General features: G+C 49.3%; 2 protein-coding genes and 1 long non-coding RNA gene across 4 annotated transcripts in view; 2 read left to right on the top strand and 1 right to left on the bottom strand.

Annotated features, from left to right (window-relative positions):
- LOC142243456 (mitogen-activated protein kinase kinase kinase 3-like) overlaps positions 1 to 6290 on the top strand; it is a 173107-nt gene extending 166817 nt beyond the window's left edge. Inside the window, exons 15-18 of one of the 2 annotated variants that reach the window (XR_012724376.1) lie at positions 44 to 173; positions 3419 to 3596; positions 4947 to 5758; positions 5840 to 6290. Coding sequence is in view for 1 of the 2 variants with exons in the window: in XM_075315399.1 (XP_075171514.1) it covers positions 44 to 173; positions 3419 to 3596; positions 4947 to 5175 (537 nt within the window). In the remaining variant the exon portion in view is untranslated. Of the gene's footprint in view, positions 1 to 43; positions 174 to 3418; positions 3597 to 4946 lie in introns of both variants that reach the window. The other variant, XM_075315399.1, reaches the window with a different exon arrangement.
- A 60772-nt stretch (positions 6291 to 67062) lies between these two features.
- Positions 67063 to 79209, bottom strand: LOC142243455 (uncharacterized). The gene is made up of 2 exons (XR_012724375.1): positions 78923 to 79209; positions 67063 to 67911 (listed from the first exon to the last, which is right to left on the bottom strand). It is a non-coding gene; the product is annotated as an uncharacterized LOC142243455 (long non-coding RNA).
- On the top strand, positions 79170 to 143842 carry ACAA1 (acetyl-CoA acyltransferase 1). The gene is made up of 12 exons (XM_075315398.1): positions 79170 to 79418; positions 81270 to 81363; positions 84461 to 84518; positions 85787 to 85866; positions 87539 to 87581; positions 98203 to 98301; positions 99747 to 99827; positions 123244 to 123434; positions 123978 to 124157; positions 127846 to 127901; positions 136003 to 136148; positions 142150 to 143842. The coding sequence occupies exons 1-12, from the start codon at positions 79263 to 79265 to the stop codon at positions 142223 to 142225; spliced, it is 1260 nt and encodes a 419-aa protein (XP_075171513.1). The 5' UTR covers positions 79170 to 79262; the 3' UTR covers positions 142226 to 143842.
- The last annotated feature ends 337 nt before the right edge of the window (positions 143843 to 144179 follow it).

Below are 144179 nucleotides of genomic sequence, written 5' to 3'. Positions count from 1 at the left end.
TTTAGATGATATTTACTTGTATCTTTATTTCATTGTTCTATAGGGTTCTATTAAGGATCAACTAAAAGCATATGGTGCACTAACGGAAAATGTTACCCGGCGATATACACGACAGATTCTTCAAGGAGTTTCATACTTGCATAGCAATATGATTGTACATAGAGATATTAAAGGTGAGTGACAATTTTGCATTCAACTTGCAGTGCCTAGACTCTCCTCGCTCATCCCCTTGGTTTGGGTTCTCTGTATTCATATGATTAACCCCATCTAGACGTATGCTTTGTTGTTTTGGTTCAAGCAGATGATAGGAAAAAGAAAGACTTGGGAACCCACTCCTTGAAGGGATAATGCAGAATGTTAAAGTACAGGGTACAGCCTGATCTTTTTTGTCCAATAATAAGGTCAAGTGTTCACTTTACTCATTGTGCTCAATAAAATACATGAACAACTTTGTGTGTATTATCAGTTTAGTTAGATGTATATCTATTAGGACTGAGCTGAGCTAAAAATCACACCACATGTTATTAGTATTCAAAAGGGAATTGTTATTCCAAAGGCTTTATTAGCTTTCTTTGCAGTTATAAAGGCTACAGCCACGTTTGCATCTTTTTATTGCATGTATCATGTGAAAGAAAAAGTCTGTAATATTTGAAATTGTAATTTTTTATTCATATTGATTTTTTATCCCGAAAGCTGTTTAATGCTGGTCATTATCAGTCAAGAAAGGCAAGGTTTCCACCAGCTCAGTCTTCAGCCTTTTCTGTCTTCTCCTGAATGCAAATCTTATCTCCAATCTGTTCATATTAAATCAAAATTAATTGAGGTTAGATTCAGGAGAATACAGGATGGACTGAGCTGACTGGGAGTCCAGCTGTCAGGATTTGACACTGAATGGTGTTGAGCAGCTTGCAGTGTATTGTAATGCATGCAAGCTACAGAAGCAAAACAGTTCACTTTTTTTTTATCAGATTCAATTATAAGAATGTTTTTTTTCCACAAAATACTTCCTATGAAATAAAAATAAAAAATATGCAACGATATACATAATCCTTAAGTGGACCTGTCATCATGTGAAATTTCACCAGTTTTTGTTCCTGCTGTTCTTCTGAGTATTCTGTTTTTGTGCTTCTAAAATCCCTCAAATGGTTAAAAAGATATGGGCCTTTATTATTTAGTGCTACTTTTAAAGGTCTTTACCAAGGTGGCCGTGACCACAGGATTAATTATGCAGAGCAGCCTAAATGTACATATGTGCATAAGTTCTCTGTATAAGAATTGGAGGGGAAGCTGTTCTGGGGGAAATCTTACAACTTTGAATTCCTTGATATGTTTCCTCTTTTTTTAATAATACATACTGCTGTAAATGGCAGTGTCTTATTAAATGTAAATTACACTAATACACCAGATAATTGATCTCCTCATCATCACCCTGGATTTTTATCAACATTGCTTTTGGTTATTACATAAGCCATACTTATATTATGGAATCATTATTCATTCTGTGTCCTTTTACATGATTGTGTCTTAATTTAAAAGGGGTTGTCCGAAGGCAAAAAAACCTATCTATTTGATACTATAAATATATAATCTAAACCACTTTTTAGTATATTTGTATTACAAATTAAAAAGTACACTATCTAATTACTGTTCTATTTTTTTCCTAGTTTCTGTCTGTTGACGATTAATATGAGAATCCCAGTGCATGCTGGGATAACTCAAACGAAGTGTAATCAGGGAATCTGTGCCATTGACCGCAGACTCTACCCCCTCCCTGAAATGAAGCATCATCGTGACACTCGTTTCAGGGACCTTTCTGCTTTCCCCAGGGTATCCCTCTCTGCTCTATGGCTGTGACCGCAGCCTCTGCCCCCTCTTTGACGCTGCGGTCACTGCCACAGACTCTGCCCACTGCTGACACTTTGTTTGCATATCCCAGCATGCACTGGGATTCTCAAACAAATCTTCAACAGACAGGAACTAGGGGAAAAGAATAGAATAGTAGATATATATTGTAGTTAGGGAACTGTAGGGAATTTTTAATACAAGTATATTAGAAAGTAGCTTAGATTATGGCATCATATAGAGATTTAAATGAAAGTCCATTTTGTCTTTGGACCCCCTTTCAAAGGAAAATACATACTTTAAAGGAAACCTGTCAGGTCCCCAGTGCACCCAGGACCACAATTAGTTCTGTGCACGTATCTAGAGTCTCTCTCGAACTGTCCCAGCATGTAGTAGCATACATAAAGAGATCTTTACAAAAGTATTTCTAAAGACCATTTATAAGATGCTAATAAGGGCTGTGACTAGTCGCAGGGCTGTTAGTTCTCTGGCTAGTCGGCCCACTTAGTATGTTTGCACACCCCTGTGGCGTGATAACATGCTTTACAACAGCCAGAGTCATGGCAGCGTGATACATATCTGCATATGCTTGCGGCTTTGTACTTGTCAGCTTTCAGCTTCTTTGATGCTGAGTGTATTCGTGCCGGCTTCAAAGAGCCTCACTGCCCATGATCGGAAGTCATCCGCAATTGTGATCATAGGCACTACTCCTTTCTGAAGCCAGGACACACATCCGTGTTCTGAATAGTGCGTATGACCGGGCGACTTCTGATCTTGGGCAGTGAGCGTCTTTGAAGCCGGGACGCGTGCACCTGGCATCAAAGGAGCTGAACGCTCACGAATACAAAGCCACGCACATGCCCGGCTTTGTATCACACCACCATGATGCTGGCTGTTGTAAAGCATGTTAGCACACCCACAGGGGGCGTGATAACAAGCTAAGTGGGCCCACTAGCCAGTGAACTAACACCCCTGCAACTAGCATCTCATTCTGCGTTGTTTCCACCCGGCGGTCAGACGACTGACCGAGACGCAGCGGATGAAACGCAAGGTAATCAGTCGTAATCCGCCACTAATACAAGTCTATGGGACACAACGGAATCCGCTAAACGGATTCCGTTGTTTACCAGAGCCGCGGATTGTGACTGATACAATTTAATGAAAATGTGAACCTAGCCTTAGAAATACCTTTTCTAAAGATCTGTTTGTGTGTTCCTATAGGCTGGGACTGTTAGAGTGAGATTATAGGGTGCACAGGGGACCTGAGAAGTTCCCTTTAATAACTATCTTCAGTTAGTTCTATAACAACCACTATAACCAAAATGAGATTAGATATTCGAGTAGAAATACAGTATATGATGAGATACAAGAAACGTTTTCAGACAAGAAGTGAGAGATACCACAGGAAGGCTGAGTTAGCGAGATAAAATTCTGGCTCGCTGAGCGGTGTTGATCTATGGCATCTTGCCTGGTTGTTTCCTGTATTTCCAAAGCGCGTACTCACATATAACAATGCAAGAGACTGGATTATCTTCAGAGCCATTTATCATACAGATGTTTTATCCATTGTTTGCAGGTGCCAACATTTTAAGAGACTCAGCTGGGAATGTAAAACTTGGTGACTTTGGGGCCAGCAAACGCATCCAAACCATCTGCATGTCTGGGACCGGAATTAAATCTGTGACAGGGACCCCATACTGGATGAGTCCAGAGGTGATCAGTGGAGAAGGATATGGAAGGAAAGCGGATGTGTGGTAGGTACTGAAGATAAATCCCAGATGAGAGATTTATGGAAGTAACGTGAGAATTGGGCTCATAAGTAGGAACAGTGTCCACATAGCAGAAATGCTCAACTGACAGATATTTATATAGACCCCATACATGACAAAAAGAGACAAGAAAAACAAATATTGATCAACAAAAATAGGAACTTTGTTTATCCTTGATTTTATTCAATTTTGAATAATCTTCAAATAAAATAATATTTTATTTATTTCCATGAATCTCTTATGTACCCAGTAGTTATTAGTTGCTTATAGGGTTTTTTATAAGAAAAGCAAATATGTATAAATGCCAATTAAAACATCATGAGTGATTATACGTCTACACAGCGTTTCTCAAGACTGGGAGATGAACCGGACTCTGCAGCGGGCAGTAACCAATGTACCATCTGTTGTGTTCCTTATATTTCTTACATCCGGCCACTGATGGAGCAGATATCAGATGCCCGGTGGGGGTGCCGTGTGTCTGAACCCCACCAATCTGATACTGATTATCCTGTAGAAAGGTCATAAATATGTTAGCCCTGGAGAACACTTTAAAATAATAACTTAGTTTATTCTTTTAGTAAACGGCAAATTTGCCAAAAATGACGGCCTAGAAAAGACCTCTGATCACAATCACAGATTCATTGAGCTCCTTCAATCTCCTCTCTCATTATAGCGTGCCCAAAGCTGAAATATCGTAGGTGAATGCAGAATAAAATAAACATATTTGACTACTTTTTCGCTTTGTTTGGCTTAAACCATTGTTTTATAGGTTAGCAAAAAGGGGTCAGAATAAAAACAATGTCAGCAAGATTTTTCTTATAAATCTGAGAGCAGCATGATATTGAGGCAGCGAGCCTGATTTCTGTGACTTCTCACTTGCTTGATGCAGTTTTGATAGAATCCCTGTTTTCTCTGCTGTAGATGTAGCATTGCGTAGAATGCTGAGCTGTATATAACTCCGCCCACACCACTGCTTCCTGTGTACATTGTCAGCAATCTCTCAATCGGTGGTGGAGTTTGAGTTATACACCTAGTCGTGCATTGATAATCTTCTGCTGATAAAACACTGATTGTACTGAAAGTACAGTTTCAGTAAAGTAACTAAAGTAAACTAAAGTAACTAAAGTTGCTGAGCGTGTGACACATTACAGGAATCAGACTCTCTGCCCCTACATTATGCTGCTCTCAGATTACATAGCAAAAACCTGCTGACAGATTCCATTTTATAACAATATGTTAGCAAGTATATTTGCAAAATTTTGAGTCACCAGCCATTTTGAATTTTGGATATTTCAGATTAATGGTTTAATTTTCTGTTTTCTTTCTATCCTAAAGGAGTGTAGCCTGCACAGTTGTGGAAATGCTCACAGAGAAACCCCCATGGGCAGAGTATGAAGCAATGGCCGCCATTTTCAAAATTGCTACACAACCAACAAAACCAAAGCTTCCGGACAGTGTTTCAGACTCTTGTAGGGACTTCATGAAACAAATATTTGTGGAAGAAAAAAGGAGGCCTACCGCTGAGGAACTTTTAAGGCATCCTTTTGTTAGTCATAGTATTTAATTTGTTTTACTCATCGTTGTAGAGAATATAAACAAAATGAAGGATTATGAAATGCACAGAGAAGCCCTGAAAGACCTCCATGTCTCTACTACTTGCATTCCTCAAGAGGCCAAGCAGATCAGCTCTGGGAAAATTAATTTCTGGACTTTTCTGTGGCTTCTTAAACACTATTGGAGGAGACTGTATTGTATCAGCTACATACTGCAACAATTAGGAGAACATCTATTGCACAATATCCCAGATCCGGAGGAAGGACAGAAACAGAAGAACCAAGAACAATTATGTCCCAAACTTTTGTATGTTTTGAATTAAAGTATTTGATTATATTGATGAAACACTGTTAGTGCCTGTAAAGCTGTGATGAGCAACAGCCATGCCCTAAACTGTGTGCCAGCTTCTCAAACCTTCAGTGCTGTGTCTTCAGATCCAGTAGGTTCTCTTAGGCCGGCCTCAAACTTTCAAGTTTCACAGTGCGCCTATAAAGTGCGATTTCCGATCCTGCCGTGGGTCTCCAAAACTACAGTGCAGTGTCTTCAGATCTAGTAGGTTCTCTGAGGCTCAAGTTCCACAGTGCGCTTATAAGGTGCGATTTCCGGTCTCTTCAGATCCAGTAGGTTCTCTTAGGCCGGCCTCAAACTTTCAGGTTTCACAGTCCGCCTATAAGGTGCGATTTCCGGTCTATATACTTTCAATGCTGTGTCTTCTGATCCAGTAGGTTCTCTTAGGCCGGCCTCAAACTTTCAGGTTTCACAGTCCGCCTATAAGGTGCGATTTCCGGTCTATATACTTTCAATGCTGTGTCTTCAGATCCAGTAGGTTTTCTTAGGCCGGCTTCAAACTTTCAGGTTTCACAGTCCGCCTATAAGGTGCGATTTCTGGTCTATATACTTTCAATGCTGTGTCTTCAGATCCAGTAGGTTCTCTTAGGCCGGCCTCAAACTTTCAAGTTTCACAGTCCGCCTATAAGGTGCGATTTCCGGTCCTGCCGCTGGTCTCCAAACATGAACTCAACAACCTCACAGGCATTTGTTTGAATCCGAGTCAAAACACCTGCAACCTCTCAACACTGAAGATGCCCATTCACATCATTTCAAAATGAATTATTACACACAAAATATTAGTCAAAATTGTACAATGATTATTTAGTCGACTAATAACAGACTATTATTTGGAAAAATGTCTGGTGTATTTAAATCTTCCTATAGTCCAAGAAAGTTCTTAGATTATTCATCCTTACAATGAACATATATCATATATGGCCAGTTTATACCACTGCCATGGCCAATATGGTCTAAAATGTATAATAATGTAATAATAATAATATTATTCGCACATACCTCCAATTAGAGATGTAGTATAGTTCTCCTGATTAGCTAATAACCCTTTAAGTTCTTACACTCCATGACTGATATATCGGTCATGCTAATCCTGTGGTCACTACATCTATGCCTATGTGATCAGTGGCAGGAGAGAGACTAATAACACTAGGGAACAAAATTTTTATTGCATTCACAAAAACACTTGTTCTTACTTAATTTGAGTGTGCTGATCTCAAATCTATGCTTAGTTTTTCTCTGTAAATTATATGATTATAACCATTGGTGGAGAACATCAATCTCCTCACTTTAAAGGGAACCCGTCACCAGATTTGGTGACTATAAGCTGCGGCCACCACCAGTGGGCTCTTATATATAGCATTCTAACATGCTGCGTATAAGAGTGCAGGTCTCTGTTTATAACATAAAAAAACCACTTTATAATACTCATCTAAACCGGTCGCTGCGGTGGAGTTGGCTCAAATGGGCGTCTTCGTCCTTCAGTGCCGGCACCGCCTCTTTCGGCCATCTTTGTCCCGCTTCTGAAGCCTGTGTGCATGACGCGTCTACATCATACACACTCGCCGGTCTCGCACATGCGCACTACAATACTTTGATCTGCCCTGCTCAGGGCAGATTAAAGTGTACTTGTGCAGGACCTGAATGCTGGCGAGTGTGTATGACGTCGGACGCATCATGCACCGCGGCTTCAGAAGATGGAGGACAAAGATGGCCGAAAGAGGAGGCACCGGCACCAGAGGACGAAGACTCCCATTTGACTCACATCCACCGCAGCGACCGGTTTAGGTGAGTATGATAAAGTGTTTTTTATGTTCTACACAGCGGCCAGGGCTCTTATATACGTAATGTTAGAATGCTGTATATAAGAGCTCACTGTTGGTGGCTGCAGCTTATAGTCCAAAAACTTGGTGACAGATTCCCTTTAAACGAAACCTATCAGGTCCAATATGCACCCAGAACCAAAGGCAGTTCTGGGTGCATATTGCTAATCCCTGCCTAACTGTCCCTGTATACACTAGCATAGATAAAGAGATCTTTAGAAAAAGTATTTCTAAAGATCTTTTACCATACACTATTGAGTTAGGGGGCCATTTCCCAGGGCGTTGCTTCCCTGGCTAGTCGGCTCCATTAGGATGTTAGTACACCCCTGAGGGCGTGCTAATGAATGTGCAGCATCAGAGGATGATCTCACTCACCTCTCCACTGTCATCGCGTCCGATGCTGGATTTCTGCTCAGGGCGCATGACCCTGAAGTTTCGGTCATGCGCACTATGAAGCCGGGTGTACGTGTCCTGGCTTCAAACTGAAGCAGTGCGCATGACCCAGACATCGGGGTCATGCGAACTAAGCCGAAATCCAGCGTGGGACGTGATGACGGCGGAGAGGTGAGTGAGATCATCCTCTGACGCTGCGTATTCATTAGCATGATAGCACACCAACAGGGACGTACTAACATGCTAATAGAGCCGACTGGCCAGGGGATGTAACGCCCAGGGGACTAGTCCCCGCACTCATTAGCATATGGTAAAAGATCTTTAAAAATACTTTTTCTAAAGATCTCTTTATCTATGCTAGTGTATACAGGGACTATTAGGCAGGGATTAGAAATATGCACCCAGAACTGCTCGTGGTTCTGGGTGCATATTGGATCTGACAGTTTCCCTTTAATATCTTAGATTCAGTTTTTTCTTTTTGTTTTCATTCTCATCCCCCCCAAAAAAAAAACATTTCAACAAATTATATTCACCCCAAAATGGCAATATTAAAAAATGGAACACATTCCACAAAAAAAATGTTCTTTAATGGGTAAATCATTTGAAAATCTAAGCAGCTATGACTCTGTTGGGCACAGGAAATAAAAAAAAAAATCTCCAAAAACCCGAAAAATAGCCGCATCTTTGAGGTTATATAATGTCTCTTATAGAAACCATATGCAAAGGCTTGCTGTTGCTCACCACAGCTTTACCGCTTGAAATACCTAATAACTTGTGTTAGTCAGTTTATCTTTTTCATAAACCCCTGACCGAAAAATTGTTGTTTTTGAATTGCATAACAGATCCTGAAATTGTTTATTACTGAGCCTTTAAATTGGACCAGTAAGTATTTTCAGAAAAAAATAATAAATAAAAAAATATTTAATAGGACACACCACAATGATTGTAACATAATGTTGACTCTTTCTGGGCAGAATTTAAAGCGGTTGTTTCATGATATATGGACTTGTGTAGGATAAGATCGGGCTTTCACATCTGTGTTTGTTGGACTACGAGGCATGGACTAGCCGCAGGTCCCCTAAGATCTTATTCAGATATTCGATTTTTACATACAAGTTCATATTTGTGTTCTTCACGGAGGTCACTCCTACCTATAATAATAGGGCTGTTCACCTAGCCGTGATTTTTCACAGACCGAGCAGTCCCCGCACACTCACCGACTTCTGTGTGGTATTGGTCCAAGTGTCTGATCAAAATCAGCAATGTGAGTCTATGGGTCATTGAAAAAAAAAACGTTAAGCACTTGTATGGCATCTAAGTGCCATCTGATTATCACTGACTGTTACATACGAAAAGAATAGATTTTTTGTCATATACAGGATAAAACTGATGACACTCCGACCAAACTCATAAGCAACTCTGACCAAAAATGACTGAGAAAGCTCGGTCAGTTTTACTTGTACGTAAAAACACCGACATGTATGAGCTCAAACCCAAACTCATCAGTTTTACATATTGTGTGAAATACAGATGTGTGAAACTGGCCTACCAGTGTCAACTGTGATATAAACCATTATAACATTCAATGTCTGAGACCCAATCTCCCACCATAGTTTTGCTATGAAAAGGAGAAGGGGATATACAGTGCCTTTAAAAATTTTTCATGCTCCATGAACATTTCCCCATTTTTTTCGCATTCCATCCGCAAACCTAAATGTATTTTATTGGGTTGCTATGTTATATACAACACAAAGTAACAATTATTAGTGAAGTATAAAGGAAATTATACATGGTTTTCTAAATATTTTAAAAATATAAATCTGAAATTATGATGTGCATTTGTAATAAACCCCCCCGAGTCAATACTTTGTAGGATCACCTTTAGCTGCAGTTACTGCTGCAAGTCATTTAGGGTATATCTCTATCAGCTTTGCACATCTAGAGGCTGAAATGTTTGCTTATTCTTCTCTGAAAAATTGCTCTAGCTCAGTGAGATTGGATGGAGGCGTCTGTGAACAGCAATTTTGAAGTCTTGTTACAGAATCTCAAAGGGATTTAGGTCTGGGCTGTGATTGGGCCATTCTCACACGCAAATATGGTTTGATCTAAACCATCCATTGTGGCTCTGGCAGTATGTTTACTGTCGTTGTCCTGCTGGAAGGTGAATCTACACCTCAGTCTCAAGTATTTTGAGGTTTTCCTCCACAATTGCCCTGTATTTAGCTCAATCCATATTGCCATCCACTCTGAACAGCTTCCCTGTCACTGATGAAGAAAAGCCTCTCCACAGCATGATGCTGCCTCCGCCATGTTTGAAGGTGGGGATGGTATTTTCACGGTGACTGCCATTAATGACTCTTGGAATATTAGATAACACTGAGAATTGACTGGCTCTATAATGATGGTATATAAGTATGGAGATTTTCTAGGCAAAGTGTTAAGGAATAACTAATCCAACATTTGAGAAAAAAGGCAAATCAAAGACTCAAACAACATAATATTATTTAAAGATGATCTATCTGCACTCCTATAATGTTTTTTTTTAGTAAATACTTACATTTTACAAAAAATAATTCTGGAGAAGCTTTTCTAACAACTCTGGTATATTTATAACTAAATTGATATCTGGGTAATATCATTCCTCTTGTTAAAGGGGGTGTCCCTACAGAATCTGACACTGTCAGCGCTGATTGGCTAATGTCAAAGTGGAGACGTACCCTCAACTTGTAACACCCAGTTGTCAGTTTATTCTTACGTTTCTGGTTGGCACAATGAGAGTCCTGGGAATGATTTCCAGAATTTTTTAATGTTGGAAGAATTTACTAAAGTAGATAAAAATTTCAAGAGAACTGGCAAGATCTATAGTGAGGAAAAATAAGTATTTGATACATGCCAATTTTGCAAGTTTTCCCAACTACAAAAAATGGAGAAGTCTGTAATTTTTATCATAGGTACTCTACAACTGTGACATACAGAATAAAAAAAAATACAGAAGGTTACATTGTATGGTTTTTATATAATTAGTTTGCATTTTATAACATAAAATAAGTATTTGATACAATAAAAAACAGAACTTAATATTGGGTACAGAAACATTTGTTTGCAATTTCAGAAGTCAGACGTTTTTTGTAGTTCTTGACCAAGTTTGCATACAGTGCAGCAGGGATTTTGATGCACTCCTCCATACAGGTCTTCTCCAGATCTTTGAGGAGTCGGGGCGGTCACTTGTCAACGTTGAGTTTCAGTTCCCTCCAAAGATTTTCTATTGGGTTCAAATCTGAACAGTGGCTAGGCCACTCCAGGATCTTGAAATACTTTTTACGCAATTACTCCTTAGTTGCCCTGGATGTGTGATTTGGGTCATTGTCATGCTGGAAACCCATCTTCAATGCTCTTACTGAGGAAAGGAGGTTGTTGGACAAAATCTCGCCATACATGATCCCATCCAACCTCCCTTCCATATGGTGCAGTTGTCCTTTGCTGAAAAGCATCCCCATGCTTCATGGTTGGGACAGTGTTTTTGAATCTTGAGATTGTGCTCATCCTTCTTGGAATTGATACCAAAAAGTTCTATTTTGGTCTCATCTGACCACATGCCTTCTCTGAACCATCCAGATGCTCAATGGCAAGCTTCAAACGGGTCTGGATATGTGCTGGTGTGAGCAGGGGGTCCTTGCGTGCCCTGCAGGATTTTAATCCATTATGTAGTGTGTTACTAACTGTAAAATTTGAGACTATGGTCTCAGCTCTATGCAGGTTATTGGCCAAGTCCTCCCTTGTAATTCTGGGCTGATTCTTGACCTTTCTCCGAATAATCCTTACCCCACAAGGTGAGATCTTTCATGGAACCTCAGACCAAGTAAGACTGACCGTCATCTTGTGTTTCATCCATTTTCTAATAATTGTGCCCAACAGTTGTTGCCTTCTAACCAAGCTGCTTGCCTATTGTCCAGTAGCTCTTGCCAGATTGTGCAGATCTACAATTTTGTCCCTAGTGACCTTAACACTAGAACTACTGGACTCGTGACACCTATATAGAAATACATGGTGCAAAGTAGTCAAAATGACTACCTCAGTGGTTCTAGTGTTAAACAGCTCCTTGGTCTTGACCATGGTTGGAGTGTGATTGATTGTGTGGATAGTTGTATTTTATACAGGTAGCGGGTAAAACCAGGTGCAATTAATAAACGTAATGAGTGCAGAGTAGGAGAGCTTCATAAAAAAAATAACACGTCTATGAGAGCCAGAATTCTTGTTCGTTGGTAGGTGATCAAATACTTATTTCATGGAATAAAATGCAAATTATTTAGAAATCATACAATAATTTTCTGGATTTTTTGGGGGGGGATTTTGTCTCACAGTTGAAGTGTACCTACGATAAATATTATAGTCCTTTCCATTCCTTGTAGGTGGGAAAACTTGCAAAATCAGCAGTGTATCAAATACTTATTTTGCTCACTGTATCTAATAAGCGGGAGCCTAGCAAATTACAATTTGTCAGCAAATACCACTCATCTTGATTCATCAATAATCTAATATGGAAGTGGGCAGCCAGAAACTATTGTTATGTTAAAGAGATGATCCTGTTATTTGCATATGAATATTTGTTATCCATTGTATCAGATGAAATATTTGTGGGTCTATGTCTAATGTACAGAATCTACACTGGTGGCTTATTGTATTTTTTTTTTTGTATATAAGCAATAGTTACTTGTCTTCCATATTTTCTTAAAAAATTGCTGCCTCCTCTTATTAAATTCCTTAGGTTTTCTCATGACAATTTGCAAGTTTGATTTAAATGCTTTGGATGAATGTGAGAATACAGACTGCTTGGATACATTGGTGGAAGTGTAGGAAGATCGATCTGGTACAAGCCTAGATAGGTCCACCAGGGTCTTTTCCGCCGTTATCTTGTTGGTATCAAGCCCATCGGGTTGCTGGTCTGCCTCTTCACCTTGTTCCTCCTACTCTTCTGACCATGATGTTCTTCTCCAGCGATTGATGTATTTGTACGATGTGTCCAAAGTAGGCAGGTCGTAGCTTAGTGATCCTTGCTTCGAGTGACCTGTCTGGCTTGATTTGTCCCAAAATTAATTTCTTTGTTCTTCTTGCCATTCATGATAACATCCTTCTCTAGCACCACATTTCAAAGTCATCAATTCATCATTTTCAGGTTGTAAATCGGTAGGCTTCAAGATCAATCAATATGCCTCCATTCAGTGTTTTTGTTGTGCCATACTAAAGATAATGTATTATTCAGGGGGAAGTTACATCTAGAATTAAGCTCTACTAGAAAAGCTTTAAAGCATAACTCTAATTTTAATTTTTCCTTCATAAATCAATAGTGCACATGAAAGTAAGCAACTTTATAATATATCTTAGACAAAAAAAAATTAAAATTTTTCTCTGCCAGAATTGATCAGTCATTATCAATATTTTCAATTCTGAGATTAAGTTTGTATTCGGTGAAGACTTTCCCATTACTGAGATAGGAGATGAGAGCTGCAAGAAAAGTCCGCGAAGGATATTCATGGTGATATGTCACAGACATTGGGGGATCATATGCCACAGTTAAGAACTGGGTTGCAAAATTTGAAACGGGTCACTTCAGCACCAATGATAAGGAACGTCCTGGACGACCGAGAGTGGTGGTTCTGGAGATCGTCGATGCTGTGCACAACCTCATACTGGAGAATCGAATTTCAGCTAAAGCAATAGCAGACATCATGGGGATGTCCCGTAAACGTGTTTGTGTCATTAGCCATGAACATTTGGACATGAAGAAGCTATCTGCTAAGTGGGTCCCCAAATGTTTGACAACAGATCAGAGAAGCATGCGAGTGAAAACTTCCTGGTCCATTTGTCAGCATTTGCGGACTAAGAACTTCCTGGATCGAATGGTCACTACGGATGAGACCTGGATATATTTGTATAACCCTGAAAACAGGGAGCAGTCAAAAGAGTGGATGCACAGTGGTTCTCCTCGTCCAAAGAAGTTTAGGGTGCAAAAATCAGCCATTGAGGTGATGGCGTCTGTGTTCTGGGATAAGGAGGGCGTGCTGCTAGTGGACTACCTTCAATAGGGTTCCACTATCAATGCAAGCTATTACATTGAGCTTGCTATGGATGAAATTTGTTTTAATAAACTTTCTATAATAGTTGGCGAAACCTAAGAGCCTCTGTAGCACTTTAAGGTTCTCAGAACAGTCCCAATTTAAAATAGCCTGCAACATGGAGGGAGCCATCCTGAATCCAGATGCGGAAATGTTGTAACCCAGAAAAGGTAACTCCTGAACTGCGAATAAACACTTCTCAAGCTTCTCAATACTTGTTTAATGTGTTCCATATGAGACCTTAGATCTTGAGAGTAAATGAGGATATCAAGGTATATGATAAGAAATTTACCCAAAAGGGGAACAAACACATCACTGACTAAGTGTTGAAATACAGCAGGTGCGTTGGTTAAACCAAAAGCGCATTACCAGATTTTCATAGTGAAAATATGGGTGTATTAAATGCCGTCATCCACTCATCCCCCTCATGGACCCTGATAAGAAAAATTCTGCCGCAACCAGAGAGGATGAAGGCCTAATGTGGCCATTGGCCAAACTCTCAGCAATATACTCCTTGTGAGGAAGTATCTCTGGACTGGACAAATTGTACATTCTGCACTTTGGCAACCTAGCCTCTGGCTTAAACCATATAGTGCAGTCGTAAAGTCTGTGCGGCGACAACTCCTGACAACCTTTCTCTGAGAACACATCCTTAAACTCAGATAGAGACTTAGGAATACTGGGAGTAACAGTCGAGACACAGGTCCCCAGACAGTGAGCCTTAGGGCGCTTTTCCATCTGCGATTTTCTGGTGCCAGTGCGATCCGATCTGGGTGTTTTTTCTCCGCATGAATCACACTCATAGTGAAATCGCAGCATGCTGCGATTGTCAGTGAGACTCCGCTCTCGCACCTCCATGCAACCCTATGGGAGCAAGAAAAATATCGCAATACAGATGACATACGCCTGTCATACGGATAATGGTATGAAAAATCTACAGAGTCACATACCACTCGCACGTCATACGAGTACGAGGTGAGGGAAAAAAAACGCAGACCATACGCATGACACTCACCCCACTTTCTGGGCGAGTATCGCAGAGATTATTTAATCGCAGATGGAAAAGAGCCCTTACAGTACGGTTTCCACTGAACAATGTCCTGAGTCTTCCAGTCAACTACTGGGTTGTCTAACGAGAGTCAAGGAAACTCCAACATGACTGGAGCTGGAAGGTTCTTGAGGACCTGACAGGTGACACGGTGGAAGACCCCAATGCGGAGTTCTAAATCTTGTATGACTCCTTGAAGACACCATGGAACAGAGGTGTTGAATCGATAGCAACAAGCTGAACAGGATAGGGTAATTCGTCCACTCTTAACCTAGATGAGCGGGCAGTGTTCGTCAATGATATTGGCCCCAGCACCGCTATTTAGAAACACCTTAATGGTAGCAGACACTGAGTGACCATCATGGAGTTGTGTAAACCAAGGCAGGAATCCCTCAATAACCCCTGGGCCTAGCAGTTTTCCGACCCTTCTTAGTTACCTGGGGACACACGCTGTTGAAATGCCCCTACTGTTCTAGCAGTAAGAGACTCTCTTTTCACCCAAGTCATGCCACTGAGCTGCATGGGCTCGACTGAGGTTTCTGGGTGTAACCCAGGAGCTGCTGCCCCTCCCAGATAGATGTGGTATCGAGAGATCTCTGGCGCAACCAGTGATCAATACGGATTACTAGCACCATAGCAGACTCCAGAGAGGGAGGGGTCTGATAGATCACTAAGGCCTCTTTAACCCTCTCTGAAGCGCCCTGAAAAAATTGGATCTTGAGAGCAGGGTCATTCCACTGTATGTCAAACGACCAGAGCCGGAATTCTGTGCAGCAATCCGCCGGTTGATTTCCCTGATTCCCCTGTTTCAGTGACTGGATCTTGGACGGGGTTGTCATAGATGAGACCGAGTGCAGAAAAAAAGTCCACTGACTCAAACACAGGGGAATCTGAAGGCAAGGAAAAGGCTCACGATGGTGGGTCACCACTTAGTAGGAAAACTACTATACTCACACGCTGAGCCTCATTCTCAGAGGAGAGAGGAGACAGATGGAAGTACAGCTTACATGCCTCCCAGAAGGAGACAAACCAACTTCAATCCCCAGAAAATCGCTTTGGCAATGGCAGTTTGGGTTCAGGAGCACTGACCACCAATCCACCCTGCGCCGCGGAAGACGACTGAGTTTGAAGCTGAACCTCCCCCCTTAACTCTGCCATGTGGAGTAACATTGCCTGCATCTGCTTTGCAAGGCCATTAAACTGATCCTTAAGGAATTATGAGGTGGCCAATTATAATATCACAGAGGTGAAGGGTAACTGAAGCAGGGCACCTGGACTGGCCCTCAGCCTAGAGACCCTGCACTTTCTCTTATCCCAGAGACACTCCCTTTGGCGGCAATGTCTGGACCGCCAACGTGAACTTAACTCCTGTCCGAAACCTGGTCTAACACCCCATCTCCCCCACCTCTGGGGAGGGTCGGAACTGAAGTAACAAACCCCACAAATAACACAGACAGGAGAGAAACCAAACACATATAGGCTATGTGCACACGGTGCGTTTTTCTCGGCGTTTTTGCGCGTTTTTCGGGTGCGTTTTTGGCCTCAAAACTGCATGACTTTGCTTCCCCAGCAAAGTCTATGAGTTTTCATTTTTGCTGTCCCCACACAGCGTTTTTTTTCAGCTGCGTTTTTGTGGTGACCACAAAAACGCAGCATGTCAATTATTCCCGTGTTTTTCACTGCGCTTTTCATCCATTGAGTTCAATGGGATGTTGAAAGACGCAATGAGAAACGCAAATAGCTGCGTTTTGGTGCGTTTCTAAGACCAAAAACGCAGCTATAAGCGCAGGAGGTGGGTAGTAAAGTGACGTGTACAGGAAGAGGATTCCTTCTGTCAGTATAGACAGAAGCATGAATCCTCCCGGTACCGTCACCGCCGCGTCCATCTCCCGTCCTGTGCATGTATGCTGCCGTGCGGCGCCATGTACAGGCAGGAGGTGGAAGCGGCTGCGAAAACAAAAGTTAACAGTAGAATAAAAAAAAAAAAAGTTATACTCACCTGTCTGCAGCCTCGCGGTGCCATGCCCGCTCCCAGCTCCTGTCACGGTATCGCCGCTCCCGCTCCGGCTGTGTGCAGTCTCCCCGGGGCAGGACCTTGCTTGCAGGACCTGGCGATGGATCACCTGATGCAGTCACCTGACGCATCAGCTGATCGAGTCTCGGGCTGACGCGGGCGCCCGGCCGGTATCAGCGGATGCGTCAGGAGACTTCATCCCTGATTACCGGCAGCTGCTGCAGCGATCGGACAGGATCAGACTCCCGCCCCATCGCTCCGGGAGCTGCCGGTAATTCAGCACATAAGTGAGTATTATTTTTTTTTTTTTTTCTACTGATGCATCTGCTGATTGTATAATCGGCTTTTATACAATCAGCTGATGTGTGATGGGATTCTCATCCTTTAACCTGACACATCATCTGATCGCTTTGCCTTCCAGCAAACCGATCAGATGATTTTGGATCCTGATTGGACGGCGCGGGACCCTGACCCAGGATTACTGCGGAGGGGGGTTTATTTCAATAAAGATGGAGTCACTAATTGTGTTGTGTTTTATTTCTAATAAAAATATTTTTCTGTGTGTTGTGGTTTTTTTTATCTTTACTAGAAATTCATGGTGGCCATGTCTAATATTGGCGTGACACCATGAATTTCGGGCTTAGGGCTAGCTGATAATATACAGCTAGCCCTAACTCCATTATTACCTGGCTAGCCACCCGGCATCAGGGCAGCTGGAAGAGTTGGATACAGCGCCAGAAGATGGCGCTTCTATGAAAGCGCCATTTTCTGGGGTGGCTGCGGGACTGCAATTCACAGCGGGGGTGCCCAGAAAGCATGGGCACCCTGCACTGTGGATTCCAATCCCCAGCTGCCTAGTTGTACCCAGCTGGACTCAAAAATGGGGCGAAGCTCACGTCATTTTTTTTTTAAAATTATTTCATGAAATTCATGAAATAATTTAAAAAAAAAAGGGCTTCCCTATATTTTTGGTTCCCAGCCGGGTACAAATAGGCAGCTGGGGGTTGGGGGCAGCCCGTACCTGCCTGCTGTACCCGGCTAGCATACAAAAATATGGCGAAGCCCACGTCATTTTTTTTTTTTGGGGGGGGCAAAGAAATCCTGCATACAGTCCTGGAAGGAGGATGCTGAGCCTTGTAGTTCGACAGCTGCTGTCTGCTCTCCTGCATACACTATTGGATGGAGGATGCTGAGCCTTGTAGTTCGACAGCTGCTGTCTGCTGTCCTGCATACACTATTGGATCGAGGATGCTGAGCCTTGTAGTTCTGCAGCTGTCTGCTCTTCTGCATACACTAGTGGAGAATGAAGAACACATTGAAGAAGGAAATGACATCAGACCTTTTTTTTTTTTGTTCACTGATAAAAAACGCATAAGGACGCAGTGAGCAAAAACGCAGCAAAAAAACGCACCAAATCGCGGCAAAACGCGTGCGCGTTTTGCCGCGTTTTTTCGACGCAGGTGCGTTTTTGTGCGTTTTTAGCGGCCAAAAACGCACAAAAACGCAGCGTCAAAAAAACGCAGCGTGTGCACATAGCCATACTCTGCAATCAGACACAGGGGAGACACAATACATACACAGGAAGAAATAAGATACAGGGAGGAAATAAACTGATAACAGGGATATTTACACACCTCACAAGATATACAACTGATCACCAAAAACTAGATCACATGCTAAAGACTGGAATCACTGAAGCAACATTGGAGCTATAATTAGCAATGAGGAACTGGATCCAGCACCTTATAAAGGGTGGAGGTGGCTGTGTGGTTATTAGCAACTTGAGCTCCTGGCAGCAGTTAACAAGCCAGCAGGGATTAACTCCTACTGGACTGCTGTGCAGTGAACATGAAATAGCCGACACCTGACTCTGGCTGAACAACGAAGAGACAACAGGTTGCCTGTCAGACTCTGCAGTGTGACAAGAGTCCGACGTTGCTGTGCCGCCCCCGTGACAGCAGCCGCTGCTGCTCGAATCTGGACCTCCTAAAGGGCGTGGCTTGAGGGTCTCCGGACCGGGGGGGGTGTCTCGCGGACACGCCGAATAAATGGAGGGGACGTAGATGTACGGGCCAGGCCGTATTAAGTTCGTGACGCCACCTACGGTGTGTGGTGAGTTGGGACACCACCACTGCTGTTATGGGGCACCCGGGGGAGATGTAGTGGCAGCTAGATGTTAACCCCTCCATGGGTAGGGATGGTTGCCCCGGGACCCAGTGTCTTCGTGCAGGGTATAGCGACGGCAAGGGGATGTTTGATTACTCACAGTCAATGAATCACACGAGTCTTTGGTAAACCAAGGTGCTGGTGGCCGGCGCTGCGGCCGGTTGCATTCGGATCCCCCACCGGGGCTGGTGGTCTCTATCCTTTTCCTCTGCACTGACTTTGTGTAAGGTTGACTTCCTAGTTTGGAACTCAGGAGTCCGCTCCCGGCTGGATGTGGCCTAAGGAGCCGTGCCCGCAGATATTGGCCCGTGGGATCTATGGGCCCTGGCGGTGACCTCCTATACCTATCGGTGGGCTGTTGTCTTCTATGAGGGACTTTGGGTGGGACAGGACCTCTAGTCCTGGCCTCAATAGGTTAATTAACCAGGCCTCTCGTTTCCGGTCCTGGCTTTAGGGTCTGAGTACCCCCCTTTGTGCTCCGGTTTCCGGGTCGGTTCCCCGTGTCACCTCGGTTCTGCCGAGCCGTCTCCTGCTGACGGAGACCACCGTCTGCCACCTAGCCAAAGGCACCAGGGCTCCTACCCTGGCACCGTTCAACTTGAACTTTCTCTGCTGGAGCTACACCTAGCTCCAGCCCACACTCCTCTCCACTCGAACTTCAAACTCAACTAACTAAAAAACTACTTGTTTTTCCACCCTAGGCTGTCTAGACCACTGGGTGGGCGTGTCCAACCGCCTGGTCCCACCCACTGTTGTGTCTATCTTTCCCTAAGGGGGGGTGACTAGGGTTTCAGGTTTGCTGTGTGTTTCCTGAGTGAGGGAAGGGTGTTGTGCAGGGGCCTACCTGTGACTACCTGGTTTTGCCAGGGCGTCATATTACCATGACACCAAGCGCGTACAGAGCAGAACGCCACATGACAGATAAGTAATGTAACCAGGGGCACAACGATCGCGGTCGCAGGGGTCGCCACTGCGACCGAGCCCTGGGGCTTCAAAGGGCCCGTCCTGGACCTCAGCACTTGGTTCAGCTGGATGTGTACCTGAGTACCACATCCAGCTGAAATGTGTTGCAGCACTGAGCCCAGTCTGGACCCTGTGCTGCAAATTACGGCGGAACATGGTCACTGCAGCTGGCTCTGGAATAACTCATGTCCCAGCTACTTAAAAAATGCATATGCACTTCTCTCTCCGCCCATAATCTCGCCCACCTCTTTCTACTGAAGCTGGTGCTGAGAGGTGGGCGGGATTATGGGCAGGAGAGCAGTATTAGCAGCACAGTGATCACCCGGCCCCCGGCTTTTTGTATCTGCTGGGCGGTTGTCTGCTGCTATTAAAGAGAGGGATTTCACTGCTCTCCTGCCCCCCTGGAAGTCAGTGGATCTCCGATGGGCCCTGGCTCTGACAGTCTCTCCTCCTGTATACAGCACAGACGCTGTATGTGTCGCGAGCGGCGGGGCGCTGCGCTCACCACGCTCTGGTCCGGCGCTGCTGCTTGGTGGCTCGAGCGGTGGGCCGGATCTGGGGACTCGTAGTGGCGCTCCTCGCCCGTGAGTGAAAGGGGGGGTAGTTCGGTTTGGGGATTTGGTCCGTGACGCCACCCACGGGTTGTGGTGAGGTTGGGCACCACCGCTGCTATTGACCGGGATCCCGGGAGCGATGGTAGGGAGCAGCTGGGATGTTTCTCTCCCCTCCATGGGTAGGGGGTTGGTGGTCCCGGGGCCCGGTGAGGTGTCGGGGAGGCAGGGTCGGCAAGGTGCAGGGTTGCTTGGACTGCGCAGCGCGGTGCCGGATGGCACGATTGTACTCACTCAGCTACAAAGATATGCAAAGTCTCTGGTAAAACAAACGGCTGGATGGACGGGTCCCGCAGCCGGCTGCAGTGTTTTTCCCCTGACCCCGGGTTGGTATTGTGAGTCCTTTCCTGCACCTCCTTGTATGCTCCTCCTGTGCTCCGGTTTCCAGCTGGCTCCCCGGTTCGGTACCGGACGGGCCACCACCCTGTCCCGGCTACCTACGGTTCCACCAAGACTGTCTTCCCGGCTCCCACAGACGGCACTAATGTCTGCCTGACTGGCTACATGAGGGCCCTAGGCTCCAAACTAGGCCCCAGACTGTGTCTGCCTCTCTGCAGACCTCCTCTCTCTTCCTCTGCCTGGACTTGTCTGAACTTGTTTCCTGCCTCAGGCCAGCTAGACTCCTCGGTGGGCGTGCCTATCTGCTTAACTCTGCCCACCTGGTGTGTCTGTCTGAACCCAAGGGAAGAAATCAGGTCTCACTGGGGATGACTGCTGTGAACTGCTGGGGGTGAGGGTGTGTGTGTGTTGTTACCTGTGACGACCTGGCTAGTCCAGGGCGCCACATATGTGCCATGTAAGCTATGCCCCTCCCGTCCATCAGAAGAGGGGACAAAGCTGATCATTGCCTCCTCCTGTTCACAGCCAGCCCCTGCACTCACTGCTCCGGAGTTACAGCATAAGCCACACTGCTGTGGAGTTTCAGGCCTGTGCCGTGAATGCTGCAGACACAAGAAACCTCTGAGGAGAATGTATCCATCCCTCCTGCATGTCATCGCTCTGTAGTCGGCACTAGCAAGGAGGGGAGGCTCCAGAGAACACAATGCGACCTGAAGTGAGTACTGGAGCTCCCTGAATGATGTCTGTAGCCTCACTGCCCTCTTCTATCCTATTTGCCTCTCACAGATGCACTCTCCTACCCCTGCCCCACTTCTCTCTATCACCTATCTTCCTATTTGCCCCTTACAGATCCACTCTCTTGCCCCCTTCCCCACTCCCCTCTTCTTTCCTTCACCTATCCTATTTGCCCCTCACAGCTGCACTCTCCTGCCCTCTCCCACACTCCTCTCTTCTCTCCTTCACTTATCTTCCTATTTGCCCCTCACAGTTGCACTCTCTTGCCCCCTCCCCACTTCTCTCTATCACCTATCTTCCTATTTGCCCCTTACAGATCCACTCTCTTGCCCCCTTCCCCACTCCCCTCTTCTCTCCTTCACCTATCCTATTTGCCCCTCATAGATGCACTCTCCTGCCCCCTCCCTCATTCTCTCCTTCAGCTATCCTCCGATTTGCCCCTCACAGCTGCACTCTCCTGCCCCCTCCCACACTCATCTCTTCTCTTCTTCACTTATCTTCCTATTTGCCCCTCACAGTTACACTCTCCTGACCGCTCCCCCACACCCCTCTTCTCTCCATCACCTATCCTCCTATTTTCCCCTCACAGATGCACTCTCTTTCCCCCTCCCCCCTCCCCTCTTCTTCATCTATCCTCCTATTTTCCCCTCACACCTGCACTCTCCTGCCCGCTCCCCACGCCTCTTATTTGACCCCTCACAGATGCACTGTCTTGCCCCCTACCCACTCCCCTTTTCTCTCCAACACCTATCCTCCTATTTTCCCCTCACAGATGCACTCTCTTACCCCCTCCCCCACTTCCCTTTTCTCTCCTTCACCTATCCTCCTATTTGCCCCTCACAGCTGCACTCTCCTGTCCCCTCCCCCACTCTCCTCTTCTCTCCTTCACCTATCCTCCTAATTGCCCCTCACAGCTGCACTCTCCTGCCCCCTCCCCACTCCCTTCTTCTCTCCTTCACCTATCCTCCTATTTGCCCATCGCAGCTGCACTCTTCTGCCCCTTCCCCACTTCTCTCCTTCACCTATACTCCTATTTGCTCCTCACAGGTACACTCTGTTGCCCCCTCCCCACTCCCCTTTTCTCTCCATCACCTATCCTCCTATTTGCCCCTCACAGATGCACTCTCTTGCCCCCTCCACACTTCTCTCCATCACTTATCCTCCTATTTGCCCTCACAGCTGCACTCTTCTGCCCCCTCCCCACTCCCCTCTTCTCTCCTTCACCTATCCTCCTTTTTATCCCCCATAGATGCACTCTGTTGCCCCCTCCCCACTCCCCTCTTCTCTCCATCACCTATCCTCCTATTTGCCCCTCACAGATGCACTGTCTTGCCCCCTACCCACTCCCCTCTTCTCTCCATCACTTATCCTCCTATTTGCCCCTCACAGATGCACTCTTTTGCCCCCTCCACACTTCTCTCCATCACTTATCCTCCTATTGCCCTCACAGCTGCACTCTTCTGCCCCCTCCCCACTCCCCTTTTCTCTCCTTCACCTATCCTCCTTTTTATCCCTCATAGATGCACTCTGTTACCCCCTCCCCACTCCCCTCTTCTCTCCATCACCTATCCTCCTATTTGCCCCTCACAGATGCACTGTCTTGCCCCCTACCCACTCCCCTCTTCTCTCCGTCACCTATCCTCCTATTTGCCTCTCACAGATGCACTGTGAAGCTGAGTGAAAGATGTATAGCAGAACATGGGAAAGCTGGGTGCTGAAGGAAAGAGGAATATCAGAGCATGGGAAGACTGGATGCTGAGGAAAATATATATAGAAGACCATGGGAGGGCAGGGTGTTGAGGGAGGGGGGGGGGCAGGTCCAAATTTTGCACTTGGGCCCATTGAACTCTAGTTACACTACTGAATGTAACATATGTACACAGTGACTGCACCAGCAGAATGGTAAGTGCAGCTCTGGCGTATAATACAGGATGTAACTCAGGATCAATACAAGATAAGTAATATACGGTATGTACACAGTGATTGTACCAGCATAATAGTAAGTACAGCTCCGGAGTATAGTACAGGATGTAACTCAGGATCAGAACAGGATAATTAATATAATGTATGTGCACAGTGACAGCACCAGCAGAATGGGGAGTGCAGCTCTGAACTATAATGCAGGATGTAACAGGATCAGTACAAGTTATGTAATGTATGTATACTGGATATTCCTGTTAGGAGATGGGGAGATTACGCACTCCCTTTCCTCCACAGTGCACGCTCTCCCCTCCGCAGCTGTGCTGTGACCGCAGGATCGCAGCACAGAGGCTTGACACTCGCATGACACTCGGCTTACACTCCAGCAGAGCGGGATCCGAGTGTTATGCGATTGACTCACATTAATGCCCTGTGTCCCCAGCTTAAAAGACAGGCTGTATAACAAAACAAACAAAAAATCACAGCCAAAACGCTACATGTAAATAAGCCCCAATGTGAACTAATTTACTTGACCGGAGTGAAACTATATACCGTATTTTTCGCTTTATAAGACGCACTTTTGATCCCCCAAATTTTGGGGGAAAGTAGGGGGTGCATCTTATAAACCGAATATACGGGGAGGGGGGGGTGTACACACATATATATATATACTTATATATATACCGCAGGGTCCGCTCTGGAGCGGTGCTGGAGGCAGGTGAAAGCTGCGGGCAGCAGCGTTAGATCTCCTGCTCCCGCTCATATAATATGCACAGCCGTTGTCCATCAGCGTGGTGCTGAAACCGCATCGTGCTGATGGGCTGGGGCAGCGGGGCATATTATATCTGCCTGTGCTCCCTTTGATCGCACATGATCCCCCCTGTGTTAGATATGGCCCACATACTGCTGCCCATAGTAAAATAAAAAAAAGCTTTACTTACCTCCAGCGCTGATCTCCCGGTCTCCTGCTGCTGCTGTCTGTGATAAGGCACGCAGAGGTGATATCCCTCTGCCGTGCCGATCACATGACCAGCAGCAAGAACCAGGAAGTGGAGGAGGAGCTCAACCCCACGGAGGGAGACACAGAGATTACAGCACTGAGAAGGTAAGGAAAGAGTGTTTTATTTTATTATGGGCAGCAGTATGAGAGGCATATCTAACACAGGGGAGGTGTGCCATCTATAGTGGCCATGGGCAGCAGTATGGGGGCCATATCAAACACAGGGGAGATGTGCCATCTATAGTGGCCATGGGCAGCAGTATGGGGGCCATATCAAACACAGGGGAGATATGCCATCTATAGTGGCCATGGGCAGCAGTATGGGGGCCATATCAAACACAGGGGAGGTGTGCCATCTATAGGGGCCATGGGCAGCACAGGGGGACGTGTCCCAGCACAAGGGGGCTATATTCAATATAAGGGGACCATATCCAGATTAAGGGGGGCTAATTTTATGATGGGGGGCTATGAGGGACATATACCCTATATGATTTGTTAGACGGACACTGGCATTATAAGATGGATCCCATTTAACATTAAAAAAAACAAATTCTCTTTTCCTTCACCAAATTTGGGGGTGCGTCTTATAATCAGGTGCGTCTTATAAAGCGAAAAATACGGTATATAGTTTGGACACACCTTCTCATTCAAAGAGTTTTCTTTATTTTCATGACTGAAAATTGTAGATTCACATTGAAGGCATCAAAACTATGAATTAACACATGTGGAATGAAATACTTAACAAAAAAGTGTGAAACAACTGAAAATATGTCTTATATTCTAGGTTCTTCAAAGTAGCCACCTTTTGCTTTGATACCTTCTTTGCACAGTCTTGGCATTCTCTTGATGAGCTTCAAGAGGTAGTCACCGGAAATGGTTTTCACTTCACAGGTGTGCCATGTCAAGTTTAATAAGTGGGATTTTTTGCCTTTTAAATGGGGTTGGGACCATCAGTTGTGTTGTGCAGAAATCTGGTGGATACACAGCTGATAGTCCTACTGAATAGACTGTTAGAATTTGTATTATGGCAAGAAAAAGGCAGCTAAGTAAAGAAAAACGAGTAGCCATCATTACTTTAAGAAATGAAGGTCAGTGAGTCCGAAAAATTGGGAAAAATGTGAAAGTGTCCCCAAGTGCAGTGCCAAAAACCATCAAACGCTACAAAAGAACTGGCTCACATGAGGACCGCCCCAGGAAAGGAAGGCCAAAAGTCACCTCTGCAGTGGAGGATAAGTTTATCCGAGTCACCAGCCTCAGAAATCGTAGGTTATCAGCAGCTCAAATTAAAGATCAGGTCAATGCCACACAGAGTTCTATCAGCATACACATCTTTAGAACAACTGTTAAGAGGAGACTTTGTAAAGCAGGCCTTCATGGTAAAATAGCTGCTAGGAAACCACTGCTAAGGACAGGCAACAAGCAGAAGAGACTTGTTTGAGCGAAATAACACAAAGAATGGACATTAGACCAGTGGAAATCTGTGCTTTGGTCCGATGAGTTCAAATTTGAGATCTTTGGATCCAACCACTGTGTCTTTGTGTGACACAGAAAAGGTGAAAGGATGGACTCTACATGCTTGGTTCCCACCGTGAAGCATGGAGGAGGAGGTGTGATGGTGTGGGGGTGCTTGGCTGGTGACACTGTTGGGGATTTATTCAAAATTGAAGGCATACTGAACCAGCATTGCTACCCCAGCATCTTGCAGCGGCATGCTATTCCATCCGGTTTGCGTTTAGTTGGACCATCATTTATTTTTCAACAGGAAAATGACCCCAAACATACCTCCAGGCTGTGTAAGGGCTATTTGACTAAGAAGGAGAGTGATGGGTTGCTACGCCACATGAACTAGCCTCCACAGTCACCAGACATGAACCCAATCGAGATGGTTTGGGGTGAACTGGACCGCAGAGTGAAGGCAAAAGGGCGAACAAGTGCTAAGCATCTCTGGGAACTCTTTCAAGACTGTTGTTAGACCATTTCCAGTGACTACCTCTTGAAGCTCATCAACAGAATGCCAAGAGTGTGCAAAGCAGTAATCAAAGCAAAATGTGGCTACTTTGAAGAACCTAGAATATAAGACATATTTTCAGTTGTTTCACACTTTTTTGTTAAGTATTTCATTCCACATGTGTTAATTCATAGTTTTGATGCCTTCAATGTGAATCTACAGTTTTCAGTCATGAAAATAAAGAAAACTCTTTGAATGAGGTGTGTCCAAACTTTTGATCTGTTCTGCATATATATATATATATATATATATATATATATATATATATATATATATATATATAATAAAATGGAGTACTATGCAAAATGTATCTATATATATAATTGCCTTATTCTGTCTGTCTGTCTTGCTCCAAAATTCTGTCGTTACTGCGACACGCTTCTCATTGTCCGCTCGCCTCCGCCTCCCTCATGGATTGGCCGCTCGCCCAGGCTCCGCCCCCCAGACGGATTGGCCTCTCGCCCCGGCCCCCTGCACGCATTTGCAACTCGGCTACGCCCCGCCCCCCTCACGCATTGCACGCCCGCCCTGGCCCCGCCCCCCGCACGCATTCCCCGAACCGACATGGAGCCCCGACTCCCAGGTGAGTGCTGTACCCCCGGGAGCCCACACCAGCGTACGCCGGAAACCCAGCCTACACACACCCTCGCATTGCTGGGGTTGCCGGCGTACGCTGGTGTGGGCTCCCGTGCGTGCGGGGGGCGGGGTACGCTGGTAACCATCGTACACATCAGGTAATATTGTGTAGCATGGTTACCAGCATACACCGGCTCCCGGTATACATGTGCAGAAGAGAGAAGACAGAAGAAAGAAGACCCCTGATCATACTCACCAGAAGCCGACCGGGAGCAGGTGAGCGCATCAAGGTCCTGCAGCGGCGGAACACACACACACACACACACACACACACATAAGAACAGACACACATCAGATCACACTCACTCTCACACACACCTCACACACACATCAGATTGCATCCACACACTCACAACATCCAGTGATATCGCTTACTTCTCGGCGGCGATACTGTGCGTGCAGTGACCTTCCAGGACCTGCCGGAGGATCACATGGCAGGAAGCATGTGGTATCTCCGGATGTTGTGAGTGTGTGAGCGCGTATGTGCGATATCGTCAATGTGTGTGTGCGTGTATGCGATCGGGTGTGTGCGTGTATGCGATCGGGTGTGTGCGTGTATGCGATCGGATGTGTGCGTGTATGCGATCGGATGTGTGCGTGTCGGCAGAAGGCAGAGGAGCATGGCGTGCAGCACAGCTGCTGGGACCGCCCACCGGAGGGCACAGGCAGAAGTGGGGTGTCAGTGTATGCGATCAGATGTGTGCGTGTATACTGTCTGATGTGTGACTGCAGAGCACGATGGGGGGGTGCGCAGCATGGGGGATGGAGCATGATGGGGGGTGCGCAGCATGGGGGATGGAGCACGATGGGGGAGTGCGCAGCATGGGGGATTGAGCACGATGGGGAGTGCGCAGCATGGGGGATGGAGCACGATGGGGAGTGCGCAGCATGGGGGATGGAGCACGATGGGGAGTGCGCAGCATTGGGGGATGGAGCACGATGGGGGGTGCGCAGCATGGGGGATGGAGCACGATGGGGAGTGCGCAGCATGGGGGATGGAGCACGATGGGGAGTGCGCAGCATGGGGGATGGAGCACGATGGGGAGTGCACAGCATGGGGGGATGGAGCACGATGGGGGGTGCGCAGCATCGGGGATGGAGCACGATGGGGAGTGCGCAGCATGGGGGATGGAGCACGATGGGGAGTGCACAGCTTGGGGGATGGAGCACGATGGGGAGTGCGCAGCATGGGGGATGGCGCACGATGGGGAGTGCGCAGCATGGGGGATGGAGCACGATGGGGAGTGCGCAGCATGGGGGATTGAGCACGATGGGGAGTGCGCAGCATGGGGGATGGAGCACGATGGGGAGTGCGCAGCATGGGGGATGGAGCACGATGGGGAGTGCGCAGCATTGGGGGATGGAGCACGATGGGGGGTGCGCAGCATGGGGGATGGAGCACGATGGGGAGTGCGCAGCATGGGGGATGGAGCACGATGGGGAGTGCACAGCTTGGGGGATGGAGCACGATGGGGAGTGCGCAGCATGGGGGATGGAGCACGATGGGGAGTGCGCAGCATGGGGGATGGAGCACGATGGGGAGTGCGCAGCATGGGGGATGGAGCGAGATGGGGGGTGCGCAGCATGGGGGATGGAGCGCGATGGGGGGTGCGCAGCATGGGGGATGGACCGCGATGGGGGGGTGCGCAGCATGGGGGATGGAGCGCGAAGGGGGGTGCGCAGCATGGGGGATGGAGCGCGATGGGGGTGCGCAGCATGGGGGGTGGAGCGCGATGGGGAGTGCGCAGCATGGGGGATGGAGCACGATGGGGAGTGCGCAGCATGGGGGATGGAGCACGATGGGGAGTGCGCAGCATGGGGGATGGAGCACGATGGGGAGTGCGCAGCATGGGGGATGGAGCACGATGGGGAGTGCAGAGCTTGGGGGATGGAGCACGATGGGGAGTGCGCAGCATGGGGGATGGAGCACGATGGGGAGTGCGCAGCATGGGGGATGGAGCAGGATGGGGAGTGCGCAGCATGGGGGATGGAGCGCGATGGGGAGTGCGCAGCATGGGGGATGGAGCGAGATGGGGGGTGCGCAGCATGGGGGATGGAGCGCGATGGGGGGTGCGCAGCAGGGGCGATGGAGCGCGATGGGGGTGCGCAGCATGGGGGATGGAGCGCGATGGGGGGTGCGCAGCATGGGGGATGGAGCGCGATGGGGAAGTGCGCAGCATGGGGGATGGAGCACGATGGGGAGTGCGCAGCATGTGGGATGGAGCACGATGGGGAGTGCGCAGCATGGGGGATGGAGCACGATGGGGAGTGCGCAGCATGGGGGATGGAGCACGATGGGGAGTGCGCAGCATGGGGGATGGAGCACGATGGGGAGTGCGCAGCATGGGGGATGGAGCACAATGGGGGTGCGCAGCATGGGGGATGGAGCACGATGGGGAGTGCGCAGCATGGGGGATGGAGCACGATGGGGAGTGCGCAGCATGGGGGATGGAGCACGATGGGGGGTGCGCAGCATGGGGGATGGAGCACGATGAGGGGGGGGGGGCAGCATGGGGGATGGAGCACGATGGGAGTGCTCACCTCCCCCCAAAACACACACACACACACACACTGCCACACGCGCACCGCACAACACACCACACACACACTGGGAACCACAAACACCGCCCTATACAGACACCCACACACACAGACAACGCCGCACACACACAACACCCAACACACAAACACCGCAGCATACACAAATATACGCACATACCGCGCAACACACACACATTGCACAAAACATACCTCCCCCCAAAACACACACACGCACCCCACACCCACACAAACCGCGCAACACACACAGCACCACACACACAGAACGCTGCAGACACACAGCGCTCCACAAACAACGCAACACACACACAGCGCTCCACACAAACAACACCGCTCTCACACACCCCCACACCCAGACAACACACAGAACATTTACAGTGCCCTACACAAACACTTGGCAACTACACACAACAACATCTATAAATCTAACAAAAAACATACATTAACTACACAATAAATTCTAGAATACCCGATGCGTTAGAATCGGGCCACCTTCTAGTTACTTAATACTTGTTCAAAATATATTTGCTGCCCTAATAAAAGTTAGAGGGACTACATAAGACATATTGTGAATAAAGGAGTGGTTACTTCTATACACGTCTCAATTGAGGGACCACTTTATCACCATGTATGATTCACACATAACATCCTGTCGGGATTTATTACCAGCTTCAGTCAGTATCTTCACGCCTAACTGCATGTGGGGATGGTAGGTGGCGCTGCAAGACAAGAAAATAGGATCTCACCATTTATACTGTATATGTAAAATGAAGAGACCAATGCCTTCTAGTTATTGTCAGAGGTCTGTACAAACAGGAGAAAGATCTGATTACTAAATTTAATAATGTGTTGGAATTCAGATGTGAAGTCAAGGGATAGTCTGGGCCGATTTTAGACAAATTGGGGCCCTGGGTGAAATTCAAAATGGGGACCCCAATCCTGAAATATTTTAGAAACACTGTTAGGGTAGGTTCACATGAGCATATAAAAAATCATTTACATTTTAATCCAGAAACGTGGAATTTTTTTTTTCTCACGCTTACAGTCCCTTTTTTTTTCAGCAGCAGCAATTAATCATATACAGAACTATTTACAGTTTCCTGTGTTACAGAATTTCAATGTATCCCTAAAAATTATATACTACATTGTGGCTCCATGTGGCATCCCATTTTTTTCACGCTCCCATAGACTTGAACGTACAGTATGAGTGTTATCCTATTTAGGGTGCGCTCACACGAGCGTATAAATCGGGTGAGTGCAATGCTAGAAAAGCTCGCATTGCACTCGGCCCCATGTAAGACAATGCTGCAGCTCAGATCTGCAATTTTTTTCTCAGCCCTAAACGGACTGAGGAAAAAATCGCAGCATGCTGTGATTTTCTGCGAAAGCCATATCACTCGCACCCATTTGAATGGGTGCGAGAGAAACATCGGACTGCACTCGGATGTTATCCCAGTGCAGTGCGATATACGCTCAGGCTGACAATGGATGAGATTAGGGGATTAACCCCTCCCTCTCCTCCGCAGCGCCCGCCCTCAGCTTTGCAGCTCTCTCTCTTTCTTTCGTTCTCTCTTTCTCTCTCTCTCCTCTCTTTCTCTCTCTCCCTCTCTCTCTCTCTCTCTCTTCCCCTCTCTCTCTCTTTCTCTCTCTCTCTCGCTTTCTCTCTCTCTTTCTCTCTCTCTTTCTCTCTCTCTTCCTCTTTCTTTCTCTCTCTCTCTCTCGCTCTCTCATCCCCTCTCTCTCTCTTTCTCTCTCTCTCTCGCTTTCTCTCTCTCTTTCTCTCTCTCTTTCTCTCTCTCTTCCTCTTTCTTTCTCTCTCTCTCTCTCGCTCTCTCTCTCGCTTTCTCTCTCTTGCTTTCTCTCTCTCGTTTTCTCTCTCTCTTTTCCTCTCAGCTGCGTCTGAATTTCCAGTCTGTCACATTCAGTTCCCCTCACTCCCGATCACATGACTCCAATACCCGTCCATAAACTTCAAGTGACAGGATCCTGTAAAATAACACTTGCGTTTGCATGCGTTTCTCTTTATAAAAACAGGACACGCTTTTGCAGCAAAAAAACGTTCATGAGGCATGTTAAAAAAAAAAACGTAGTGTGAAAGCAGCTTTATTGTGATTTCTGAACTGGTGGCGGGTCATTTCCTGTTTAAAGGGAACCAATCACCAGGATTTTCGTATATAAGCTAAAGCCACTGCTATACTGGCACTATCATGCAGATTCTATACATACCTTTAGTGGTCAGCTCAGATGTTTAGTTTTTGAAATCCAAAAAAGTAAAGTTTATAAAATTAGCTGCTTGTTGAGTGGCAGTTGCACTGGAGCAGATCATATATTCATAGTTATCTCCCCTGTTAGAATTAGCATAAGTATTATACAAACTATTCACTTTGTCTGTTGCAGGACCTGTGTGAGGTCATACCCATGTGACCTGGTATCCATCTTTGTTGTCTGAAGCCCCACCCTTTCTAGTCACGTGGGTATGACCTCACACAGGTCGTGCAACAGACAAAGGGAATCACGCTTAAAGGGTGATTGCCCAGCAGCTAATCACAAGTGGATATAAAATGTCTACACATAAAAGGCCATGTTTTTGTCATGGAAAAAATCATCAAGATTAATTTCAGAATTTCAGACCTTTTTCCACCCTTAATGTCACCCATAATCTGTACAAATCTTTTGAGAATCAAACTAAAATTATTTTGATGGGGTAAATAAAAGTAACAAAACAAAAAAATTTTTTCACTTTTAACTATATTTGATACTCTCATTAGTGGACTTGAACCTGCGATCAAGCGCCTGTGATATACACAACAGTGCATCTGCACTGCTATATGTAGCACAAAAATCATGATCTCATGAATGCCAGCTAAACACTCTGATTACGAGCACAGGCACCAGGGTCTTCAGCAGAAGCCCGGCTGTCGTAACAATCCATTGGCGCTCGATGCCGATGTGTGCATAGAATGGCGCCTCCCTGCTGGCGAGTGTTAAATGCTGCTGTCAGAGATTGACAGCGGCATCTAACAGATTAACAGCTTTGGGCGGAGCTTTGCTCTGCCTGTGGCTGTTAGAGGTAGATGATGGAATTCAACCATCATCTCCCAGGAAATATGTGAGTTCGGCACATGATGGGGATACCAAATCTATATAGTTTCTTTTAGAATAGTTAAAAAAAATAAATAAATAAATAAATGGCGGCACGGTGGCTCAGTGGTTAGCACTACAGTCTTGCAGCGCTGGGGTCCTGGGTTCAAATCCCACCAAGGACAACATCTGCAAGGAGTTTGTATGTTCTCCCCGTGTTTGCGTGGGTTTCCTTCAGGTTCTCCAGTTTCCTCCCACACTCCAAAGACATACAGTTAGGGATTCTAGATTGTAAGTCCCAATGGGGACAGTGTTGCCAATGTATGTAAAGCGCTGTGGAATTAATAGCGCTATATAAATGAATAAATATTATTATAACTTTTTTATTTTCCTGTCTATTGAGCTCAGGTCAGAGAAAATAACTTTGCAGGAAGTAAAGGGATTGGATTGCAAAGGACTGAGGTACAGATATTTTCTGTGATTACCGTAAATCCTCTTGAGACTTTTAGGGACATCTGGAAGAATGATTGTCCAGAGAAGAAAAAGTGAGCTCTACCATAAGTCCTGTATCATGCCAACAGTAAACCATCCTAAGATCATTCATGTGTGGAGTTGCTTTTCATCCATGGGTGCGATCACTCACAAATTTGACTAAAAACACTGCCATATTTAAAGAATAATATCTAAACATCTTCCAAGAGCAACGTCTCCCACCCATCCACAAGGTTAAAGTGATAACGAAGTTGCTCGGTGAGCAAAACCTTGACATTTTGGGTCCATGACCAGAAAACTCCCCAGATCTCAATCCCTAGAAGAACCTGTGGTGAAAAAGCATGTGGTAAAATAAAACCCAAGAAATTGTAATAAACCAAGCACTCATTAGGCAAGAATGGGTCATCAGTCAGGATTTGGTCCAGAAGCTGACCTCCAGCATAAGAGTGCAAAGAGCAGAAGTCTAGGAAAATAGGGGGGAACATGGTAAATATTGAGTCTGCGCAACTTGATGTATGTATCATTAAAAGTGTAAAAACTTTTGAAATGCTTAGAATTATACTTCAGTAACCAGAGAAACATCTGCCAAAAAGATCTAAAAACACTAGCAAACTTAGTCAAAATCAAAATTCGTGTCAGTCTCAAAATTATTGGCCACAACAGTAGATAAGGCAGGTGATTACGGTATATATGAGGTATAATACATAAGGCAGGTGATTACGGTATATACTGTATGAGGTATAATACATAAGGCAGGAGTGAGTATATATGAGGTATACATGAGGCAGGTGTTAAGTATATATGAAGCATAGTACATATGCAGATGTGAATATATACAGTATATCACAAATATGAGTACACCCCTCACATTTTTGTAATATTTTCTAATATCTTTTCAGGGGACAACACTGAAGATATGACACTTTGATACAATCTAAAGTAGTTAGTGTACAGCTAGTATAACAGTGTAAATGTCTAAACCACTGGCAACAAAAGTGAGTACACCTCTAAGTGAAACTGGACAAATTGTGCCCAATTAACCATTTACCCTCCCCGGTGTCATGTAACTCAGTGTTAAAGGGTTTCAGGTGTGAATGAGGAGCAGGTGCTACATTTGGTGTAATAGCTCACACACTCTCTCATACTAGTTTGTCTTTTCAAACTACATATGAGTGCTGCCACCATTGCTGCAGAGGTTAAAGGATTGTGAGGGGGGTGTCCACCTGTCAGTGCTTAGATCATACACTGCATCAAATTGGTCTGTATGGTTGTCTTCCCAGAAGGAAGCCTCTTCTAACGATGATGCACAAGAAAGCCTACAAACAGTTTAAAGACAAGCAGACCAAAGATATGGATTACTGCAACCATGTCCTGTGGTCTGATGAAACCAAGACTAACTTATTTGATTCAGATGGTGTCAACATGTGTGGTGGTAACCAGGTGAGGAGTACAGAGACAAGTGTGTCTTGCCTACAGTCAAGCATGGTGGTGGGAGTGTCATGATTTGGGGCTGCATGAGTGCTGCCAACTCTGGGAAGCTACAGTTACTTGAGGGAACCATAAATGGCAACATGTCTGGGACTGAAGCAGAGCATGATTCCCTCCTTTCGTATCACAACTTGATACAACCTCAAACCTTTAAGATGACCACTGCTTTGCTAAAAAAAACTGGGGGTAAAGGTGCAGCACTGGCCAGGCATGTCTACAGACCTAAACCCTATTAAGCATCTATGGGGCATGACTCAAATGGAAGGTGGAGGAGCACAAGGTCTCTAATATCCACCATCTCTGTGATGTTGTCATGGAGGATGCAACAAAGTCCAGTGGCTCCTGTGAAGCTCTAGTGGACTCCATTTCCAAGAGCGTAAAAGGCAGTGCTTGAAAATAATGGTGGCCACATAATATATTAACACTTTAGGCACTTTAGTCATTTTTTACTTAGGGGTGTACTCACTTTTGTTGCCAGTTGTTTGCTCATGAATGGCTGTGTTGAGGTATTTAGAGGGCACATCAAATTTACACTGTTATACAAGCTGTACACTGACTACTTTAAATTGTATCAACGTGTCATATCTTCAGTACTGTCCCATAAAAAGATATAATAAAATATTTACAAAAATGTGAGGGGTGTACTCACTTTTGTGATATACTGTATGTAGATAATACGTGAGGCATGTGTCAGTATATATGAAGTATAATACACGAGGCAGGTGTGAGTGTATATGAGGTATAATACACGGGGCAGGTGTGAGTGTATATGAGGTATAATACACGAGGCAGGTGTGAGTGTATATGGGGCATAATACACGAGGCAGGTGTGAGTGTATATGGGGTATAATACACGAGGCAGGTGTGAGTGTATATGGGGTATAATACACGAGGCAGGTGTGAGTGTATATGGGGTATAATACACGAGGCAGGTGTGAGTGTATACGGGGTATAATACACGAGGCAGGTGTGAGTGTATACGGGGTATAATACACGGGGCAGGTGTGAGTGTATACGAGGTATAATACACGAGGCAGGTGTGAGTGTATATGGGGTATAATACACGAGGCAGGTGTGAGTGTATACGAGGTATAATACACGGGGCAGGTGTGAGTGTATACGAGGTATAATACACGGGGCAGGTGTGAGTGTATACGAGGTATAATACACGGGGCAGGTGTGAGTGTATACGAGGTATAATACACGGGGCAGGTGTGAGTGTATACGAGGTATAATACACGGGGCAGGTGTGAGTGTATACGAGGTATAATACACGGGGCAGGTGTGAGTGTATACGAGGTATAATACACGGGGCAGGTGTGAGTGTATACGAGGTATAATACACGGGGCAGGTGTGAGTGTATACGAGGTATAATACACGGGGCAGGTGTGAGTGTATACGAGGTATAATACACGAGGCAGGTGTGAGTGTATACGGGGTATAATACACGAGGCAGGTGTGAGTGTATACGAGGTATAATACACGAGGCAGGTGTGAGTGTATACGAGGTATAATACACGAGGCAGGTGTGAGTGTATATGGGGTATAATACACGAGGCAGGTGTGAGTGTATATGGGGTATAATACACGAGGCAGGTGTGAGTGTATATGGGGTATAATACACGAGGCAGGTGTGAGTGTATATGGGGTATAATACACGAGGCAGGTGTGAGTGTATATGAGGTATAATACACGAGGCAGGTGTGAGTGTATATGGGGTATAATACACGAGGCAGGTGTGAGTGTATATGGGGTATAATACACGAGGCAGGTGTGAGTGTATATGGGGTATAATACACGAGGCAGGTATGTGTATATATGAGGTATAATACACGAGGCAGGTGTGAGTGTATATGGGGTATAATACACGAGGCAGGTGTGAGTGTATATGGGGTATAATACACGAGGCAGGTATGTGTATATATGAGGTATAATACACGAGGCAGGTGTGAGTGTATATGGGGTATAATACACGAGGCAGGTGTGAGTGTATATGGGGTATAATACACGAGGCAGGTGTGAGTGTATATGGGGTATAATACACGAGGCAGGTGTGAGTGTATATGGGGTATAATACACGAGGCAGGTGTGTGTATATATGAGGTATAATACACGAGGCAGGTGTGAGTGTATATGAGGTATAATACACGAGGCAGGTGTGAGTGTATATGGGGTATAATACACGAGGCAGGTGTGAGTGTATATGGGGTATAATACACGAGGCAGGTGTGAGTGTATATGGGGTATAATACACGAGGCAGGTATGTGTATATATGAGGTATAATACACGAGGCAGGTGTGAGTGTATATGGGGTATAATACACGAGGCAGGTGTGAGTGTATATGGGGTATAATACACGAGGCAGGTGTGAGTGTATATGAGGTATAATACACGAGGCAGGTGTGAGTGTATATGGGGTATAATACACGGGGCAGGTATGTGTATATATGAGGTATAATACACGAGGCAGGTGTGAGTGTATATGGGGTATAATACACGAGGCAGGTGTGAGTGTATATGGGGTATAATACACGAGGCAGGTGTGAGTGTATATGGGGTATAATACACGAGGCAGGTGTGAGTGTATATGGGGTATAATACACGAGGCAGGTGTGTGTATATATGAGGTATAATACACGAGGCAGGTGTGAGTGTATATGAGGTATAATACACGAGGCAGGTGTGAGTGTATATGGGGTATAATACACGAGGCAGGTGTGAGTGTATATGGGGTATAATACACGAGGCAGGTGTGAGTGTATATGAGGTATAATACACGAGGCAGGTGTGAGTGTATATGGGGTATAATACACGAGGCAGGTGTGAGTGTATATGGGGTATAATACACGAGGCAGGTGTGAGTGTATGTGAGGTATAATACACGAGGCAGGTGTGAGTGTATATGGGGTATAATACACGAGGCAGGTGTGAGTGTATATGGGGTATAATACACGAGGCAGGTGTGAGTGTATATGGGGTATAATACACGAGGCAGGTGTGAGTGTATATGGGGTATAATACACGAGGCAGGTATGTGTATATATGAGGTATAATACACGAGGCAGGTGTGAGTGTATATGGGGTATAATACACGAGGCAGGTGTGAGTGTATATGAGGTATAATACACGAGGCAGGTGTGAGTGTATGTGAGGTATAAAACACGAGGCAGGTGTGAGTGTATATGAGGTATAATACACGAGGCAGGTGTGAGTGTATATGGGGTATAATACACGAGGCAGGTGTGAGTGTATATGGGGTATAATACACGAGGCAGGTGTGAGTGTATATGGGGTATAATACAGGAGGCAGGTGTGAGTGTATATGGGGTATAATACACGAGGCAGGTGTGAGTGTATATGAGGTATAATACACGAGGCAGGTGTGAGTGTATATGAGGTATAATACACGAGGCAGGTGTGAGTGTATATGGGGTATAATACACGAGGCAGGTGTGAGTGTATATGGGGTATAATACACGAGGCAGGTGTGAGTGTATATGGGGTATAATACACGAGGCAGGTATGTGTATATATGAGGTATAATACACGAGGCAGGTGTGAGTGTATATGGGGTATAATACACGAGGCAGGTGTGAGTGTATATGGGGTATAATACACGAGGCAGGTATGTGTATATATGAGGTATAATACACGAGGCAGGTGTGAGTGTATATGGGGTATAATACACGAGGCAGGTGTGAGTGTATATGGGGTATAATACACGAGGCAGGTGTGAGTGTATATGGGGTATAATACACGAGGCAGGTGTGAGTGTATATGGGGTATAATACACGAGGCAGGTGTGTGTATATATGAGGTATAATACACGAGGCAGGTGTGAGTGTATATGAGGTATAATACACGAGGCAGGTGTGAGTGTATATGGGGTATAATACACGAGGCAGGTGTGAGTGTATATGGGGTATAATACACGAGGCAGGTGTGAGTGTATATGGGGTATAATACACGAGGCAGGTATGTGTATATATGAGGTATAATACACGAGGCAGGTGTGAGTGTATATGGGGTATAATACACGAGGCAGGTGTGAGTGTATATGGGGTATAATACACGAGGCAGGTGTGAGTGTATATGAGGTATAATACACGAGGCAGGTGTGAGTGTATATGGGGTATAATACACGGGGCAGGTATGTGTATATATGAGGTATAATACACGAGGCAGGTGTGAGTGTATATGGGGTATAATACACGAGGCAGGTGTGAGTGTATATGGGGTATAATACACGAGGCAGGTGTGAGTGTATATGGGGTATAATACACGAGGCAGGTGTGAGTGTATATGGGGTATAATACACGAGGCAGGTGTGTGTATATATGAGGTATAATACACGAGGCAGGTGTGAGTGTATATGAGGTATAATACACGAGGCAGGTGTGAGTGTATATGGGGTATAATACACGAGGCAGGTGTGAGTGTATATGGGGTATAATACACGAGGCAGGTGTGAGTGTATATGGGGTATAATACACGAGGCAGGTGTGAGTGTATATGGGGTATAATACACGAGGCAGGTGTGAGTGTATATGGGGTATAATACACGAGGCAGGTGTGAGTGTATATGGGGTATAATACACGAGGCAGGTGTGAGTGTATATGGGGTATAATACACGAGGCAGGTGTGAGTGTATATGAGGTATAATACACGAGGCAGGTGTGAGTGTATATGAGGTATAATACACTAGGCAGGTGTGAGTGTATATGGGGTATAATACACGAGGCAGGTGTGAGTGTATATGGGGTATAATACACGAGGCAGGTGTGAGTGTATATGGGGTATAATACACGAGGCAGGTATGTGTATATATGAGGTATAATACACGAGGCAGGTGTGAGTGTATATGGGGTATAATACACGAGGCAGGTGTGAGTGTATATGGGGTATAATACACGAGGCAGGTATGTGTATATATGAGGTATAATACACGAGGCAGGTGTGAGTGTATATGGGGTATAATACACGAGGCAGGTGTGAGTGTATATGGGGTATAATACACGAGGCAGGTGTGAGTGTATATGGGGTATAATACACGAGGCAGGTGTGAGTGTATATGGGGTATAATACACGAGGCAGGTGTGTGTATATATGAGGTATAATACACGAGGCAGGTGTGAGTGTATATGAGGTATAATACACGAGGCAGGTGTGAGTGTATATGGGGTATAATACACGAGGCAGGTGTGAGTGTATATGGGGTATAATACACGAGGCAGGTGTGAGTGTATATGGGGTATAATACACGAGGCAGGTGTGAGTGTATATGGGGTATAATACACGAGGCAGGTATGTGTATATATGAGGTATAATACACGAGGCAGGTGTGAGTGTATATGGGGTATAATACACGAGGCAGGTGTGAGTGTATATGAGGTATAATACACGAGGCAGGTGTGAGTGTATATGGGGTATAATACACGAGGCAGGTGTGAGTGTATATGGGGTATAATACACGAGGCAGGTGTGAGTGTATGTGAGGTATAATACACGAGGCAGGTGTGAGTGTATATGGGGTATAATACACGAGGCAGGTGTGAGTGTATATGGGGTATAATACACGAGGCAGGTGTGAGTGTATATGGGGTATAATACACGAGGCAGGTGTGAGTGTATATGGGGTATAATACACGAGGCAGGTATGTGTATATATGAGGTATAATACACGAGGCAGGTGTGAGTGTATATGGGGTATAATACACGAGGCAGGTGTGAGTGTATATGAGGTATAATACACGAGGCAGGTGTGAGTGTATGTGAGGTATAAAACACGAGGCAGGTGTGAGTGTATATGAGGTATAATACACGAGGCAGGTGTGAGTGTATGTGAGGTATAAAACACGAGGCAGGTGTGAGTGTATGTGAGGTATAATACACGAGGCAGGTGTGAGTGTATGTGAGGTATAATACACGAGGCAGGTGTGAGTGTATATGAGGTATAATACACGGGGCAGGTGTGAGTGTATGTGAGGTATAATACACGAGGCAGGTGTGAGTGTATGTGAGGTATAATACACGAGGCAGGTGTGAGTGTATGTGAGGTATAAAACACGAGGCAGGTGTGAGTGTATATGGGGTATAATACACGAGGCAGGTGTGAGTGTATATGGGGTATAATACACGAGGCAGGTGTGAGTGTATATGGGGTATAATACACGAGGCAGGTGTGAGTGTATATGGGGTATAATACACGAGGCAGGTGTGTGTATATATGAGGTATAATACACGAGGCAGGTGTGAGTGTATATGAGGTATAATACACGAGGCAGGTGTGAGTGTATATGGGGTATAATACACGAGGCAGGTGTGAGTGTATATGGGGTATAATACACGAGGCAGGTGTGAGTGTATATGGGGTATAATACACGAGGCAGGTGTGAGTGTATATGGGGTATAATACACGAGGCAGGTATGTGTATATATGAGGTATAATACACGAGGCAGGTGTGAGTGTATATGGGGTATAATACACGAGGCAGGTGTGAGTGTATATGAGGTATAATACACGAGGCAGGTGTGAGTGTATATGGGGTATAATACACGAGGCAGGTGTGAGTGTATATGGGGTATAATACACGAGGCAGGTGTGAGTGTATGTGAGGTATAATACACGAGGCAGGTGTGAGTGTATATGGGGTATAATACACGAGGCAGGTGTGAGTGTATATGGGGTATAATACACGAGGCAGGTGTGAGTGTATATGGGGTATAATACACGAGGCAGGTGTGAGTGTATATGGGGTATAATACACGAGGCAGGTATGTGTATATATGAGGTATAATACACGAGGCAGGTGTGAGTGTATATGGGGTATAATACACGAGGCAGGTGTGAGTGTATATGAGGTATAATACACGAGGCAGGTGTGAGTGTATGTGAGGTATAAAACACGAGGCAGGTGTGAGTGTATATGAGGTATAATACACGAGGCAGGTGTGAGTGTATGTGAGGTATAAAACACGAGGCAGGTGTGAGTGTATGTGAGGTATAATACACGAGGCAGGTGTGAGTGTATGTGAGGTATAATACACGAGGCAGGTGTGAGTGTATATGAGGTATAATACACGGGGCAGGTGTGAGTGTATACGAGGTATAATACACGGGGCAGGTGTGAGTGTATGTGAGGTATAATACACGAGGCAGGTGTGAGTGTATGTGAGGTATAATACACGAGGCAGGTGTGAGTGTATATGAGGTATAATACACGGGGCAGGTGTGAGTGTATGTGAGGTATAATACACGAGGCAGGTGTGAGTGTATATGAGGTATAATACACGGGGCAGGTGTGAGTGTATACGAGGTATAATACACGAGGCAGGTGTGAGTATATATGAGGTATAATACACGAGGCAGGTGTGAGTGTATGTGAGGTATAATACACGAGGCAGGTGTGAGTGTATATGAGGTATAATACACGGGGCAGGTGTGAGTGTATGTGAGGTATAATACACGAGGCAGGTGTGAGTGTATGTGAGGTATAAAACACGAGGCAGGTGTGAGTGTATATGGGGTATAATACACGAGGCAGGTGTGAGTGTATATGGGGTATAATACACGAGGCAGGTGTGAGTGTATATGGGGTATAATACACGAGGCAGGTGTGAGTGTATATGGGGTATAATACACGAGGCAGGTGTGAGTGTATATGGGGTATAATACACGAGGCAGGTGTGAGTATATAAGGCGTATACACGCAGTTCAGCATGAATTTATCACTGTATGCGCTAATAATGCAGAGCCAGATACAGGTCAGGACAGTGTGTAATGTAATGTAATGTACTGTACTGTACTGTACTGCGCATGTTAGGACCGCAGAATAGAGTTCTGTTGTCATAGTGACGGGACGGTCACGCACGGGCGCTCTATCTCTGGAGGACCGGAGCTCTCTGGTGCAGGCGGCAGTGTTGCTGACAGGGTTGCGTCTAGATCAGAGTTGATTTTTTGTGGTCCTCAAAAAATCAACTCTGATCTAGCTGCTTCAGTAGTGAGCCGGCTATATCGGAGTTGATTTTTTGAGGCCTCATTTTTTCCACTCTGATCTAGCCGGCTCACTACTGAAGTGTCTAGATCAGAGTGGGTTTTTTGTGGTCCTCATTTTTTCAACTCTGATCTAGCCGGTTCACTGCTGAAGTGTCTAGATCAGAGTTGATTTCTTGAGGCCTCGCTGCAGTCACATGTTCTTGGTCACCTCATTTTATCCACTCCGTTCTAGCTGCTTCACCAGTGAGGTGGCTAGATCAGAGTGGATTTTTTGATGATCTCTGTGATCTTTTCTCCATACAGCACAGTTCAGTTTCTACAGTGGGGTCTCCCGGCCTCACAGCAGGGGCTGGAATCAGATTTATAATTGGAATGATTTCATGTTTTTATTTATTAGATGCTCACACTGTTATAGTTATTATTTTTTTCCAAAGGGCACATTTTTATTTTCATTATTATTATAACTTACATTTTATTATTATTTTTTACAATATAAATAATTACACACAGCGCTGATTGTTCAGTTTTGCTGGAATTTTAATTTTACCATATTTCCACAAGTCGTGGCCGCATGACTGACATTGAAAGAGTGGGCGGAGCCTCACAAGGAAAAACGGAACCGCGCAGCTGACAGTCTTCATAACTTACCATATTGGATCAGAGTGGATTTTTTGAGGATCTCTCTGTAGCCTTCATTATGTACATTTGGTACTGAAGTGACTGAAATTCAGTTTTTTGAAGAGTGGGAGGAGCCTCACGGCGAAAAACGTAACAGAGCGCAGCCGAGAAAGTGCTTATAATTTCACACATTGTGTCGTAGTGGATTTTTTGAGGACCTCATTTTAGCCACTACATTATGTACATTTGGTACTGAGGTGACTGCAGTGGATTTTTTCGAAGAGTGGGAGGAGCCTCAAAGCAAAAAGCGTAACAGAGCGCAGCTGAAAGTCCTCATAATATCCACATTGTGTCGTAGTGGATTTTTTGAGGACCTCATTTTAGCCACTCCGTTCTAGCTGCTTCAGTAGTGAGCCGTCTATATCAGAGTGGATTTTTTGAGGACCTCATTTTAGCCACTACATTATGTACATTTGGTACTGAGTTGACTGCAATTGATTTTTTCGAAGAGTGGGAGGAGCCTCAAAGCAAAAAGCGTAACAGTGCGCAGCTGAAAGTCCTCATAATATCCACATTGTGTCGTAGTGGATTTTTTGAGGACCTCAAAAAAGCCACTCCGTTCTAGCTGCTTCAGTAGTGAGCCGTCTATATCAGAGTGGATTTTTTGAGGACCTCATTTTAGCCACTACATTATGTACATTTGGTACTGAGGTGACTGCAATGGATTTTTTCGAAGAGTGGGAGGAGCCTCAAAGCAAAAAGCGTAACAGTGCGCAGCTGAAAGTCCTCATAATATCCACATTGTGTCGTAGTGGATTTTTTGAGGACCTCAAAAAAGCCACTCCGTTCTAGCTGCTTCAGTAGTGAGCCGTCTATATCAGAGTGGATTTTTTGAGGACCTCATTTTAGCCACTACATTAGGTACATTTGGTACTGAGGTGACTGCAATGGATTTTTTCGAAGAGTGGGAGGAGCCTCAAAGCAAAAAGCGTAACAGTGCGCAGCTGAAAGTCCTCATAATATCCACATTGTGTCGTAGTGGATTTTTTGAGGACCTCAAAAAAGCCACTCCGTTCTAGCTGCTTCAGTAGTGAGCCGTCTATATCAGAGTGGATTTTTTGAGGACCTCATTTTAGCCACTACATTATGTACATTTGGTACTGAGGTGACTGCAATGGATTTTTTCGAAGAGTGGGAGGAGCCTCAAAGCAAAAAGCGTAACAGTGTGCAGCTGAAAGTCCTCATAATATCCACATTGTGTCGTAGTGGATTTTTTGAGGACCTCAAAAAAGCCACTCCGTTCTAGCTGCTTCAGTAGTGAGCCGTCTATATCAGAGTGGATTTTTTGAGGACCTCATTTTAGCCACTCCGTTCTAGCTGCGTCAGTAGTGAGCCGTCTATATCAGAGTGGATTTTTTGAGGACCTCATTTTAGCCTCTACATTATGTACCTTTGGTACTGAGGTGACTGCAATGTATTTTTTCGAAGAGTGGGAGGAGCCTCAAAGCAAAAAGCGTAACAGTGCGCAGCTGAAAGTCCTCATAATATCCACATTGTGTCGTAGTGGATTTTTTGAGGACCTCAAAAAAGCCACTCCGTTCTAGCTGCTTCAGTAGTGAGCCGTCTATATCAGAGTGGATTTTTTGAGGACCTCATTTTAGCCACTACATTAGGTACATTTGGTACTGAGGTGACTGCAATGGATTTTTTCGAAGAGTGGGAGGAGCCTCAAAGCAAAAACCGTAACAGAGCGCAGCTGAAAGTCCTCATAATATCCACATTGTGTCGTAGTGGATTTTTTGAGGACCTCATTTTAGCCACTCCGTTCTAGCTGCTTCAGTAGTGAGCCGTCTATATCAGAGTGGATATTTTGAGCACCTCATTTTTGCCACTCTATTCTAGATGATTCACTAGTGAGCTGTCTAGATTGGGCCCGTGAGTCACTGTGGCCCCGTGGACCTCCTGACGACGATCGTACTTTCATTTATATCGGCATCACCATCACAGATGCCAATACAATTGAAAGGAACAATGCGAGGAGGAGCAGAACACTCTATTTCTAATCATTCTACTACTATGTGTCTGTGAGACACTGATGTTTCAGCATGGAGGACTGCGGTTACTAGAGATGAGCGAGCCTCTGAAGGCTCCGTTCGAGGTGCCGTTCGACGAACCGTTTGACGAACCTCTCGAACCCCATTGAAAACAATGGGAGGCAAACACCTAAAAACACATAGAAAACACCTTCAAAGGTGTCCAAAAGGTGACAAACAACTCACAACATACCACAAACACATGGGAAAGTGACAAGGACATATACTCATGCGAAAACGAAACAGCTGGACGAGGAAAAAGAGGAGGAGACACAGATATAGGCATGGCACGCCCTTCTAAAATCATGTAAAACACAGCAAAGGGACTCTAAGCAGAGTCTCCCTTTTTTCCAAAAATTGGGCCACACACACCCCTTCAGTGGCATCACTTGTGCCCCAGTTGCAAACTTGACCTGTTGATTTGCATCAAGCACATTCAAAAATACGCCAGCCTTAACTGTCTTCAGGATGACACCTGGGTAGGTAGCAAAGTCCTTGCTGAACTATGACTTGTTCATCTTGGATCATTTTTAAAAACACAGCAAGGGGACTCCAAGCGGAGTCTCCCTTTTTTCCAAAAATTGGGCCACACACACACCCACCACTTCAGTGGCATCACTTGTGCCCTAGTTGTAAACTTCACATGTTGACTTGCATCAAGCACAATCCAAATCCACAAGCCTTTACTCTCCCCAGGATGACACCGGGGTAGCAAAGTCCTTGCTGATCCATGACTTGTTCATCTTGATGAACATTAGTCTGTCCACATTGTCACTGGACAGACGCGTGCGCTTATCTGTCAGCACACACCCAGCAGCACTGAATACACATTCAGAGACATCGCTGGCCGCGGGACATGACAAGATCTCCAAGGCGTAAGTGGAGAGCTCTGGCCATTTTTCAAGATTTGAAGCCCAAAATGAGCAAGGCTCCATTTGCAAAGTCATGGCATCGATGTTCATTTGGAGATACTCCTGTATCATCCTCTCCAGCCGTTGACTATGTGTCAGACTTCTTGTCTCTGGTGGCCTTGCAAAGGAGGGTCTAAAAAATTATGAAACGATTCAATAAAACTGCTGTTACCACCAGATACGGTGCTGCTGGTACGGTTTGACTGTTGATGACGAGACAGTCCCCTGTTTGTCAAGTTACAACTGGGAGATTCACTCCCTGCACCTGCACGGTTGTTTGGTGGAAAAGCCGAGCTAAGATCGAGTAACAGCTTCTGCTGATACTCCTGCATACGTGTGTCCCTTTCTATGGCTGGAATTATTTTGCAAAACTTGGACTTGTACCGGGGATCTAAGAGTGTGGCAAGCCAGTAGTCATCATTACTTCTAATTCGGACAATCCGAGGGTCATGTTGAAGGTAGTGCAGCAAGAAGGCACTCATGTGTCTTGCGCATCCCTGCGGACCAAGTCCTTGCTGTGTTGGTGGCGGCGAGGTGATAACCATGCTGCCTTCCTCTGACATATCCTCCCAACCTCGAACAACCGAAATTTGACCAAGGTCTCCCTCATCAGCTGAGTCTTCCATGCCCATCGACAGTTCGTCCTCCATTTCTTCATGGGCTCCTGCCCCTTCCTAAACAGTTTGGCTGCTACCATGCGCCCTTGTTAATCCCTCTCCCCCACTGTCCCATGCCTGCCGCCTTGTTGATGATGAAAGTCTGGTCCTTGTAGATCTTGTTAACCCTTCCGTTGTCATGCTAATAATGGCATTGTCAGCGCTAAACATATTCGTCGCCATGTCGAAGCTGTGCAGAAGGGTGCATAGGTCCTTGATCTGAGACCACTCCATCAGCGTGATCTGCCCCACCTCTGCATCTCGTTGGCCCAGGCTATACGTCATAACGTATTGCACCAGGGCTCGGCGGTGCTGCCACAGTCGCTGTAACATGTGGAGAGTCGAATTCCAGCGTGTCGTCACATCGCATTTCAGGCGATGAACCAGCAGGCCGAAAGACCTCTGCAGCGATGCAAGTCGGTCAGCTGCGGCGGTTGAACGGCGGAAGTGAGCAGAGAGTGACCGTGCCCTGTGCAGAAGCCCATCTAGGTCGGGATAGTGGGTGAAAAATTGCTGGACAACAAGGTTCAAAATGTGAGCCATACAAGGCACGTGTGTCACCTTGCCCCGGCGAGGGGCCGCACCCAGGTTTGCAGCATTGTCGCACACGGCCTTACCTGGCTGCAGGTTGAGTGGAGACAACCATTTACGAAACTCTGAGTGCAGAGCTGACCACAAGTCCTCAGCTGTGTGACTTTTATTTCCCAGACATTTCAACGTAAAGACCGCCTGATGCCGTTGAGCTCTACTGCCAGCATAGTAAGGAGGTGTGTGGGATTCCTTGTGCACAGTTACAACGCGGGTGGCCTGACCACACAGGCTTTGGGCGGAGGTGGAGGACCCAGATGAGGTTGAGGAGGCAGAAGCAGTGGAGGAACTTCGACATACAGAGGATTGACGCACAAGTCGTGGGGACGGCAAGACTTGTTCAGCAGACCCCTCACCATCTCTCACCATAGTTACCCAGTGCCCAGTCAGCGACATGTAACGCCCATGTCCATGCTTACTGGTCCAAGTATCGGTGGGGAAATGCACCCTGTCACACACAGAGTTTCTCAAGGAAGCGGCGATGTTGTGTGCGACATGCTGGTGTAGCGCAGGCATACCTTTCTTGGAGAAGTAGTGGCGACTGGGCATCTGGCACTGTGGCACTGCGACTGATATAAGGTCTTGAAAATCCTCTGTGTCCACCAGGTGGAAAGGCAGCATTTCGGTAGCCAAGAGCTTACAGAGGGTGAAAGTCAACCTCTTAGCTTTCTCATGGCTCGGAGGAAATGGCCTTTTATTTGTCCACATCTGAGGGACCGAGATCTGGCTGCTGTGTGGAGACGGTGGTGAGTAGGGTGTCCCTGGAAAACTGCAGATCTGTGAGGAAAGTGCAGGCGGAGACATGATGTTGCCTTCATCCAAAGTTGATGCTCTCGATGTCTGAGAGAGCTCTACACCAGCACTTGTTTCCCCTTCCAAACCAACTGACAACCTGCCAAGCAAACTGGCTGTTGCGGTTAAAGAGGTGGAAGATCTGCGTGGAAAAACATGTGTGACAGCTGTCCCCACAGTCATAGAAGATGAAGGGCGCGCGGAGGAATTTGAAGGGGCAGGCGGTGGTTGGCTCGCTCCGCTAGGCCGCATTGCAGCACGGTGAGCTTCCCACTGGGACTTATGCTTGTTATTCATGTGACGATTCATGGAAGAAGTTGTCAAACTGGTGAGGTTTTGGCCTTTACTTATAGATTGGTGACAAATTTTACAGATCACATGATTTGGGAGATCCTTTGCAAGGTCAAAAAAGGACCCGGCTAGGCAAGGCTTAGAGGCCATGCGACCTGCAGAGCCACCCCGACTTGTGCTCAGAGGCAGAGTTGTGGCTGAGGATGCAGTTGTTGACATGCTTCCAGTTCTCCGACTCTGTCCAGGAAGGCGCAAGGTAACTTCGTCATCAGTTGCATCCTCCTCCACCGCCTCTGGTGTCCTCCTCGAGTGCCTGACTGTGGGTTGAGAGTAAGTGGGATCTAGAACTTCATTATCAAGTTAAGTTGTCATCCCAATCTGGTATCTGCGTCTCATCGTCATCAGTATGTTCCTCATTGTCTCTACCAACAGGTGTTACAGTTTGGGAATGAGGGTCTACATTATGCTCAGAAACTTGGTCATCAAGGCCTGAATCAGACTCACAAAGCTTCTGGGCATCACTGCAGACCATTTCCTGGTCTGTACTCACTGTAGCTTGGCAACAGACCTCTGATTCCCAGAGGCTATAGTGTGACTGAACAGCTCTGCAGACTCAGCCATCTCTGTTACACCATACTCTTCAGGGCGGGTGGAGACTTGAGAGCTGGGAGAAAGCAAGTGCGATTGGGATGACAACTCAGAGGACTGTTGTTTTTTGGATGTTGAAGTTGAGGTGGAGGAGAGGCCACTTGTTGGAGCACTTGAGATCCATTCAAGCTTGTTTTTTTTTGTGCATCATCTACCTTTGTTACAGTTGTTCGGTTCCGTAAAAAAGGAAGCACATCGGATTGTCCACGGAAAGTAGTAGACATCTTACTTTTGCTGGAAGATGGCATTTCTTCAGCAGATGTTAATGTAGCTTTCCCACCTACCCCACGGACACAAACTTTTTTTCCTTTTCCAACACGCCTGTTCCCCTTTCCACCAGCATCTGTCCTTTTGCCACTCATTTTGTTAGCGAAAAGATTGGACACTTAAAATGTGGTAGCAAAAATGGAGAGGTGCTGTAGATTGCAGCGGTGGTCTAGCTTTATTGGTAGCTGAAGAACCAACACTGACTATCCCAGACAATTTTAATATGCCCCTAACAGTGGCAGCACAGTTTGCAAATAGAATTGTGTGGGAAAAATGGGCAGTTGGGTAGAATGCCCGGGTGCTGTGGGTAGCAGGACAGCAAAGGGACACTAACGTAGTATTCCAGACACTTTTAGGATGGCACAAAAAGTGTCAGCTCTTTGGTCAAATAAAATAGCATGGCAAAAATGGGCAGGTGGGTATAATGCACGGGTGCTGTGGGTAGCAGGACAGCAAAGGAACACTAAGGCGGGCTTTGCACGTTGCGACATCGCAAGCCGATGCTGCGATGTCGCACGCGATAGTCCCCGCCCCCGTCTCAGGTACGATATCGTGTGATAGCTGGCATAGCAAAAATTATCGCTACGCCAGCTTCACGCGCACTCACCTGCCCTGCGACCGTCGCTCTGGCCGGCGACCCGCCTCCTTCCTAAGGGGGCGGGTCGTGCGGCGTCATAGCGACGTCACACGGCAGGCGGCCAATAGCGGCGGAGGGGCGGAGATGAGCAGGATGTGAACATCCTGCCCACCTCCTTCCTTCCGCATATCCTACGGAAGCCGCGGTGACGCCGGTAGGAGATGTTCCTCGCTCCTGCGGCTTCACACACAGTGATGTGTGCTGCCGCAGGAACGAGGAACAACATCGGACCGTCGCGTCAGTGTAATTATGGATTACGCCGACGCTGCACCGATGATACGATTACGACGATTTTGCGCTCGTTAATCGTATCATCTAGGCTTTACACACTACGATGTCGCATGCGATGCCGGATGTGCGTCACTTTCAATTTGACCCCACCGACATCGCACCTGCGATGTCGTAGTGTGCAAAGCCGCCCTAAGGTACTATCTCAGACACTTTTAGGATGTCACAAAAAGTGTCAGCTCTTAGGGCAAATAAAATAGCATGGCAAAAATGGGCAGGTGGGTATAATGCACGGGTGCTGTAGGTAGCAAGACAGCAAAGGAACACTAAGGTAGTATTCCAGACACTTTTAGGATGGCACAAAAAGTGTCAGCTCCTTGGGCAAATAAAATAGCGTGGCAAAAATGTGCATGTGGGTAGAATGCACGGGTGCTCTGGGGAGCAGGACAGCAAAGGAAGCCTCACTTTCTATCCCTGCTAATGAAAAAATGCAGTAAGGAATTGCCTGAGCTGAGGTAGCCAGACGCTGTTATCTAAATCCCTACACCGCATTTGCACGGACATGCTTAGCAGCTATGGCTATGAATGCCTGTAAATCAGCCCTGAAAAGGGCTGAAATAACCAGCAGTCCCTAATCCCTAAAGCGCTGTGTAGATTGCACTGTATCTCTATAGCGCACACAGCAGCAGCAGCAGCAGCGTGAGCGGTGACTGTCACCCACACGCAGAAGACAGATAATAGCGGCGAAGGGGAAAATGGCCGTATCTTATAGGTTAAGGACATGTGACATGCACAGCCTATGACATATGCCCTTGCTTGTCTGGCAAAAATCAACTTAGCTGTGTTTGTGTCTGTGATTTGCTGACAGCTTGGAACGCTCCACTGCACGCGCGGTTAGGGGAAAAAAAAATTAATAAATGGTGATCGGCATTCTCTCAGCACTTTGCAGTAGCACAGATCTAAACCCCGTCCCCCCCCGCACACTATAAGCTGAAATTTGATAATAGTGTGAATCACAGAGTGACTCACACTATTACAGTGAAAAGCCAGCTAGTAACTAGCTAGGCATTTTGGTGATCGAACCGTTCTCGAACGTAACTCGAACTGTCGAGCTTTTAGCAAAAATCACTCGAACATGAAATTGGCGAACCTCGAACATCGCTCATCTCTAGCAGTGACGTCACTACTGCGCACTGATGTGCTAAAATGTCAGAGTGGCATAACAGTGGACACACGCTGAGGAGACTGGGGCAGTGGCTGAATGAGAAGTGAGTATATTTGTGTATTTAATCAGGAATTCCAGAGGACTATGGGGAAGCATTTATTGGGGTTGCAAAATAGTATATGGGGCTGCATATTGTTAGGACCAGGATGACGGGTAGGCCCAGGAGGTGGATCCACTGGACTGAGCACCCAACCGAGGGCAAGGTGCCCGGTAGCCGAAGCACTACGGGTAGCAGGACAGTCCGTTCAGAGGAGTGGGTGTAGAAGTCCCTGGGATCACGGAGTCTCTGAAGGTAGTCCGGGTGACGGAGCGCAGGTTCGGAGGCCGAGATGATGTCAGGCAGGGTCCACAACCAGCGGAACGGGGAGACCGGTCACCGCACAGATCCAGGAATCGGAGACGGTAGGGACTGAGAAGATGGCGGACAGTCCGTTCGGGGTTCTGGAACCGTCAGGACCGGTTGGCGGGACAGGAGCGGCTCTACAAGAGAGATAGGTGAGTACGAGACAATGGCACAGGGAGACCTGACTCCTAGCTTAGCAAACACGAAGAACAGGCCCCGCCCACTTGGAAAGGAACCACCTATATACCCTGTACCTGCATCTTCAATATCCTGTTGGAGGACGCTGGCCCTTTAAGAAAAGGTCAATGACCGCGCGCACGCCCTAATGCGCATGCGCGAGGCCCGGGTGCCAGAAGCCAGAGCAGGATGCGGTGTACAGGAGGCAGGAGTGCCGGGCCGGCTCAGGACAGCAGACGGGCGCCGGGACCGGGGACCGGGTTGCCTGGAGGACGCAGGTGAGGGAGCATGGAGGCTGAGGAGCAGGGGACCGGGGAGCGTGGCACGGGAGTGGGGAAGCGAGGTCCGGGAGCGGGGGAGCGTGGCAGAGGAGCCGGGGAGCGTGGCAGGGGAGCCGGGGAGCGTGGCAGGGGAACCGGGGAGCGTGGCACGGGCACCGGGGAGCATGGCACGGGCACCGGGGAGCGTGACACATATAACTATATGTTGGCGCACAATATTATATTGGGGCACACAATATGGTGGTGCACTATATGGGGGCTGCATACTAGTATATGGCAGAATATAAGGGGTGCATACTACTATATGGAGGAATATAAGGCGTGTACTAAACTATATGAAGGAATATAAGGGGAGCATAATACTATATGGAGGAATATAAGGGGTGCATAATACTATATGCAGGAATATAAGGGGTGCATAATACTATATGAAGGATCCCTTTTACATGGAATATAGGGGTGCATTATACATGGAGGACTATGGAGCTGCATAATCCAATATGAAGAACTATGGGGTGCATTTTAATACATATAGGACTTAGGGGGTTGCATTATATGGAGGACTAATTGGGTTACCTTATACATGGACTTTAGGGGTGCATTATACAGTGCCTACAAGTAGTATTCAACCCCCTGCAGATTTAGCAGGTTTGATAAGATGCAAATAAGTTAGAGCCTGCAAACCTCAAACAAGAGCAGGATTTATTAACAGATGCATAAATCTTACAAACCAACAAGTTATGTTGCTCAGTTAAATTTTAATAAATTTTCAACATAAAAGTGTGGGTCAATTATTATTCAACCCCTAGGTTTAATATTTTGTGGAATAACCCTTGTTTGCAATTACAGCTAATAATCGTCTTTTATAAGACCTGATCAGGCCAGCACAGGTCTCTGGAGTTATCTTGGCCCACTCCTCCATGCAGATCTTCTCCAAGTTATCTAGGTTCTTTGGGTGTCTCATGTGGACTTTAATCTTGAGCTCCTTCCACAAGTTTTCAATTGGGTTAAGGTCAGGAGACTGACTAGGCCACTGCAACACCTTGATTTTTCCCTCTTGAACCAGGCCTTGGTTTTCATGGCTGTGAGCTTTGGGTCGTTGTCTTGTTGGAAGATGAAATGACGACCCATCTTAAGATCCTTGATGGAGGAGCGGAGGTTCTTGGCCAAAATCTCCAGGTAGGCCGTGCTATCCATCTTCCCATGGATGCGGACCAGATGGCCAGGCCCCTTGGCTGAGAAACAGCCCCACAGCATGATGCTGCCATCACCATGCTTGACTGTAGGGATGGTATTCTTGGGGTCGTATGCAGTGCCATCCAGTCTCCAAACGTCACGTATGTGGTTGGCACCAAAGATCTCGATCTTGGTCTCATCAGACCAGAGAACCTTGAACCAGTCTGTCTCAGAGTCCTCCAAGTGATCATGAGCAAACTGTAGACGAGCCTTGACATGACGCTTTGAAAGTAAAGGTACCTTACGGGCTCGTCTGGAATGGAGACCATTGCGGTGGAGTACGTTACTTATGGTATTGACTGAAACCAATGTCCCCACTGCCATGAGATCTTCCCGGAGCTCCTTCCTTGTTGTCCTTGGGTTAGCCTTGACTCTTCGGACAAGCCTGGCCTCGGCACGGGTGGAAACTTTCAAAGGCTGTCCAGGCCGTGGAAGGCTAACAGTAGTTCCATAAGCCTTCCACTTCCGGATGATGCTCCCAACAGTGGAGACAGGTAGGCCCAACTCCTTGGAAAGGCTTTAGTACCCCTTGCCAGCCTTGTGACCCTCCACGATCTTGTCTCTGATGGCCTTGGAATGCTCCTTTGTCTTTCCCATGTTGACTATGTATGAGTGCTGTTCACAAGTTTGGGGAGGGTCTTAATTAGTCAGAAAAGGCTGGAAAAAGAGATAATTAATCCAAACATGTGAAGCTCATTGTTCTTTGTGCCTGAAATACTTCTTAATACTTTAGGGGAACCAAACAGTTCTGGTGGTTTGAGGGGTTGAATAATAAATGACCCTCTGAATAAACTTTTCACAATTTAAAAAAAAAAATAAAAAAAGAAATAACATTCTTTTTTGCTGCATTTCACACTTCCAGGCTGATCTACAGTCCAAATTTCACAATGCCAAGTTAATTCCGAATGTGTAAACCTGCTAAATCTGCAGGGGGTTGAATACTACTTGTAGGCACTGTATATGGAGGATTATAGGGCTGCATAATACAATATGAAGGACTATGGGGATGCGTTATAATACATATAGGATTATGGGGGCTGCATTATATGAGGACTAATGGCGTTACCTTATACATGGACAATAGGGCTGCATTAGAATACATTAAGGACTATGGGGTGAATAATACAATACACTGTGTGCAGAATTATTAGGCAAATTAGTATTTTGATCACATGATACTTTTTCTACATGTTGTCCTACTCCAAGCTGTATAGTGAAAGCCAACTGCCAATTAAGTAAATCCGGTGATGTGCATCTCTGTAATGAGGAGGGGTGCGGTGTAATGACATCAACACCCTATATAAGGTGTGCTTAATTATTAGGCAACTTCCTTTCCTTTGACAAAATGGGTCAGAAGAGAGATTTGACGGGCTCTGAAAAGTCTAAAATTGTGAGATGTCTTGCAGAGGGATGCAGCAGTCTTGAAATTGCCAAACCTTTGAAGCGTGATCACCTAACAATCAAGCGTTTCATGTCAAATAGCCAACAGGGTCGCAAGAAGCGTTCCGGGACAAAAAGGCACAAAATAACTGCCCATGAATTGAGGAAAATCAAGATGCCATTTGCCACCAGTTTGGCCATATTTCACAGCTGCAACGTTACTGGAGTATCAAAAAGCACAAGGTGTGCCATACTCAGGGACATGGCCAAGGTAAGGAAGGCTGATAAACCACCACCTCTGACCAAGAAACATAAGATAAAACGTCAAGGCTGGGCCAAGAAATATCTTAAGACTGATTTTTCAAAGGTTTTATGGACTGATGAAATGAGAGTGACTCTTAATGGGCAGATGGATGGGCCAGAGGCTGGATCAGTAAAGGGCAGAGAGCTCCGCTCCGACTCAGACACCAGCAAGGTGGAGGTGGGTACTGGTATGGGCTGGGATCATCAAAGATCAACTTGTGTGACCTTTTCGGGTTGAGAATGGAGTGAAGCTCAACTCCCAGACCTACTGCCAGTTTCTGGAAGACAACTTCTTCAAGCAGTGGTACAGGAAGAAATCAGTATCGTTCAAGAAAAACATGATTTTCATGCAGGACAATGCTCCATCACATGCATCCAACTACTCCACAGCGTGGCTGGCCAGTAAAGGTCTAAAAGATGAAAAAATAATGACATGGCCCCCTTGTTCACCTGATCTGAACCCCATAGAGAATCTGTGGTCCCTCATAAAATGTGAGATCTACAGGGAAAGAAAACAGTCCACCTCTGGGAGCAGTGTCTGGAGGCTGTGGTGGCTGGAGGCTGTGGTGACTGGAGGCTGTGGTGTCTGGAGGCTGTGGTGTCTGGAGGCTGTGGCGGCTGCTGCACGCAATGCTGAGTGTAAACAGATCAAGCAATGACAGAATCTATGGATAGTCGGCTGTTAAGTGTCATCATAAAGAAAGGGGGCTATATTGGTCACTAATTTTTTGTGGTTTTTTTTTGCATGTCAGAAATGTTTATTTCTAAATTTTGTGCAGTTATATTGGTTTACCTGGTGAAAATAAACAAGTGAGATGGGAATAGATTTGGTTTTTATTAAGTTGCCTAATAATTCTGCACAGTAATAGTTACCCGCACAGACAGATATCCTCCTAAGGCTATGTGTCCACGAGAGAATGTAGCTGCGGATTTTTCTGCATCAAAATCCGCAGCTTTCCTGCAAAATCCGCACCTTTTCAAAGGTGCGGATTTGCCGTGGATTTACCGCGTAATTGCCGCGGATTTGATGCGGATTTTTTTTTCCCAATTTTAAAGCCAAAATCCGGATGAAAATCCGCAACAATAATTGACATGTTGCAGATTTTTCCGGACCAAAATCCGCACGAAATCCGCTGCGGAAAAATCCACAGCATGGACACAGCATTTCCAAAATGCCATAGAAATGGCTGGGAAGTGCCGGTGCTGCAGATTTTCGTGAAATCCGCGGCTTTTCTACGAGAAATCCGCGGCAAAATCTGTGCATTTTCCGCTGCGTGGACCTAAGATAGCCAAATCTAGCCTAAGATAGCCAAATCTAAAAAACCCCACTCCAACTGCCAAAAATATTAAGCTTTGATATTTATGAGTCTTTTGGGTGATTGAGAACATAGTTGTTGATCAATAATAGAAAAAAATCCTCTGAAATACAACTTGCCTAATAATTCTGCACACAGTGTATGAAGGACTATGGTGACTGCATTATAATACATATAGGACTATGGGGGTGCATTATAATATATGGAAAACTATGGGGTGCAGTATAATATACGCAGGACTGTGGGGTGCAGTATAATATACAGTTAGGTCCAGAAATATTTGGACAGTGACACAAGTTTTGTTATTTTAGCTGTTTACAAAAACATGTTCAGAAATACAATTCTATATATAATATGGGCTGAAAGTGCACACTCCCAGCTGCAATATGAGAGTTTTCATATCCAAATCGGAGAAAGGGTTTAGGAATCATAGCTCTGTAATGCATAGCCTCCTCTTTTTCAAGGGACCAAAAGTAATTGGACAAGGGACTCTAAGGGCTGCAATTAACTCTGGAGGCGTCTCCCTCGTTAACCTGTAATCAATGAAGTAGTTAAAAGGTCTGGGGTTGATTACAGGTGTGTGGTTTTGCATTTGGAAGCTGTTGCTGTGACCAGACAACATGCGGTCTAAGGAACTCTCAATTGAGGTGAAGCAGAACATCCTGAGGCTGAAAAAAAAAGAAAAAATCCATCAGAGAGATAGCAGACATGCTTGGAGTAGCAAAATCAACAGTCGGGTACATTCTGAGAAAAAAGGAATTGACTGGTAAGCTTGGGAACTCAAAAAGGCCTGGGCGTCCACGGATGACAACAGTGGTGGATGATCGCCGCATACTTTCTTTGGTGAAAAAGAACCCGTTCACAACATCAACTGAAGTCCAGAACACTCTCAGTGAAGTAGGTGTATCTGTCTCTAAGTCAACAGTAAAGAGAAGACTCCATGAAAGTAAATACAAAGGGTTCACATCTAGATGCAAACCATTCATCAATTCCAAAAATAGACAGGCCAGAGTTAAATTTGCTGAAAAACACCTCATGAAGCCAGCTCAGTTCTGGAAAAGTATTCTATGGACAGATGAGACCAAGATCAACCTGTACCAGAATGATGGGAAGAAAAAAGTTTGGAGAAGAAAGGGAACGGCACATGATCCAAGGCACACCACATCCTCTGTAAAACATGGTGGAGGCAACGTGATCACGTGGTCACTTGTGTTTATTGATGACATAACAGCAGACAAGAGTAGCCGGATGAATTCTGAAGTGTACCAGGATATACTTTCAGCCTAGATTCAGCCAAATGCCGCAAAGTTGATCGGACGGCGCTTCATAGTACAGATGGACAATGACCCCAAACATACAGCCAAAGCTACCCAGGAGTTCATGAGTGCAAAAAAGTGGAACATTCTGCAATGGCCAAGTCAATCACCAGATCTTAACCCAATTGAGCATGCATTTCACTTGCTCAAATCCAGACTTAAGACGGAAAGACCCACAAACAAGCAAGACCTGAAGGCTGCAGCTGTAAAGGCCTGGCAAAGCATTAAGAAGGAGGAAACCCAGCGTTTGGTGATGTCCATGGGTTCCAGACTTAAGGCAGTGATTGCCTCCAAAGGATTGGCAACAAAATATTGAAATTTAAAAATATTTTGTTTGGGTTTGGTTTATTTGTCCAATTACTTTTGACCTCCTAAAATGTGGAGTGTTTGTAAAGAAAAGTGTACAATTCCTACAATTTCTATCAGATATTTTTGTTCAAACCTTCAAATTAAACGTTACAATCTGCACTTGAATTCTGTTGTAGAGGTTTCATTTCAAATCCAATGTGGTGGCATGCAGAGCCCAACTCGCGAAAATTGTGTCACTGTCCAAAGATTTCTGGACCTAACTGTATGTAGTACTATGGGGTGCAGTATAATACATGGAGAACTATGTGGTGCAGTATAATATATGGAGTACTATGGGGTGAATTTTACATAGATGGCTATGGGGTGCAGTATATGTAGGACAATGGGGTTCAGTATAATATACAGAGGACTTTGAGGGCTGCATTATAATACATGAATGACTATGGGGAGTGCATTATACAGTAATACATGGAGTACTATGTGAGCTGTATTAATAATATTAATAATAATAATAATAATCTTTATTTCTATAGCGCCAACATATTCCGCAGCGCTTTACAATTCAGGAGGATCATATACAAAAAAGTAACAGTAATAACAGTAATAGAAAATGCAATATTTAGAGGGGAAAAAAAGACAACCCTGCTCGTGAGAGCTTACAATCTACAATGAGATATGGGTGGGGTGGGGGGGGGCAAGGTACAAGTGCTTATTTACAATGACAATCCAGCAATTTCAAGGAAATGGGGGATAGATAATGGCTTCCTGGACCAGTGGGCCTGAATCTTGAGATGCATTTGGGTGGCATGGAGTTTGACGTGAGGTTATGTTGTGAGAAGTTGTAGAGGCACTGTGTGAATTGGATTAGATTAGGGAGTGTGGTAGGCCGCCCTAAAAAGATGCGTTTTTAGGGAGCGTCTGAAGCAGAGTAAGTTATGATTCATTATAACTTCTTGGGGTAGATGTCACGCTCTCCGGCTCCCCTGCTCTGCTCCCCGGCTCACCTGCCACGCTCCCCGGCTTCCCTGCTTCTCTCCCCGGTCCCCAGCCTCCATTGCCTGCGGTCTCCAGGCGGTCCGGTCCCCGCTCCCGGCGCCCGTCGGCTGCTCAGCCCCAGCCCGGCTCTCCTGCTTCCTGCTCACCGCTCCCTGCCCTGGCTTCTGGCACCCGGGCCTCGCGCATGCGCATTAGGGCGCGCGCGCGGTCATTGACCCTTTCTTAAAGGGCCAGCGTCCACTGACAGGAAATTGAGCACACAGGTACAGGGTATAAAGGGGTTTAGTGTCCAAGTGGGCGGGGCCTGTTCTTCGTGTTTCCCAAGCTAGGAGTCAGGTCTCCTTGTGTCTCTGTGCCATACTTACCTATCTCTCTTCTAGAGCCGCTCCTGCCTCGCCATCCGGTCCTGCCGATTCCCGAACCCAGAACGCTGACTATCTGCCATCCTGTCAGTCCGTACCATCTCTGATCCCTGAGGTGACCCGTCCTCTCGCTCCATCGGTTCCGGACTCCGCCTGACAACATCTCGGCCTCCGAACCTGAGCTCCGTCACCCGGACTACCATCAGTGACTCCGTGGTCCCAGGGACTTCTCCATTCTACTCTTGTATACGGACTGTCCTGCTACCCGTAGTGCTCCGGCTACCGGACCCCTTGCCTTCATCAAGGAGTTCGGCCCAGTGGATCCGCCTCCTGGGTCTGCCCGTCCACCTGGCCCTAACAGTAGAGCGTTCCAGAGGATTGGTGCAGCTCGGAAGAAGTCTTGGATCCGGGAGTGGGAGGTTCGGATTAGTGTTGATGTTAGTCGAAAGTCGTTTTCAGAGCGTAGAGACCGGGTGGGGTGAGACAGAGACAGACAGAGAGGAGGGTGGAGATGTAGGGGGGTGCCGCACTGTGGAGAGCTTTGTGGTGATAGACAGAGAGGAGGGTGGAGATGTAGGGGTGCTGTACTGTGGAGAGCTTTGTGGGTGAGAACAAGCAGTTTGAATTGGATCCTGTGATATATGGGCAGCCAGTGCAATGACTGGCACAGAGCAGAGGCATCCGAGTAGCGATTAGCCAGATAGATGACCCTAGCTGCTGCATTAAGGATGGACTGTAGAGGAGAGAGTCTAGTTAGGGGGAGACCAATTAATAGAGAGTTACAGTAGTCAAGGCGAGAGTGGATCAGGGCCACGGTGAGTGTTTTTGTCATTTCCATTGTGAGAAAGGGGCGGATTCTAGAGATGTTCTTGAGGTGCAAGCGGCAGGAGCGGGCAGTTTTGGAAAGGTTAAGTTTGAGATAGAGAGCAGACATGACATTGCAAACTGCAGTCAGGCAGTCACTTCTGTTCTGTAGTACAGCGGGGGTGAGCTCAGGGGATGAGGTGTATAGCTGTGTGTCATCAGCATAAAGATGGTACTGAAAACCAAATCTGCTAATGGTCATTCCAATTGGGGCAGTGTAGAGGGAGAAAAGAAGAGGGCCGAGGACTGAACCTTGAGGGACCCCAACAGTGAGAGGAAGAGGAGAAGATGTGGAGCCAGCAAATGATACATTGAATGAACGGCGAGAAAGATAGTTAGAGAACCACGAGAGCACAGTGTCCTTTAGGCCGATAGAATGGAGCATAGAGAGAAGGAGATGGTGGTCAACAGTGTCGAAGGCGGCAGAGAGGTCAAGAAGGATAAGCAGAGAGTGGTCACCATTATGTTTTGCAGTCAATAGGTCATTGGTCACTTTGACAAGGGCAGTTTCTGTTGAGTGTAAAGGGCGGAAGCCAGACTGTAAAGGATCTAGAGGAGAGTGAGAGGACAGGTAGCGGGTGAGGCGAGAGTAGACCAGGCGCTCCAAGAGTTTGAAGATGAAGGGGAGATTGGAGACTGGTCTGTAGTTGCTTGTGCAGGACGGATCAAGGGAAGGGTTTTTTTAATAATGGAGTAATAATAGAGTGTTTGAGGGAGGAGGGGAAGATACCCGAAGAGAGAGAGTGAAGATTTTAGTTAGGTGAGTGGTGACAACCAGAGTAGGTGTGAGGGAAAGGGATCAGTAGGGCAAGTGGTAGGATGAGAAGAAGAGAGGAGCCTGGAGACTTCCTCCTCTGTGACTGGGTCAAATGTGGAAAGTGAGCTTGATGGGATATATGGAGGGATGGGATTCACAACGCTTGGTAGCTGGGAGCTGATCTCCTGGCGGATGTTTTCTATTTTATCTGTGAAATATGAGGCCAGGTCATCAGCATGAAGGTCTGTGATGGGGGTATGTACTTTGGGACTGAGGAGGGAGTGAAAGGTGTCAAAGAGCTTTTTTGGATTGTTGGATAGTGAGGAAATAAGGGTGGTGAAGTAGGTCTGTTTGGCGAGGTGAAGAGTTGTAGGTCCTTAAGATGAACTTGTAGTGGATGACGTTTTCTGGTGTGCGGGTTTTCCTCCATATGCGTTTGGCACTCCTAGAGCATCACTGGAGAAATCGAGTTTGGGAAGTGAGCCAAGGCTGTTTTACTCTGTGTTTGGAGGTTCTGAGGGTGAGGGGTGCTACTTGGTCTAGGGTATTTCTGAGTGTGTCATTGTAATGGTTTACAGCCAGATCAGGACAGGAAAGTGAGGAGATAGGGGACAGTGATGAGTGTAAAGAGTCTGTAAGGGTCTGAAAGTCAATGGCCTGTAGGTTTCTGAATGTGTGATAGGTGGGAGTGTACTGGGGTGGACGAGGGTTTGTGAGCTTGAAGGAGAGGATGTTGTGGTCAGAGAGGGGAAGAGGTGAGTTGTCAAAGTCAGAGATTGAGCAGAGGCGGATAAAGACCAGGTCAAGAGTGTTACCATCTTCATGTGTCTCAGAAGATGAGAGCTGTGAGAGGCCAAGGGAGGTGGTGAGAGATAGAAGCTGGGATGCAGATGGGGAGGAGGGGCTGATCATGGGTATGTTAAAGTCTCCTCGGATGAGGGTTGGTAATTCTGAGGACATGAAGTGCGGCAGCCAGGCTGAAAAGTGGTCAAGGAACTGGGTGGGTGGGCCTGGGGGATGGTATATGACAGCTACTATTATAATATATGGAGGATTATGGGGGCTGCATTATTATACATGGAGGCCTATGAGGTCTGCATTATAATACATGGTGAGCTGTGGGGTGCATTATAATACATGCATGACTATGGGGGCTGCATTATAATATATGAAGGCCTATGAGGGCTACCTTATCCATGGACTATGGGGGTGCATTATAAAACATGGAGGACTATGGGGGTGCATTATAATATATGGAGGACTATGGGGTGCAGTATAATATATGGAGGACTATGGAGTGAATTATAATACATGGAGGACTATGGGAGTTGTAGTATAATAATTGGAGGGCTATAAGAGTTACCTTATACATAGAGGACTATGGGAAATGCATTATAATACAAGGAGGACTATGGGGCGCATTCTAGTAAAATGAAGGGTTACGTGGGACCCAATATGCTATATGGAAGGCTATGTGGGGGCCATTATAGTATTTGGAGAACTATATATACGAGGGGGGACAAAGACATAAGCTTGGGATGGGAACGTTTTGTGCTGATGGAAAGAGGCTCTTACCCGCAGCACCCAGCTTTACGATGCTATGATATGGGACAGCTGGGTGCTGAGGGAAAGATGTATAGCAGAGCCTAGGGAAGCTGGGTGCTGAGGACAAGATGGATATCAGAACATAGGAAAGCTGGATGATGATAGAAAGAGGGATTTCAGATCATGGGAAACCTGAGTGCTGAGGGAAAGAGCCAAGTGTTAACTTCATTATCCCGCACCCTGAGTGTCAGCGTCATTATCCCATGCCCCGAGTGTCGGTGTCATTATCCTGTACCCAGTGTATCTGTGTTGGGGGGGGGCAGGTCCTAATTTTGCATTGGGGCCCATCAAATTCTAGTTACAACACTGCCCAGCACAGAGATGACTAGATCACAGTTGTTGCACTAAGGTTCATGATTTCTGATCTCACAGCACTGTCTGTAAGGAACGTCCCCTGTACAGTAACTCCATTCTATCTCACTAGAGGTGACTAGAGCGGAGTTGCTGCACTGAGGTTCATGATTTCTGAGCTCACAGCACTGTCTATAAGGACGGCCTCAGCCAGTCCATGCATTGTGTTCAGAGATTGTACTGACGTTCATAGATGTTTGAATAAGCCCTTATACAGATTACATGAAAGCTCCCATAAACATAGGGCTAAAATTGCCCGGATCAGACAACAATATGATGTGTATGGGGGCTATCTGACTTACCTCGAAAATGGATGTAAAGCTGGTGTCACACACAGCGACAACAACAACGAGGTCGCTGCTACGTCACCATTTTCTGTGACGTTGCAGCGACGTCCAGTCGCTGTCGCTGTGTGTGACATCCAGCAACGACCTGGCCCCTGCTGTGAGGTCGCCGGTCATTGCTGAATGTCCAGCTTAATTTTTTGGTCGTCACTCTCCCGCTGTGACACACACATCGCTGTGTGTGACAGCGAGAGAGCGACGAAATGAAGCGAGCAGGGAGCAGGAGCCGGCGTCTGGCAGCTGCGTTAAGCTGTAACCAGCGTAAACATCGGGTAACCAAGGGAAGACCTTTCCCTGGTTACCCGATATTTACCTTCGTTACCAGCCTCCGCCCTTGCTGCCAGCGCCGGCTCCTGCTCTGTGCACATGTGGCTGCAGTACGCATCGGGTAATTAACCCAATGTATACTGTAGCAAGGAGAGCAAGGAGCCAGCGCTAAGCAGTGTGCGCAGCTCCCTGCTCTCTGCACTGTGACATGTAGCTGCAGCACACATCGGGTTAATTAACCCGATGTGTACTGTACCTAGGAGAGCAAGGAGCCAGCGCTAAGCGCGGCTCCCTGCTCTCTGCACATGTAGCACAGCGACGTTATGATCGCTGCTGCGTCGCTGTGTTTGACAGCTAAGCAGCGATCATAACAGCGACTTACAAGGTCGCTGTTACGTCACAGAAAATGGTGACGTAACAGTGACGTCGTTGTCGCTGTCGATTAGTGTGAACCCAGCTTAAAGGGAGGGAAGGAACCGGCGTGTTTGAATTCCACTTGTTGATGCTTTTGATCTCTTGAAAGATAATCCACCCCCCAGAGGAGGCGACATCAGCTCTCAGAGAGAGAACACAAGAACATTTGGCCGAGCACTCCTGTATGTGATAGTCAAGAGAGAGCTGTCGGACAAATAATTGTAAGGATTGTTTACACGCCTTAAAGGGATTGTTTAGTGAAAACAAGTTATCACCTATCCATGGGCAAGGTGATCACCTGCTGATCAGTGTCCGATCACTGGAACCCACACCGATTGGGAAAACGGGGAATTTTTATCCATATGTTTCAGGTATGTGTGACATCCATTTTTAACACGGATGCCACATGTACTCATGTTATTCTATAGTGTTCCTCACACATGCATGTTTTTACATGGACCGTGTTGCCCCACATTTCCCTGCACGCAGACATTGTTTTTTTTCTCAGGCAGCACGGGTGTCACACACTGATGTAATCCGTGTGACAAGAACCAGAGAAAACACGTGTCTCTGAAATAAAATGAATTTTTATACTTACTTGTCTCCAGCCCTGCTGTCACTTGCTTCCGATCCCCGCTCATTATACTCAATGAATATGCACTCAACGGAGGACCTGGAAGCAGCAGCACCATAGACATCAATGCCAGGGACAGCATCGCTGGGGACAGGTGAGTATCCAAGGAACTCTGATATCCTGACAACGCCTACGCCACCGCGGGTGTAGCGACAGTGACTTCACGGGTTCTTCAAAGTTTATTGAGAACTCCGATGAACCCATGACGTTACTGCCGCGACCCCCACAGTAGCGCGGGTGTCATCAGGATGTCATCTGAGTTCATTGTGAACTCTGATTAACCTGTGACATCACTGCCGCGCCCGCACACATACTGCTGACCTGAATAACCTGAGCTCACCTTATGAGATGAAGGTCATCAAACAGAAGCATCCACAGCAGTGTGTGTGTGTGTGTGTGTACTCTCACAACCAATGAGGAATGTTCGGTTCTCCATTGAGTGTGACAGCAGTATTGACGTGACCGCCCCCAATTGGCTTTCGGCAGACCAGGATTAGGGCTTTGATAGAGAAATAAATTGGAAAAGAGGGTGTCTTTTGTCTTTATTTATTGAATGATTTTCTCTTTTATGTCTTTCCAGGTTTGCTTTTGGGGAATGTCGTGGGACCTCACCATAGATTACGGTAGAACTGTTTTTTATTTATAAAAATCAAATAAATTGGTGAATGAGGTCTGAGTCGAAGGTTTTTTGTTCAAATAAAGTTTGTTATTCTCCTTTCATCTACTGGATTAGTAGTAGGGGTGTATGCTGGAGCTGGCGTCAACCCCACAAATATTACCCAGTTTGCCATTGCACCAAAGCAACGGGAAAAGCCAGGTCCAGCACCACAATTGCTGCATCTAATTGATGTGCCACTTCTCGGGCGTCTGTGGGCTGCTATTGTTAGGCTGGAAAGGGCCAAATAACCATGGCCCTTTCCACCCTAAGAATATCATCCCCCAGTTGTCTGCTGTACCATGGCTGTTTTTTTAGTAAAAATAGAGGGGACCACACGTAATTTTTTTTAATCTAAAAATGTAAAGAATAAGCGTGGGATCCCCTCTATTTTTCATAACCAGCCAAGGTACTGCAAAGAGCTGAGGATTTCAGCCTACAGCTGCTGCTGTTCCTGTGCTGGATATGAAAGTTGGGGGGACCCCACTTTTTTTTTTTAAATTAAAAAATAAAAATGGTGTAAAAATGCTGGTCAAGCTAACTATCTCTAGAACACTATTCTATAAGCTCTATTTATCTTCCTATATCTTTAATTTTTCAGGCTTTCCACATTAAACAAAAAAAAAACAAAAAAAAAAAAACAAAACCAAAAAACATTCATTTCAGTATCTTACTTTTTTTTTTACCGGTACCACACGGACAACCATACTGGTACGTGTGGCTTGCACCTGTTTAAACACGGACATCTGAAAGGGGCCTTATAGATACCCATCTACTGTATGTACTATCATTTTGAGTTGCTGCAAATTATGATGTTCTCCTCAGCGGCTAAAAATACTTCTCAAAATTTCTAAGAAGTATTGTTACCCCTCTGTAAAATATGTAGTGTCACCTCTGCCAGAGCCCGTCCTATGGAACAGTGGTGGCAACAGCTGCAGACGCTCAGCAAAAAGCAACTTACGTCCCTTTAAATTTAAAGAAAAAAAAAAAAAAACGTTTCGCCCCATATGACCGGAATCAGGCGGTGTGAGCCTCATGGAGTTATGTTGCCACCAAAGGAGGGAAACACGGTGAAACAGGACTGGGGCCTAATAAATGGGGGGCGTGAGAGAGGATCAGGGGTCTGCTAAAGACAGAAAATAAATTGTCAGCGAGATCTGATCAGTTTACTGTGGGTCTACATGTGAGGACAGATGTTTTGGAAACTACCTACAACACTGACCGCAGCCCGACCGGCAGTGACTGCTCACTAATGTCACACCGAGCTTTATCATTATAGAAATGAACATTCAGCCCAAACTTCTAGAACAGTTTTATTAAAATAAGTATATCAATTAAAAATACAGATATAAATTACAGTGAATAAACCAATCCTGACAGACTGGTACAGAGGGGAGCGGACCCTGCCCTCAGGGGCTTACAGTCTACAGGGTAAAGGGGAGGAGACAGAAGGTCGGGGATACAAATATATAACACTGACAGACGGGTACAGAGGGGAGCGGACCCTGCCCTCAGGGGCTTACAGTCTACAGGGTAAAGGGGAGGAGACAGAAGGTCGGGGATACAAATATATAACACTGACAGACGGGTACAGAGGGGAGCGGACCCTGCCCTCGGGGGCTCACAGTCTACAGGGTAATGGGGAGGAGACAGAAGGTCGGGGATACAAATATATAACACTGACAGACGGGTACAGAGGGGAGCGGACCCTGCCCTCAGGGGCTTACAGTCTACAGGGTAATGGGGAGGAGACAGAAGGTCGGGGATACAAATATATAACACTGACAGACGGGTACAGAGGGGCGCAGACCCTGCTCTCGGGGGGGGTTACAGTCTACAGGGTAATTAGGGAGGGGGAGACAGAAGGTCGAGGATACAAATATACACTGTAACAATCAACTTTACAAATTAATACGTAGAATAAAGCCATGTTGGACATTGGCAACAATGAAAGAAAAAAAATCTTTTGTATCGGAGTCCCGTGCGTTTTAGGTGTAAAAATTGTATTTCTCCATTTACCATAAAAATCCTCTTGTTGAATACATTGGAGGACACCGGAGGTGTGATATGCATTAGACCACACTGTTCTCTCAGTCTCTAAGGTGGGACGACGGGGGGGCAATTACACCCAGATGCCAGTAGTCACAAACTGTGTTAGAAAAACAAAAGGGAGAAGATTAATAGCACACCTCCCACAAAGTGCAACACGGCCCCCTGCCCAGCACGAGCCCCCCACGTGCAGCCTCTTTCCCCCTGCAAGCTCCACCCCCAACGTGCAGCCTCCCCCCCCAACGTGCAGCCTCTCTCCCCCTGCAAGCTCCCCCCCCCCCCCAACGTGTAGCCTCTCTCCCCCAAAGTGCAGCCTCTCTCCCCCTGCAAGCTCCCCCCCCCCAACGTGCAGCCTCTTTCCCCCTGCAAGCTCCCCCCCCCAACGTGCAGCCTCTCTCCCCCTGCAAGCTCCCCCCCCCCCCAACGTGCAGCCTCTCTCCCCCCTGCAAACTCCACCCCCCAACGTGCAGCCTCTCTCCCCCTGCAAACTCCACCCCCCAACGTGCAGCCTCTCTCCCCCCTGCAAGCTCCCCCCCCCCCCCAACGTGCAGCCTCTCTCCCCCTGCAAGCTCCCCCCCCCCCAACGTGCAGCCTCTTTCCCCCTGCAAGCTCCCCCCCCCCCCCCAAAGTGCAGCCTCTTCCCCCCTGCAAGCTCCCCCCCCCCCAACATGCAGCCTCTTCCCCCCTGCAAGCTCCCCCCCCCCCAACGTGCAGCCTCTCTCCCCTGCATCCTCCCCCCCCAACATGCAGCCTCTTTCCCCCTGCAAGCTCCCCCCCCCCAACGTGCAGCCTCTTCCCCCCTGCAAGCTCCCCCCCCAACATGCAGCCTCTTCCCCCCTGCAAGCTCCCCCCCCCAACGTGCAGCCTCTCTCCCCCTGCATCCTCCCCCCCCAACATGCAGCCTCTCCCCCCCACCCAACGTGCAGCCTCTCTCCCTGCGAGCCCCACCCAACACACACACTGCCCCACACACACACACTGCCCCACACACACACACACACACACACACTGCCCCACACACACACACACACACACACACACACACTGCCCCACACACACACACACTGCCCCACACACACACACACTGCCCCACACACACACACACACACTGCCCCACACACACACACACACACTGCCCCACACACACACACACACACACACACTGCCCCACACACACACACACACACACTGCCCCACACACACACACACACACACACACGGCCCCACACACACACACGGCCCCCACACACGGCCCCACACACACACACGGCCCCACACACACACACACACGGCCCCACACACACACACACACGGCCCCACACACACACACGGCCCCACACACACACACACACGGCCCCACACACACACACACACACGGCCCCACACACACACACACACACACACACGGCCCCACACACACACACACACACACACACACGGCCCCACACACACACACACACACACACGGCCCCACACACACACACACGCGGCCCCACACACACACACACGCGGCCCCACACACACACACACACACACGGCCCCACACACACACACACACACGGCCCCACACACACACACACACACGGCCCCACACACACACACACACACGGCCCCACACACACGGCCCCACACACACACACACACACACACACGGCCCCACACACACACACACGGCCCCACACACACACACACACGGCCCCACACACACACACACACACACACGGCCCCACACACACACACACACACACGGCCCCACACACACACACACACACGGCCCCACACACACACACACACGGCCCCACACACACACACACGGCCCCACACACACACACACACACACACACACACGGCCCCACACACACACACATGGCCCCACACACACACACACACACACACACGGCCCCACACACACACACACACACACGGCCCCACACACACACACACACGGCCCCACACACACACACGGCCCCACACACACACACACACACACACACACACACACACACACGGCCCCACACACACACACACACGGCCCCACACACACACACACACACACACACACACGGCCCCACACACACACACACGGCCCCACACACACACACACGGCCCCACACACACACACACACGGCCCCACACACACACACACACGGCCCCACACACACACACACACGGCCCCACACACACACACACACACACACACGGCCCCACACACACACACACACACACACACGGCCCCACACACACACACACACACACACGGCCCCACACACACACACACGCGGCCCCACACACACACACACGCGGCCCCACACACACACACACACACACGGCCCCACACACACACACACACACGGCCCCACACACACACACACACACGGCCCCACACACACGGCCCCCACACACACACACACAACACACACACGGCCCCACACACACACACACGGCCCCACACACACACACACACACGGCCCCACACACACACACACGGCCCCACACACGGCCCCACACACACACACACACACACACGGCCCCACACACACACACACACACGGCCCCACACACACACACACACACGGCCCCACACACACGGCCCACACACACACACACACACACACGGCCCCACACACACACACACGGCCCCACACACACACACACACACGGCCCCACACACACACACACACGGCCCCCACACACGGCCCCACACACACACACACACACACACACGGCCCCACACACACACACACACACACGGCCCCACACACACACACACACACACACGGCCCCACACACACACACACACACACACACACACACACACACACACACACACACACACGGCCCCACACACACACACACACGGCCCCACACACACACACAGCACACACACACACACACGGCCCCACACACACACACACGGCCCCACACACACACACACGGCCCCACACACACACACACGGCCCCACACACACACACACACGGCCCCACACACACACACACGGCCCCACACACACACACACACGGCCCCACACACACACACACACGGCCCCACACACACACACACACGGCCCCCACACACACACACACACGGCCCACACACACACACACACGGCCCCACACACACACACACACGGCCCCACACACACACACACACGGCCCCACACACACACACACACACGGCCCCACACACACACGGCCCACCACACACACACACACACGGCCCCACACACACACACGCCCCACACACACGGCCCCACACACACACACACACGGCCCCACACACACACACACACGGCCCCACACACACACACACACACGGCCCCACACACACACACACACACACGGCCCCACACACACACACACGGCCCCACACACACACGGCCCCACACACACACACACACACACGGCCCCACACACACACACACGCGGCCCCACACACACACACACGCGGCCCCACACACACACACACACGGCCCCACACACACACACACGGCCCCACACACACACACACACACACGGCCCCACACACACACACACGGCCCCACACACACACGCCCCACACACACACACACGGCCCCCACACACACACGGCCCCACACACACACACACACACACACGGCCCCACACACACACACACACACGGCCCCACACACACACACACGGCCCCACACACACACACACACACACGGCCCCACACACACACACACGCCCACACACACACGGCCCCACACACACACACACACACACACGGCCCCACACACACACACACACGCGGCCCACACACACACACACGCGGCCCCACACACACACACACACGGCCCCACACACACACACACGGCCCCACACACACACACACACACGGCCCCACACACACACACACACACACACAACACACACACACACACACACACACACACACACGGCCCCACACACACACACACGGCCCCACACACACACACACACGGCCCCACACACACACACACACGGCCCCACACACACACACACACACACACACACACGGCCCCACACACACACACACACGGCCCCACACACACACACACACACACACACGGCCCCACACACACACACACACACACACACGGCCCACACACACACACACACGGCCCCACACACACACACACGGCCCCACACACACACACACACGGCCCCACACACACACACACACGGCCCCACACACACACACACACGGCCCCACACACACACACACACGGCCCCACACACACACACACACGGCCCCACACACACACACACACGGCCCCACACACACACACACACGGCCCCACACACACACACACACGGCCCCACACACACACACACACGGCCCCACACACACACACACACGGCCCCACACACACACACACGGCCCCACACACACACACACGGCCCCACACACACACACACGGCCCCACACACACGGCCCCACACACACACACACACGGCCCCACACACACACACACACGGCCCCACACACACACACACACACGGCCCCACACACACACACACACACGGCCCCACACACACACACACACACACACGGCCCCACACACACACGGCCCCACACACACACACACGCGGCCCCACACACACACACACGCGGCCCCACACACACACACACACACACGGCCCCACACACACACACGGCCCCACACACACACACACACGGCCCCACACACACACACACACACACACACACACACGGCCCCACACACACACACACGGCCCCACACACACACACACACACACGGCCCCACACACACGGCCCCACACACACACACACACACGGCCCCACACACACACACACACACGGCCCCACACACACACACACGGCCCCACACACACGGCCCCACACACACACACACACACACACACACACACACACGGCCCCACACACACACACGGCCCCACACACACACCCACACACACGGCCCCACACACACGGCCCCACACACACACGGCCACACACACACACACAGCCCCACACCCACACACACACACAGCCCCACACCCACACAGCCCCACACACACACACACGGCCCCACACACACACACACACGGCCCCACACACACACACACGGCCCCACACACACACACACGGCCCCACACACACACACACACACGGCCCCACACACACACACGGCCCCCACACACACACACACGGCCCCACACACACGGCCCCACACACACACGGCCCCACACACACACGGCCCCACACACACACGGCCCCACACACACACGGCCCCACACACACACGGCCCCACACACACGGCCCCACACACACACACACGGCCCCCCACACACACACACACACACACACGGCCCCACACACACACACACACACGGCCCCACACACACACGGCCCCACACACACACACACACACACGGCCCCACACACACACACACACGGCCCCACACACACACACACACACACACGGCCCCACACACACACACACGGCCCCACACACACACACGGCCCCACACACACACACACGGCCCCACACACACACACACGGCCCCACACACACACACACGGCCCCACACACACACACACGGCCCCACACACACACACACACGGCCCCACACACACACACACACGGCCCCACACACACACACACACGGCCCCACACACACACACACACGGCCCCACACACACACACACACACACACACACGGCCCCACACACACACACACACGGCCCCACACACACACACACACACGGCCCCACACACACACACACACACGGCCCCACACACACACACACACACGGCCCCACACACACACACACACGGCCCCACACACACACACACGGCCCCACACACACGGCCCCACACACACGGCCCCACACACACGGCCCCACACACACACACACGGCCCCACACACACACACACGGCCCCACACACACACACACGGCCCCACACACACACACACGGCCCCACACACACACACACGGCCCCACACACACACACACGGCCCCACACACACACACACGGCCCCACACACACACACACAGGGCCCCCCTTTGCCCCCACCAAACGTGCAGCGTCACCCCCTGCCCAGTGCGCCCCCAAGAGAGAGACTGCACGTCGGGGGGGGGGGGGGCTCGCAGGGAGAGAGAGGCTGCACGTCGGGGGGGGGGGGGCTCGCAGGGAGAGAGAGGCTGCACGTCGGGGGGGGGGGGGCTCGCAGGGAGAGAGAGGCTGCACGTCGGGGGGGGCTCGCAGGGAGAGAGAGGCTGCACGTCGGGGGGGTGGCTCGCAGGGAGAGAGAGGCTGCACGTCGGGGGGGTGGCTCGCAGGGAGAGAGAGGCTGCACGTCGGGGGGGTGGCTCGCAGGGAGAGAGAGGCTGCACGTCGGGGGGGTGGCTCGCAGGGAGAGAGAGGCTGCACGTCGGGGGGGTGGCTCGCAGGGAGAGAGAGGCTGCACGTCGGGGGGGTGGCTCGCAGGGAGAGAGAGGCTGCACGTCGGGGGGGTGGCTCGCAGGGAGAGAGAGGCTGCACGTCGGGGGGGTGGCTCGCAGGGAGAGAGGCCCCGCGAGAGCCCCCACAACACGCACCACTGCCCCGCGAGAGCCCCCACAACACGCACCACTGCCCCGCGAGAGCCCCCACAACACGCACCACTGCCCCGCGAGAGCCCCCACAACACGCACCACTGCCCCGCGAGAGCCCCCACAACACGCACCACTGCCCCGCGAGAGCCCCCACAACACGCACCAATGCCCCGCGAGAGCCCCCACAACACACACCAATGCCCCGCGAGAGCCCCCACAACACACACCAATGCCCCGCGAGAGCGCACAACAACAAGCAGAACTGCCCCGCGAGAGCCCACAACAACACGCACCACTGCCCAGCGAGAACCCCCCAAACGTGCAGCGTCGCCCTCCGCGAGCCCCCCCCCTTAAACATGCAGCGTCACCCCCTGGCCACTGCGATTCCCCCAAACATGCAGCGTCACCCCCTAGCCACTGCGAGCCCCCCAAACATGCAGCGTCACCCCCTGGCCACTGCGAGCCTCCCAAACGTGCAGCGTCACCCCCTGGCCACTGCGAGCCCACCAAACGTGCAGCGTCACCCCCCTGGCCACTGCGAGCCCCCCAAACATGCAGCGTCACCCCCTGGCCACTGCGAGCCCCCCAAACATGCAGCGTCACCCCCTGGCCACTGCGAGCCCCCCAAGCGTGCAGCGTCGCCCCCTGCCCAGTGCCAGCCCCCCCAAACGTGCAGCGTCGCACCCTGCCCAGTGCCAGCCCCCCCCAAACGTGAAGCGTCGCCCCCTGCCCAGTGCCAGCCCCCCCCCCCCCCCCAAACGTGAAGCGTCGCCCCCTGGCCACTGCAAGCCCCCCAAACATGCAGCGTCACCCCCTGGCCACTGCGAGCCCCCCCAAACGTGCAGCGTCGCACCGCGGCCAGTGCGAGCCCCCCCAAACGTGCAGCGTCGCCCCCCCGGCCAGTGCGTGCCCCCCCAAACGTGCAGCGTCGCCCCCCGGCCAGTGCGAGCCCCCCCAAACGTGCAGCATCATCCCCCTGCCCAGTGCGATCCCCCCCAAAACGTGCAGCGTCGCCCCCTGCCCAGTGCGATCCCCCCCAAACGTGCAGCATCGCCCCCTGCCCAGTACGAGCCCCCCCAAACGTGCAGCGTCGCCCCCTGCCCAGTGCGAGCCCCCAAACATTCAGCGTCGTCCCGTGCTCAGTGCGAACCCCCCCAAAACCTGCAGCTTCGTCCCCTGCGATCCCCCCCCAAACGTGCAGCATCGCCCCCGGCCAGTGCGAGCCCCCCCAAACGTGCAGCGTCGCACCGCGGCCAGTGCGAGCCCCCCCCAAACGTGCAGCGTCGCCCCCCAGCCAGTGCGAGCCCCCCCGAACGTGCAGCATCACCAACCCGGCCAGTGCCATCCCCCCAAACGTGCAGCATCGCCCCCCGGCCAGTGCGAGCCCCCCCCAAACGTGCAGCGTCGCCCCCCGGCCAGTGCGAGCCCCCCCAAACGTGCAGCGTCGCACCGCGGCCAGTGCGAGCCCCCCCCAAACGTGCAGCGTCGCCCCCCGGCCAGTGCGAGCCCCCCCAAACGTGCAGCATCACCAACCCGGCCAGTGCCATCCCCCCAAACGTGCAGCATCGCCCCCCGGCCAGTGCGAGCCCCCCCCAAACGTGCAGCGTCGCCCCCCGGCCAGTGCGAGCCCCCCCAAACGTGCAGCATCATCCCCCCGGCCAGTGCGAGCCTCCCCAAATGTACAGCGTCATCCCCCCGGCCAGTGCGAGCCCCCCCAAACGTACAGCATCATCCCCCCGGCCAGTGCGAGCCCCCCCAAACGTGCAGCGTCGCCCCCCGGCCAGTGCGAGCCACCCCAAACGTGCAGCGTCGCCCCCCCCGGCTAGTGCGAGCACCCCCAAACGTACAGCGTCATCCCCCCGGGCAATGCGAGCCACCCCAAACTTGCAGCGTATCCCCCCGGCCAGTGCGAGCCCCCCCAAACATGCAGCCTCACCCCCTGGCCAGTGCGATCCCCCCAAACATGCAGCCTCCCCCCCTGGCCAGTGCGAGCCCCCCAAACATGCAGCCTCACCCCCCGGCCAGTGCGAGCCCCCCCCCAAACGTGCAGCATCATCCCCCCGGCCAGTGCGAGCCTCCCCAAATGTACAGTGTCTTCCCCCCGGCTAGTGCGAGCCCCCCCAAACGTACAGCGTCATCCCCCCGGCCAGTGCGAGCCCCCCCAAACGTGCAGCGTCGCCCCCCGGCCAGTGCGAGCCACCCCAAACGTGCAGCGTCGCCCCCCGGCCAGTGCCATCCCCCCCAAACGTGCAGCGTCGCACCGCGGCCAGTGCGAGCCCCCCCAAACGTGCAGCGTCATCCCCCCGGCCAGTGCGAGCCCCCCCAAACGTGCAGCGTCGCCCCCCGGCCAGTGCGAGCCACCCCAAACGTGCAGCGTCGCCCCCCGGCCAGTGCCATCCCCCCCAAACGTGCAGCGTCGCACCGCGGCCAGTGCGAGCCCCCCCAAACGTGCAGCGTCACCAACCCGGCCAGTGCCATCCCCCCAAACGTGCAGCGTCGCCCCCCGGCCAGTGCGAGCCCCCCCAAACGTGCAGCGTCGCACCGCGGCCAGTGCGAGCCCCCCCAAACGTGCAGCGTCGCACCGCGGCCAGTGCGAGCCCCCCCAAACGTGCAGCGTCGCACCGCGGCCAGTGCGAGCCCCCCCAAACGTGCAGCGTCGCACCGCGGCCAGTGCGAGCCCCCACAAACGTGCAGCGTCGCCCCCCGGCCAGTGCGAGCCCCCCCAAACGTGCAGCGTCACCAACCCGGCCAGTGCCATCCCCCCAAACGTGCAGCGTCGCCCCCCGGCCAGTGCGAGCCCCCCCCAAACGTGCAGCATCATCCCCCCGGCCAGTGCGAGCCTCCCCAAAAGTACAGTGTCTTCCCCCCGGCCAGTGCGAGCCCCCCCAAAACGTACAGCGTCATCCCCCCGGCCAGTGCGAGCCCCCCCAAAACGTACAGCGTCATCCCCCCGGCCAGTGCCATCCCCCCAAACGTGCAGCGTCGCCCCCTGGCCAGTGCGAGCCCCCCCAAACGTGCAGCGTCGCCCCCCGGCTAGTGCGAACCCCCCCAAACGTACAGCATCATCCCCCCGGCCAGTGCAAGCTCCCCAAACGTGCAGCGTCGCACCGCGGCCAGTGCGAGCCCCCCCAAACGTGCAGCGTCGCCCCCCGGCCAGTGCGAGCCCCCCCAAACGTGCAGCATCACCAACCCGGCCAGTGCCATCCCCCCAAACGTGCAGCGTCGCCCCCTGGCCAGTGCGAGCCCCCCCAAACGTGCAGCGTCGCCCCCCGGCCAGTGCGAGCCCCCCTAAACGTACAGCATCATCCCCCCGGCCAGTGTGAGCCCCCCCAAACGTGCAGCGTCGCACCGCGGCCAGTGCGAGCCCCCCAAACGTGCAGCGTCGCACCGCGGCCAGTGCGAGCCCCCCCAAACGTGCAGCGTCGCCCCCCCGGCCAGTGCGAGCCACCCCAAACGTGCAGCGTCGCCCCCCGGCTAGTGCGAACCCCCCCAAACGTACAGCATCATCCCCCCGGCCAGTGCAAGCTCCCCAAACGTGCAGCGTCGCACCGCGGCCAGTGCGAGCCCCCCCAAACGTGCAGCGTCGCCCCCCGGCCAGTGCGAGCCCCCCCAAACGTGCAGCATCACCAACCCGGCCAGTGCCATCCCCCCAAACGTGCAGCGTCGCCCCCTGGCCAGTGCGAGCCCCCCCAAACGTGCAGCGTCGCCCCCCGGCCAGTGCGAGCCCCCCTAAACGTACAGCATCATCCCCCCGGCCAGTGTGAGCCCCCCCAAACGTGCAGCGTCGCACCGCGACCAGTGCGAGCCCCCCAAACGTGCAGCGTCGCACCGCGGCCAGTGCGAGCCCCCCCAAACGTGCAGCGTCGCCCCTCGGCCAGTGCGAGCCACCCCAAACGTGCAGCGTCGCCCCCCGGCTAGTGCGAACCCCCCCCAAACGTACAGCATCATCCCCCCGGCCAGTGCGAGGTCCCCAAACGTGCAGCGTCGCACCGCGGCCAGTGCGAGCCCCCCCAAACGTGCAGCGTCGCCCCCCGGCCAGTGCGATCCCCCCCAAACGTGCAGCGTCGCACCGCGGCCAGTGCGAGCCCCCCCAAACGTGCAGCGTCGCCCCCTGGCCAGTGCGAGCCCCCCCAAACGTGCAGCGTCGCCCCCCGGCCAGTGCGAGCCCCCCTAAACGTACAGCATCATCCCCCCGGCCAGTGTGAGCCCCCCCAAACGTGCAGCGTCGCACCGCGGCCAGTGCGATCCCCCCCAAACGTGCAGCGTCGCACTGCGGCCAGTGCGAGCCCCCCCAAACGTGCAGCATCGCCCCCCGGCCAGTGCGAGCCAACCCAAACGTGCAGCGTCACCAACCCGGCCAGTGCCATCCCCCCAAACGTGCAGCGTCGCCCCCCGGCCAGTGCGAGCCACCCCAAACGTGCAGCGTCGCCCCCCGGCCAGTGCCATCCCCCCCCAAACGTGCAGAGTCGCACCCCGGCCAGTGCAAGCCCCCCCAAACGTACAGTATCATCCCCTGCTCCGTGTAACCCCCCATAAGACACTTACCTTATTGAAGCCTGAGACATACACGAGCTGCAGCCCCCAACACAGACAGGAGACACTGCTCTGTGCCCCCAACATCCAGGCTGAGACCCCAGAGCTATAACTAATGAGGAAACGCTGACTCTTCCCCACCTCAGGGTCAGGATCCTCCGCTCTGCACAGAGGAGCCCGAGCACTGCCGCTTCCCGCCCACAGATCTGCACGGCACTGAGGAGGCCCCGCCCCTTCCGGTGACATCATGATTTCATGAAATCACTCCTCCCACCTCAAAAAATCAACTCCGATCTAGCCTCTACCTTGCTGACAGGTCGGGTGCGGAGTTCAGTCCTCGGCTGATTCCGCCATGCACAGAGTCCGGGTAGTGCTGGGACATCTCCCGGGGACTCCCAGGGCAATTCGGGCAGAGACGACCTCAGTCACATCGGACCGATCTCAGGATATCGTTGTCGTTCATGGAAGGAGGACTCCGATCTGCAAAGCCAAGAGAGGGGGCTTCAAGGTAAATCAGATTGTAGGTGTCACAGCAGTGCAGCATATGTGCGACCACATCCTACATCCACTAGAAATCGGCAACAGAGAACAAGTTGTGCGACTTTGAGTGCAAAAGACACAGAAGGATCCAACTCGCTCTGAACTTTGCACAAGAGAGTGTTTTTTCTCCTGGACCTGACATTGGGCCGTAGATTTGTATAGCCACGTCCACACTGGACTAATGGCGGTAATATAGACCGGCTCGGTATGGCGGCCTTCCCCCATAGTGCTGTGTATAGCGGTGATGAGGGTAGAGGCCGCCATGTGCCCCCGCCTCTGCTGCACCGATCATTGCTTCTGATCATTTAGAAAAGTTTTAAAATTTCAGTTTAAAATTGAAACTTAAGATAATCTTATAAATTATCGTCTCCAAATGTGGCGTCAGTGTCACCGCTCCGATATTCGCTCAGGGGGTCTTCATGAGATGGCGTTTGGCCCCAGTGGCAATGTGTGGGTTTCCAGTGCTCGCCACAAGGCCAGTATTGCACCCCATGACCTAATAACAATGCCCCTGACTGCCCCCTTATAAAAAAATGACCTTAAGCACCCCTAAACCAAAAAGTGTCCCCACTTGACAAATAATTATGCCACCTCTGTCCCACTCACTCCCCAAATCTGAGCAGCTGAGTCCTGTCCTCCCCGTTCACAATGCTATGATGCTGTTGTACCAGCGCAGGCAAGTACACCAAGGTCTTGTAGGCCGTCAGGATGGGAGCGGGGGACGGCCCATCGCTGACTGCTGTACAGGAGGACCCCCCTGCTTTGGTGTCATGTTGGTAATAATTCGGCGCTCACCCTGGAGATCCAGGGCTCCCGGACAGAAGCTTGGCAATGTGCACTACTGTGAATCTTTGAAGCTAGTTATGCCACTGCTGTTTTTTTTTTTTAAATTTTGCACCCAGGGCAGCCCATCCTAGGTGTAGGGCCAGAGTGTGCACCCGAGCAGTGAGCTATGTGACTTAAGGGTGCTTTACATGCTGCGACATCGCTAGCAATCTCGTTAGCGATGTAACACGCCAGATCGCACATACGATTTGCCGAGATCGCACATGTGATCGGCGCTACACAAAATTGACCTATGTGTGATTTTGGCAAATCTTATCTGCGATCTGGCGTGTCACATTGCTAACAGGATCGCTAGCGATGTCGCAGCGTGTAAAGCCCCCTTAACTCCCCCTCTTTGGATTTGTGGGTGCAGTGATCCTAGGGACGTGTATAAGGGGTCCTTACTAGTGATGAGCAAGCACTACCATGTTTGGGTGCTATGTATAATGAAACGTCATGCTTGGATGGGCACGACTCATGTACTGAGTATAATGGAGGTAAGTGGGGAACACGAGCATTTTTCCCTGAACTCTTCCAGAAAAATGCTCAAGTTCCCATAGACTTCCATTATACCCCATACATGAGTCGTGCCCATCCAAGCATCTGTTTGTTAAGCGTACCGAGCATGGTAGTGCTCACTCATCACTAGTCCTTATCCTCGGGTGGTTACATGATGATGATGATGATGCATGACCCTTTTACCAATTTTAGCCCATGTGACCCCTGAGTTGCTCATTTACAGTTTGACACCTCAGAACTTTCAAAACATTAATTTAATTTCATCTCTTCACACTTCATTTATTAGCTGCCTACTTATGGGGGGTAACTGAAAAGTCCTTCTGCAAGATGTCACATCTAGAATGGATGGGGTTTTTTTTTTCCTTTTTCTTTTAAATAACCCCCCAGTGCTTTGATGGATAAACAAACCTCCCTGTATGTCTTATGCCCATCCTTATTGTGGTGTAATACACAATGTTATTTGTTTTGCTTTTAGGAGACCACCCCTGATGAGCTCCTGTCTTCGGTTATGACTGCCGTTCTCAAGGATGTGAATCTGAAGCCCGAGCTCTTGGGGGATATCTGTGTTGGTAAGGTGATGCTTTTAATCCCTTATGGACCTTTTAAGTGGCGAGTAAATTAAAGGCAACATAGAGTGATGGGCAAATTAACGGAAAAGTTAAGGCTATGTGCACACGCTGCATCTTTGCGGTCACCACAAAAATGCAGCCTGTGTTCACAAACGCATTGTGGGCAAAGAAAACCAAACGCATGTGTTTTGACGCGGGTTTTTCCAATGCGTTTTTTAGTTTAAATCTATGCCTGGAATGGCTCAAAAAATGCATAAAGAATTGACCTGCTGCAACTTTGTGGTCACTATTAAGATGCAGTCAAAAAAAACCTGAAACGTGCGGACAGAAAAAATGAAATCTTATAGACTTTGCTGGGGAAGGAAGTGCATGCAGTTTTGGTACCAAAACTGTACCAAAAAAATGTGGCAAAAACGCAGCATGCGCATGGGGCCTTATATAGCTTGAAAAATTCCACGCATAAGTTAGATGCCCGCAGTACATTGACTGCTTGGATGCAGAACTGCATATTATTATTATTATTATTATTATTATTATTATTATTATTATTATTATGATTATGAAAATTTCCCGGAGCGCAGCACATCATGAAGAGATCATGGTTTCTTTTGATCAGTCTCTCTGTGTGAATCCACATTAGAATTGGCAATCGGAGATCTGAGTGACTTTGAAGAAGCCATAACCATTGATGCGGGACTAAGTAGACCCCAGCGTCTCAAGAGCTGCCAGTATTGTCGGGGGGAGACACTTCTCGTGCAACATTTTGGAGGGAATGATCCTAGTACTGAGAATTATGTGGGTCATTCCATGGTAACTTACGTTACATTCAGAAGCCAAAAACTGAGTTAATAATGGCTATAGACTGTTCTCTGAAGGCAGCACAAGAATAAGTGACTGTATATTGTACATTGAACTATTCTCAATAGATTTCAACACAGTTTGATTTTTCAACAATACAAATTAAATACTAAATACAATGCTATTACTTGGTAACTTACGTTTCTTTTTGTGTAATAATATGCATTCACTCATTTTTGTGCTTGCCTTCAAAGAACAGTCTGTAGCCATTATTAACTCAGTTTTTGGCTTCTGAATGTAACATAAGTTACCATGGAATGACCCATGTAATAGAGGAACAACCTCCAGCGAGAGGGGATCCTGAGGACCTAAATAACGGAACGGATCAATTAATGAAGTCTGAGGAGGATGTTAACAATTGTTCCAGCAGATCACTGGTGCGCACGTATGCCACTGTAGCCAAGCAGAACTCTTGTGCTCCAACTAACGGCTCCAAATGCATCAAACATCATCCCTACTACGTATGGGCTATAGCCACCGATGACCAGTGCGAGTGCCATAGCCGTCTAATGGAAAGTCAGGGGGCTGCAAAGTACAATATGTGATCACAGGACAGTGAAAAAGCATTCATTACCTTGTCAGACACATCTAGGTTTCTATTTCACCATCTTGACAGGTCGGTCATGTTTGGAGCAAGCAGCAAGAATAGATGAGCCCCACCTATCAGGAGTCAGCAGTTCAGGCCGATGGTGATGGCATAATGGTTTGGGGAATCATGGCACACCCTCGGTCCTCTATTTGTTGAAGGACTTATGGACATTAGGACTTAACTAAATGTTGTTCATTTCTTCATGGCAGTTTTTTAGTCTATGGCAGAAGTAGACTTTCTGCAGAAACGTACGTCATAGTGTTCTATGGCAAGATTAGTCCCAGGAACATAAGAGTTGGTCCTTGGTCATCACAGTCCTTGGCTCCTATACCGCAGCTCTAGGACGAGCGAGCAGCCCGATCAAAGCATGTCAGTACCTCCATGTAATTTGCAGCATCTGTGAGACGCTATTTTGTCAACATGGGCCAATATTCATGCAAAACAATTTTTATAACCTGACCGTTGCGGTACTGACTACAATGGCGGCTAAATGCGCTGCCAGATAGTTCTCTCTAGTAGGAGGCCCATTCTGTGTATATGTGTTACGGCAGGATGAGAGGAGGGCTGGTGATGATTGCATGCTTTCTAGGACAGAGTTGAAGGTAAGCGTCTGACTTGAGGAGATACCGTCAACCTTTGCTCAGATTATAATCTAATTCTGATCTTTGTGTCGGTCCAAACTTCATTTTTGTAAAATGTGCATAAAACATTTCTAGAAACTATACACCAGCGCTTACTAAATGGTTAACCTAAAGAACAGTTAAGGGTACTTTACACACAACGATATCGCTACCGATATATCATCGGGGTCACGGAGTTCGTGACGCACATCCGGCGCCGTTAGCGATATCGTTGTGTGTGACTAAAAGGAGCGACGATCAACGATTGCAAAAACGTAAAAAATTGTTGATCGTTGACACCTCACTCCTTATCATAATATCGTTGGTGGTGCATGCCGCTGGTTGTTCGTCGTTCCTGCGGCATCACACAGCGCTATGTGGGACACCGCAGGAACGACGAACATCTCCTTACCTGCATCCACCAGCAATGAGGAAGGAAGGAGGTGGGCGGCATGTTCCGGCCGCTCATCTCCGCCCCTCCTCTGCTATTGGGCGTCCACTTAGTGACGCCGCTATGACGCCGCACTCACCTCCCCCTTAAAGGAGAGATTGTTCGGTGTCTCCAGCGACGTCGCTAAGCAGGTATGTGCGTGTGACTGTGCCGTAGCGGTATTGTTCGCTACGGCAGCGATCACCCCCATGACCAAACAGCGACGTGGGCGGGTGCTATCGCGCACGACATTGCTAGCTATCGCTAGCGATGTCGCAGCGTGTAAAGCACCCTTAAATCTCATCAATCACAGATTAACACAGCAAGTCACCGCGCAAACACCACTGACCCCCCCCCCCTCCCAGGGGCCTGAGATCTCTGCACCCAAACTTGATGCCTCAGTGCATATCCAATGCACATCTCCCATAAGTGAATAAATGGGCCGCGCAATATTTTGGTGATAAAGCACAAACACTGGATCAGTGACACGTTGCTGTGCCCAATGAGCTCACCAATGCATTACAATGAGTGACATCATCAGCGTGGTCATAAGATTAAGCAGTAAATGAACGCTCCATAAGTGTTGTACTTCAATTGCAGGAAATGTGCTGCAGCCTGGAGGAGGCGCTCTTGTTGCCAGAATCGCCCAGTTTCTCAGGTATTTGTTTTGTGACATACAAATCTACATTGAGCAAAAAAAAAAATCAACAAATGCATTCCGGAATATATAATTGGGAAATAGAAATGATTCAATATTGGCAGATGAAAGCAGCTCACTGATTTCTACTTAAAGAGAATCTGTCAGCAGGTTTTTGCTACCTCATGTGAGAGCAGCCTGATGTAGGGGCAGAGATCCTGAATCCAATAATGTATCACTTAGATTAATAGATGCAGCCCTTCTGACACAATAAGAGTTTTTAGATTTAGCTATGTAGCAGAGCTGAGACAGCTGTCCCCTCCCACACCAGGCTCTCAATAAAGATTGTACATTGAGAGTGAGGTGTCAATCACAGCAGGGGGGCGCACGACAATGTAGTCCAGCAATAAGGGTCCTCAGGCTTAATCAAACATGGCAAATAAACAATAGATCAGACCTTGACAAGACAGGCATCCTTCAATTCTCTGTGTTAACCCTTGAACTACGCTGTATTCAGCTTACATAACAAAATCCTGATGGCAGACTCCCTTTAATGAAGGTTTTTTTTGATTGGGCGTGAGGTGGGGCAGGAAAGTGAAGCAAGGGGTATTAGGGTTTGTGCACACAGCATCATGTAGATTCATCTTTTGCTTTGCTGTCTTTTTTTTTAAAAACTCCATATACAACATGGCTCCAGTTTCCAAATGGAAGCTACTGGACCGGTTACTTTGCTGTTTCATGGCTGTCAAAGCCTGAGGTGGTGTTAACAGAAAGTTCCAGAAGACCAAATAAATGAACAGCAAGATGTTCTGACAGTACCTTTTTTTTTTTTTTTTTTTTTGTGGTAGAACCTGCCAGAAAAAGACATCATGTGCACGGACCCTTTTGGAGGTTTACCCTCATGTGCAACAATGGATTTATAATCACCATTCATGTCGTTTGGGACTATTGTTCCTATTTTGGACATTTAGGGCATATTTACCCCAAAAGGTGCACTCAGATTATCTGGAGAGGCGGCCATGAGTTTGAGTAGCTAACTCCATTTGAGTGTGAGGTCTCCAGACCTGCACGTTCTGTGTTCGGTGTGCAGCATGGTGTGGCCTCATCTTGTGGGACAGGACCTGCACCTATCAATCATCTCTGGTATATATCCCATACATTACTGTGATGTTCTTGTAATTTCATGTATGCTCAACTACAGGTTTGAAAATAATCTAATGATCTCTTTACATGCCTCAATTCTTGGAAACTTTCCGTACTGACCATTTTCTCCTATTTCTTGATCTTAGTGGGATCCCAGAGACTGTGCCGTTATCTAGTGTGAACAGGCAGTGCTCCTCTGGTCTGCAGGCCATCATCAACATAGCTGGTGAGCGTCCGGCCCCGCAATACATTACTTGGTATTTCTTTGCAGCATTTTTGATTTGTGGCATGTTTGTGCTCAGTTGGTTGCTACATTCTAAGCCTCATTCAGACTTATGTCTTTCAAACTTGTGTTTTGTCCATATTTTTAAGAAATTAGGCCATTATAGTCTGAGTCTGTTCACATATGTGTTATTTTGGAGACTAGAGACATACCAATTTTTGATCCACGTCATGGATGTGATTTCTCACGGAGTCACATAATTTACAGTGTAAAAAAGAAAAGGCGGCTCACGTTAATGTATGCAAATATTAGCCGAAGTAGAAAAAAGCCAATGGAGTTCTACAGAAGAAAAACACTACCAATTAGGAGAAAAATCGACACCTAAACAAAAATGTATGCGTTCCGCATTTCATAATGTTATTAACTTCAACCCAAGTAAAAAAAACAAACACAAATTATTGCAAGAAACGCACACTCAGAAAATACACCACAAAAATGCAGCCATTTTTCTAAAAATGTCACTTGCGAATGAAACCTGGTAGGAGTGGTTCACTACTTATTTTTCCAAGCCACATTGATATAATGTTGAGAAACAAGGCTTCTCTCAAATACTTTGCGTTGCCCATAGTACCTGTGAGAGGCGCTATTGCAGTCTGCTCATCCCCTTCTTTTGACCCTCCCCTGCCCCCGGGCTCTGTGACCTCTGACATCCGGTGATGTCACATCAACTTCCAGTTGACCTGACATTACCGCGGCCGGCCCCAGTCTCCCTGAGTGACTGGGCTGTGGGCAGCGTTTCACAGCCCAACATGTTGCGCGTCCTCTCCTTCTTCATTGTAGAGTGTCACAAGCAGGAGAGATGCTGTGCTGTGACGCTGGGCTGTGAGGAACAGTGAAACACCGTCCACAGCCCGGTCACTCAGGAACACTGATGCCGGCCTCGGTGATGTCAGGTCATCTATTCCATTCCACGGGCAGCTACTGACCGATCGGAAGCCAGGAAGTGACGTCATACGCTTGCGCTACTGGGCTCTGATAATCAATCAGGCAAGTGCATTTGGAATACAGAGCGTGACTCTGCGCAGCGACGGCAAATCATCTGAAATGAAGCACTGACTGCTGCGGCCTCTGTAAAGGCTGCTCTCATCAATGAGCCAAGGGCCTCACGGAGCAGCCTCAGGGGCCGCGTGTTTGAGACCTCTGCTTTAATCCATGCAGCTCCAGTGACAATGTTCCCCCGCAGGTTTTTACTGCATTGATGACGTACCATACACCCATGTGGCCTGTGCACTATGATACCTACATGTATAGCTGAAGAATGCTGAGACCACTGATTGCTGGCCACTGTCACATACATGTACACAATGTCATGGGTGCAAGAAAAGTAACGAACGATCATCAGAGAAATTTTCAAACATTTCCTGCAGTTCGTTAGTTAGAAAAGTCTCATGCAATCCCTTTGAAAGTCTAGATTTTTTTTTTTCCTACATTGTGCTCAGTACCCCGGTCCGGTGTGTATCTGCCCTACAATAAAACATCTGTACAGTAGTGTATCTGCCATGTTGTAATGTAATCATATAAAAACTTCACATATTAAAAACACTTCATAGACTTTTTGTGTTGGGTTTGTAGTAAAAACTGAATGTGCATGTAACTAATGTATATATTGTTACAGGTGGCATCAGAAATGGCTCCTATGACATTGGATTGGCATGCGGGTAAGAGGAATACCTTATCTGTAAGGCAGTGATTGCAGATGCTGTGCGACACTGGAGGGGAAGAGAGCTCCTCCTTTCCTTCTTATTTCATATCCACTTATATTCTTTGTTTTCTTGTGTGAAAGTCATAGCCAGTTTTGACTATATTTCAACTTTTCATTCTTGATGTATATGTAATTCTAGAATGAGTATTGTGTATAATAGATCAGGATCTTGCAATTTATTTGTTGTTTTTTTTTGGGTGGTGGGGGTTTCAACACTGCTCGCCAGTCTTGTACTGCTGACTGAGACCCCCACCAGTCTCTATACTTATATTTGACCCAGATGGCATAACACCACTGCAGTCAATCACTGGCAGTGTTAATTAGAGCCACCTCCATGGCTAGAATACCTATTCATGCTGAAGTTTGAAGGCTGGCAGTGAACCTCATTAGTGCTGCAAATGCAGTGGTGGGGGACTGGTAAGGGGAGATGTATTTATTATTATTATTATTATGCAATTTATTCCATGGCCCTTTACATGTGTAAAGGGGTACACATAGTAGGGACAAGTACAATAATCATGATTAATACAAGACACAGATAGGTACAGAAGGAGAGAGGACCCTGCCCGCGAGGGATCACAGACTACATATTACTATTTTATCGCATTCTCAATGTTGTTTAATTTAGTGGCTGAACAGCTCCTTTAATATCTAATCTTGGCGATTAAAAAAAATAGCCTTGGCTAGAACATGTCACTTGTGGGGTCATGTATGCTGTGAATATTGGAATAATTTTTTTGGCTGCTTTGATGAGTTGTGACACAGTTTTTGCAAGTAGAGCACAGGTAGAGGGCTGCTGTAACAACCATCAAGGAGCGCTTAAGAAAAAGATTTTATTTATTTATGTATTTTACTTTTTTTTTTTTCTTTTCATTTTCCCCTTAAATGTAGTACCACTTATGTCTGACATCCCTCTCACTTTTCCTGTTTCCCTTTTAATATGACATTTTGCTGTAATTTTGCATAAAGCACGACCCCGGACCTGAGATAATATTCTGTGTCTGTGCAAAGGTCGCTGGCTGATTTCTTGCACAAGGCTTTCTCCCCTGCAGGCTTTACTATCAGTTTACATACACAGTCATGACCAAAGGTTACTATGTGCAGAGGTGAAAGTTTAACTATCCAAGTAAACAACAGATAAAATATTACAATTTCCTACAACTCTTCTGTTTATGTCAAATATTAGACAAGGAAGCCGCACTTTTATTACCCATGTAGTTTCTGAAATTTACAGTTTTCATGGTACTCACCCCTTTAAAAAAATGAACAACCCCAATTCCGAAAAAGTTGGGATTGCTGTGTAAAATGGAAAGAAAACAAGAATGCAATGATTTGGAAATCTATTATAGCCGTATTTTAGTAAAACATAACATAGCGCACAGATCAGAAGCTGAAAGTTAGACATGTTTCCATTTCATGTGAAAATAACTCCTTTAGAATTGTAAGCAGCAAAACTCAACCCTGTCCCAACATTTTAAACAGGCTAGATGGGATTGCAAAAACTACTGCAGAGTCAATTTTCAACTAAAGGGCACTTTACACGCTGCAATATCGATATCGATATCGCTAGCGAGCGTACCCGCCCCCGTCGGTTGTGCACCACGGGCAAATCGCTGCCCGTGGCGCACAACATCGCTTACACCCGTCACACGGACTTGCCTTCCCTGCAACATCGCTGTGGCCGGCAAACCACCTCCTTTCTAAGGGGGCGGTTCGTGCGACGTCACACGGCAGGCGTCCAATAGAAGCGGAAGGGCGGAGATGAGCGGGCGGAATATCCCGCACACCTTCTTCCTTCCTCATTGCCGGTGGACGCAGGTAAGGAGATGTTCATCGTTCCTGCAATGTCACACATAGCAATGTGTGATGCCGCAGGAACGACGAAGAACAAGCGGCATGCACCACCAACGATATTATAAAAAAGAGCGACGTGTCAACGATTTTTGACGTTTTTGCAATCGGTGATCATCGCTCCTAGGTGTCACGCTGCGATGTCACTAATGACGCCGGATGTGCGTCACTAACGATGTGGCCCCGACGATATATTGTTAGCGATGTCGCAGCATGTAAAGCACCCTTTATTCACGTGATTGTATAAAAAGAGCTTGCAAGAGAGGCAGAGCCTCTCCGAAGCAGATATGGTTAGAGGGTCACCAGTCTGTGAAGAACTGCATCTAAAAATTGTGGAACAATTTCAGAAAAAAATGTTTCTCAACTAGAGTATGCAATATCATTAAAACATTCTGGAGAAATCCATGTGAACAAGGGACAAGACTGATGGTGACTATTTAATGCGTGTAATCTACTACAGAGCCAGGTGGCTTCTGCTTGAGAAAGTGCACAGTTTGGGCCAGTTGCTCTTTGCTTTTACTGATCTGAATAGTGAATCTTCAGTAGTTCACTATCAGGCAGACCCATTTAGAGGCAGAAGCTCCTGAAGAAAGAGCACTAGGCAACCCTTTTGAGCACCGGGTCATTTTTCATTTTTGGGTTTTCTATTGTCCTTCCACGTCATTAATGTATAAAGGACTTTTGTTTTTTGTTTTTATGTTTTTTGAAGGTTGAGTTGTAGTTTTGATTTGACACCATTCGTTTTTACATTATAATGTACTGAAAAAATGGAAACCAAATTTTTAGTGGCGTGAAATTTAAAAAATTGTGTTTTTTAGGTTATCTTTTTGCAATGTTCATTTTGCAGTAAAAATTATGAAAACTGTTTTACAAGTCACTATGGTTACTACAGTACTAAATCTTTCTCTCTTCCTTTTTTATTTTTCAATTGAAAGAGTTTTATGAGGCGTTTTATTTAATTTTTTGCAGGTGAGCTGTATTTTTTTTTTCTTGCTTTTATTTTGAGGTCCATATTTTAATTTTTAGTTATTTAGGTGTGGTGATGTGATGAAAAAAAACAAAGCAGTTCTTCCGTTTTAGATTTTTCTTTTCTATTTCGGTGTTCACCGTATATTTAGATATTTTGATATTTTATTTGTTTGGACATTTACTCATGCAGTTATAGCAATTAGTTTTTTCTTTATCGTTCCTTATGGGAGACCCAGACCATGGGTGTATAGCTTCTGCCTCCGGAGGACACACAAAGTACTACACTAAAAGTGTAGCTCCTCCCTCCGAGCATATACACCCCCCGGATGACAAATCCAACCAGTTCAATGCTTTGTGTTCAGGAGGTCACACACACATGCATGTTCTGATTTTTGATTTTTAATTTTTTGATTTCAAAGATTTGGAAGAAAAGCGGGTCCAGTCTGGACTCCCGGCATGTCCCTTCTCACCCCACTGTGTCGGCGGTGCTGTTAAGGTTGACTTTACAAGGCTGGAGCCTTACATGCCGCGCTCCTTCACCATCCCCTGGGGCTCTGGCTTGAAGTGGGAGCCATCACGGTTCTCTCTGCTTGCAGGAGACCGGTCTCCATCCGCAGCCCTGTCAGGATCCTGCCAGACGGAGCGTTTACCCCCCCCCAGGGACATGGCCCTGCGTCTCATAAGCTAAGTATTGAGACGTTATTCAGGGGTCCCTTGTACATTTATTGAGGGGGGAGTGTGTTTGTTAACTTTGCTGTGATTTCCGGCCGGTTCTCTGGGTTTTTCCTGAGAACCGCGCCGAGGGTGCCTGCTCGTCGGCCGCATGTAAAAATCGAGGCCCCGGCTTCAGTTGCGGCCTACTTTCGGTTTCAGTGCCCCTGCATGTCAGTCATGCAGAGGGACAGTGCGGCTCCGCCCAGCGGCTGTTCAGCACAGGGAGCGGACACTCCTCACTGAGGAAAGATTCCCTCCCCTGTATACCTCATTTGCCCTCCGGAGCCCGCTCTCAGAGTAGGCCCCGCCCCCTCTCCTCGCTCCGGCGCCATTTTATCAGCGTTCTCAATGCTGCATACCACATTGTGACAAATGGGGGCCTGGGCTGGGGGATCTGGAGGGCACAGAGATGTCTCTATGTTAAACAGTCTGGCAAATCACAACCTCCGGTTGTGCAGTTGCTTATACAGAGAGTGGAAGGCAGATGCTTCTTCTCTGCTGGGGGTCATTCTGGACAGAACCCCCACTTCTGCAGCATGCCTCACATCAGAGCAAGGCTGCAAGGCTGTTCTTACTATGCACTGCATGTAGACTCGTACTGCCTGTACCGAGCACATAACCACATTGTGATGCTTGCTCTAACATCAGCCTGGAAGCTCATCAGTGGTCCCTCCGGCTGTCCCGGCTCTGGTGGCTAACCCCCGGTTTGAGTATAATACCTCTCTCCGGGGGACAGCTGTCCCGGACTCTGCTGAGCATGCATCAGCCCCCTTCTCAGGGCGCTTCTGCTGCTACGGCTTGCTCAGCAAGGCTCACAGAGGATTCTTTATCTGGTCTCAGACCCCGTCCTCCTGAAACGGAGACGCAGGTTCCCCTTTCTTCCTCGTCCCGCGGCTCTGATTCACGAGCTGACTTGCAGGACGAGGAGGATGCCTTTACTAGGGGCTCGGACGCTACTTCATGTACCGTTGATCTGTCCGAAGGTGACGCAGATGCTAATGATTTGATTGCGTCCATTATATTTGTACTGGACCTCAATCCGCCTGTATCAGGGGAGCATTCCCCTCTGGCAGAAAAGCATCTGTATACCTTAAGAGAACAAGGAGTGTGTTCCTTAACCACTCCAGTTTTTCAGCCACTGTGACCAGGCCCAGAGCCCGTCCTGACAGACGCTTCCCAAAGCGTGGTTCTCATGACTGGTTTCCCCTTCCACCAGAGGTGGTCAAGGAGTGGGCTCATTCACCAAGGGTGGACCCTCCGGTGTCTAGACTTTCAGCCCGGACAGTTGTATCAGAGGCTGACGGCACCTCTCTAAGGATTCCACTGTCCGCCAGGTTGACCTTCTGGCCAAACCTAAATATGAGGCGGCAGGGGCCTCGTTCTCCCCATCTTTTGCAGCAGTGCGGCCTCTCAAAGCCATCTCTGCTTCTCTGGAGGAGATGCATTCCCTCACCAGGGACTCTATGCCCGAAATGGTTGCTTTAACTTCCAGGCTTTAGTCTTTTCATCCTATGCCATGTCTGCCATGCTGGAGACTGTCACCGCACTGCGGTGGCCTCGGCTACTTCCCTCGCTATCCGCAGGCTCCTGTGGCTTCGAGAGTGGAAGGCAGATGCTTCTTACGAAGTTCCTTGCTGGGCTCCCTTTTGCTGGGACCAGTCTATTCGGGAACAGCTGGATGAAATTATTAAGGAAGCTTTTGGCAGGAAGAGTACTTCCATGCCACAAACCCCCAGGGCAGGAACCAATCGAGTTTTCGTTCCTTTCGTCCCTCTAACTGGTCGTCCTCTAAGCCCTAGGCCTCGTCCACTAACTCAGCCAGGGTCCGTAAACCAACTGGCGCATGAAGCCGCGTCCTCAGAAATCCGCAGGAGCTGCTGCCTCCAAGGCAGCCTCCTCTTGATTATCTGGCCGCGCTAGTAACGGCCTTGGTCGGTGGCAGGCTCTCCCAAATAGAGGCAGTAGCTCAGTGGTAAAGCTGCTGCCTTTGAAACAATGAACTCACAGCTCCACGAGTTCGAGTCCCGGCCGCCCCGAAAATACAGAGCCGATGACAATTTAAGCTTGGGCGACGTGTGGTTCCAACACGTCTTCGATCAGTGGGTATGGGATACCATCTCCACGGCTACAGAATGGAATTCTATCCAGCCCGCTAAACAGATTTTTTTTCTGTCACCTCATCCCTGCTCCATGGCCGCCGCCTTCTCACAGGCTGTGGCATTCTTGCAGGCCAATGGAGTAATTGTACCAGTTCCCGACTGGGAACGGTTCTGAGATTTCTACTCAAATCTCTTCCTAGTCCCCGAAAGGGACGGTGCCTTCCGACCTGGATCTCAAGCTTCCCAACAAGCATGTTCAGGTGCGGCTTTTTTGCATGGAGTCTCTGCGATCAGTCAATGACCCTAGGAGATTTCTAAGCATCCATCGACATCAGAGATGTCTATCTGCATGTGCCAATCGCAGTTTCACACCAGCGTTGGCTACGTTTGGTAATCGGAGAGGGACATTTCCAATTCGTGGCTCTCCCCTTCGGGTTAGCCACGGCCCCTCGTGTATTCACACGGCAGCAGTGGTGCGGTTCTGCACCTCCAGGGGTTGGCAGTGATTCCTTTCCGGGACGACCTTCTAGTTAAGGCTTCATCCAGTGCAGACTGTCAGCGGAGTGTCGCGCTCACTCTCGCTACAAGTCCACTCTGACCCCGACCCAGGAACTTGCGTACCTAGGGATGCAATTCGAGACTCTGCTGGCACTTGTGAAGCTGCCCTTAGTCAAACAGCAGTCCCTTCATCTGGCGGTTCGCTCTCTGCTGAGGCTCCCCCGTCATTCCATCAGGCACCTCATGCAGGTGCTGGGTCAGATGGTGGCGTCAATGGAAGCGGTTCCCTTTGCCAGTTCCATCTGCGTCCCCTGCAGCTGGACATTCTCCGCTGTTGGGACAAGCGGCCCTCTTCCTTGCACAACCTGGTGGCTCTTTCGCCACAGACTAGGAGCTTTCTTTAGTGGTGGCTTAGGCCCCTCTCTCTCTGTTCCGGGGACGCTCCTTTCTGGCCCCGTCCCGGGTAATTCTCACCACGGATGCCAGTCTATCCGGCTGGGGAGCAGTGTTTCTCCACCACCGAGCACAGGGCACTTGGACTCCGTCCGAATCAGCCCTCTCGATCAATGTGCTGGAAATCAGAGCTGTGCTCCTAACTCTCGTAGCTTTTCACCACCTGTCGGTGGGCAAGCACATTCGAGTGCAGTCAGACAACGCGACAGCAGTTGCCTACATCAATCACCAGGGGGGGACTCGCAGCCGCCTAGCCCTGTTGGAAATTCAACGCATTCCGCAGTCCACATCCCAGGCGTAGAACACTGGGAGGCAGATTATCTCAGCCGTCAAACCGTGGACAGCGGCGAGTGGGCCCTGCGTCCGGCAGTGTTCCGGTTAATCGGCCGCAAGTGGGGCACTCCGGAAGTTATCTAATGGCATCCCGGCACAACAACAAGGTCCCGGTTTACGTGGCTCGCACGATCCTCAGGCCTTGGCGGCGGACGCGCTGGTTCAGGATTGGTCCCAGTTCCGTCTGACATACGTGTTTTTCCCCTCTTGCCCAGAGTCCTGCACAAGATCAGAATGGAGGGCCGTCGGGTCATACTCATCGCCCCAGACTGGCCCAAGCGAGCTTGGTTCCCAGACCTGCTCCGTCTGTCCGTAGAGGTGCCGTGGCATCTCCCGGACTGCCCAGACCTTCTCTCACAAGGTCCGTTTTTCCGCCAGAATTCTGTGGCTCTCAGATTGACGGCGTGACTCTTGGGTCCTGGATCCTTACGGCTTCAGGCATTCCTTCCGAGGTCATCTCCACTATAACTCAGGCTCGGAAGTCTTCCTCGGCCAGGCTTTACCACAGGACTTGGAGAATTTTCCTGTCCTGGTGTCACTCTTCCGGCCATGCTCCTTGGCCTTTTTCCTTGCCGACCATCCTGTCCTTTCTACAGTCCGGTCTGCAGCTAGGACTCTCCCTCAATTCCCTCAAGGGACAGGTCTCGGCTCTATCAGTGTTGTTCCAGCGGCGTATCGCCCGACTGGCCCAGGTGCGCACCTTCATGCAGGGCGCATCTTACATCATTCCGCCTTACCGGCGGCCTCTGGATCCCTGGGACCTTAATCTGGTCCTCACGGTCTTACTGAAACCCCCCTTTGAGCCTCTTAGGGAGGTTTCGTTGTTTCGTCTTTCACAGAAAGTGGCCTTTCTGGTGGGCTTAACGTCTCTCAAGAGAGTCTCTGATTTGACTGTGCTGTCTTCGTTGTCACCCTTTTTGTTTTTTTCACCAAGACAAGGTGGTTCTCCGCCCGACTCCGGGGGTTTTCTCCCTAAGGTGGTGTCTCCTTTCCACCTTAACCAGGACATTTCATTGTCTTCCCTTTGTTCGGGCCCTGTGCATCGCTTTGAGAAAGCGTTGCATGCTTTAGATTTGGTGCGGACACTCCGGATCTATGTGTCACGCACCGCCGTTTTTAGGCGGTGCACCTCTCTTTTTGTGATGACCACAGATCAGCGCAAGGGTCTCTCGGCTTCTAAACCGACCCTAGCTCGTTGGATTAGGTCGGCCATATCAGATGCCTACCAACGTTCTCAGGTGCCTCCCCCGCTGGGGTTCAAGGCGCACTCGACCAGAGCTGTCGGTGCCTCTTGGGCTTTCAGGCACCAGGCTACGGCTCAGCAGGTCTGTCAGGCTGCCACTTGGTCTAGTCTGCACACCTTTTCGAAGCACTACCAAGTGCATGCTCATGCTTCGGCAGATGCGAGCTTGGGCAGACGCATCCTTCGGGCGGCTGTCGCCCATTTGTGAAGTTAGGTTTTGCCTACTTCTCAGTTTCTGTTTATTTCCCACCCATGGACTGCTTTGAGACGTCCCATGGTCTGGGTCTCCCATAAGGAACGATAAAGAAAAAGAGAATTTTGTTACTTACCGTAAATTCTTTTTCTTATAGTTCCGACATGGGAGACCCAGCACCCTCCCTGTTGCCTGTTGGCAGTTCTTGTTCCGTGTGTTTTTCACCGGCTGTTGTTGTAGACAGAGGTTCCGGTTATTCCGGATTTTACTCTTCCTCTACTTATGGGTGGATGTCCTCCTTCAGCTTTTGCACTAAACTGGTTGGATTTGTCATCCGGGGGGTGTATATGCTCGGAGGGAGGAGCTACACTTTTAGTGTAGTACTTTGTGTGTCCTCCGGAGGCAGAAGCTATACACCCATGGTCTGGGTCTCCCATGTTGGAACTATAAGAAAAAGAATTTACGGTAAGTAACAAAATTCTCTTTTTTTTTCCAAAATTTGGAAAAATGGGGATAATTTAAACTTCATTTTTTTTATGTTAGTGGTGATCGAGCACTACTATGCTCCGGTGCTCAGTACTCGTAATGCGCAGTCGGGCTCTGACTGGCGTGACCCGTGTACTGAGTATAATGGAAGTCAATGTGGAACTCTAACATCTTTATGGAATATTTTTCACGAAAAATGCTTGACTTCCCCATTTGCTTCCATTATACTCAGTACACAAGTTGAGTCCATCCAAGCATTCGACTGCGTGTTACGAGTATGGAGCACCCACGTATGGTAGTGCTCAATCAGCACTAGTTATTGCTATGTTATTAGTTTCCTTAGGGGACTTTGAATTTTTCATCCCTTGATTACCTATACAATACATTGCAATTCTGTAGTATTAATCTATTGTATGATTATTGGCCTTCATAGGAAGGGTAACCTGGCAGAAACAACGGCCTCCAGTTAGACTCTGGCTGCCAGCTCCAACTGCCCCGGGGGAAACAAAGGGCTACAGATATCCCCGTTTATATCCTCCATAATGTTGCTGTCATGAAAGTGACATCTATGTGGTTTAACTATTGTGATAGGAGCTAGCTGCATTTCAGTAGTTTCTTTAGGATATTGTCTGTATAATGCAGATGGCACCTATAATGTATGTAGCAGGCTCTCCTCCTGAGCCTGCCCCGCATAGTCATTCCACACTTTAGCCATACTCATTAAAAAGGGGTAAAAACATTTGATTCTCATTACAAACGCCACCCATCAAGACATGGGATATATAAGGCAAGACTAGAACTGTCCTTTCTTGAAGGTGATGTGTTGGAGGCAGAAAAAATTGGCAAATGTAAGGATCTGTAATACTTTGAAAGGGACGAATTATTATGGCTGAACTACCAGGTCAGAACATCTCCAGTATAAGGCTATGTGCGCACATAGCGTTCTGGCCTGCAGAAATTTCTGCAGCGATTTGAACAGCACACGTGCGCTTCAAATCGCTGCAGAAAGAGTCCGTTATGAAAAAGACAAAGCCGATTCCATGCGGTCTGACTGCAGCCCCTCCCATAGACAGAGCGGCGACTGCATGCAGAGCGCACAAAAGAAGTGACATGTCGAAGTAGCCGAAGCGCTGCGCTCTAATACGCCACATTCGTAGGTCTCCTGCATAATCTCCATAGATTATGCTGGGGACGCAGGACGCATGCAGTTACGCTGCGGTGCAGATCGCAGCGTAACTGCATGCAAATACGCAACGTGCGCACATAGCAAAGACCTTGTGGTGACTTCCTAGAGTGCTGTGATTAATATCTACCAAAAGTTATCCAAGGACGGATATTCAGAAAATATTTGCAGGGCACAGTGATAAAATGTAACCCATAGACCAGAGAACGATGTAGAGAAGGCCCCAAACTCGCCAATGCATAAATGCATCAAAGGGTATTAGTTTTACCATCCTTCACACCCCCTTTTGCACTGGTTTTATTGTAAATAGTTGCTATTCTGCCTTTTTTTTTTTTTTTTTTTTTGGCACGGTTTTCTGTAATGTATAAAAGTTTTAATGTCCGACAAAGCTGAAAGCATTCCTCGTCCATGTAAGTGGTTGCCTATTAATCTTGAAGTTCTGTTTCTGCCTTACATGAACTGTGTGAGGTTTTTCTGCACATTTGTATGAAGTGTTTCCCTTGCTTACTGGACTATTGTTACGAGCTGATCTGGGTTTTGTTCCTCTTGTTTCAGGGTTGAATCTATGAGTCTCAGAAGTGTGGGAAATCCTGGAGACCTTAGTCCCCGAACTGTGGATGAAAGTAAAGCCAGGGACTGTTTGATCCCCATGGGGTAAACCACTGATTTTAAAAATGGTGCTGGAATCCTACAGATAATGACATTTACTACTGTGTTGTTTCAAGAAGAGTCAAGTAGTGGACAACCCCTTCAGTTATAACTTTTGTACAATTTTGATCCTACAGATCCCAGGTTGATCTAAGGAGTACTTTGCATGTTGCGACATCGCTACTGCGATATCGTCGGGGTCAAATCGAAAGTGACGCACATCCGGCGCCGGTAACGATGTCGCAACGTTTAAAGCCTAGGAGAGAAGATGAACGAGCGTGAAACAGTCAAAAATCGGTGATCTGTGTCACATCGTTCATATTCATAATGTCGGTGCGACCGCAGGTACGATGTTGTTTGTCGTTCCTGCAGCTCCACACATCGCTGTGTGTGTGAAGCCGCAGGAGCAACAAACATCTCCTTACCTGTGTCCACCGGCAATGCGGAAGGGAGAAGATGGGCGGGATGTTTACATGTTGACGCCGAACGCACCGCCTCCTTGAAGGAGGGATTCTTCGGCAGCAACAGCGACGTCGCCGACCAGGTAAGTGCGTGTGACGCTGCCGTAGCGATAATGTTCGCTACGGCAGCTGTCACAAGATATCACATGTGCGACGGGGGCGGGTACTATCGCGCTCGGCATCGCAAGCATCGGCGTGCAAAGTACCCCTAAGTGTTTCCATAGTAACAGACTACAACCAAATCTTGTGTAGTCAGATTATGCACTCGCGTTGTATTCCATCTGTCTCCTGATATTTTTTTGCAGTTGTGCATATATTGGGGAACTGGTGGGTGGCAATATGACTACAGGATCATACCTCAGTGTTGGTGTTTTGTCTGTATTTTGGATACACATAGGTCCAGCTATATCAAGAGTGGTCTCATGTTAACCAATGTCTTGGATCATCTATTGGTCTAATTTATTGACATCTTCCAACCAGTTTATGACCACTTGTATCAGATTAAATGTCACAAAATGCATAAGTACAGTCATAAATTTATCCTGACCAAGCATTAAATGGTTATTCCCAATTTTGCAAGTTCTCCTCTCTCATGTGGATAGTTGATAGCTTGCTGATCAGTAGGGTCCCGAGGACAGGGCACTGAATTGCATTCTGAGAAACACATCTTTGTTTTCAATGTCTATAGGACAGCCAGAGAAAGCCAGGTGCTGTACTCAGCCGTCCCCTGGTGTCCCATAGACAGTATATGGAGCAGTGGCGCACATGTGGCCTCCGCCCCAGTCTGATGTGGCATTTACAAGCTCTGTTTTGGGATTTGGGGAATCTCAATGTTTGGACCACAAGTTATCATCTTTCCTGCGCACTTTTGGGAATAAACCTTTAAATATTATGTAGGGCCATTTGAGCTAGTTTATGGTTTGGTGTGTCTTCTTCAATTAATGGATAATTGTTATCTTCAGATTGCCTGACGCCAATGTTTTGTTCCAGGATTACATCAGAGAATGTGGCTGAACGCTTTGGGATCACGAGACATAAACAAGATGCATTTTCTTTGGCGTCTCAAAAAAGGTAAATATTCTGGGGCCTTTCTTGGTGAATAAATGGGAATCTGTCAGCAGGTTTTGGCTATGTAATCAAGCAGCAGCATGATGTAGGGATAAAGACCCTGATTCCAGTTCAAATTGTTGAGCCCTGCATAACCCTGCCCACACCACTGATTGGCAGCTATCTGTCAATATACCCAGAGAGCTGCCAATCAGTGGTGAGGTTCGAATGGAAGGCTTGAGGCAGCTTGTCCTGTTGTGATAATCTCCTGCTGATAAAACTGATTGTATTGAAACTGCAAATCACAGCCTAGTAAATAACATATCACGTTATTCATGGTCTGTGCTCCTACATTGTGGTGCTCTCTGATAACATAACAAAAACCCGGTGACAGATTCCCTTTAAAGCACCACTCCAGTGTTTTGTGTTTTTTGTTTTTTATTCATTTTACTGTTGGGGTTGTGCTTCTAATTTAAGTCCCCCTGCCCCTGATCTAGTAGTTACTTCCCAGTGTCTTCATCTGTCATCAGCACGGTCCGGTCAGTCTTCTGCAGTTTGTAACCTGCTGGCTTCTCCAGTCTAGAGGTCCCTCCTTAATGTAAGTCTGAGAGCTTTTTTCTGGCCTCTTACAGGCTCTCATAGATTTGTATTGACAGCTTGTGACATAACTTCTGATCTCCGGCACGTCAAAAGCTACAGGCACAAGATGGCGCTGTGGGACCAGAGCGATGCTGGAAAAATGTGAATACAGGAGTAGAGGCAGGGACCTTAGGTTAAAAGCGCCACTCAAGTGGTGGTGGTGGTGGGGGAAACGCCACCACTGGAGGTGTGCTTTATAGCAAATACCTCCAATTAGAAATGTAGTTTAGCTACTACTGCCAATTAGAAATGTGGCATAGTTCTGCTGATTCACTGTGTCGCTTACCTAATGTGCAGGGCATTGTAGGACCTTAGTTACGACCACGCATATAGTTACAGTTAGTTGCTAGTGGTTATAAACATGGATAATTAAGGTCCTGCAATGCCCTGCACATGAGGTAAGCGACATAGTGAATCAGAAGAGGTATACTACATTTCTATTATTATTATTACATCTACTACATATTAGCATAGGATCTTGGAGATGGGAATACCCCTTTAACCCCTTCAGCCCCGGGGCACTTTTCGTTTTTGCGTTTTTTGTTTTTTGCTTCCCTTCTTCCGAGAGCCGTAACTTTTTTATTTTTCCGTCAATCTTGCCATATGAGGGCTTGTTTTTTGCGGGACAAGTTGTACTTTTAAATGAAACCATAAGTTTTACCATATGGTGTACTGGAAAACAGCAAAAAAATTCCAAATGCGGAAAAATTGCAAAAAAAAGTGTGATGGCACAATAGTTTTTGGGATGTTTTATTCACGGTGTTCACTATATGGTAAAACTGATGTGTGGGTATGATGCCTGAGGTCGGTGCGAGTTTGTAGACACCAAACATGTATAGGTTTACTTGTATCTAAGGGGTTAAAAAAAATTCACAAGTTTGTCCAATAAAAGTGGCGCACGTTTTGCGCCATTTTCCGAAACACGTAGCGTTCTTTTTTTGGGATCTATGACTCAGTGACGGCTTATTTTTTTGCGTCTCGAGCTGACGTTTCAAATGGTAGCATTTTTGTGCAGATGCTACGTTTTGATCGCCTGTTATTGCATTTTGCGTAAAACTTGCGGCGACCAAAAAACGTAATTTTGGCGTTTGGAATTTTTTGCCACTACGCCGTTTACCAATCAGATTAATTGATTTTATATTTTGAAAGATCGGGCATTTCTGAACGCGGCGATACCAAATATGTGTATATTTATTTATTTTTTAACCCTTTAATTTTCAATGGGGGGGTGATTTGAACTTTTTAGGTTTTTTTTTTTTTTTTTTTTTAAACTTTATTTTTTTATTTTACTAGTCCCCCTAGGGGGCTATAGCGATCAGCAATCCGATCGCTATTATCTATCTGCTGATCACAGCTATACAGCTGTAAACAGCAGATACAGTCACTTTCTTTTTCCCTCTGTTCCGTGCCGAGGGAAAACGAAAGTGAAACGTCATAGCTGCAGGCGTCATCAATGACCCTGTGCTACGATGGCAACCACCGATAGTCACGTGATCACGCACGTGACGTCCGGTGGGGGCGGCGGTAAGTAAAAAACATGGCCGCGCGCATTTAGATCTTGCTGCCAGACTTTGGCAGCAAGATTTAAGGGGTTAATGGCCACGGGTGGAAGCGATTCCACCCGCGGCTAGCAGGCACACATGTCAGCTGTTGAAAACAGCTGATATGTGTACCGACCGCCGCCGCCTGCCCACGGCAGGGGGCGGGGCTTAACGAGACACGCTCCATGACGGATATATCCGTCCATGGTCGTGAAGGGGTTAAATGCCTGCTGACTGCTCATATATCTGGAAATGATGAACTCTGCAGAGTAATAGTGATAGGAGCAAGATCACAAAGAGAGTGTATTTTTATGCTCCTCTGGGTGACAGTGTTTGTTGGCTTTTATTTTTTGTTTTAGAAAAGGATGTGCACAGTGTCAGTATTACAACACATCCTGAGCAACTTCCTTTTTATTTAATAAAAAAAACACTTTTTTTTGTTTTGTTTTGTTTTACCCCCCTTCAGGCCAGAGACATTCTTTGTTTTTAGACTTTTTTTTTTCCCTCAGCCTTTTCCAAAAAACTATTTTATTTTTGCATCCACATAGCCCTATTTTTGGGACGAGTTGTAGGTTTGAATCACACCATTCGTTTCACCATGTAATGTTTTCAAAAACAGATAATATTCCAGGTCTGGTGGCCAGGTTAACAAAGAAATATATAAATTAAATTGGTGGTTTTGCATTTACATTGCAAGTTCACCATGTTTTTGTTTCTGTCTTTGTGATTCATTGCATTGTACATGTGATCTGGCAACATGATTCTTCAACTCGTCACAATTGCAGCAGTACTTTTTATATGTAACAAAACCTATAATGAACAATGAGTGAATAAGCCAAATAATAAAAACATACTTTTATTAGATAATGATTAAAAATACAAACATATAAAAAGACAAAAGGTGGGGTCACAATCAAATACCCTCAGGTAATCAATAATATTTCTTCATCGTTCCTATGGGAGACCTAGACCATAGGGGTGTATAGCTTCTGCCTCCGGAGGACACACAAAGTACTACACTAAAAAGTGTAGCTCCTCCCTCCGAGCATATACACCCCCTGGATAACCAAATATAGCCAGTTCAATGCTTTGTGTTCAGGAGGCATACATCCACACATGCATTCTCATCTGATTTTTGATTTTTGGAAAGAGTTTGAAGAAAAGCGGGTCCAAGCCTGGACCCCCGGCATGTCCCTTCTCCCCCACTGTGTCGGCGGTGTTGTTAAGGTTGATTTCAGGGCTGGAGCCTTACATGCCGCGCTCCTTCACCATCCCTCGGGCTCTGGCTTGAAGTGGGAGCCAGCAAGGTTCTCACTGCCTTGCAGGAGACCGGTCTCCATCCGCAGCCCTTTCAGGATCCTGCCGGACGGAGCACTCATCCCTCAGGCACCTGGCCCTGCGTCTCACAAGCTAAGTATCTGAGAAGTTATTGTCGGGGGGTCCCTTGTACTTTATTGTTGGGGAGAGTGTGCTGTGTAACTTTTGTGACATTTCCGGCCGGTTCTCCGGTTTTCACCTGAGAACCGCGCCGATGGTGCCTGCGCGCCGGCCGCATAGTTAAATTTAGGCCCCGGCTTCGCCTGAGGCCTAGTTTCAATTTCACTGCCCCTGCATGTCAGTCATGCAGAGGGACAGTGCGGCTCCGCCCAGCGGCCGTTCAGCACAGGGGAGGGACACTCCTCTCTGAGGCAATATTCCCTCCCCTGTAAATCTCCTTGGCCCTCCGGATCCCGCTCTTAGAGTAGGCCCCGCCCCCTCTCCTCGCTCCGGCGCCATTTTATCGGCGTTCTTATGCCATGTCTGCACAGCGATCGGCGCTGGCTGCAGCATCTCTCAGGGGGTCCGGGCTGTGGGATCTGTAGGGCACAGAGATCCCAATGTCAAACGGTCTGACAAGCCAGAACCTCCGGTTGTGGACCTGCTTATATACTGCTGCGGGTCATTCCGGCTCAGAGCTCCCACTTCAGCAGCATGTCTCACAAAAAGAGGAGCAAGGCTGCAAGGCTGTACTCAATATGCACTGCATGTAGGCTCGTACTGCCTGTACCGAGCACATAACCACATTGTGATGCCTGCTCTAACATGGTGGTGCCTCAGCCTGGAGGCTCATCCCCAGTGGTCCCTCCGGCTGCTCCGGCTCCAGTGGCTGAACCCCCGGCTTGGGTAGAGTCCTTCTCTCCATGGGACAGCTGTCCCGGACTCCGCTGAGCATGCATCAGCCCCCTTCTCAGGGCGCTTCTGCTGCTACGGCTCGCTCAGCAAAGTTCACAGAGGATTCTTCATCTGGTCTCAGACCCCGTCCTCCTAAAAGGAGACGCAGGGTCCCCTCTCCTTCCTCGTCCCGCGGCTCTGATTCACGAGCTGACTCGCAGGACGAGGAGGATGCCTTCACTGGGGGCTCGGACGCTACCTCCATGTACCCCATTGATCTGTCCGAAAGTGACGCAGATGCTAGTGTTTTGATTGCGTCCATTACTTTTGTACTGGACCTCAATCCGTCTGTATCAGGGGAGCAACCCTCTCTGGCAGAAAAGCACCAGTTTACCTTGCCTAAGAGAACAAGGAGTGTGTTTCTTAACCACTCCAGTTTTCAGGCCACTGTGACCAAGCCTAGGGCCTGTCCTGACAGACGCTTCCACAAAGCGTGGTTCTGATGACCGCTTTCCGTTTCCACCAGAGGTGGTCAAGGAGTGGGCTCATTCACAGCCCAGACAGTTGTATCAGTGGCTGATGGCACCTCTCTTAAGGGTTCCACTGACCGCCATCTGTATATGAGGCGGCAGGGGCCTCGTTCTCCCCACCTTTTGCAGCAGTGTGGGCTCTCAAAGCCATCTCTGCTTCTCTAGGGAGATGCATTCCCTCACTAGGGACTCTGTGCCCGAAATGGTTGCCTTAACTTCCAGGCTTCAGCCTTTTCATCCTATGCCATGTCTGCCATGCTGGAGGCTTCTCACCGCACTGCGGTGACTTCGGCTAATTCTCTCGCTTTCCGCAGGATCTTGTGGCTTCGAGAGTGGAAGGCAGACGCTTCTTCAGAGAAGTACCTTGCTGGGCTCCCATTTGCTGGGCCCAGGCTGTTCGGTGAACAACTGGATGAAATTATTCAGGAAGCTACTGGCGGGAAGAGTACTTCCATGCCACAAACCAAAACCAGGAAACCTGTCCAGGGCAGGAACCAGTCGAGGTTTCGTTCCTTTCGTTCCTCCAACTGGTCGTCCTCTAAGCCCTCGGCCTCGTCCTCTAGCTCAGCCAGGGACCAAAAACCCAACTGGCGCACGAAGTCGCGTCCTAGACCGCAGGAGCTGCTGCCACTAAGGCAGTCTCCTCTTCACTATCTGGCCCCGCCAGCAACGTCCTTGGTCGGTGGCAGGCTCTCCCACTTTGGCGACGTGTGGTTTCAACACGTCTCCGATCAGTGGGTGCGGGATATCATCTCCCACGGCTACAGGATAGAATTCTATCCAGCCTGCCAAACAGATTTTTTTCTGTCAACTCCCCCCTGCTCCAAGGCCGCCGCCTTCTCACAGGCCGTGGCATCCTTGCAGGCCAACGGAGTAATGGTACCGGTTCCCGCCTGGGAACGATTCAGAGGTTTCTACTCAAATCTCTTCCTAGTCCCCGAAAGGGACGGTTCCTTCCGGCCCATCCTGGATCTCAAGCTTTTCAACAAGCATGTTCAGGTGCGGCATTTTCGCATGGAGTCTCTGCGATCAGTCATTGCCTCAATGACCCAAGGAGATTTCCTAGCATCCATCGACATCAGAGATGCCTATCTGCATGTACCAATTGCAGTTTCACACCAGCGTTGGCTACGTGTTGCAATCGGAGAGGAACATTTCCAATTCGTGGCTCTTCCCTTCGGGTTAGCCACGGTCCCTCGAGTATTCACCAAGGTCATGGCAGCAGTGGTTGAGGTTCTGCACCTCCAGGGGTTGGCAGTGATCCCTTTTCCTGGTCGGCCTTCTAGTCAAGGCTTCATCCAGTGCAGACTGTCAGCGGAGTGCCTCGCTCACTCTCGCCACTCTAGTCCAATTCGGGTGGCTTGTCATTTTGCCCAAGTCCACTCTGACTCCGACCCAGAAGCTCACGTACCTAGGGATGCAATTCGAGACTCTGCCGGCACTTGTGAAGCTGCCCTTAGTCAAACAGCAGTCCCTCCACTGGCGGTGCGCTCTTTGCTGAGGCCCCGCCGTCATTCCATCAGGCACCTAATGCAGGTGCTGGGTCAGATGGTGGTGTCAATGGAAGCGGTTCCCTTTGCCCAGTTCCATCTGCGTCCTCTGCAGCTGGACATTCTCCGCTGTTGGGACAAGCGGACTTCCTCCTTGCACAGATTAGTGGCTCTGTCGCCACAGACCAGGGGCTCCCTTCAGTGGTGGCTTCGGCCCCTCTCTCTTCAGGGACGCTGCTTCCTGGCCCCGTCCGGGGTGATCCTCACCACGGATGCCAGTCTATCCGGCTGGGGAGCAGTATACCTCCACCACAGAGCGCAGGGCACTTGGACTCCGTCCGAATCAGCCCTCTCAATCAATGTGCTGGAAATCAGAGCTATCCTTTTAGCTCTCTTAGCCTTTCACCACCTGTTGGGTGGGCAAGCACATTCGAGTTCAGTCAGACAACGCGACAGCGGTTGCCTACATCAACCACCAGGGCGGGACACTCACCGCCTGGCAATGTTGGAGGTTCAACGCATCCTTCAGTGGACGGAGGACTCCAAGTCCACCATATCCGCAGTCCACAGCCCAGGCGTGGAAAGCTGGGAGGCAGATTATCTCAGCCGTCATACCGTGGACAGCGGCAAGTGGATTCTGCATTCGGCAGTGTTTCGGTCACTCTGCTGCAAGTGGGGCACCCCGGAAGTGGATCTTCGCTCCCACGATCCTCCGGCCTTTGCAGCGGACGCGCTGGTTCAAGATTGGTCCCAGTTTCGTCTGTCTTACGTGTTTCCCCCTCTAGTTTTTGCTCAGAGTCCTGCGCAAGATCAGTATGGAGGGCCGTCGGGTCATTCTCATTGCTCCAGACTGGCCCAGGCGAGCTTGGTACCCAGACCTGCTCCATCTGTCCGTAGAGGCGCCGTGGCATCTCCCGGACCGTCCAGACCTTCTCTCACAAGGTCCGTTTTTCCGCCAGAATTCTGCGGCTCTCAGATTGACGGCGTGGTTCTTGAGTCCTGGATCTTGACGACTTCTGGTATCCCTCCTGAAGTCATCTCCACTATGACTCGGGCTCGGAAGTATTCCTTGGCCAAGATCTATCACAGGACCTGGAGAATTTTCCTGTCCTGGTGTCGCTCTTCCGGCCATGCTTCTTGGCTTTTTTCTTTGCCGACCCTCCTGTCCTTTCTACAGTCCGGTCTACAGCTAGGACTATCCCTCAAGGGACAGGTCTCGGCTCTGTCAGTGTTGTTCCAGCAGCGTATCGCCTGGCTGGCTCAGGTGCGCTCCTTCTTGCAGGGCGCATCCCACATCATTCCGCCTTACCGGCGGCCTATGGATCCCTGGGACCTTAATCTGGTCCTCACGGCTTTCCAGAAACTCCCCTTTGAGCCTATTAGGGAGGTTTCTTTGTCTCGTCTTTCACAGAAAGCGGTCTTTCTAGTGGACATAGCTTTCCTCAGGAGAGTCTGATTTGGCTGCGCTCTCTTCGGAGTCACCTTTTTTGGTTTTTCATCAAGACAAGGTGGTTCTCCGTCCGACTCCGGACTTTCTCCCTAAGGTGGTTTCTCCTTTCCACCTTATCCAGGACATTCCCTGCCTTCCTTTTGTCCGGCTCCTGTTCATCGCTTTGAAAAAGCGTTGCATACTCTGGATCTGGTGCGGGCGCTCCGGATCTATGTGTCTCGCACCGCTGTTCTTAGGCGGTGCACCTCTCTTTTTGTGCTGACCACAGGTCGGCGTAAGGGCCTCTCGGTTTCTAAGCCGACCCTAGCTCGTTGGATTAGGTCGGCCATTTCTGATGCCTACCAGTGTACTCAAGTGCCTCCCCCGCCGGGGATCAAGGCACACTCGACCAGAGCTGTCGGTGCCTCTTGGGCTTTCAGGCACCAGGCTACGGCTCAGTAGGTCGGTCAGGCTGCCACTTGGACTAGTCTGCATACCTTTTCGAAGCACTACCAAGTGCATGCTCATGCTTTGGCAGATGCGAGCTTGAGCAGACGCATCCTTTAGGCGGCTGTCGCCCATTTGTGAAGTTAGGTTTCGCCTACTTCTCAGTTTTCTGTTTATTCCCACCCATGGACTGCTTTGAGACGTCTCATGGTCTGTGTCTCCCATAGGAACGATGAAGAAAAAGAGAATTTTGTTTACTTACCGTAAATTCTTTTTCTTATAGTTCCGTAATGGGAGACCCAGCACCCTCCCTGCTGCCTGTTGGCAGTTTCTTGTTCCGCGTGTTATCACCGGCTGTTGTTGTAGACAGAGGCTCCGGTTGTTCCGGTTCTTGCTCTATCTCTACTTGTGGGTGGCTACTCTCCTTCAGCTTTTGCACTAAACTGGCTATATTTGGTTATCCAGGGGGTGTATATGCTCGGAGGGAGGAGCTACACTTTTTAGTGTAGTACTTTGTGTGTCCGCCGGAGGCAGAAGCTATACACCCCCATGGTCTGGGTCTCCCATTACGGAACTATAAGAAAAAGAATTTACGGTAAGTAAACAAAATTCTCTTTCTTTGTCGCTCCATTGGGAGACCCAGACAATTGACAATTGGGTGTATAGGCTATGCCTCCGGAGGCCGCACAAAGTATTACACCAAAAGTGTAAAGCCCCTCCCCTTCTGCGTATACACCCCCCGTGCTCCCACGGGCTCCTCAGTTTTTTGCTTTGTGCGAAGGAGGCAGACATGCACGCATAGCTCCACAGCTTAGTCAGCAGCAGCTGCTGACTATGTCGGATGGAAGAAAAGAGGGCCCATAACAGGGCCCCCAACATGCTCCCTTCTCACCCCACTCTTGTCGGCGGTGTTGTTAAGGTTGAGGTATCCATTGCGGGTACGGAGGCTGGAGCCCACATGCTGTTTTCCTTCCCCATCCCCCTTAGGGCTCTGGGTGAAGTGGGATCCTATCGGTCTCCAGGCACATGAGACCGCGCTCCATCCACAGCTCCTGAGGACTCTGCTGGATAGGAGCCGAGTATCGTTCAGGGACATGGCCCTGCTACTTTGAGGTACTCTGTGTCCCCGTGGGGACCGCGCACAGCAACACTCCAGCATTGCTGGGTGTGCTAGTGCACCGGGGACCGCGGCGCTGACTGCGTTTGTGCCATTACACACTGCAGCGTCGCTGAGTGTGTTAGTGTATAATAATAATAATAATAATAATTTTATTCATTTATATAGCGCTATTAATTCCATAGCACTTTACATACATTGGCAACACTGTCCCCATTGGGGCTCACAATCTAGAGTCCCTATCTGTATGTCTTTGGAATGTGGGAGGAAACCGGAGTACCCGGAGGAAACCCACGCAAACACGGGGAGAACATACAAACTCCTTGCAGATGGTGTCCTTGGTGGGATTTGAACCCAGGACCCCAGCGCTGCAAGACTGCAGTGCTAGCCACTGAGCCACCGTGCCGCCCCATGGGGACTGCCGCGCTGACCGCCACTGCCATTGTTATCACTGCGGCGCGGCTGGGACTGTTAGTGCGCCGGGGACTTCCGCGCCGACCGCACTTATACGGCGGCCGCGCTGATAACTCGAGTCCCCGGCTTTTGCGGCCTAGTCTCTTTTTCTTCCCGCCCCCAGCCCTGCCAGTCAGGTGAAGGGCGGGACGCTGTACAGGACGGCAGCACTGAGGGCTGGAGCATGCTTTGCATACTCCACCCCCCTCACTGTGCACAGTGGGGCACCAGTTCCCGCACTTTCTGGGTCACGCCCACGGCTCCCTCCTCTCCTCAGGACGCCGGCAGCCATTCCTGTCAGCTTCCCTGACGCTGCAGAGGGGAGACAAGCTCTGGGGGACCCAGGCAGGGATGCTGGTGGCCACACAACCGCTATTTCTGGCTATATACCCTATTGTGTTGCTCAGGGGAGACAACAGCATGGCACCCACAAGAGGCAGGGGTGCCAAAACACAGGCTTACTATGCTGCCTGCGCCGCATGTACGACCTCGCTACCGGCAGGTTCCACTGACCCTCATTGTGTGCACTGCTCGGCCCCTGTGGCACTTGCTCAGCCAGAGCCTCTGCTAAGGGGGGCCCAGGGGGAACCACCAGCTAACACTGTCCAGGTGACAGGGACGGAGTTTGCAGTTTTTACTGACAGACTTTCTGAAACTATAGCTAAGATTCTAGAAGCTTTGCAGTTCAGACCGGTATCTCAGACCATGGGCACTGTGGAATCATTGCCCCCTGGCTCCCCTCAGTTGGAACAACAATGTTCCCCCGGGGTGTCTCATAGATCCCAGGGTGAGGTCTCTGACACGGACCGCAGCCCCAGACCGCCTAAGCGAGCTCGCTGGGAAATCCCCTCGACCTCATCACATTGTTCAGGGTCTCAGAAGGATGACTCTCTGTATGATGAAGCGGAGGTAGCTGATCAGGATTCGGATCCTGAGGCCGCTCTCAACCTTGATACTCCTGATGGTGACGCCATAGTGAATGATCTTATCGCGTCCATACATCAAATGTTGGATATTTCTCCCTCGGCTCCTCCAGTGGAGGAGTCAGCCTCTCAGCAGGAGAAATTCCGTTTCAGGTTCCCCAAGCGTACAACGAGTATGTTTCTGGATCACTCCGACTTCAGAGAGACAGTCCAGAAACACCGAGTTTGTCCAGATAAGCGTTTTTTCCAAGCGCCTTAAGGATACACGTTATCCCTTCCCCCCGGACGTGGTCAAGGGCGGGACTCAGTGTCCCAAGGTGGATCCTCCAATCTCCAGACTGGCGGCTAGATCCATAGTTGCTGTTGAAGATGGGGCTTCACTCAAGGATGCCACTGACAGACAGATGGAGCTCTGGTTGAAATCCATCTATCAAGCTATCGGCGCGTCTTTTGCTCCAGCATTCGCAGCCGTATGGGCACTCCAAGCTATTGCAGCGGGTCAAGCGCAAATTGACGCACTCACACGTACGTCTGCGCCGCAAGTGGCGTCCATAACTTCTCAAACGTCGGCATTTGCGTCCTACGCTATTAATGCTGTCCTGGACTCTGCGAGCCTACGGCGGTTGCAGCCGACAATTCGGTGGCAATACGCAGAGCCTTGTGGCTACGGGAATGGAAGGCAGATTCGGCTTCCAAAAAAGTGCTTAACCGGTTTGCCATTTTCTGGCGACCGTTTGTTTGGTGAGAGGCTGGATGAAATCATCAAACAATCCATGGGAAAGGAAACATCCTTACCCCAGGCCAAACCAAAATTACCCCAACAGAGGAGGGGACAGTCGAGGTTTCGGTCCTTTCGGGGTGCGGGCAGGTCCCAATTCTCCTCGTACAAAAGGCCTCAGAAGGATCAGAGGAACTCCGATCCATGGCGGTCTAAGTCAGAGACATTCTGTCTCACGGTTACAGGATAGAGTTCGGCTCTCGTCCTCCGACTCGATTTTTCAGAACATCTCCGCCTCCCGAGCGAGCCGATGCTCTTCTGCAGGCGCTGGGCACTCTGAAGACAGAAGGAGTGGTGGTTCCTGTTCCTGTTCAGCAGCAGGGTCACGGTTTTTACTCCAACCTGTTTGTGGTTCCAAAGAAGGACGGGTCTTTCCGTCCTGTCCTGGACCTAAAACTGCTCAACAAACACGTAAAGACCAGGCGGTTCCGGATGGAATCCCTCCGCTCCGTCATCGCCTCAATGTCCCAAGGAGATTTCCTTGCATTGATCATTATCAAGATGCTTATCTCCACGTACCGATTGCTCCAGAGCATCAGCGCTTCCTGCGCTTCGCCATAGGAGACGAACACCGGCAGTTCGTGGCACTGCCGTTCGGCCTGGTGACAGCCCCACGGGTTTTCACCAAGGCCATGGCTGCAGTAGTTGCGGTCCTCCACTCTCAGGGTCACTCGGTGATCCCTTACTTAGACGATCTGCTGGTCAAGGCTCCCTCTCAAGAGGCATGCCAGCACAGCCTCACCGCGACTCTGGAGACTCTCCAGAGTTTCGGGTGGATCATCAATTTTCCAAAGTCAAATCTGACACCGGCCCAATCGCTGGCATATCTTGGCATGGAGTTTCATACCCTCTCAGCGATAGTGAAGCTTCCGCTGAACAAGCAGCGCTCACTGCAGACGGGGGTGCAATCTCTCCTTCAAGGCCAGTCACACCCCTTGAGGCGCCTCATGCACTTCCTGGGGAAGATGGTGGCAGCAATGGAGGCAGTCCCGTTCGCGCAGTTTCACCTGCGTCCTCTTCAATGGGACATCCTACGCAAATGGGACAGGAAGCCGACGTCCCTCGACGGGAACGTCTCCCTCTCTCAGGCAACCAAAGCTTCCCTTCGGTGGTGGCTTCATCCCACTTCATTATCGAAGGGGAAATCCTTCCTACCCCCATCCTGGGCGGTGGTCACGACAGACGCGAGTCTGTCAGGGTGGGGAGCAGTTTTTTCTCCACCACAGGGCTCAGGGTACGTGGACTCGGCAAGAGTTCTCACTTCAGATCAATGTTCTGGAGATCAGGGCAGTGTATCTAGCCCTAAAAGCGTTCCAGCAGTGGCTGGAAGGCAAGCAGATCCGAATTCAGTCGGACAACTCCACAGCGGTGGCTTACATCAACCACCAATGAGGAACACGCAGTCGGCAAGCTTTCCAGGAGGTCCGGCGGATTTTGATGTGGGTGGAAGCCACGGCCTCCACCATCTCCGCAGTTCACATCCCGGGCGTGGAAAACTGGGAAGCAGATTTTCTCAGTCGCCAGGGCATGGACGCAGTGGAATGGTTCCTTTACCCGGACGTGTTTCAGGAGATCTGTTGCCGCTGGGGGATGCCGGACGTCGACCTAATGGCGTCCCGGCACAACAACAAGGTCACGGCATTCATGGCACGTTCTCACGATCACAGAGCTCTGGCGGCAGACGCCTTAGTTCAGGATTGGTCGCAGTTTCAACTCCCTTATGTGTTTCCTCCGCTGGCACTGTTGCCCAGAGTGTTACGCAAGATCAGGACCGACTGCCGCCGCGCCATCCTCGTCGCTCCAGACTGGCCGAGGAGGTCGTGGTACCCGGATCGGTGGCATCTCACGGTCGGCCAACCGTGGGCACTACCAGACCGACCAGACTTGCTGTCTCAAGGGCCGTTTTTCCATCTGAATTCTGCGGCCCTCAACCTGACTGTGTGGCCATTGAGTCCTGGATCTTAGCGTCTTCAGGATTATCTCAAGAGGTCATTGCCACTATGAGACAGGCTAGGAAACCAACGTCCGCCAAGATCTACCACAGGACGTGGAAGATATTCCTGTCATGGTGCTCTGATCAGGGTCTTTCTCCCTGGCCATTTGCCTTGCCCACTTTTCTGTCCCTTCTTCAGTCCGGATTGGAAAAGGGTTTGTCGCTTGGCTCCCTTAAGGGACAAGTCTCTGCGCTCTCTGTGTTTTTTTTTTTTTTTTCTTCAGAAGCGCTTGGCCAGACTTCCACAGGTACGCACGTTCCTGCAGGGGGTTTGTCACATCGTCCCTCCTTACAAACGTCCGTTGGAACCCTGGGATCTGAACAGGGTGCTGATGGTTCTTCAGAAACCACCGTTCGAGCCAATAAGGGATATTTCTCTCGCACGCCTTTCGCAGAAAGTGGTTTTCCTAGTAGCAGTCACTTCACTTCGGAGAGTGTCTGAGCTAGCAGCATTGTCATGCAAAGCCCCTTTCCTGGTGTTTCACCAGGACAAGGTGGTTCTGCGCCCGGTTCCGGAATTTTTACCTAAGGTGGTATCCCCTTTTCATCTCAATCAGGATATCTCCTTACCCTCTTTTTGCCCTCATCCAATTCACCAATGTGAAAAGGATTTGCACTTGTTAGATCTGGTGAGAGCACTCAGACTCTACATTTCTCGTACGGCGCCCCTGCGCCGCTCGGATGCACTCTTTGTCCTTGTCGTTGGCCAGCGTAAAGGGTCACAGGCTTCCAAATCAACCCTGGCTCGGTGGATCAAGGAACCAATTCTCGAAGCTTACCGTTCTGCTGGGCTTCCGGTTCCCTCAGGGCTGAAGGCCCTTTCTACCAGAGCCGTGGGTGCGTCCTGGGCTTTGAGGCACCAGGCTACGGCTCAACAGGTGTGTCAGGCGGCTACTTGGTCGAGCCTGCACACTTTCACGAAACACTATTAGGTGCATACCTATGCTTCGGCGGATGCCAGCCTAGGTAGGCGAGTCCTTCAGGCGGCGGTTGCCCACCTGTAGGACGGAGCCGTTACGGCTCTATTATGAGGTATTATTTACCCACCCAGGGACTGCTTTTGGACGTCCCAATTGTCTGGGTCTCCCAATGGAGCGACAAAGAAGGGAATTTTGTTTACTTACCGTAAATTCCTTTTCTTCTAGCTCCAATTGGGAGACCCAGCACCCGCCCCTGTTTTTTTGTGTACACATGTTGTTCATGTTGAATGGTTTCAGTTCTCCGATATTCCTTCGGATTGAATTTACTTTAAACCAGTTTATAATTTTTTTTCCTCCTTCTTGCTTTTGCACCAAAACTGAGGAGCCCGTGGGAGCACGGGGGGTGTATACGCAGAAGGGGAGGGGCTTTACACTTTTGGTGTAATACTTTGTGCGGCCTCCGGAGGCATAGCCTATACACCCAATTGTCAATTGTCTGGGTCTCCCAATTGGAGCTAGAAGAAAAGGAATTTACGGTAAGTAAACAAAATTCCCTTCTTTTTTTATATATTATAGATGGCAAATATGCACAATAGGAATGTGTCAAAATAAGTATGAGATGCAACACGCCTGGATGCCATAAAATACTATCCCAATGAAAAAAGGGGAATACAAATGCAGAAGCCCATTGTACCTACTAGATGGCAACCAATGCTCATAACATACTAGTAAAGCCTGAAATAGGAAAAAAATATCCACAAAAGTTGATAGGTGAATACAAGCTGTATAGATACCATAGAAACTATGGGAAAAAGAGTTCACAGACAAAAGAGGCCCGTTTTTATACTGAATGGCAACAAGTGCTCATAACATAGTGATGAGGCCAAAAATAAAATAGTGGATACTAGTGATATAGGAAGTAAGATACTGAACATAAATAAAGTTGGGAAAACCCCAAAAGAAGGGTTGTAATGAAGGCAAAAGACATGTATTTGATCAATAGTGGCAAAACAAAACTAATATTATGGGAGCCTAAATCCCAATACCAAATGCATAAAGGATACCAGGACAATAGCAAAGAGTAATCAGACGGCAGGCAAGAATAAATGCCTATAGTATCCACAGGATGGTAATCCTATAGGATATAGCCAAAGGCCATAGAATCCAGCCATAGAGAAAATAAAGACGCTGGATAAAGACACAGATTGAAGGCAAATAGCAACCTGAGGGTAACAGGATACCCCCAGATTGACCCGACTTTTTATATGTAGATTTACGAGAGAATTTTTTTCCTGAACTTTGTAAAAGAAAGGCAAAAAAATTGGGTTTGTGTGCTGTCCTGTTGTTTTTTTTTTTTTGTTTTGTGAGCTGTCATTTTTATTAACACCATTTTGTAGTACATACAACCTTTTGATCACTATTTATTTTATTTTATTTGGGGTTTTTTTAGGGGAAGTGCAATGACCCAAAAAAACAGCAATCTTGTTGTTATTTTGCTATAATTTCTTTTTCGCTCCTAATTGGGAGACCCAGACAGTGGGTGTATAGCTACTGCCCTCTGGAGGCCGCACAAAGAACTACACTTAAAAGTGTAAGGCCCCTCCCCTTCTGGCTATACACCCTCCCGTAGGAGTACAGATTCCTCAGTTTTAGCTTTGTGCGCAAGGAGGTCAGACACGCACGCATAGCTCCATTGTTTTTAGTCAGCAGCAGCTGCTGACTATGTCGGATGGAAGAAAAGAGGACACATATAGTGTCCCCAGCATGCTCCCTTCTCACCCCACTGTATGTCGGAGGTGTTTGTAAGGTTGAGGTACCCATTGCGGGTACGGCGGCAGGAGCCCACATGCTGATTCCTTCCCCATCCCTTTTTACAGGGCTCTGGGTGAAGTGGGATTTACTGGTCTCCAGGCACTGAGACCGGGCTCCATCTACAGCCCCTGGAGAAGATGCTGGATGGAGCGGAGTACATCAGGGACATGGCCCTGCTTCCTCAAGGTACTCTGTGTCCCCGTGCATTTGGCGCTCACACCGCAGCATGCTGGGTGTTGTAGTGCGCCGGGGGACATCTGCGCTACGGCGCTTGTGCCATGGCCTCATTCAGCTTAGCTGAAGCAGGCACACTTCCAGGAATCGGTCGCGCCGGCCGCTGGGACTGCGGCGCGGCTGGCACTTGTGGTGCGCCGGGGACTTCAGCGCGGCCCGCGCTTTTACGGCGGCCGCGCTGATAACTCGAGTCCCCGGCTTTTGCGGCCTGCTTCCGTTCGTTCCCGCCCCCGGACCTGCCAGTCAGGAGAGGGGCGGGACGCTGGCCACGTTTAGGAATCGGTCATGCCGGCCGCTGGGACTGCGGCGCGGCTGGCACTTGTGGTGCGCCGGGGACTTCAGCGCGGCCCGCGCTTTTACGGCGGCCGCGCTGATAACTCGAGTCCCCGGCTTTTGCGGCCTGCTTCCGTTCGTTCCCGCCCCCAGACCTGCCAGTCAGGAGAGGGGCGGGACGCTGGCCAGTGCATCAGCGCTGAGGGCTGGAGTCGTTTTTACATACTCCAGCCCTCCCAATCGGCACAGAGGGGACACTGTTTCCCGCACTTTTGTTTGGGAACTCCCACGGACCGCCCCTCTCCACAGACGCCGGCAGCCATTCCTGCTGACACGCTGAGCTGCAGAGGGGAGCCGGGGAGACCCAGACAAGGAATTCTGCAGCCTCTTACCCGCTATTCAGCGGGCGGTAAGCAGCCCTCAGGGCTCACCCCCTCTTGTGCCAGTACTATTCTTAGTATTTTGTTGCTACAAATACTTTGTATTGCATAGCGCTGGTCGCCCTTTGGCTATAGACTCTCTCACATTGCAGAGAGCCAGCAGCATGTCGTCCGCAAAACGCAAGGGTGCCAAAGCACAGACATTATATGCTTCCTGCACCGCATGTGGGACTTTTCTACCGGCAGGCTCCACGGACCCCCATTGTGTGCAGTGCTCGGCCCCTGCGGCGCTTGCACAGTCGGGACCTCTGCTGGACGTGACCCAGGGTGTACCACCTGTGAATGCTGTCCAGGTGACAGGAACTGAGTTTGCAGCTTTTGCTGACAGAATGTCTCTCACTATGTCACAAATTCTTGACACATTGCGAGCTAGGCCTGTACTTCAGGCCACGGACACTGTGCAATCATTGCCCCCTGGTCCCCCTCAGCTCCAAGCTCCGGGACGGGCATATACACCTCAGGGTGAAGACTCTGACTCGGACGATGGCCCCGGGCAGCCTAAGCGGGCTCGCTATGACGGGCCTTCACATTCATCTCAATGGTCAGGATCCCAGCGAGATGAATCTATGGGTGATGAGGCGGACGTAACTGATCAGGATTCTGATCCTGGGACCGCTCTCAATCTAGATACACCAGATGGTGACGCCATAGTTAATGATCTTATATTTAACATCAATAAGATGTTAAATATTTCCCCACCAGCTCCTCTTGTGGAGGAGTCAGCTTCGCAGCACGAGAGAATCCATTTCAGATACCCTAAGCGTACTTTAAGCACTTTTCTGGACCACGCTGACTTTAGAGACGCAATCCAGAAACCCCACGCTTATCCTGAAAGGCGTTTTCCTAAACGGCTTAAAGATACACGCTATCCTTTTCCCCCTGAGGTGGTCAAGGGTTGGACCCAGTGTCCAAAAGTGGATCCTCCAATTTCCAGGCTTGCAGCTAGATCCTTGGTTGCAGTTGAAGATGGAGCGGCACTTAAAGATGCCACTGACAGGCAGATGGAGCTCTGGCTGAAATCCATCTATGAAGCGATTGGAGCGTCATTGGCGCCTTCTTTTGCAGCCGTATGGGCACTCCAAGCTATCTCAGCCGGGCTTGCGCGAGTTGACTCCGTCACACGTGCATTTGCCCCGCAGGTAGCACCATTGACCTCGCAAATGGCGGCATTCGCGTCGTACGCGATTAATGCTGTTCTTGACGCTACAAGCCGCACGGCAGTGGCGTCAGCCAACTCCGTTGTTTTGCGTAGGGCCCTGTGGTTGAGACATTGGAAAGCAGATTCTCATTCCAAGAAGTGCTTAACCAATTTGCCTTTTTCTCGTGACCGATTGTTTGGAGAGCGTTTGGATGAAATCATCAAACACTCCAAGGGTAAGGACTCATCCTTACCGCAACACAGACAAAACAGACCCCAACAGAGGAAGGGTCAGTCTGGTTATCGGTCCTTTCGAGGACCGGGCAGGTCCCAATTCACCTCGTCAAAAAAGACTCAAAAGGACCAGAGACGCTCAGATTCTTGGAGGTCTCAGTCACGCCCAAAAAGGGCAGCCGGAGGAACCGTTGCCAAGACGGCGTCCTCCTGACTTGAGGTCTCCGATTCCCGCACCCGCGGTCGGTGGGAGGCTTTCCCACTTTGGCGACATCTGGCTGTCACACGTCAAAGACCGTTGGGTGAGGGATATTCTGTCTCACGGGTACAGGATAGAGTTCAGTTCTCGTCCGCCAACTCGTTTCTTCAGAACTTCTCCCCCACCAGACCGAGCCGATGCTCTGTTGCAGGCGGTGGCCGCTCTAAAAGCGGAAGGAGTGGTGACCTCCGTCCCTCTTCAGGAACAAGGTCACGGTTTTTACTCCAATCTGTTTGTGGTCCCAAAAAAGGACGGATCGTATCGGCCCGTCCTGGATCTAAAGTTGCTCAACAGACACGTAAAAGTCAGGAGGTTCCGGATGGAATCCCTACGCTCCGTCATAGCCTCAATGTCTCAAGGAGATTTTCTAGCATCAATAGATATCAAAGATGCGTATCTCCACGTGCCGATCGCACCAGAGCATCAGCGTTTCCTACGCTTCGTCATACACGACGAACACCTGCAGTTCGTAGCGTTACCTTTCGGTCTGGCAACAGCCCCCCGGGTCTTCACCAAGGTCATGGCAGCAGTAGTAGCTGTTCTGCACTCGCAGGGTCACTCGGTCATCCCGTATCTAGACGACCTGCTTATAAAGGCACCCTCTCAAGAGGCATGCCAACACAGTCTGAAGGTGGCACTAGACACTCTCCAGAGTTTCGGGTGGATTATCAACTTTCCAAAGTCTCATCTAACCCCGACCCAATCTCTGACTTATCTTGGCATGGAGTTTCATACTCTCTCAGCGATAGTGAAGCTTCCACTGGACAAGCAGTGCTCGCTACGGACTGGAGTGCAATCTCTCCTTCAGAGCCAGTCGCACTCACTGAGGCGCCTCATGCATTTCCTAGGAAAGATGGTAGCAGCAATGGAGGCAGTCCCGTTCGCGCAGTTTCATCTGCGCCCTCTACAATGGGACATTCTACGCCAATGGGACGGGAAATCGACGTCCCTCGACAGGACTGTCTCCCTCTCTCAGACTGCCAAGGACTCTCTGCGTTGGTGGCTTCTCCCCACCTCATTGTCACAGGGAAAGTCATTCCTTCCCCCGTCCTGGGCAGTGGTCACGACGGATGCGAGCCTATCAGGGTGGGGAGCGGTGTATCTCCACCACAGGGCTCAGGGGATGTGGACTCTGGAAGAGTCCACCCTGCAGATCAATGTTCTGGAAATCAGAGCAATCTATCTTGCCCTGCGAGCCTTCCAACAATGGCTGGAAGGCAAGCAGATTCGGATTCAGTCGGACAACTCCACGGCGGTGGCGTACATCAACCACCAAGGGGGAACACGCAGTCGCCAAGCTTTTCAAGAAGTCCATCGGATTTTGACGTGGGTGGAAAGCAGAGCGTCCACCATATCCGCAGTTCACATCCCAGGCGTGGAAAACTGGGAAGCAGACTTTCTCAGTCGCCAGGGCATGGACGCAGGAGAATGGTCCCTTCACCCGGACGTGTTTCAGCAGATCTGTTGCCGCTGGGGGACGCCGGACGTCGATCTGATGGCGTCACGACACAACAACAAGGTCCCAGTTTTCATGGCACGGTCTCACGATCACCGAGCACTGGCGGCAGACGCCTTGGTTCAGGATTGGTCGCAATTCCGACTCCCCTATGTGTTCCCACCTCTAGCATTGTTACCCAGAGTTCTCCGGAAAATCAGGTCCGACTGCCATCGAGCCATACTCGTCGCTCCAGATTGGCCAAGAAGGTCGTGGTACCCGGATCTGTGGCATCTCACGGTAGGCCAACCGTGGACACTACCAAACCGTCCAGATTTGCTGTCTCAAGGGCCGTTTTTCCATCTGAATTCTGCGGCCCTGAACCTGACTGTGTGGCCATTGAGTCCTGGATCCTAGCGGCCTCAGGTTTATCTCATGAAGTTGTTGCCACAATGAGACAGGCTAGAAAACCATCCTCAGCTAAGATCTATCACAGAACGTGGAAGATATTCTTAGCGTGGTGCGTGGCTCAAGGGGTTTCTCCCTGGCCATTTGCATTGCCAACTTTTCTTTCCTTCCTGCAGTCTGGGTTGGAAAAAGGTTTGTCGCTTAGCTCTCTTAAGGGTCAAGTCTCCGCGCTATCCGTATTCTTTCAGAAGCGCTTGGCACAGCTTTCTAAAGTACGCACGTTTCTCCAAGGAGTTTGTCATATTGTTCCTCCTTACAGACGGCCATTGGAACCCTGGGATCTGAACAAGGTTCTCATTGCTCTCCAGAAGCCGCCTTTCGAGCCTTTGAAAGAGGTTCCCCTTTCTCGGCTTTCACAAAAGGTAGTTTTTCTTGTGGCGGTCACGTCTCTTCGAAGAGTGTCCGAGCTAGCGGCGTTATCTTGCAAATCTCCCTTCCTGGTGTTTCACCAAGACAAGGTAGTACTGCGTCCAATTCCAGAGTTTTCTCCCAAGGTGGTTTCTTCCTTTCATCTCAATCAGGATATCACTTTACCATCTTTGTGTCCGCATCCAGTTCACCAATTTGAAAAGGGTTTACATCTGTTGGACCTGGTGAGAGCACTCAGGATTTACATTTCTCGCACGGCGGCTCTACGCCGTTCTGATGCGCTCTTTGTCCTAGTCGCTGGTCAGCATAAGGGATCGCAAGCTTCCAAATCCACCCTGGCGCGGTGGATCAAGGAACCAATTCTTCACACATACCGTTCTGCTGGGCTTCCGATTCCGTCTGGACTGAAGGCCCATTCTACCAGAGCCGTGGGTGCGTCCTGGGCATTGCGGCATCAGGCTACGGCTCAGCAAGTGTGCCAGGCGGCTACCTGGTCGAGTCTGCACACGTTTACCAAACACTATCAAGTGCATACCTACGCTTCGGCAGATGCCAGCCTAGGTAGACAGGTCCTTCAGGCGGCGGTGGCCCACCTGTAGGAAGAGGCTGTCTGACAGCCCGTTCATGTGGTATCTTTTTACCCACCCAGGGACTGCTTTTGGACGTCCCACTGTCTGGGTCTCCCAATTAGGAGCGAAAAAGAAGAAGGGAATTTTGTTTACTTACCGTAAATTCCTTTTCTTCTAGCTCCAATTGGGAGACCCAGCACCCGCCCTATTTGTTCTTAGGGTTTCGTTTTTCGGGTGCACATGTTGTTCATGTTGTTTCTTAAGTTCTCCGATCATGTTATCGGATTGAATTTGTTTTTGAAACTGTTATTGGCTTTCCTCCTTCTTGCTTTGGTACTAAAACTGAGGAATCTGTACTCCTACGGGAGGGTGTATAGCCAGAAGGGGAGGGGCCTTACACTTTTAAGTGTAGTTCTTTGTGCGGCCTCCAGAGGGCAGTAGCTATACACCCACTGTCTGGGTCTCCCAATTGGAGCTAGAAGAAAAGGAATTTACGGTAAGTAAACAAAATTCCCTTCTTTTCTTTTTCTTTATGAACGTTTAATTAGTTTTAGATTTTTTTTTTTTATTTTTATTGGAGTTTTACGGAATGTCAATGTCAAACTGCGCTGTGTGAGACCTGTCAGTTTGAGAAAGGTTCTGTGATAGGACCAAAACGTCATCACATGGGGCAATTCTAGTCCGTGCCACACGGTCGGCACACTGATGTCATCTGTGTGTTGTACGTGTTTTTCACTGTCCCATAGACTTCTGTTGGCCCTTGTCATTTGTGCTGATGCTAAAAATCGGGCATCTCTCTGTGTGGATCACATATAAACATGGTCCGTGTGAAAAAACGGAGGTGTGAAAATCAACACCTATTTTAATGAGTATGTGTGAACTTGTTTCCAGTACGTGTGACAATGGACGTATGATGGGGGCCTAAATCGGAGAACACATGCTTTGCTACTTTAAAGGGAACCTGTCACCAGATTTGGGGCCTATTAGCTGCAGCCACCACCAGTGGGCTCTTATATATAGCATTCTAACATGCTGTATATAAGAGTCCAGGCCGCTGGGTATAACCTAAAAAACACTTAGGGGGTCGGTGCGATGCAAACTGGTCAGATGGGTGTCTCCGTTCTCCTGGACCAGCCCCTCCTCTTTTGGCCATCTTTGTCCACCTTCTTCTGAAGCCGATGTGCATGAAGCATTCTACGTCATCCACCCTCGCCGGCATTGAGGTCCTGCGCAGGCGCACTTTGATCTGCCCTGTTCAGGACAGATCAAAGTATTGTAGTGCGCCTGCGCGGGACCTCAATGCCGGCTAGTGTGTATGATGTAGGACACGTCATGCACGCCGACTTCAGAAGAAGGATGACTAAGATGGCTGAAAGAGGAGGCGCCGGTCCTGAAGAATTGCGCCACCCATCTGACCAGTTTGCACCACACCAACCCCCTAGGTGAGTATTATAAGGTGATTTTTATGTTGTACACAGCGGCCTGCGCTCTTATATACAGCATATTAGAATGTGTATATAAGAGCCCACTGGTGGTGGCCGCAGCTTATAGTCCCCAAATCTGGTGACAGGTTCCCTTTAACTTTCTAGAATAATTCACACAACCTGTAAATCAGTAGGATAGATGTTTCATCCGATTACTTATATATAGTCTGCTGTATGTATTGGCCTCCTATATTTGCCCTAAGTGCTTATTTATTTAGAGATGGATTTAGGTATTTAGTAATATCTAGGTATTTTAGTAGCCTTATAAATACTATGCAATAAAGTACATTACATTATATCTTTGTATGTTTCAGAGCTGCTGCTGCACAAAAATCTGGCAATTTCAAAGCTGAAATCGTTCCTGTGACCACTTCATTCACAGATGATCAGGGCAACACAGCCACTATAACTGTGACCGAGGATGAGGGGGTTAGACCAAACACAACTTTAGAGGGGCTTGCCAAACTTAGACCAGCTTTTAAGGATGATGGAAGCACAACCGCTGGTGAGTGCGGCCCAAATCCTCACTTTGACATATTAGAATGACAGTGGAAAGTTAAAAATAAAAGACAGTCGCCGCTTTCTTCCCAGTGAGATATAATGAAGGGTAACTTTCTGAGCAAACGCAGATTAATCTCGTTGAAAGGGGCTAATCCGGATGTGCACCCCTGGCAGTTAAACTGCGAATTGCAGGGCAAACGCCATGCCTTTTATTTGCCATATGATTAGTTAAAAATCTGAACATAGAATCAACTCCTATTAAGGCCCTGTCACACACAGAGATAAATCTGCGGCAGATCTGTGGTTGCAGTGAAATTGTGGACAATCAGTGCCAGGTTTGTGGCTGTGTACAAATGGAACAATATGTCCATGATTTCACTGCAACCACAGATCTGCCAAAGATTTATCTCTGTGTGTGACGGGGCCTTTAGGCACGAGCCTCGGCTTCATTTGTTGCACTATGAATAATTGTGTTGGAACTTTTAACAATTCATATGACCCCCGCATCTCCTGATCATTTCCTCTTTCCAACCATTCTTTCCTGCAGGCAATGCCAGTCAGGTCAGTGATGGAGCTGCTGCAGTAATATTGGCGAAACGCTCAGCTGCTGTCCAGCTGGGTCTCCCCATAATGGGGGTGTTAAAGTCCTTTGCTGTGGTTGGGGTTCCCCCTGACATTATGGGAGTAGGACCTGCATATGCCATACCAGTGGCATTACAGAAGGCAGGTAAGGTTTCTCCAATTGTAGTGTTGTGTAAGTAACTCTTTCACTGTTAGAAATAAAAATAAATGAACCATTGGGGTTGTCATAGTTTATTCGCATTGACAGTGATTGGTTAGCATAAGCTTTTTTGTTTCAATGAAGCCAAACCTAGGGAACGAGAAGCAGTTGCCCAAGTAGTGGAAAACCCCTTTTTAAGGATCCTTGAGAAATGAATAGCGGTATCCTTAAAGGGAACCTGTCACCAGATTTGGGGCCTATAAGCTGCAGCCACCACCAGTGGGCTCTTATATACACATTCTAACATGCTGTATATAAGAGCCCAGGCTGCTGTGTAGAACGTAAAAATCACTTTATAATACTCACCTAAACAGTCAGTGCAGAGAAGATGGGTCGAATGGGCACCTCCTCTTTCGTCCATCGTCGTCCTCCTTCTGAAGCCTGTGTGCATGACGTGTCCTAAGTCATACACACTCGCTGGTCTCGGGAAGGAGCACCACAATACTTTGATCTGCCCTGCTCAGGGCGGATGAAAGTGCGCCTGCGCAGGACCTGAATGCCGTAGGAGTGTGGATGACGTAGGAGGCGTCATGCACACCAGCTTTAGAAGGGCGATATTGATGGTCGAGAGAGGAGGCGCCAGTATCGGAGGATAGAGACTCCTATATGACCCAACTCCACCACAGCGATCGTTTAGGTAAGTATTATAAAGTGATTCTTACGTTCTACACAGCGGCCTGGGCTCTTATATACAGCATGTTAAAATGCTGTATATAAGAGCCCACTGGTGGTGGCCGCAGCTTATAGGCCCCAAATCTGGTGACAGGTTCCCTTTAATTTGACAGATTTGCCCAGTAAAAGGCTCCTTAACCTCTTCACGACCTTTTCCATTTTAGTGTTTTTGTTTTATCCCCCTTTCTTCCAAGAGCCATAACTATTTTATTTTTCCATCCAGATGGAAAAACTTGCTGTAAATACAGACGTGATGACAGGAAAAACGCAGCATCAAATACATGCTTTATTGATGCGTCTTTGACATGTTTTTTGGATGTGTTTTTGCTGCGTTTTCCCATTCATTATTATGGGTAAAATCTGTTGCAAAAATGCTGAAAGAATTGACATGATGCAGATTAAAATCAGCTGCAAATCTGCAAGGAAAAGTAACCAATGTGTGCATGAGAATTTGAGAATTTTTCACTTGGCTGGAACAACAAGGAAATTCTTCAGATTTTGTGACAAGTCTGTACTGAAAAAAACGTGACAAAACTGCAATGTGTGCACAGAGTATGGACAGTGAGATGTCAGGTTACATAGCCTATTAAACTAGGGGAGGAGGAGAAGCGAGGAGCAATCCACACTGTGACAGACAGAAGCACTGACAGGTTAAGCTGCAGCTTCAGGCAACTGTTTTATCTCTCTCTGGTGCTGCACTCACATCTACACTGCTCAGTGCACTCACATCTACACTGCTCAGTGCACTCACATCTACACTGCTCAGTGCACTCACATCTACACTGCTCAGTGCACTCACATCTACACTGCTCAGTGCACTCACATCTACACTGCTCGGTGCACTCACATCTACACTGCTCGGTGCACTCGCATCTACTCTGCTCGGTGCACTCGCATCTACTCTGCTCGGTGCACTCGCATCTACTCTGCTCGGTGCACTCGCATCTACTCTGCTCGGTGCATTCACATCTACACTGCTCGGTGCACTCACATCTACTCTGCTCAGTGCACTCACATCTACACTGCTCAGTGCACTCGCATCTACACTGCTCAGTGCACTCGCATCTACACTGCTAAGTGCACTCTCATCTACACTGCTCGGTGCACTCGCATCTACACTGCTCAGTGCACTCACATCTACACTGCTCAGTGCACTCACATCTACACTGCTCAGTGCACTCACATCTACACTGCTAAGTGCACTCTCATCTACACTGCTCAGTGCACTCTCATCTACACTGCTCAGTGCACTCACATCTACACTGCTAAGTGCACTCTCATCTACACTGCTAAGTGCACTCTCATCTACACTGCTAAGTGCATTCGTATCTACACTGCTCGGTGCACTCGCATCTACACTGCTCGGTGCACTCGCATCTACTCTGCTCGGTGCATTCACATCTACTCTGCTCGGTGCACTCACATCTACTCTGCTCGGTGCACTCACATCTACTCTGCTCGGTGCACTCACATCTACTCTGCTCAGTGCACTCACATCTACACTGCTCAGTGCACTCACATCTACACTGCTCAGTGCACTCACATCTACACTGCTAAGTGCACTCGCATCTACACTGCTAAGTGCATTCGTATCTACACTGCTCGGTGCACTCGCATCTACTCTGCTCAGTGCACTCGCATCTATACTGCTCAGTGCACTCGCATCTATACTGCTCAGTGCACTCGCATCTACACTGCTCAGTGCACTCGCATCTCCTCTGCTCAGTGCAGCACTCGCATCTACTCTGCTCAGTGCAGCACTCGCATCTACTCTGCTCAGTGCAGCACTCGCATCTACTCTGCTCAGTGCAGCACTCGCATCTACTCTGCTCAGTGCAGCACTCGCATCTATTTTGCTCAGTGCAGCACTCGCATCTATTCTGCTCAGTGCAGCACTCGCATCTATTCTGCTCAGTGCAGCACTCGCATCTATTCTGCTCAGTGCAGCACTCGCATCTATTCTGCTCAGTGCAGCACTCGCATCTACTCTGCTCAGTGCAGCACTCGCATCTACTCTGCTCAGTGCAGCACTCGCATCTACTCTGCTCAGTGCAGCACTCGCATCTACTCTGCTCAGTGCAGCACTCGCATCTACTCTGCTCAGTGCAGCACTCGCATCTACTCTGCTCAGTGCAGCACTCGCATCTACTCTGCTCAGTGCAGCACTCGCATCTACTCTGCTCAGTGCAGCACTCGCATCTACTCTGCTCAGTGCAGCACTCGCATCTACTCTGCTCAGTGCAGCACTCGCATCTACTCTGCTCAGTGCAGCACTCGCATCTACTCTGCTCAGTGCAGCACTCGCATCTACTCTGCTCAGTGCAGCACTCGCATCTACTCTGCTCAGTGCAGCACTCGCATCTACTCTGCTCAGTGCAGCACTCGCATCTACTCTGCTCAGTGCAGCACTCGCATCTACTCTGCTCAGTGCAGCACTCGCATCTACTCTGCTCAGTGCAGCACTCGCATCTACACTGCTCAGTGCACTCACATCTACTCTGCTCAGTGCTGCTGAATATTTGTCTTTTGCTTCTGTCTGTGTGCTACAGATATGAAAAGCAGGAATCCATCTCTATGTATGTAAAACCTCCAACAGTTCGTCTCCACATCCAAAATATTTAACCTTTCAACTTCATAGTTGGGATGTTTGAAAGCCATTTTTGTACTATTGGTGAAGGAATCAACACAAGCTCAGTCTCACCAATTTGATAACTAAATTTGGGCAACTTAATATGCACAGACTGACTAAACAGTTTTTTATACAACAATATATCTTTGCAGTCAGTCACACAAGGACATTTTACACCATAAGTGGTTCACTTAAACAATTAGGATAGGTTCACCCTGAGATTTTTGGAGCATAAACTGTGCAGAAACTCTTGTAAAATCTGTCTGATTACAGTGCCTTAACTTATTGTTTTCTTGTAGAAGTGCATTATACAAAACAGATTTTCTATTCCAGGCCTCACAGTTCACGATATAGACGTGTATGAAATTAATGAAGCTTTTGCCAGTCAGGTAAGTGTTATTTTCAGTGACATCAATGTATCCTGAATCTGCCACCTTATTAAAATAAGCTTCCATTAAAGGGAATCCGTCACCGGGTTTTTGCCATCCAATCTGAGAGCAGCATAATGTAAGGGCAGGGATCCTGATTCCAGTGGTGTCACTTATTGGGCTGCTTAGTGGCGTTTTGATAATCTTTGTTTAATCAGCAGGAGATTATCATTACAGGACTACTTGGCACGCTGTCGGGTAGTCCAGCATATTCATGATCTCTGTATAACTGCTAGATCTGCAGCAGAGAAAAGATTGATTTTATCAAAATGTCAGCACACAGCCCAGTAAGTGACGCACCTCTGGAATCAGGGTCTCTGCCCCTACATTGTGCTGCTCTCAGATGGTGATGGATTCCCTTTAAGGGTGTTTTGTAAATCAAATGAGCATGTGCTATTGTGTCCAGACTTTTTTTTTTTTTTTATTATTATTATTATTATTGTTGTCACATGTAGCGATTGGCATACAGATGCTACAAGGTCCTATGCGTACTACGTTTTTTTACCCATGTTTTTTTTGGCGTTTTTTTTTTGCAGAAATTTCTTGAGAAAATGGTTGTAACCTTTCTGCAGATATTCCCCAGCAAAACCTGTGGAAAAAAAATAGCTGTGCACACACTGCGTTTTTTTTTTTTCTCAAGAACATTCTTTCTGTAGAATTTCTTGAGAAAAAGAATGTGCATGTCACTTCTTTTCTGCAGGTACCTGTGTTTTTTGCCATAGATAATGGTAAAAAAATGCAGGGACCAACCTGCGGAAAAAAATGCATAAAAAACGCATGCGTTTTTCGGTGCGTTATTGGTGGGTTTTTTTAACGCAAGTGCGCTAATCTTTCAGATTCAAGAAATTTCTTGAGAAAAATCCTTTTTTCTTTGTCGCTCCTAATTGGGAGACCCAGACAATTGGGTGTATAGCTACTGCCTCCGGAGGCCACACAAAGCACTACACTAAAAAGTGTAAGGCCCCTCCCCTTCTGGCTATACACCCCCCCCCGTGGGATCACGGGCTCCTCAGTTTTATGCTTTGTGCGAAGGAGGTCAGACATCCACGCATAGCTCCACTGTTTAGTCAGCAGCAGCTGCTGACTATGTCGGATGGAAGAAAAGAGGGCCCATTCTAGGGCCCCCAGCATGCTCCCTTCTCACCCCACTTTCTGTCGGCGGTGTTTGTTAAGGTTGAGGTACCCATTGCGGGTACGGAGGCTGGAGCCCACATGCTGATTCCTTCCCCATCCCCATTAGGGCTCTGGGTGAAGTGGGACTTTACCGGTCTCCAGGCACTGAGACCGTGCTCCTTCCACAGCCCCCGGAGAATCGGCTGGATATGGAGCTGAGTATCGTCAGGGACAGGGCCCTGCTTCGTTAAGGTACTCTGTGTCCCCGGGCATACCGCGCGCACACCGCAGCATGCTGGGCGTGTTAGTGCGCCGGGGACATCAGCGCTGCTGCGCTTGTGCCATTCCTCACTACAGCGCTGCTGAGTGAGTAGACTTAGTACGAACGGCCGCGCCGGCCGCTGGGGTCAGTTTTCACTGCGACGCGGCTGGGACTTGTGGTGCGCCGGGGACTTCCGCGCTAGCCGTGCATGTATGACGGCCGCGCTTATTACTACAGTCCCCGGCTTTTGCGGCCTAGTTCGTTTCGTTCCCGCCCCCAGACCTGCCAGTCAGGGGGAGGGCGGGACGCTGTACAGACCATCAGCGCTGAGGGCTGGAGTCTGCTTTACATACTCCAGCCCTCACACTGGGCACAGTGGGACGCCAGTTTCCCGCTCTTTGTTTGTGGCACGCCCACGGTCCGCCCCTCCTCACAGGACGCCGGCAGCCATTCCTGTCTGCACGCTGAGCTGGAGAGGGGAGACTGGGAGACCCAGACACGGGATTCTGCGACCTCACACCCGCTTTTCAGCGGGCGGTAAGCAGCCCTCAAGGGCTCACCCCCACTTGTGCCGAAGTGTACTTTGTATTTTTGTGCTTGCATACTATACATTACACTGTACGATCGCTGGTGACCCTCTGCTATATACCCTCCTAGGTTACTCAAGGCAGACAACAGCATGTCGTCCGCAAAAAGCAAACGTGCCAAGGCACAGACTTTATATGCTGCTTGTACCGCATGTGGGGCTGCTCTACCGGCAGGTTCCACTGACCCCCATTGTGTGCAGTGCTCGGCCCCTGTGGCACTTGCTCAGCCGGGGCCGCTGCTAGAGGTGACCCAGGGAGAACCACCTGTGAATGCTGTCCAGGTGACAGGGACGGAGTTTGCAGTTTTTGCTGACAGATTGTCTATGACTATGTCTAAAATTCTTGAAACATTGCAGTCTAGACCAATAACTCAGACCATGGGCACTGTTGAATCATTGCTCCCTGGTCCCCCTCAGCTGGATCTCTCCCGAGCTCAGGAGGTGTCGCATGCACCCCAGGGTGACGACTCTGACTCGGACGACAGTCCCAGACGGCCTAAGCGGGCTCGCTATGAGCGGCCCTCAACTTCATCACACTGGTCAGGGTCCCAGCTGGACGACTCTCTGTGTGATGAGGCGGATGTGGCTGATCAGGATTCTGATCCTGGGACCGTTCTCAATCTGGATACACCTGATGGTGACGCCATAGTGAATGATCTTATAGCGTCCATCAATAGAATGTTAGATATTTCTCCACCAGCTCCTCCTGCAGAGGAGTCAGCCTCACAGCAGGAGAAATTCCATTTCAGGTATCCCAAGCGTAAATTGAGCACTTTTCTGGACCACTCTGACTTTAGAGACGCTATCCAGAAACACCACGCTTATCCAGATAAGCGTTTCTCCAAACGGCTTAAAGATACACGATATCCTTTTCCCCCTGACGTGGTCAAGGGCTGGACCCAGTGTCCCAAGGTGGACCCTCCAATCTCCAGGCTTGCAGCTAGATCCTTAGTTGCAGTGGAAGATGGGGCGGCACTTAAAGATGCCACTGACAGACAGATGGAGCTCTGGTTGAAATCCATCTATGAAGCTATTGGAGCGTCGTTGGCGCCAGCATTCGCAGCCGTATGGGCACTCCAAGCTATTTCAGCTGGGCTTACACAGGTCGACACGGTCACACGTACATCTGCTCCGCAGGTGGCACCATTGACCTCTCAAATGTCTGCATTCGCGTCTTACGCGATTAATGCTGTCCTAGACTCTACGAGCCGTACGGCAGTGGCGTCTGCCAACTCTGTGGTTTTACGTAGAGCCTTGTGGTTGAGAGAATGGAAGGCAGATTCTGCTTCCAAGAAGTGCTTAACCAGTTTGCCTCTTTCTCGTGACCGACTGTTTGGTGAGCGTTTGGATGAAATCATTAAACACTCCAAGGGTAAGGATTCATCCTTACCTCAACCCAGACAAAACAAACCCCAACAGAGGAGGGGACAGTCTGGTTTTCGGTCCTTTCGAGGCTCAGGCAGGTCCCAATTCTCCTCGTCCAAAAGGACTCAAAAGGATCAGAGGGGCTCAGATTCTTGGCGGACTCAATCACGACCAAAAAAGACAGCCGGAAGAGCCGTTACCAAGACGGCTTCCTCATGACTCTCAGCCTCCTCTCTCCGCATCCTCGGTCGGTGGCAGGCTCTCCCGCTTTGGCGACATTTGGCTGTCACAGGTCAAAGACCGTTGGGTGAGAGACATTCTGTCTCACGGGTACAGGATAGAGTTCAGTTCTCGTCCTCCAACTCGCTTCTTCAGAACTTCTCCACCTCCCGACCGAGCAGATGCGCTTCTGCAAGCGGTGTCCGCCCTAAAGGCGGAAGGAGTGGTGACTCCCGTTCCTCTTCAGGAACGAGGTCGCGGTTTTTACTCCAATTTGTTTGTGGGTTCCGGATGGAATCCCTCCGCTCCGTCATCGCCTCAATGTCTCAAGGAGATTTCCTTGCATCAATAGACATCAAGGATGCTTATCTCCACGTGCCGATTGCGCCAGAGCATCAGCGTTTTCTACGCTTCGTTGTAGGAAGCGAACACCTGCAGTTCGTAGCTCTACCTTTCGGGCTGGCGACAGCCCCTCGGGTCTTTACCAAGGTTATGGCAGCAGTAGTGGCAGTCCTGCACTCGCAAGGTCACTCTGTGATTCCGTATTTGGACGATCTACTTATCAAGGCACCCTCTCAAGAGGCATGCCAGCACAGCCTGAACGTGGCACTGAAGACTCCAGGGTTTCGGGTGGATTATCAACTTTTCAAAGTCAAATCTAACCCCGACCCAATCACTAACATATCTTGGCATGGAGTTTCATACTCTCTCAGCGATAGTGAAACTTCCACTGGACAAACAGTGTTCACTACAGACAGGGGTGCAATCTCTCCTTCAGGGCCAGTCGCACCCCTTGAGGCGCCTCATGCACTTCCTAGGGAAGATGGTAGCAGCAATGGAAGCAGTTCCTTTCGCGCAGTTTCATCTGCGTCCACTTCAATGGGACATTCTCCGCCAATGGGACGGGAAGTCGACATCCCTCGACAGGGATGTCTCCCTCTCTCAGACAGCCAAGGACTCTCTCCGGTGGTGGCTTCTTCCCACCTCATTGTCGAAAGGAAAGTCGTTCCTACCCCCATCCTGGGCGGTGGTCACGACAGACGCGAGCCTGTCAGGGTGGGGAGCAGTGTTTCTCCACCACAGGGCTCACGGTACGTGGACTCGGAAAGAGTCCACCCTTCAAATCAATGTTCTGGAAATCAGAGCAGTCTATCTTGCCCTACAAGCCTTCCAGCAGTGGCTAGCAGGCAAGCAGATCCGAATTCAGTCGGACAACTCCACAGCGGTGGCATACATCAACCACCAAGGGGGAACACGCAGTCGGCAGGCCTTCCAGGAAGTCCGGCGGATTCTGACGTGGGTGGAAGACACGGCATCCACCATATCCGCAGTTCACATACCAGGCGTGGAAAACTGGGAAGCAGACTTTCTCAGTCGCCAGGGCATGGACGCAGGGGAATGGTCCCTTCACCCGGACGTGTTTCAGGAGATCTGTCGCCGCTGGGGGATGCCGGACGTCGACCTGATGGCGTCACGGCACAACAACAAGGTCCCGGTTTTCATGGCGCGATCCCACGATTACCGAGCTCTGGCGGCAGACGCCCTAGTTCAGGATTGGTCGCAGTTCAGGCTACCTTATGTGTTCCCACCTCTGGCGTTGTTGCCCAGGGTGCTGCGCAAGATCAGGACCGACTGCCGCCGCGCCATCCTCGTCGCTCCAGACTGGCCAAGGAGGTCGTGGTACCCGGATCTGTGGCACCTCACGGTAGGCCAACCGTGGGCTCTGCCAGACCGTCCAGACTTGCTGTCTCAAGGGCCGTTTTTCCATCTGAATTCTGCGGCCCTGAACCTGACTGTGTGGCCATTGAGTCCTGGATCCTAGCGGCCTCAGGTTTATCTCATGAAGTGGTTGCCACCATGAGACAGGCTAGGAAACCATCCTCCGCCAAGATCTACCACAGGACGTGGAAGATATTCTTATATTGGTGCTCTGCTCAGGGAGTTTCTCCCTGGCCATTTGCATTGCCTATTTTTCTTTCCTTCCTGCAGTCTGGGTTGGAAAAAGGTTTGTCGCTCGGCTCCCTTAAAGGTCAAGTCTCCGCGCTATCCGTATTTTTTCAGAAGCGCCTAGCGCGACTTCCTCAGGTACGCACGGTCCTGCAAGGGGTTTGTCATATCGTCCCCCCTTACAAGCGGCCGTTGGAGCCCTGGGATCTGAACAAGGTCCTAATTGCTCTCCAGAAGCCGCCTTTCGAGCCTTTGAAGGATGTTTCCCTTTCTCGTCTTTCACAGAAAGTGGCCTTTCTAGTGGCGGTCACGTCTCTTCGGAGAGTGTCCGAGCTGGCGGCGTTATCATGCAGATCTCCCTTCCTAGTATTTCACCAGGACAAGGTAGTTCTGCGTCCAATTCCAGAATTTCTTCCTAAGGTGGTATCCTCCTTTCATCTCAACCAGGATATCACTTTACCGTCTTTGTGTCCGCATCCAGTTCACCAATTTGAAAAAGGTTTGCATTTATTGGATCTGGTGAGAGCACTCAGGATCTACATTTCCCGCACGGCGCCCCTGCGCCGCTCGGATGCACTCTTTATCCTTGTCGCTGGTCAGCGTAAGGGGTCGCAAGCTTCCAAATCCACCCTGGCGCGGTGGATCAAGGAACCAATTCTTCACACCTACCGTTCTGCTGGGCTTCCGATTCTACCAGAGCCGTGGGTGCGTCCTGGGCATTACGGCACCAGGCTACGGCTCAGCAGGTGTGCCAGGCGGCTACCTGGTCGAGTCTGCACACTTTTACCAAGCATTATCAGGTGCATACCTACGCTTCGGCGGATGCCAGCCTAGGTAGACAAGTCCTTCAGGCGGCGGTGGCCCACCTGTAGGAAAGGGCTGTTTGACGGCCCTATCACGAGGTATTCTTTTACCCACCCAGGGACTGCTTTTGGACGTCCCAATTGTCTGGGTCTCCCAATTTGGAGCGACAAAGAAGAAGGGAATTTTGTTTACTTACCGTAAATTCCTTTTCTTCTAGCTCCAATTGGGAGACCCAGCACCCGCCCTGTTTTCTTAGGGATTGTGTTTTTTCGGGTGCACATGTTGTTCATGTTGAAGAGTTCAGTTCTCCGATGTTGTTCCTCGGATTGAATTTGTCTTTAAAACAGTTATTGGCTTTCCTCCTTCTTGCTTTTGCACTAAAACTGAGGAGCCCGTGATCCCACGGGGGGGTGTATAGCCAGAAGGGGAGGGGCCTTACACTTTTTAGTGTAGTGCTTTGTGTGGCCTCCGGAGGCAGTAGCTATACACCCAATTGTCTGGGTCTCCCAATTGGAGCTAGAAGAAAAGGAATTTACGGTAAGTAAACAAAATTCCCTTCTTTTAGTGCGCACAGGGCCTAAGGTAGTTTAATGAGATTCACAGCAGCTTTATTCTGTCTTAATTGAAAAACTTACTTCTTATTTTTAATGGCCACTCAGTTTGTGCACACCCGTCACCAAAGACTTACTAATTATACAGCGAAGAGCCCCTGTGACTTTCATGAAATCTCGCCATTGCACCCACATCTCTCCTGTCAGGACCGTGCAGTCATTGTAACCAGCGGGTGGAGTATTTGGCTGTGCAGTCCTTCTTCAGACTGTACTAAGGTGGTCTATTTTAGTTGATCACATCTCCCTGATGGTCAGATACTGAGGGGGCGATTCATAAGAACTGGCATAGAGCACGCCAGTCTTAATAAAGCGCTTGCTGCAGTACGCTGCCCTAATTCATTAAGCGCCAGTTAATGAATCAGGCACATTCCTAGTGAGCGCCGCCCCAGAAATGTGCGCTATGGGGGCTCGTGTACACTTCTGCAGTGAATTACGCCACTTTAGTGTCCCTAATTTATGGTGAATTTGACGGACAACTGTGAAGGGTGCTTTACACGCTGCGACATCGCTAACGATATATCGTCGGGGTCACGTCGTTAGTGACGCACATCCGGCGCCGTTAGCGACATCGCAGCGTGTGACACCAAGGAGCGACGATCAACGATCGCAAAAGAGGCAAAAAACGTTAATCGTTGACACGTCGCTCCTTTTCAAAATATCGTTGCTGCTGCAGGTACGATGTTGTTCGTCGTTCCTGAGCCAGCACACATCGCTGTGTGTGACACCGCTGGAAAGACGAACATCTCCTTAACTGCGTCCACCGGCAATGAGGAAGGAAGGAGGTGGGTGGCATGTTCTGGCCGCTCATCTACGTCCCTCCTCTGCTATTGGGCGGTCGCTTAGTGACGTTGGTGTGACGCCGAACGCACCTGCCCCTTGAAGGAGGGATTGTTCAGCGGTCACAGTGATGTCGCAGACAAGGTATGTGCATGTGACGCTGCTGTAGCGATAATGTTCGCTCCGGCAGCGATCACTAAATGTCGCACGAACGACGGGGGCGGGTGCTATCGCGCACGACATCGCTAGCTAGCGCTAACTATGTCGCAGCGTGTAAAGCACCCTTCAGTCTTATTCAGGTGTATATGTCAGATTTCTGGCGTAAGCTCTTTGATGATTCTGCCCATGTAACTAAACTTTGGATTTATTTTTCTGCAGGCTGTATATTGTGTAGAGAAATTAGGAATCCCATTGGAGAAAGTTAACCCCAATGGAGGAGCCATAGCTCTGGGACATCCCCTAGGGTGCACCGGTACCAGGCAGACGGTCACTTTACTCAATGAACTCAAGCGAAGGGGTAAACGGTAAGGGTTTGTTTTTTTTGTTTGTTGTTTTTTCTTTATCGTTCCTATGGGAGACCCAGACAATGGGTGTTTAGCTTCTACCTCTGGAGGACACACAAAGTACTACACTTAAAAGTGTAGCTCCTCCCTCTGAGCTTATACACCCCCTGGTGAGCCAGTCCCAGCCAGTTTATCGCTTTGTGTTCAGGAGGCATACATCCACATATGCATTCTCATATGATTTTTTCCTTTTGGAACGAGATGAAGAAGGGCGGGTCCACATCTGGACCCCCGGCATGTCTCTTCTCACCCCACTGTGTCGGCAGTGTTGTAAGGTTGATTTCCTAGGCTGGAGCCTTACATGCCGTGCTCCTTCACCATCCCTCCTGGGCTCTGGCTTGAAGTGGGAGCCAGCACGGTCTCCATGCTTGGCAGGAGACCGGTCTCCATCCGCAGCCCTTCAGGACCCTGCTGGACCGGAGCACTCATCCCCAGGGACCTGGCCCTGCGTCTCAGCAGCTAAATACCTGAGACGTTTATATTTCGGGGTCCCTGTACTTTATTGTTGGGGGAGAGTGTGCTTATTGCGTTTACTGACTTTTCCGGCGGGTTCTCTAGCTGTCGCCTGAGAACCGCGCCGATGGTGCCTGCGCGTCGGCCGCGCCGCTCAAATTTAGGCCCCGGCTTCGCCGGAGGCCTAGTTTCTGTTTCACTGCCCTCGCATGTCACTCATGCAGAGGATCAGGCTCGGCTCCTCCCGGCGGCCGTTCTGTACAGGGGAGGGACACTCCCCACTGCAGTGTGTGTCCCCTCCCCTGTAGGTCTCTATGGCCCTCCAGATCCCGCTCCTCAAGCAAGTCCCGCCCCCTCTCTTCGCTCCGGCGGCCATTTTTTCAGCGGTCTCTCTGCGATCAGTCATTGCAGTGCTGGTCTGCAGCATCCCTGCTGAGGTGCTGTGCTTGGGTGTCCGGGCTTCGGGATCTGGAGGGCACACAACACCGCTCCAGCGGTCTGGTAAGCCACAACCGGTCTCCGGTTGTGGACCTCTGTATATACTCTCTGGGGTTCATTCTCTGGCAGAGCCCCCACTCCAGCAGCATGTCTCACACGAGGAGCAAGGCCCCAAAGCTTTATGCTGTATGCGCTGCATGTAAGCTCCTGCTGCCTGAACCGAGCACCTTCCCACATTGTGATGCCTGCTCTAACTTGGCGGTGCCACAGCCTGGAGTCTCACCCCCAGTGGTCTCTCAGGCTGCTCCTGCTCCTGTGGCTGAACCCCCGGCTTTGGTAGAATCCTTTTCTAGGTCTATTTCCCAGTCCTTTGCTGAGTCCATGGGACTTCTGTCCAGGACTCTGATGAATATGCATCAGCCCCCTTCACAGGGTGCCTCTGCTGCTAGGGGTCCCTCAGGACCGGAGCTCACAGAGGATTCATCATCAGGGCCCAGACCCCGTCCTCCTAAGAAGAGACGCAGGGTTCCCTCTCCCTCCTCCTCCCGTGGCTCTGATTCCAGAGCTGACTCGCAGGATGAGGAGGATGCCTCTTTACAGGGGGCTCGGAGGCTAACTCCATGTACCCCATTGATCTGTCCGAAAGTGACTCAGATCTTAGTGACTTGATTGCTATTATTAATTCTGTACTGGATCTCAATCTGCCAGTATCAGAGGAGCAACCCTCTCTGGCAGAAAAGCACCAGTTTACCTCGCCTAAGAAAGCAAAGAGTGTGTTCTTTAACCACTCCAGTTTTCAGGCCGCTGTGACCAAGCCCAGGGCCTGTCCTGACAAGCGCTTCCCAAAGCGTGGTTCTGATGACCGTTTTCCCTTTCCACCTGAGGTGGTCAAGGAGTGGGCTCACTCCCCAAAGGTAGACCCTCCGGTGTCTAGGCTCGCAGCCCGGACTGTTGTGTCGGTGGCTGATGGCACTTCCCTTAAGGATTCCACTGACCGCCAGATTGACCTTCTGGCCAAATCCGTGTATGAAGCGGCGGGGGCCGCGTTTTCTCCGACTTTTGCAGCAGTGTGGGCTCTCAAAGCCATCTCTGCTTCTCTAGAGGAGATGCATTCCCTCGCCAGGGAATCTATGCCCGAAATGGATGCCTTAACTTCCCAAGCTTCGGCCTTTTCATCCTATGCCATGTCTGCCATGCTGGAGGCTTCTCACCGCACTGCGGTGGCTTCGGCTAATTCCCTCGCTATCCGCAGAATCTTTTGGCTTCGAGAGTGGAAGGCAGATGCTTCTTCAAAGAAGTACCTTGCTGGGTTCCCTTTTGCTGGGTCCCGGCTGTTCGGAGAACAGCTGGATGAAATTATTAAGGAAGCTACTGGCGGGAAGAGTACTTCCATGCCACAAACCAAAGCCAGGAAACCTGCCCAGGGTAGGAATCAGTCGAGGTTTCGCTCCTTTCGTTCCTCCAACTGGTCTTCCTCTAAGCCCTCGGCCTTGTCCACTAACTCAGCCAAGGACCAGAAATCCAACTGGCGCCCAAAAGCGCGTCCTCAGAAGACCGCAGGAGCTGCTGCCACTAAGGCAGCCTCCTCGTGACTATCTGCCCGCTCCAGCAACGTCCTTAATCGGTGGCAGGCTCTCCCACTTTGGCGACGCTTGGTTTCAACACGTCTCCGATCAGTGGGTGAGAGATATCATCTCCCACGGCTACAGGATAGAATTCTCTTCCAGTCCTCCAAACAGATTTTTTCTCTCAATTTCCCCCTGCTCCAAGGCCGCCGCCTTCTCACAGGCCGTGGCAGCCTTGCAGGCCAGTGGAGTAATTGTACCGGTTCCCGCCTGGGAACGGTTCAGAGGTTTCTACTCAAATCTCTTCCTAGTTCCCAAAAAGGACGGTACCTTCCGGCCCATCCTGGATCTGAAGCTTCTCAACAAGCATGTTCAGGTGCGGCCCTTTCGCATGGAGTCTCTGCGATCAGTCATTGCCTCTATGTCCCAAGGGGATTTCCTGGCATCCATCGACATCAGAGATGCCTATCTGCATGTGCCAATTGCAGTGTCACACCAGCGTTGGCTACGTTTTGCAGTAGGAGAAGATCATTTCCAATTCGTGGCTCTTCCCTTCGGGTTGGCCACCGCCCCTCGGGTATTTACCAAGGTCATGGCAGCAGTGATTGCAGTTCTGCACCTCCAGGGGTTGGCAGTGATTCCTTACCTGGACGACCTTCTAGTCAAGGCTTCATCCAGCGCAGATTGTCAGCGGAGTGTCTCGCTCACTCTCTCCACTCTAGCTCAATTCGGGTGGCTGGTCAATCTGCCCAAATCCACTCTGACTCCGACCCAGAGTCTCACGTACCTAGGGATGCAGTTCGAGACCTTGACGGCACTTGTGAAGTTGCCCTTAGTCAAACAGCAGTCCCTTCAGCTAGCGGTGCGCTCTCTGCTGAGGCCCCGCCGTTATACCCTCAGGCGGCTGATGCAGGTGCTGGGTCAAATGGTGGCGTCCATGGAGGCTGTTCCCTTTGCCCAGTTCCATCTGCGCCCCCTGCAGCTGGATATTCTCCGCTGTTGGGACAAGCGGCCTTCCTCCTTACACAGGTTAGTGGCTCTGTCGCCACAAACCAGGAGCTCTCTTCAGTGGTGGCTTCGGCCTCTCTCCCTGTCCCAGGGGCGCTCCTTCCTGGCCCCGTCCTGGGTGATTCTCACCACGGATGCCAGTCTATCCGGCTGGGGAGCGGTATATCTCCACCACAGAGCGCAGGGCACTTGGACTCCGTCCGAGTCAGCCCTTCCAATCAATGTGCTGGAAACCAGAGCCGTGCTTCTAGCTCTCCTAGCTTTTCACCACCTGTTGGCGGGCAGGCACATTCGAGTCCAGTCAGACAACGCGACAGCGGTTGCCTACATCAATCACCAAGGCGGGACACGCAGCCGCCTGGCAATGTTGGAGGTACAACGCATCCTTCAATGGGTGGAGGACTCCAAGTCCACCATATCCGCAGTCCACATCCCAGGCGTGGAAAACTGGGAGGCAGATTATCTCAGCCGTCAAACCGTGGATGGTGGCGAGTGGTCCCTGCACCCGGCAGTGTTTCAGTCAATCTGCCGCAAATGGGGCACCCCGGACGTGGACCTAATGGCATCCCGTCACAACAACAAGGTTCCCGTTTACGTGGCTCGCTCCCACGACCCTCAGGCATTCGCCGCGGACGCACTGGTTCAAGACTGGTCCCAGTTTCGTCTGTCCTACGTGTTTCCCCCTCTAGCTCTCTTGCCCAGAGTTCTGCGCAAGATCAGAATGGAGGGCTGTCGAGTCATCCTCATTGCACCGGACTGGCCCAGGCGAGCTTGGTATCCAGACCTGCTCCATCTGTCCGTAGAGATGCCGTGGCATCTCCCGGACCGTCCAGACCTACTCTCACAAGGTCCGTTTTTCCGCCTGAATTCTGCGGCTCTCAAATTGACGGCGTGGCTCTTGAGTCCTGGATCTTGACGGCTTCTGGTATTCCTCCTGAGGTCATCTCCACTATGACTCGGGCCCGTAAGTCTTCCTCCGCTAAGATCTATCACAGGACTTGGAAAATTTTCCTGTCATGGTGTCGCTCTACTGACCATCCTCCTTGGCCATTCTCCTTGCCGACCCTTCTGTCCTTTCTACAGTCCGGTCTGCAGCTAGGACTGTCCCTCAACTCTCTCAAGGGACAAGTCTCAGCTCTGTCAGTTCTGTTCCAGCGGCGTCTCGCTCGGCTGGCTCAGGTCCGCACCTTCATGCAAGGCGCGTCTCACATCATTCCGCCTTACTGGCGGCCCTTGGATCCCTGGGACCTTAATTTGGTTCTCACGGTTTAGCAGAAACCCCCCTTTGAGCCTCTTAGGGAGGTCTCTTTGCATCGTCTTTCACAGAAAGTGGCTTTTCTGGTGGCCATAACTTCCCTCAGGAGAGTCTCTGATTTGGCCGCGCTCTCTTCGGAGTCACCTTTTTTAGTTTTTCATCAAGACAAGGTGGTTCTCCGTCCGACTCCGGACTTTCTTCCTAAGGTGGTCTCTCCTTTCCACCTTAACCAGGACATTACCCTACCTTCCTTTTGTCCGGTTCCTGTTCATCGCTTTGAAAAAGCGCTGCATACTCTGGATCTGGTGAGGGCGCTCCGGATCTATGTGTCTCGCACCGCTGCTATTAGGCGGTGCACTTCTCTTTTTGTGCTAACCACAGGTCGGCGCAAGGGCCTCTCTGCTTCTAAGCCGACCTTAGCCCGTTGGATTAGATCGACCATTTCGGGCGCCTACCAGAGTTCTCAGGTGCCTCCCCCGCCGGGGATCAAGGCACATTCGACCAGAGCTGTTGGTGCCTCTTGGGCTTTCAGGCACCAGGCTACGGCTCAACAAGTCTGTCAGGCTGCCACTTGGACTAGCCTGCATACCTTTTCAAAGCACTACCAAGTGCATGCTAATGCTTCGGCAGATGCGAGCTTGGGCAGACGCATCCTTCAGGCGGCTGTCGCCCATTTGTGAAGTTTAGGTTTTGCCTACTTCTTTCTTTGTTCGGTTTATTTCCCACCCAGGGACTGCTTTGGAACGTCCCATGGTCTGGGTCTCCCATAGGAACGATAAAGAAAAAGAGAATTTTGTTTACTTACCGTAAATTCTTTTTCTTATAGTTCCGTATTGGGAGACCCAGCTCCCTCCCTGTTGCCTGTTGGCACTTTTCTTGTTCCGCGTCACCGGCTGTTGTCGTGGACAGAGTTTCCGGTTGTTCCGGCTATTGCTCTGTTCTACTTGTGGGTGGCTATTCTCCTTCAGCTTTTGCACTAAACTGGCTGGGTCTGCTCACCAGGGGGTGTATAAGCTCAGAGGGAGGAGCTACACTTTTAAGTGTAGTACTTTGTGTGTCCTCCAGAGGTAGAAGCTAAACACCCATGGTCTGGGTCTCCCAATACGGAACTATAAGAAAAAGAATTTACGGTAAGTAAACAAAATTCTCTTTTTTTTAATAGTCTTTTATTCGCTTATATCCAATTTTACCTATTGAATGATCCTAGAAGCTTTTGACTAACCCCATACACTTTGTTTTCCAGGGGTTACGGTGTTGTATCAATGTGCATTGGCACCGGCATGGGGGCGGCTGCTGTGTTTGAGTACCCCGGAAACTAAAGGCTGCAATAATCCAAGTCTTGTCTGATCATGAGGCTCTCCTGCCATACTTTAACTAAACACTGGTTTCGTTCTGTTCCATTCTACATGGGCATGAATACTCTTATAGCACTTTCTGTTAGGTAAAAAGTTGCGATTAATTTGGAGTTCCTTCTTATAAAATGAAATTGTACTTAAAATTGAGCATGAACTAGTTCTCATTGTCCATCCACCACCTCACTCACAGTACTGCTCACATATCTGTCTTACAGTAAATTATGACCAAAATATGAAGGTCTAGATAGACTATGTTTAAAGGGATGTCCAGGATGTACAGTGGAACCTCACTTAACGAGTAACGCAGTTAGCGAGTATTTCGCTTAACGAGCAAAGCTTGCAGTAAATGTGGAACTCGGTTTATTATCAAGCTTTGCCGTACGAGCAAAATACTCACCGCACACACTTCCGGTTCCGTACATCCACCGCGCTCTAATCCACTTTTGCAGTCCACACAAACATGCGCACACACACATATTATGCTCACCTTACCTTCCGTTTCATCGCCGGCCTCATGGTTCTTGTAGTTCGCCGCTACAGGCTGTGTATCAGGAACCATGGCGACGAGGGAGGAATTTCCACTGTCAGCCGCTACTCAAAGGCAGCGTGCTGGCCAATCAGAGGCAAGCGGCTCTTGCCTTTGACGTCAGCGCTCTGGCAGCGGAAGTTCCTCCCTCGTCACGATGGTTACCTGATAGACAAACTGTACCGGCAAACTGCAAGTTCCAGGAGGCCTGCGATGGAATGGAAGGTAAGGTGAGCATAACGCATATATATATGTATGTATGTGTGTGTGTGTTTGTACGTGTGTGGAATGACAGAATAGGGGACCAGGATGGGACATTTAACACGTTGTGGAACTAATCGTCTGCATTGCAATGATCTCCTATGGGAAATCTTGCTTTGCTGAACAAGTAACTTGGTTAACAAGCACACTCCCAGAATGGATTGTTCTCGTTAACCAAGGTTCCACTGTATATATGTTTTAATGAATAGGTATCCTCTGGGTAAAAAATAACAAGCGTCACTTTCACCCTCTGCCGCTTCTTCTGCTGCCCTTGTTCTTTGTTTACACAGCTGCAGACAATCACTGGGCTCAGCAGTCACTATGTAGTCAGTACATCTCTCAGCTCAGTGATTGGCTGCAGTGGTCTCATCTTGTAGCCATGATATCACTACTGCAGCTGTGTCATTAAAGACCAGAGTTGGAGACAGTACTAGGAGGGTAAGCATGGTTTATCTTATTTTTTTAAGCAAAGGCTGTCTAGGAAACATATTTTGGCAACCCCTTTATTTTTCATATTTTGTCCATAAAGCAAATAATTCCATTTTCACACCGAGAATTATTCCATAGGATCTGAACAGTTGGGAGATGTTGTTGTTGCTGCTGACCATGTCTTTTTTTTTTTGGTGTAATTATCATGTTTGAGACCTATCGAAAATCGTAATTCTTCTAAGTTGCTGCACATAAAATCCCCGGAAGTCGCAGCCTACTGTATAATATTCTGAATGTTTTTGCTACTAATTGTAAAAAGATAAATACTTTTTAATGGTTGATTACAAATAAAAATCATGCTCATTTGTCTGTTTCCATGTCTCACATTTATCTTTTTGGAAAGTGACTGCCATAGCTATTGGCAGGGAATAGGGGAGAAGCCAATAATTCGGGGTGCTCCAGCAGTCACAGCCCCCTCATCCCATAAATTGCCATGCAAACAGGTCTGTGGTTTACACTCTTAGGAAAGAAGGAAGGTTAGTGGTTGTTCTGTGCTGCCAGTCCAAGATGACACTGTGCGTTATTACAAAAAATGTGGTTTATTTCAACGCGTTTTGAAGCTGCCTCGCTTCTTCATCAGGAAAATGAATACTACAATATTTTATTCTGCTATTCTTTTTTTACAACTGATGAACAAGCAAG

Source organism: Anomaloglossus baeobatrachus, chromosome 6, assembly GCF_048569485.1.
Source record: "Anomaloglossus baeobatrachus isolate aAnoBae1 chromosome 6, aAnoBae1.hap1, whole genome shotgun sequence".
Lineage (NCBI taxonomy): Eukaryota > Metazoa > Chordata > Amphibia > Anura > Aromobatidae > Anomaloglossus > Anomaloglossus baeobatrachus.
The sequence above is the reverse complement of the archived record's forward strand: the minus strand, read 5'-3'. Positions and strand labels throughout refer to the sequence as shown.

Excerpts from the sequence above, each read along its gene's own strand:
- ACAA1 (XM_075315398.1), top strand. The coding sequence starts at position 79,263 with ATGCACAGAGTCCGGGTAGTGCTGGGACATCTCCCGGGGACTCCCAGG. Across the intron at positions 87,582-98,202 it reads GACATTGGATTGGCATGCGG|GGTTGAATCTATGAGTCTCA; the intron begins GTAAGAGGAATA and ends CTCTTGTTTCAG. Across the intron at positions 127,902-136,002 it reads ATGAAGCTTTTGCCAGTCAG|GCTGTATATTGTGTAGAGAA; the intron begins GTAAGTGTTATT and ends ATTTTTCTGCAG.